The sequence below is a fragment of the Miniopterus schreibersii genome, assembly GCF_964146895.1.
Source record: "Miniopterus schreibersii genome assembly, chromosome: 12".
NCBI classification, from domain to species: Eukaryota; Metazoa; Chordata; class Mammalia; order Chiroptera; family Miniopteridae; genus Miniopterus; species Miniopterus schreibersii.
In genome coordinates, this window is record NC_138112.1 from 16,175,827 (window position 1) to 16,320,005 (window position 144,179).

Genomic DNA, 144,179 nt, shown 5'->3' on the forward strand with positions numbered 1-144,179 from the left:
GCTCCCCGGACAGGGCTTATTTAACTTTTTAAGCCCTGTCTCTTCATTAATTTTTTTCAATTATTTCAACTCCTCCAGTTTTTGCACAAAGCTTGACAAAATCTCTAAAAGAAACTTTCTATAATAAAAAAACAGGACAATGCTCTAAAAATACTTGGAATATGGGCCTGGCTGGCGTGGCTCAGCGGTTGAGCATCGGCCTAGGATCCCGGAGATCGTGGTTCAATTCCTGGTCAGGGCACATGCCCGGGTTGTGGGCTCAACCCCCAGTCGGGGGCGTGCAGGAGGCAGCCGATCAATGACTCTCATCACTGATGTTTCTCTCTCTCTCTCCCTCTCTCTTTCTCTCTCTGAAATCAATAAAGACATATTTTAAAAAAATTAAATAAATAAAAATACTTGGAACATAAAGAGATGATAGTCTGAATGACAAATATATTTCTTTTTTTTTTTTTTTAATATATCTTTATTGTTTTCAGAGAGAAGAAAGCAGAGGGAGAGAGAGATAGAAACATCAATGATGAGAGATGAATGACAAATATATTTCAAAGATACAGCTAAAAGCCTAACAACTTCCCCCTCCATCCACCCCCCAACATGGGACAGAGTAACAGGAAGGAAATGACCAACTCACTGAGAAAGAAAGACACTTACCTAACAGACTTCTCATTATATTCCGGGGAATCAAAAGGCAGAGGCCAGGAAGAGAGCAGGACAGGGTGAAGAGACCCATCTTTGGGCAGATTTATGGTCCCTCACGCGGTGGAGCCTGATTTATGAGGAACGTGCTGTCAGGCCGGTGCAGAGTATGAGAACGCATGACTGTGGACTTGGCCCTGAACCTCATCATTAACGACCACACAAATCACGTTTCCCATCCGAGGACACAGTAACTTAATGCTGGGTCTCAAAGGTGTGCAATTAAGTCATGCCTGCACTGGGCAGAAGTTTTAAATTAAACAGATGTGATATATATTAATGGCCTAATGTGACATCAAAGGGGCAGTTTGGGATTATTTTCTTTCTCTCTCCAAATGGGCTTTGATCTGACTTTCTCTCATATTGCCAGGATTAGTGTGATGTCGGGGGGCTCGGCGTTAGAAATGGACTGCCACTTAAGGACTCGTGTGACTGTGGCTGCCACTCACTGAATCCAATTTCCTGCGTAGAGATAGGACCGTCATCAGTTCTACTTAAAACGAAGCAAAACAAACTCAGGAAGGCTTAGGATATTGTACCAATAAATATCGGGAATAAAACTTTCTTTAGAGAGTCTGTTTCTATTATATTATTTCATGACTGTATATTTTTCAAACATTCTAACATATAAGAAAGAAAAATGGAAAAAATCTGTATAAAAGCTGATATTTGAAAATGGACTAGGTTCAGTATATCAGTTAAGTACAAAGATAGAACAAAATATAATAATTTGATTTTTAAAATCCTCCTATGTTTTGCTGTCCTACTCAGTAAAAATAAGGTCAGCAAATAAAATGGAGACCTTGAATGCCCTTTTTTTTTTTTTTACTATTATTATTATTTTTTAATCCTTACCCAAGGATATTTTTTCCATTGCTTTTCAGAGAGAGTAGAAAAGAGAAAGAGAGAGAAACATCGATTGGTTGCCTCCCACAAGCACCCTACTGGGGCCAGGGATCAAGTCTGCAACTGAGGTACGTGGCCTTGGCCGGAATCGAACCCAGGACTCTTCAGTCCGCAGGCCGACGCTCTAACCACTGATCAAACCGACTAGACCTGCCACCCACCCACCCCCCCCTTTTTTAAATGTTGAGGAGTCTGAAAGAGAAATTTCTTCTTTTTGTAAATGTCAATTGATCTTACAAGCTGAACTGGCATTTGTCACTCCTTTGGCTTCCTAGCACCCACACCCCACTTCCTACATTTGCAGGGACCCCACCTCCATTACAGAAGCTGAAAATGTTGGGCGTTTGCTTTCCCAGTCGATGCTGCATAGCGTGGAGGTATGTGACCTAGGTCCTCTCCACTAGATGCCCCCCTCCAGCACTTTGAATTGGAAGCTAGTGATACAAAAAAATAGACACCACACTGACTCTCTTCTGGCACAGGCGGTCACAGTGCTGGCTCCTGAAGCCACTTCCCAGGGGTAGCAGGGACACACATTTAGTGTCCTAGTCCAAGACTGATGTTAGTGGTGCAAATGGCAGTGTGTGTGCCCAACACACTCCCTCTGTAGCATGAGTTTGGGCATGGTTCTCAGCTCATCTGTGACCCCTAAATCTGATTCTCTGGCTCCCGCAGAGTCTATCATCTACTCAATATGTATAAATGAATCTGCCTTCTGCTTAAAACAGTTTGAGTTTGTTTCTGTTGCATATAACAAGAACCTCGATTTGTATAGAAGCCAGTGACACAGCAACTGCACACAACAGCCTCTCAAGAAATAATCCAAACCTGGGGTTCATCATTTGGACTCTGCGGTGACAGCAATAAAAATCCATCTAGTATTAAAGGACAGAACTCTGGGGGCCCACACCACACGGTGGCGAAACTGTTTACCAGAAAAAGATCTGAAGTGCTCATTAAAGGCAAGACTTTGGAGAAACAAGTGGCGACGGACACAGAACAATATGAAAGCCATGGGGGACTGAAGAACTCCAGGAGTGGGTAGCTGCTGCTGCACAGCTGAGAGACACAGAATGCCCAGCTCAGAGCCCTAAATCGCTGGCTAAGGACCAGCCAGAAACAAAAGCCTTTCTGTGATGGTACTTAAAGGAGAATTTATCTCTTGCAGCTATTGAGCTAAGGTAAATAAAACCAAACTCCAAGTTGGATTTCATTGATTGCCAAATGGTATTAGTTGAATTCACAGGTTCCCCAGTTCTAAAAAACAAATTATGTCTGTGAAAAAAGGCTGCCCAAAGAATTGAAATAGATCATGCCTGGAATTTCCAACACATTCTGAAGCTGCCTTGCTAGAGGACGCTGCTGTGCTTCTCTTCTTATGACTCTATCTTGCCTTACTTGAAGACTCTACAACAGTGTAGCCTGCTCGTAAGAGTAAGCCAGTTCTTCGCTTGCCCTCTCCCCTCCATTGTTTGCCTAACCATAACTAGAGTCAGAGCTCAGCATGCCCTGAGTGGCCAATTACAAAGTCATACCGAGGGGAGATATTTTGCTAATTTATTTTAGGGAAAAAATAAAAAACAGATGGACTACCTAAACAGTATTCTGATGGTGCTAGGTGAAGTAGGAAACAAGAAAATTTTAAATTAGACTGAAATGATGAATGTGGGCTAAATTACCAGAGATTCTGAAACCACTGGGCTAGGTCAAACAGCTGGGAGCAATTCTAATTGTATGCTCCATTTTTATATTAAAAGAGGGCCCACTGAGGCCCACTCTGGCAAACTATTGCCCAGACTGGTTACAATAAAGCTTCACGTAGGCCTGATGATGCAGAAAGCAGCAGAACCAGATTATCTGCAGGCGACTAAGACATTTCTTTTATGGAAATGGGTGGACCCCAACTGATGACATGAGTTATCCTTGTCTCAGCCTAAAGTGATATGAAGGACAGCCAGCCATGTTTCTAAACGGTATGACCTGTAGAATTCACTACTCGGTGAGGGCGCTGAGACCACCAAATTCAGAGTACACTTCTGTGATTCACAATGAAAATGCCGAGGTGTTTGTCTACTCACACCAGCATGCATTCTTAATCATCTGTGTGTTTTGAAGCAATTGTACAACCAAGTGAGAGAAGTCTCAGCCAAGCCTGAGTTGTCATTCTGACCAATGTACAAACACAGGCCCGCCTTTGTGGTCTGCCCTAGCTTAGCCATGCTAATTGAAGTTGAGATGCTAGAAATTCCTTGGTATAATGTGAAGGAAATAATTCAAAGACTTAGGGAGATAGGAATGTTGGAAGAAATTTTTAATGGTGAACTGCTCACTCATCTCCTAGCTGTGTTCCTTGAACAGCTAGAAGACACTCTGGTCACTAAGTGTCTTGAGAAAACACCAAGACCTTGAGAAATATTGGAGACGGGAGCACCGGCCTCTTTGAATATTACTATAGTAGCTGGAAATAGTCTTATTGAAATGAGCACCCTGATTTCCGTGGGAAGAAAAAATACGAACCAGGGGTGGCAGAGGTTAGGTAGAAGCCAGTAATTAACAGATGCAAAGTGGGTGTCATGACAATAGGCAGCCGGGTCAGGGGCCTTTGCAGAATTGTCTGACCTGAAAGGCCCGGCAGCGGCTGATAATTATGAGTTTCCCAATGGTCAAATTATAGGGCAGTCCGCGCAGGTCCTGCCTGATCTATGTAATAATAACAAACCAAACCAAACAAAAAACAAAATCCCTAGGTTTGGCGAACAGAGGGCTGACGTGAATCACTCTTAGAGTGATTTGTAGATTCACAAGTGATAGGACCTGGTGAGCAGGAAATGGCAGATGACCTAGATGCCTTAGTGAGACACCTGCGGCCCTGAAGGGTGGATAAATCCCACAGAAACACAGGGGCCTGACGCCACATGAAGAGTCTAGAGGTCTGGAGCAGGTTGAGATATTTTCTCCTAAGTACAGGTTAAAATGATTGACAGATACAACTATAAAAAAAATACAGGGTGTTCTGAAAAATGTATACACACTTTGAATAATTATTAATTCCAATGGGTTAAATCTGAAAAGAAAGAAGCATCATTTGAGCTATCAACTGTTAAAGTGTGTATACATTTTTGGGGGACAAGCTGTATATTCACATGTCAACATTTATTTTAAGCAAATTCAAAAGACTATGGCAGGTTTCTGGTCAAGACGGTGGTGTAGATAAATGTGGTACTTGCATCCTCCCCCAACCACATCAAAATTACAACTAAACTACAGAACAGCATCACTCAGCACTGCCTGCAAGCTGGCTGCACAGAAGTCCCACAGCTAAGCTTCTAAAGAAGCCACATGGAGCCTGGCAGGAGGGGCAGAGACGAGGAATGAGTGTGGTGGTAAAAAATTGGGAGGGATGTCTTGGCTGCTGAGGTTCCCCATGAGGAGGGAGGCATCCCAGCCCCACACTAGGCCCCCAGCCCAGGGTTCCAGGGCCGGGAAGAGAAGTCCCCATAACGTTTGGCTGTAAAAACCAGTGGGGACTGTGGCTGAGTGAGACAGGGGCTGCTGGGGCCCCAGGTGTTCCTAAAGGGCCGAGCATGGACTTACTCGGACTCACCTGCTCTAAGCTCCAGAGCTGGGACCGCAGCTCAGAAGGTTCATTACGGACATGCGGGAGAAACGGAATGGTCTGGCTTTGGAGTGAGAGCTGTGGGGGCAGCTTTCTCCCAGACAGAGAGCTGGCAGAGGCCATTGTTCCTTTGCTGAGCTCTCCCCAGGTAGGTGCCATATCTGAGTCTCCATCAGCCTGGCTGTCACTGTTCACCCGCCCCGGTGATTCCCTGAGACTCTACCCCACCCAACAGGCAGACCCACCCAAGCTGTTTCCAGTGGCTTTCCATACAAACACCTGTCTTGGTTCATGCTTCAGAGTTTCCTAAACTCTCTCAAAGGTTCACAAACCCCAACCAAGCAGCATCTAGCTTCAGCATGTTTGTACCTCTTGCTAAGTGGCTTCAGGCCCAGCACTAGCGACAGCTGGCCTTGGTTTGCAGCTTGGCCTCTGCTGAGCACCTCCAAGCCCAGCAAAAGTAGCAGCCAACTGCAGAACGTTCTGTAGCTTGTGCAGGGTGGCCCCAGGAAGGGTACAGGTAGGGGCTGATCTTGGCCTGTAGCTCCCCAGAGGCCCCAGAGCCAGTGCACCCGGTGGTCAGCTTTAGACCACGTCAGAGCACCACCCAGCCGCCTCCATGAGCCATACACTCAAGGAGTGGACTCATGGGGCACCAGAGCCCTGCTGAAGCCAGTCCTGCTCTATGGGGTTGGCCCTGTGCATGGCTCCTCAGGAGTCTAAAGTTTTGTTCCTGGCTCTTTGAGCACGTCTCTTCCACCTTCTGTCTCATCCTTCTCTGGAGAGTTCTTCCATTCTCTGATTTCGAAATCTGGATGATCCCTGTCTGACACCTGCTTGTCTGCCTCTGTGACCTTGATAGATCAGGCTCCCTAATCATGACCGTGTGGGCCTCACTCCTGGCTGCCCTGCCCAGCTGCCCCTCGAGGCTCTCGCCCCACCGGGGCCCTGGGAAGAACCCCATGCCTGGGTGGTGCAGGGGAGGCTGTACCATCAGCCTGAATAATTCAGCAGCTGTGTGTCTTGGAACCCAGTTGCCATTTACACCTTAGTCCAAAGGAACAACAATGCTGTGGCCAAGGGAAAGGGGAGCCCGGGAAACAAGACTTCTCCTTTTGCATGCTGGCTCTGGGAGTCAAGAGAGCTCTAGGAGCCCAGCTCAGGCTTTGGGGCATGTTTTAAAAAAAAGGACCATCTGACATTTCACTCAGTCGGCCTGGCCTTTGGCCCAATTGTCCCAATGAAAGGAGGTTTCTCAGCCCAGAAGCTCATCAGGAACAGCTGGACAGATGCCACTAAAGGTCCCCCTCCCTCCCACTGTAAACAAGACGTGAAGTGCTGATCAAACACACGTGGCAGTCGGTCAATTTAAAAATACACAAAGCCAATTGGAGTAACGAGGTCAACTCCTGGTAGGGATGAGATAATAGAATTGCCAACATTCCGTTGTTGTACTTACATTATTTTAAGTGAGAGCTTCTGGGCAGAACCGGGAATTTTTATTTTAACCATATACAGATACGTTTTATGATATTTGACCTGCCTTTAAAAATAGTGAAGTGAGACTGGCCAGGCACGGCTCAGCGGTTGAGCATCCACCTAGGATCCAGGCGATCGGGGTTCGATTCCCGGTCAGGGCACATCCATCCCCAGTCGGGGGCGTGCAGGAGGCAGCTGATCAATGACTCTCTCATCACTGATGTTTCCATCTCTCTCTCCCTCTCCCTTCCTCTCTCTGAAATCAATAGATACATTTAAAATAAAAATAATAATAAAATACTGAAGTGACAAATCTTTTAAATCCAGGTTGTTTATTTGGGACTGCTCTATGTTACCTTCGGTTTTGTTCTTTATTTTAAAGGGGTCTTGGACTGGTCTTGTACCCGCGGAGTTTCCTGGGTGTCGTGTTAATGTTGAAAGGGATGGACATGCTCAAGGGTTGCCCATTAGCTTCGCCCTCGGAATCCGTTGCCCTCGGTGACAACGCGGGGCAGCAGGCTCTCTGTGGCCCAGGCAGCAGCCTTGCATTTTGATCTGCACTCAGCCAACATGTTTTTGTCAGGGACATTTCCCTCTCAATCTCCTCCTCCTCTATTGTTTTACATCACTCTCTTCTCTCTGACACCTACTCAGTTTCCCAGCCTGTTGCTTTGATCTGCTCCCTACACAGCCACAACCCTGGTGCTAGTCACCATCACCTCTCCTGGGGACCTAGCACTGGAGTTTCCAACTGGTCCCCTGCGCCACACTCACCCGCCCGATAGTTCAGTGTCACACAGCAGGGAGAGCAATGTTCTGAGCACACTAGTGTGATCACATCATAGCCCTACGTAAAACTTCCATGGCTTCCTTTTTTATTTTACTTTTGTTTTTCAATTATAGTTGACCTTCAATATTACTTTATATTAGTTTCAGGTGTACAGCATGGTGGCTAGATCAAGTGATCCTCTGATAACTCAAGTACCCACTTGGCATCATACGTAGTTATTACAGTATTTTTGACTTTACATCCCCATGACTAGATTATAACGACCAATTTGCATTTCTTAATCCCTTTACCCTTTCCACCTAAGCCTCCCCAACCTCCCTCTCCTCTGGCAGCCGTCAGTCTGTTCCCTGTATCTATGAGTCTGTTTCTGTTTTGTTTCTTCATTTATTTGGTTCTTTAGATTCCACATATAAGTGAAAACATATGGTATTTGTCTTTCTCTAATTTATTTCACTTAGTATAATACCCTCTAGGTCCATCCATGTTGTTGCAAATAGTAAGATTTCATTCTTTCATTTTTTATGGCCAAATAATATTCCATTGTATATATATGTACCACAACTTTTGATGCGCTCATCTATTGATGGGCACTAGGGTTGCTCCCATATCTTAACTATTTATTGTAAACAATGCTGCAATCAGGCAAGGGAAACAAGAAAAATAAACAAAGGAGACATCAAACCACAAAGTCTTCGCACAGCAAAGGAAACCATCAACAACAACAAAAACACTATTGAATTGGAGAACATATTCGCCAATGATACATCTAATAAGGGATTAATATTCAAAATTTATAAAGAACTTATACAACTTAATGCCAATAAACAAAAACAAACAAAAAATCCAGTTAAAAAATGGGCAGAGGACCTGAATAGACACTTTTCCAAAGAGGACAGAGGGATGGCCAGTGGACATGAAAAGATGCTCAACCTCACTAATCACGAGACAAATGCAATAAAACCACCCTGAGATAGCATCTCACACCCGTCAGAACGGCTACTATCCACAAATCAACAAACAACAGGTGCTGGCGAAGGTGTGGAGACAGGGGAGCCCTCGTGCTCTGTGGGTGGGAACGCAGCCTGGCGTAGCCTCTGTGGAAAACTATGTTGTAACCTCAAAAAATTAAAAACGGACCTGCCTTACGATCCAGCAATTCCAGTTCTGGGTATATATCTGAAGAAAACCCAAACATCAATTCAAAAAGATACCTGCACCCCTATGTTCGTCGCAGCTTCAGTGACCTTCCACTGCCGCGAGGACTGAGTCGCAGGTCCCCAGCATGGCTGAGGGGCTCTGCCGGGCCAGCTCCGGCCACCTCCCGCTCCTCTCGCTGGGCTCCAGCCACATCAGCCTATGCTTTGTTTTTGTCTGTACTTCCTTCAGGGCTGATGGAAGCTTCTTTCTATCTCAAGACTGCGGGGACAGGCTGTTCCAGCTGCTTGGCATGACAAGCTCCCTGCCTCAGCTCCCAACCAGGTTGCTTCCCTAGCCTCCAGGCCTTGATTTATATGTCTCCTCGTGAGAGAAGCCTCCCCTTACTCCCCTGACCAGGTGACCAGGTCAGGTCTCTCTGCACCTTCCCATGGCTCCCAAACACGCTGTGGGGTATCACAGGTAGGGGGCTAAAACATTTCAGGCTGGCCTCCCCAGGGAGGTAGTGAGCTCCCTGAGGGCAGAGATGTTGATCTTTATGACATGACTCAGTCTCTTCCTAAATGGAGAGGCTGAGATAGTCCTTCCAGAGCTGATCCCTCTCTGGAGAAGTGAATTGTGAAGGGTACTAGGCGCCTGTCAACACCCCGCCACTGACGTCCCGTTCCCTCTGTGATTCCACCACAGGCAGCCATCGAGGTCTTCTAAAACAACCTGTCTTTGTGTGACACGCTGACTTCCACTGACTTCATTGGTATTTCTGCTGCTGCTGGTCTCCAGTGAGCCACACGGCAGAGTTACACTGAGGTGATACTTTAAGATACTTTTCAAATGTCACCTCCACTCATACTGGCTTGTGATTACTGCACAGCAGCTGAGATGTTGGCACATCACATCTCTTCTCGTGCAGTGCAGGAGTTGAGACTGGATTTTTGCTTTAGCACATATAGAGATAAAACTTTTTCTTTTTAAGTCCCTACCTGAGGATATTTTTTCCATTGCTTTTTCAGAGAGAGTGGAAGGGGAGAGATGGAAGGAGGGAGGGAGGGGAGAGAGAGAGAGAGAGAGAGAGAGAGAGAGAGAGAGAGACAGAGAAACATTGATGTGAGAGAGACACATCGATTGTTTGGCTCCTGCTTGAGCGCCGACCAGGGCCAGGGATTGAGCCTGCAACGGAGGTACATGCCCTTGGCCTGAATTGAACCCAGGACCCTTCAGTCCGCAGATGGATGCTCTAACCACTGAGCCAAACCAGCTAGGGCTAGAGGCACTACTCTTATTGACACGAGCCAGTCTATGACTTGTTTTCTTTAGGCCTGTTAGTTGCTCCATTCCTGTTCAATGATCACCCCCCCCCCCCCCCCCCCCCCGCACACCCTGCCCCCAAGCTTTGGCCTTTGAGTCGCTGCTCTAGATGGCCTCGTGAGATTAGATTTTCCGTAGTTTTTCCTTGTTGACGTAAGTTTCACAAGTTAGGAATCTGCTCAGCTACCAGCTTTCCTAATTCTCTCTCTGTATGATAAATAGAATTATTTCTGTCTTCCAGTAATTCACTGCCTGAGCAGACAGGCTTGATTATACTATTGGGGAAACCAGTTTAGGAGCAAATCAAAGGTCCCCTGCGTTCACTGTTAATGTCTTGACATGTGCATGCAGCTATCTATAGATTTTCTCTCTGCGCCTGCGAGTCCAGCCCATTTTTATTACCCTTTAGGCAAGTTCAATCATAATTTCCTTAAAATTTGATTTGACAGCCTATACTTTTTTTATAGTATTGTCCTCTTCTGTAAAAGGCTTCCAAAGGTCTCTCCATTGCTCACTATTTATTCAGCCTTGTGTTCAAACCACAGGCAGCACGTGACGGTAAGAGATTAGGTCCTGGAGCCGGGCTGCCCATAGCCACTCCTCAGAGATGTGTAGCCTCTATGCCGGTTTTCTCTGCAAAACCATGATGATAGTACCGACCGCACTGGGTTTTCGTCAGGATGAAATGGCAAGTGGACGGTGCCTGGCACATGGTGAATGCTCAGTACCTATTATCATCTGGACCTCAGAACATATGAACTATTTCCAGCGGGAGTGTCCTACACTCCGCGAGGGCAGGAATCTGCGTCTGTTTTGTTCATTAGCGTATCCCCAGGGCCTGGAATAGTGCCTGGCACATTAAGGCACTCGAATGTTTGTTGAATGGGTTAATCCATTACATGCTGACAGCCCGGCCGAACTGCAATGCTCCCCATTCCCGCAGCGTTCCTGTTGTGTGCTGTTTGCCTGCTCTGACACCGCTGCTGTGGGGCAGCCGTGAGCATTCAGCGCACAGTTGAATACAACCCGCAGGAGGCTTCTCCTAGTCACCCAGGAGGAAGCCTGTCTGGAGACGCTGCTCTCGTGGTACATTGTATGGATCGCTCTTCAGGACTTAACTGTCATCTCCTCTCTCCTGTGAGCACCTTGAGGAAGTGATCATGCCATATGACTGGGCAGTGTTTGTTGAACATGATTTTTAAAAAATGGACAGATTTAATAACCCACTGAAGCACGCCATTGCTGTGGCACTCTTTCTAAGGCTTGCTCTCCACGAAGAGCTAGTCTTTCTAGGACTAGCTCTGCGTGGAGAGCAAGCCCCACCTGCCCTGGGGCAAAGCTTCGCGAAGTTAAGAACCAGTGAGCAAATGCGGTGGAGCCCCAGTGAACATGCTTAGCCCTGCTCACGTCTCCCAGGTATGGGCTGAGCCCTCAACTTCTAATTACTTCACAGCTACAATGTGGGATTTGGACTGAGGTTGGAGTCACGTGGTTATAAATAGTAATATAATAGTAAATGGAAGCATTTAAATATTATTGAATATTAAAATATTCATTCTTACTGAAACACATAGCATACTTACACAAAAATGGGGAGGGCTTCATTACTTGGTGTGCAATGCTAATGGGAGCGAGGCAAGCTCTGCCTGTTCCTATGCAAGTACAGAGTAGACCTCAAGGTGGAAGGAAATTTTTGAATTATGCAATAACATTACACATTTCTAATCAAGACAATACTGAGAAAAATCATGGGCATGTTAAAAAAACCTTTTTGCTTTTAAAGTATATTTAACAGTTCACCATCTACTCTTACATTTTGTTTCGGTCCTCATAACTAGTGTCAGAGACTGGGTATAGTATTTTCACTTTACCCTGGATGGGAGAAGTCTTAGCCTTCAAGTCACACAATAAATGATGACAGTGAGACGTCAACTGCCTGGAATAATGTGCTGCAGCCAGCAGGCTACAACAATGAAACTGTTGGTAATGTTCGGGCCTTGAGAATTTTGCTTTAATGACTTTGGAAGGCCGATAGGAATTTGGTCTACAGCTATGTTTTAGTTCAAATCAGTGTTAAATTTCCTAAACAAGATTCCAAATTTGGCCAGGGCTTGCCACTCCACTCCAGACCAACAATGTGCCCTCACCCGAGCTGATGAACACACGGCTGCCTGGTGAGTCACAAGCTGTTTTTTGATCGGGCAGTTTATGGGGCTCATGCTGTTCTCCTGCAAACCCCACTGCAGGCTTCTGCAGAAATTCCTTTGGCCCAGAATGCTGAAGAACTACATTGTTGTTCATGGTTTGGATTGTAAAAGACAACTCAATCTCAAGTCCACACTCTCCTCTGGCCAGTCCCATTGAGATTATTTTACAGGGATCCAGAGACTTCCTGGAGCCAGGAGAAAACACTCCAGCAAACGGCCTTCTCCAGAAGATTCTGTACAAGTGGCTTTCCAGTGTGATTTCAAGGTACCCGTGGTCTGGCTGCTCGTGTACATTTTTTTTTCCTCTCACAGAATCTAAGGTCTTGATTCACAGTCACCCCAGAGACCAGAGTCCTACAGTTGTGATATTCTGACCCATCATTTAGAGCCTGCCCACCCACAGCCACTGAGATGCTCCTGTTGAACCCTGGCTGCAGGCGTGCTTAGCTCCTACTCAGCGCTTAAATACAAGTTGCTACAAGGTTCTCTTAAAGAGAAGTGATCTTCAGCCCAGTTTCTCAGTCCATTCATCACTGTTGCCTTAGACTTCAGCAGCTCATGGAAATAGTACTGAACTGAAATGCAACAGAGCTTTTTCCTCCTATCCTGCCATTTAACTCACAGCTTTGAGAATAGGAATTTCTCTTACAATTGTCTAGACAGAGCATTGTTTTAATCTTATGTAAATCCACTGTAACACAGTAATTTGATTTGTAATTGAACAAATGGCCTTAAAAGGAACTGAGGTGTGCTTTCTAGAACATCCCGAAATGAAAATTATACCCAAAAGGCGATGTTTAACTGGTAGACTATTTAATATAGATTCTGTGATGGTCATGGGAACCATAGTTTCATCATAAAATATATTTGGACAGGACATGAAGAAATATGGGTAAAGTTGTCATAACTCTACAAAGTTATCCTAAATATCCTAAGGGTATCCTGGTTTCAATCTTTTGTGTTGTTGTTTACCATATCTTTATTGATTTCAGAGAGAGGAAGGGAAAGAGAAACATCAGTGATCAGAGTGTCACTGATCAGCTGCCTCCTGCACGCCCCCGACTGGGGATCCAGCCCGCAACCTGGGCATGTGCCCCGACCGGGAGCTGAACCATTGCATCGTCTCCTGGGTCCTGGTTGATGTTCAGCCGCTGAGCCACGGCCAGCAGTGTGTGTGGTTTCTTAGAGGTTCCTTTTACTAAGAATCTAGGCCTGTCCACTCACTCACTTTATACTGCTCTGAATATCACATAAATACTTTTTGTTTTCATTAACTTCTACCAGTGTCTGACTAGGTCACTTAGTTTAGGAATTTTGTTTTTTGTTAAATACCGCAGATTTAAAAATTCAGAATATCTTTTCAGTATCATCTTGTTTTGCTAGTATCTTGATTCTGCAACTGCTTTCATATGTGGTAGTATTAAGTCTGCCAGTTTAAGGCGATGCTTATGCTTAGAAAATTATCTTTTTCACTTATATCAGAGCTCCTTGTGTCCAGGCAACATGGCAGTTTCCTGTGTGATTTGAAAAAACAGCAGTTACTAAAATGTCACAGGATTCTCACCTGATTTTTAACTCAGTAATAAAATTTTAATCAGACTTTATCAAGTTCCTCATGATTAGAATAAAGCAACTAAATGCCCACAGTTTAAAGTGGGAAAACGTGGCACATACCCTGCTAGAGACATGTCTGAATCCAGCAGCACAGGAACTTACGCAGAATTACCAAATAGAGCCAGGTTTTCAATATAATTTAATATAAACCTAATATAACTTACGGCCGCCAGGACCAGGGACGGTCTGGTTGCCATTACAGAAGGAAATGTGACGTCCTTGGGCTGCTCTTCTCCTGCAACCTCAGCTACGATGGACACCAGGGGGATTAAACACAACTCACTGGTCTACTGACCACTCCTGCAGGGACCACCTAGGTTTCCTTTTATTACTAGTTGTTATTCTTCCTCTCCGGACAAAACATGCGCAATTCATCTCCTGAGCTATTTTAGTTTGGGGGTCTGTCTTTCTAAGGAAAACATTATGTAAACTCCCCAGGATCAGGCCCCAAGTAAGACTACTATATACCGCTCAAATATCTAGAATGCCCACCCCTGTTCTCTCGAGAGGCTCCTCTCAAATCCAACTTAACAGGGGTGGGCAAAAGTATTAACCTCTTTGTACCCACCCCTGTAGTATTCTGAGTATTCTGCTGAATGAGACTAAATCAGTTGCCTAAAGGTTGTACAATTCTGGGCCACAGGATCCAGAATGAAGGTAACTGGGCTTCAAGCCATCCAACACAAGGTCACTGCCTGCAGACACAAGTACAGTTTGGAGCTAAGACGTACAAACACCACATTTTGCACAAGATAAGGAAAATGATAAATTTCAAGTTCAAAGATATGTGTTCTTCTGTTGTGATGAAATTATACATAAAACATGAAGTTTCCAGCTTTGTCTCACCATAACTGATCTGTCAATAATTGAAGATATTATATACAAAGAGTAATAAATAATTTTTGCCCTGGCTATTGGTTGGGTGTTGTCCTGTGCACTGAAATGGAGCTGGTTCAATCCCCAGGAGGGGCGTGCAGGAGGCAGCTGATCAATGTCTCATTCTCACACTGATGTTTCTCTCTCCCTCTCCCTTCCTCTCTAAAAATCAATAAAAATATTTTTTAAAAATACATTAAAAATATAATTTTCAAAGATAATAAAATCTACTTCTTAACATTCAGAACCTACCACTTGTGAATGTGTTTTATTTATGAAACAATAACAATTTTCACTAATGTGTTATACTTTGGATACCATGAGACAGTATTTTGAAGAAATAAAATCAAAGGCTATTTTGAAAGACCGTGTCACGTTCTTCTGTTTCTTCTGTGCTGTTACGTGTAGTAAAGTCACTTATGAAGGGGACAATTCTGCTTACACACTACCATCATTAGGGATGGTCTACATGAGTACAGAACAGAAAGCTTAAAGGATTCTATCTGTACTTCAGAAGTTCCAAATGACAAACTAACCTTAAGTCTCACCTGTATACCAGTTACTACTGCAATCACCTTTTCTTTTCTTTTATCACTAGTACTTGTTGAAGTCCATTAAGAAGCCAAAAAATTGTAAATATATTAATCGTTAAAAACAACAAAGAAGAGTTTAAAGAATATATTTGAACCACATAAACAAACAAAAAGGTATTACATAAGAAAAAATAATGTAACAATTTATGTAAGTACCTAACATAAGATGAGCATGCTCTTACATCTAAAACAAAAAAGGTAACATTGGTACTATATATATATATTTGACAAGTGTGCATTAAAGAATTCTCTAATATAAAACATTTAAATGTGGAGGATACTTTTTCAAGATACAGAAAACAATGTTAAGATAGGCACACCCACAATTCTTACAAAAACATGCTGGCAGAAGATAAAATTCATCTGAGCACTCACTTCTCAGATGTGCAAAAGCTACAGAGTTGTTAATCACTGGATATTGGCTCCCACTTCCCACAGTTTGAGTTTCAACACTGATTGGTATGAGTTACGAATTACACAATTAATTACTGTTATTTTCAGTGTTTCTGCCAAGGTTCCATATAGAATGCATCTATTTAATATGAACACTTAACACAGCAACATTATTTGTTTATAAAAGTCACTTCCTTTGTTCTTTGTGTTTAAAAAAGGCACTATATTTAGAAAATAGTTATAGCAAACAGTGCTTTGCAAAATCTGAAACTCTAAATCAACGTGCTCCATCAACCATAAGTAGATCTTAGAAGCCCTAACTGAAAAGAACACAAATGTAAAAAGCTGATCAACTTAAAGATTATAAAAATTGGTTTATTGTAAAAGCGATTCAAGAATACCAGTTAAAAATCTTATCCCAATGCTGCCCAAGACAACCAAGAAGTAGTTAAACACTTTTACATTAGGACTAGGACATGAAACAAGAAAGACCACACTAAGGCTACGAAAGAGAAAGAACTCCTAGGTCTCCCTCAGGTCGGTGCAGAGGGCCAAGGTCGGAGCACTGCGCCTGTCAGGGACCACAGTGCTGCCATGACATTGAGGTATAACCGGGCAAGTTAAAGTCGAGGGGAAATGAAGAACTCCATAGTCTTATTCTGTGGGTGTACTTAAGGGATTGAAATTTTAGGAACAACTGCCTTTAATGACAGCAAGATGCAAGATAAGTCTTTATTGAAGAAAAAGGTTATAAAGTTCTCTATCAAAGTTCCACTAAGTCTTCGCAACCCCCCTCCCCACCCTCTCCCTTATCTAGAGCTACTCTGCTGATATATAAGATACGATCTTTATTTGCTTACTGGCAAACTGTAGGCACTCCTTCCAAGTAGCTTTGATTTTCTACACATTAAAAACCCAACATGCTATATCATCCATATACTCAATTATGCATTCTAGGTAGAAATTCATTATTGCTCTAAAAATAACAACAACAAAAAAATCGATGCATCTGCACAGTGGCCATTTTCCCCTAGATGTATTTCAAGATTTAATCTTTCTACTGTTTTCTTAATAAAAAGCCTTAGAGTCAATTATTATGAGTGATTGACCTATGAATCATTATATACAACACAGTGATTGTATTTTTTTTTTTGAGCACTGAAAATACTTAATATAAAACTTACTTTTGCACTCCTCTAAATGGAAGGGTCAAAATACTTAGATTTTGTAATTAGAAAAAAAAAAATCTACCTTCCCAAGCTGAGGCTTTTCATAACAGTTTAGCCAGGAAAGGAGATTTTATACCTGTTATAAACCCTTGAAAATAAGGGCTTACTCTAGAAACACTGAAAGACCCTTAATCACAGAGGTGCTAGCTGGTGCCACTATAACTCACAACCAACTGCCACTTCATAGCTTATACTGAAGAGTTGATTCATGCTCATTTTTTCCTTTAAAAAATACTCTTTGGAAACCATTATTACTCCTGTAGACACATACTCTAGTTATATCTCTTCCTGTAAAAATAAAAGTATAATCACAATTATCTCTATTTCTGTGCTAAAGTCAACTACCAATATACATTTATTAATCTGATCACTTTACCAGCTAACGCATGACCTTACAGAATTATACTGTCCAGGGTCGATTCTCAGTATACAGAAGTAGGAGCAAGTCTTATAAGAACAGTTTAGTAGGTAATATTTCAATGTAGTCTTTAATATGTTCATTAACCAATGACAACTAAAATACTAGAATTTATTTCCAAAACTACGGTGAAGGTAAAACTTCCACAGCTAAAGGAAGGTGAGTGACCACATAAAGCTTACTTCTGTCATGTACATTATGAACCTACTCAGTGATTTCCCATCAAGACTTAAAATTAGTCCTGGGGAGTAACAAGGGGAAAATAGAGCCATTTCCTGTTTGCTTCTTTCAAATTCATCAGATAATATTTACTGTGTGCCTTGAGGGCATACATCACTCCCCTAGGCATTATCCGTAACAACAGGCCTTTCTAGAACACTAACCTCCTCAAACATCTGTAGACTGCCCCAACCAGATTTAAACTACCTGTGAAATATCAACTATTAGTCATGTATTCTAAATGCATACACTCTAAGCTACCATTTTAAAATAAATTGGAAAATAGGGAAACCTAAAAAAAAAAAAAAAAATTCTGCTATCACGCTATCATATAAACATTGTAAGGTGTCAGGATATATATAGAGAGCGAGCAGATAATCAAGATTTAAATAAGAAGGTAAAAAATCAGGAAATGTAGATTTTACCAAAGAAACTACAATAACCATCCCAGCTACAACTATAAACAGATTCACTACTGTGGTCATTTGCCTTGGTTCCAGAAAAAACAACAACAACGAAACAAAAACAACAACAAAAAAAACCCCAACCAACCAAAACAAAACAAACCCACAATAAAACCCACCCAAACCTACACTAGAGTATGTGGCAATTATTAATATATTTCTATGGAAATTGTCTCGTGCCTTATAAGCTCCTAAAATAAAATCAAGGTCACTATGTGACTAATGATATAGCACTAGGAGGGGAAAGAACCCCACTGAAAGTAAAAGTCTTCAGCCTCGGTTTCAGCTCTCTCCCCAAATCAGCACTAAGTACTTAGTATGAGACACAACATTTTTGGTTTGTCACACCAGTAAGGCATGTTTTCCCACTGGCCAAAAGCAGCTGAAGAAATAGTTGCTTAAACAAACTAGATGCTGTGACATGAAGCATTTGACTTCCAAGTCTGACCGTTTCGTTAAAATGATTGGTGAACATCTAACTGGGCAAAAGGAATGGCATCCATCATCAAACAGGCTCACTTCCCCCAGCCCCCAAAACAAACAGTAGTTATAATAGCAAAAGGAACAAAAAGTTTTTTGTTTTTTGACTCTTTAGGGCCACCTATGAAAGAGGCCAGCAATATATTAACAGCAGCAATGGACACGGAAGAGCAAAAGAGTGGATGAAAGAATCTTGCTGGACGTTTGTTCATCTTTTTCTGTATTAGCCAGAAGGTTGCAACTGGCTTATTTGGAAATTTCTGGTAATGTGTGTCTTATCTCCTTAGATCCTTCACAGATTTAGAATTCAGTCTACCTGAGGGCTCTATAACCAAGTAAGGAAACTTTCTTTATCTAGCTTGGTGGCAGCCAAAACGGACTCCATGTCATTAAGGATGTCAGAGCTCAAAGCTTCCTGCAGACTCGGCATTAACTCCTCTCCTTCTATGTTCATTGCATCTCCCTCCAGTGTTCCAAGGTCCACATTTGTCCCGGGAATGGCTTCAAGGTAGTCTGGAAAACGATTCTGCTGTGAGGGCAGGGTGCTTTGGTTGATAGTATCACCTAGTTGGGACAGAGAAAAGGAATAGTTCATTCTGACAGGAGCTGCACCATGTGAGCGCATACAGAAATGTGTAAAGAAAACACTCCTGACTGACCTGAAATGATGCCCGGTTTATTTCAGACCAAACAACCCACAAATAACAATGCCAAGATTACTTCTGCTTCAATATCTGTCCAGCTATTTAACCAACAATTTGATTGCTTATTGCTATGTGCTGAGCACTAAAGAAGGGGGGGGGGGTCAGGTCATTAAAAAAAACCCTCTGAAAAGTTATATATTATATACAGCAAGGGAGAAGAACAAGCTCACTACACAAGAGCTTGGCCACGTAATTCTCTTCAAGCTTTGCACCACCACAATAAGATAAAGTAGGAAAATGAGTGGTATAGTCCCAGCTTTCCCCAAGTACACTTTGGGAAACACTAAAATAAAATAAAAGGGCTGGATAAAAACTCTATTCCACTCTTGGAGACTCACATTTCATAACAGCAAAACAAGTCTCCCAGAAGTCCTTGAATAAATAATCTTCCTAGCTTTGCTGGCTAGGTTTTCCATATTTACCTGGCCACAAAACCATTTTGGGGGGCACATGACAACATTAACATTCCTTAGAGCTCCAATGAACATGCTTTTCAGAAAAATGAACATAAACCATTAAGTGCTATAGGGGTTTGGAGAAACGACAAATGGGGAACAGGAGTGAGGAAATGTGTTTGAATGAGCTGGGTTTGAAGTGGCTCCTAAGGATGATTGAAGATTTAGATAAGCCGAAACAAAGGGGGGTTCTAGGGAGCACCAAAGCCATGAGCTGGATGAGCACAGGCTTTTACAAAAGGCTTGCCAAACACTTGCAGAAGCTGTCAGCTAAAGAACCTGCTGGCTGGAGGACTGTTCCATGTCCCTGCCAGTTCACGCCCTCTGAGAGTTGACAAGTCCAGGACAATCAGGTAAGCCCCAGGAGAAATGGTCCCTCAATGACCCCTGTGAGGCAGGTATTTCTTAGCTCCTGCAAGACCCATGCAACTATTCTAACAATAAAGTAGGTGAGCTCTACCGCCAAGCCTTTCCCACTTGGTTTCCTGAGCTCCATAACATCTAAGTTGGACCAAAAGCTCTCACAGAAAGGAGGAGGCAGACATTGAACCACATATAGAAATCTCTCTCCAAAATTAAGAATACAAATCTCTATTAATAGAGAATTCTAATAGGCTCAATTGCCCTGCCAACTAATTCAGTATTTTAAATGCTAAAATAAGTAATGTCATCAACTTTGTTCAAATAGAGCTAAGATTCCATGACATTTAAAAAAATTTTTTAAAAAATATATCTTTATGATTTCAGGGAGAGGAAAAGAGAGGGAGAGAGAGAGACAGAAACATCAATGATGAAAGAGTCATTGATCAAGCCCACAACCCGGGCATGTGCCCTGATTGGGAATCGAACCCTGATCGCCTAGGATCCTAGGTCGACACTCAACCACTAAGCCACACCCGGCCGGGCTCCATGACATTTTTAACTGAGAAAAAGCCCTGGCTGGGTGGCTCAGTTGGTTAGAGCATCATTCCGGATATGCCAAGGTTGTGGGTTTGATCCCCGGTCAGGGTACACACAAGCAGCAACCAATGAACACATAAATAAGTGGAACAACAAATCGATGTGTCTCTCTCTCTCTCTCCCTAATCAATAAAAAAATAATTTAAAACAATTTAAAGAAGTTTAACAAAGTGAAATCAATAAAATAAAAACTGAGAAAAGACGTAAATTACAAATTGCCATAAAGGAGGGCACAATTGGAATGGAAGTTGACAGGACCTTAATGGCTTTCTTTTGAATAATTTGTGCTCACAGTAGCTTATTAGACCTGGTGATAGAATGACGCTCTCTGCCTGAAAGTCCGATTCCTCAGAGGAAGAAAGAATACCAACCTGTATCCATTTCGTCAACACTGTTCAAGAAGTCATCTGGAGTGCGAGGGACACTGTAGCTGCTCATGCTCAGTCCACTATCTGTGCTCTCATCGCGAGAGTGATAGGTGCCACTGCAAAGAGAGTTGAAGACCAATACAAAATTTAAAAAAATAAAATAAAAAATAACTTCAAGGTAAAAATAAACATCTGCTGAGTACTAACATGATTCCCAAAGAGAATTAGTGACCATTCCTGCCCTGCGACGTCGGAAACAAGCACCCTCCTTCAGAGCCCACACACAGTCCTTAGTCTATGCGGTGAAACAGACAAGGTAAATCCTAATCAAAGCTGGCAGCTCCGGGGCGCCAAGATCCCTCCTAAATTTCCGGGCCTGAAGGTTATAGGGAATAAAAGATATACTCAGTGTTCCCAGATGACAGAAAATTCTCTGTGTAGGCATTCTCTCTGTAATTCCATCTGAGTCCAGGGGGTCCACACAGCTCACCTGTTTCAAGATCTCAGTTCCCCAAGTGGCGGAAGGCACAGGTGTGCATAGTCACAACACAAACTGTAGGTGGGCAGTGAGACAGGTCTGCACCAGACTCACATTAAATTCCTCACTCTTATGCTGAGAGTTTAAGCCAATTGGGGGGGGGGGGGGGGGGAGAATCAATGTAAAATAAAGAACTAGAACTTCTTTTTGGACTAGGCCAGAACAGGTAAGTCACTGCCGATAAGAACCCTCACAGCTCAATCTTCTTGCTTCTGTTTAGAGGGGGAAAACCCAAATACCTCAGCATAAGATAGGAGTCAGAATTCCAACTGAAGAAAGGGCTAATTAATACACAAACAGAAACAAAAAACTAGAAGGCTCACACCTTGAGAAAAGCAGAAAAATATGAGCCAAGACAGATTTTTACTTTAGGCTAAATGAAGTTTCCCAGATTTACATACAAGTATGGTAAACAACCTCAGTTCATTTCTTTCATAAAAAGAACACTTCCCTCAGCTAGTGGCACTGGAGATAGCAGCTGGCATTGACTATAAAATGTGGGATTCTACTAGTTCTAGAAAAATCTATGGCAAAGTGTAAAATAAAGGCAACTGTTGTTCAAGGGTCTGTGACCACGATGTGAACTTTATCTTACCTCACAGCTTGCACATTTAAGCACCTGTTTAGCTTACCCAAAAGTGAAAAAACAGCCCGGCTGGGTGTGGCTCAGCGGTTGAGCATCTACCTAGGATGCAGGAGATCGTGGTTCGATTCCAGGTCAGGGCACATGCCCGGGGTTGTGGGCTCCATCCCCAGTAGGGGCGAGCAGGAGGCAGCCGATCAATGACTCTCTCATTATTGATGTTTCTATCTCTCTCCCTCTCACTTCCTCTCTTTAAAATCAATAAAGACATATAAAAAAAAAGTTAAAAAATGAAAACTGTCTAAGCTTTATAAAGGAGCTTTAACAGGTGCTCTAGATTGAAATCTTGCCCCCCCAATTTCTTCCCTAAATTACTTAATGCATTTGTGCTTTGTCCCCCCGCCCCCCACTCTGTATATTGCAACCACCAGTTTACTCTAATGCTTCTGCCAGATTTTGGCAAGATTCATAAGCCTCACACAGATCCAAGAAAACACAATTTTGCCCCTGAGACCATTTGTATATAATGCAGCCGCATAGGAGCAGGCCTCAGGATGTGGTTTGTTTTTATTTTGCCTGCCCTGATCTGGGACAAGGGCCTGGTCCTAGTCATCACTTTGTTCCCACTGCTAAGCATGGGCACACACCAGACACTCCAGCCTCGTACAGAATAGCTGAACTGACAGTTGTGCAGAGTTCCTTCCAAGCCACAGGGAAGCACATGGGCATTCCTGAGGATGGAGTTCACAGAGCCACTTCCCTGACAAGGAACTGCTCCCTGCAGAACCCCACCGCCTGCAGCTCACACTCATTCAATAAACATTCATGAGCATCTGCTACTACACCAGGCATTCGACCAGGCTCAGAGGATCTGGAGGAAGTTAAAAACCACCACCTACAACTGATGCTTTCTGAGAGGCTCACAACTTCAGGGAGAGAGATGAACAAATAAATACATTAATGAATCATATACAAAGGCTATGTGACCACAGTGCTTTTAGAACAAAGAGGAGGGAGCTTAAAAAGTACAGTGGGAAGGTTTTGTGGAGGGGGACACCAGAGATGGCCTTGGAGGCTCCCAGGATAAAAGGGAGGTAAGGGGATGTTGCACCACTGCCGAGACTCAACTCCATGGCAAGTCAGGGAAACAAGTGTTTAGAGCTTAAAAAAATCTGTATGAATCGAATAACAGGCAATGGGGAAACCACCATAAGTTTTTGAAAACAGAAATGCTATAGCCCTGCCGGTGTGGCTCACTGGTTGAACGTCAACCCACGAACCAAGAGATCACTGGTTCGATTTCCAGTCAGGGCACATGCCTGGGTTTCCGGCTCCATCCCCAGTAGGGGGCGTGCAGGAGGCAGTCGATTGATGTTTTTACCTTTCTATCCCTCTCCCTTCCTCTATGTCTAAAAAAAGTCAATAAAAACATATTTTAAAAAAAGAAATTTTACAGTCAGATTCGTGTTTTAGAAATGGGGGGCACTACAGAGAGTGGGCACAGCATTCTGCTGTTAGACTAGTATCGCTGATTATCTGCCACTTTGCGATCCTCACCAGAAATTACAATCTCAAACTGCAGCCCAGCTTTCATCAAAGGTTTTAAGAAAGAATCTTCACAAATGAGTATCAGAAGGATATGCTTTCTATCCATTTTTCTAAATAGGCTAATTTTATCCCCGGATCAATACAGGCCTCCAACAGATGGGTACTGGAATTATATTGATCTGAAATTTCCCTTGTGGAAAAAAAAAAATTTCTGTGGCTATGACTTTTCTTAATTAACTTAAGTTCAGAACTATAATCTTGTATAAATACACTAATTTTTTGGCAGAACTTTAAACAGTATGTGTCAACATGAGGTTAAAATACAGCTACATGAGGTGAATGTTTTGTTACATAATTAGCACATTATATTCCTGTGTGTTTCATGTAGGTCTGTTTCTATATTTAGCATAATCCTTCTACCCATGCTTTGTATCCCATCCCACCCCATCTTCCCTGATTACACTTACTTAATAACAACTCCCCAATAAAATAAAATAAGCTGTACGTGTCAAAAGAGTAAATTCTGTTTTTCTTAAGATCATGAAGTTTTCAGTTCAATCGGTGATAACTGAATGGGTAATGTAGTAGCATCCCTAAAACAAAGTATCTTTAAATATTTTTAAAACTGCCTTGTTTAAAAAAAAATAAAAATCAAAAGCATGAAGATCAGGAAGTATTTATTCCTTATTTCTAAAAACTAAAACGCCAATATATTTTATAACCCAGAAGAATGAATTGTAGTCCAACCTTAATTTCAAACGGCTTTCTAGGCAAAGAATATAACCTGTTTCAGCTTGCAGTTTTCCACACAGCACTATATATAACAACACTGCAATCTTCCTGAAACCCAAGGTTGGTGGTAACTCACTAAAATGCATCCTTCTGCTAGGTTTCAAATGCTGCCTTTAATATTAATGCATGTCGTGAAAGAGGCCCAACTTTACAGCGTATCTCCTTGAACTACAGGAGGCCTCACAGTGCTGCTGCACTGGAAGCTCTCAGGCTGAACACTTATGTGGAAAATTCCTCCCAATCTTCCTTACAATGCAGCCCTAATAGGTTTAAGATGCAGTTCATTTGCTTTCACAGAAAGGCATTCACATGTTTCTTCACGACTCTGTAATTTTAAGTGACTGTTAGTCGACGGCGCAGGCGGCAGCACACGTGACTGTGAAGTAAGCATCCCCTCCGCAAGTCTGAACAGCTCACTTCCTCTCGCAGGAGTCGGCTTTTAATCCCTGTTTTATTGTACTTGCCATTTATGGAAAGATTCCTTTACAACTATGATTTCTGGCCCACACAGATGTTCAAACAGCTTCCTGCAAGGACTGAGGAGAATTATCTCAAAGCTGTGATCTTCTGCAGACACTGGCCGGCAGCGACTCTCACCAACCTGTTCAGAAAGGGATCTGAGCTGTTGGTCGTCATTGTCCTCAATTCCTGAGACATCCCAGGAGAAGAGACTGGATTCTGAGTCCCGCCATCCTGCTCCAGTGTTGGTAACTGGCTCCGGAGAGCTAATTCCTAGAAAAAGCAAACACACACAGAATCAGTCTACCCATCAACACATTGTTTGTTAGGCGTAAAGAAATAAAAGGCGCATTAGGGTAACCATTGGCGTAACACGCTGAAGCATTAACATCTATTTTAAAGTGAATACGTTTCCCAGTCAGAAAGACCGAGTTCTTCTATCCATTTCAGGTGATCGAAAACTAAATCTTATAAATTGAAAGTTTATCTAGTTTTATTAACCCCAAAACACATATATTTTATTACCTAATTGCATTATTTTCCTTACTTTGGCAGACACCCCCAAATCCTTCCTTTGGGGTAGGATGGCAAATCTGGGCTTTTAAAAGACAATTCTTCTTAAAGTTTATTTGTATTCATCAACCCTCAATATGGTTTGGCACCAGGAATAAAATCAGAACATTCAGCAATTTTTTTTTACATTTTATTTATTTGTTTGTTTTCAGTTTATTTTTTCCATCACCATTTATCCCCTCTAGAACATTCGGCAATTTACCGTAGGACACCAGCCCCCTCTCTGTGCCCCCTGTATTGCTTTACACTTTGCTATCAAGTGTCTCATTTTGCCTTCAGGTTTTCCTGTCCTGAGCAGGGGCACCAAACAATTTTTCAGCAGGATTCCACCTGGAAACCTGAGCCGAAGCTCTGGGCCACTACTCCCCCGAGGGTTCGAGCGGCCTGCCTCAACTCGCCTCCCAACATCCCAGGCCTCAGGACCTCCAGGCTCATTTACCTCACTCTGGCCAACCCCTAACCCCTTCATTACCGCTCTGCCCTTTTTCTCCCTTTTTCATTGGGTCACTGTTCCCTTCCTTAAGAATTTCCACTGTGCCTCCCAAGCTCTTATAAACATCATCTCTGCTGGGGCACCAGCTTTCTCTCCCTTCAACTTTTTTGGTTTGACTTGAAGCGTGGCTTGTTATCACAAAGGACACGGCTCTCCCCTGCAGCCTTCTTGAGCCAAGCCTGCTCCCTGAGGCACCCGCCCATCTCCAGTGCCTCGCTCCCACTGTAATCGCTGGGCCCAGAGGCGGTGGAGAGACTCTGAGCTCTGCACCACCACTTCTAAACTATGAATTCTACCTCATGCGAACACCACTTTTCAAAACTCAGGGTTATGCCTTTGGGATACAGCATCCCACAAAGTTTTTTTTTTAACCAGAGGATCATGACTGAATGAAGAGGGCCTATGAACTTGGATAGAGGAAATAAAATTACACCTTTATTTTTACTAACTTCTAACTGAAATTTATCATTTCCTTTAATTACGAATATAGGCAACAGACAGTGTTAGCATACCATGACTTTTCATCCACAGAAGGCATTTTCATAGTACACTGTAGTTGTGTCAAATCCCTTAAAATACCACTTACACTCATTACCACTTCAATGCTCTAGCAGTTATGAGACATAATGCTCTTGCTATTAATGTTATCAGGCAGATGACTCACTCACTGAACCTGACAGCTCCTTGACCTTCTGGATTTCAATGATCATCTCCACCTACCTCAGTCATCCACTAGCACAGCCGAGACCTTGCTATTTAAAACCAAACCTACCTCTAAAATCTTTAGTCACGTTTGTTTCGCTTCTCTGCAACTGTATCCATCACCCCGGAATTGTCAGCATCCGTGCACAAAACCTATAATCTGTCATGGACATTTTTGGATCTCTAAATTATGACAATTCTGGCCACTTCATCATGATTCAATCAGCTTCACTCCCTCAGTCACGTTCTGGAACTGGCTTCAAAATTCCTCCCCCAGAAATCTTACTTGCATTCATCCCACTTTCTGGGACCATGATTTTTCTTTCCACCCAGTCCCTGCATGATGTGACACCCACTCTACCAGATCTACAGACCTACAACCCCAGGACTCCAGCTCTTCGTCTCTCCCACTATTCCAGTTGGTTTCTTTCTTTTTTTGAATTGAGGTATAATTGACATATAACATTATATTAGTTTCAGGCATGCAACATAATGATACAATATTTGCTTAAACTGTGAAGCGGTCACAACAGTAAGTTGTTAGCAGCCATTCCCATAACATAGCCACCAATATTTTTTTTCTTGTGAATATCTTTCAGATTTGTAATACAGTATTATTAACTAAAGTTACCATGCTTTATATTATATCCCCATGACTTATTTTATAACTGGAACTTTGTACCTTTTGACTTCTTTCACCTTTTCACACACTTAACTCACCCTCTACCCCCTACCCTCTGGCAACCACCAATCTGTTCTCTTGGCTTTTTGTTTTGTTTTTTTTGGATTCTACTTATAAGTGGGATTAAAACAGTATTTGGCTTTCTCTAATTTATTTCACTTAGCATACGGCCTTCGAGGTTCATCCATGTTATCGTAAATGGCAAGATTCTATTTTTTTTATGGCTGAATAGTATTCCACTGTGCATATATACCACATCTTCCATGGACGGACACTTAGGCTGCTTCCATATCCTGGCTATTGTGAATAATGCTGCAATGAACATGGGGGTGCAGGTATTCTTTTCAAAGTAATGTTTAATTTCTTTTAAAAATATTATTTAATTAATTGAGGTGACATTGGTTAATAAAATTGTAGAGGATTCAAGTATACAATTATTAGTGTTTTTATTTTCTTCGGATAAACAGAAAACTGGAATTGTTGGATCATATGATAGCTCTACCTTTAATTTTTTGAGAAACCTCCATACTGTTTCCCATGGTGTCTGCAGCAATTTACATTCCCATCAGCTGTGCACAGGGTTCCCTTTTCTCCACATCCTTGCCAACACTTGTTACTTTTTTGTCTTTTTGATAAAGCCATTCTGACAGGTGTGAGGTGATACCTCATTGTGGTTTTGATTTGCACGTCCCTGATGATATGTGATGTTGAGCATCTTTTCATGTGCTTGTTGGCCAATTGTTGGTTCCCCCTCCCCCCTAGGGCTGATCAGCTGAAATACATGAGCACCTTTAAAATTCCTTATATACACAAAATTTTATCTCAATAGGGCAAATTCCAATCCTGAGTCAAATGTGCTCGCTTCTATACTAGGACTGCTAAGAAATGCTTGAGAAAAACCATACAACTACCCAGACTGTTTTTATAAATTAATGATCTTTGGCCTTGGCTGGGCCCTTTGTACCACTCACTGATTTCTTTGTTTGTTCTTGGTCAGTTTTTTCCTCACACTCCCATGGTCACTACTCCAAATCTGGCACACTTTCCTCAAGCCCCTATTCAGTCAAGTCCATTTCCATCTCTCTCCCACTTAAATAACACTGAGGCCACGATGCACAATTTTCTGGCTCCTCCTGCCATCCCTTCCTGCTCTCTACAAACCTACCTTCACTCATACCCATCTCTGTAACTTTCCTTCCAGTCTCAAGAAATAGCATCAGGACCCACCCCCGCTCTGTTAAAGGCCAATCCAGTCTCCCGGTAGCTTCTGCGGATCTATTTCATGTTTTTTCTCTATCCTCTATCTTTGATCCCATCCATTCTCTTGCAAAGTGACAAGGGACTTTAAAATAATGACAGCGTACTTCTTACAGGCTTGTAGTATGACCTGCTGTCTTTTGGTATCATGTCCTTCCATGTGCTCTTCCTGACTAGATAGAGCACTTATCTTTCCTCTTTAAGACTTTCTCTAGGTAACTCTCCATGATGATCCCACCTCCATCTCCGGGTTGGACTGGACAGACAGATGTTATGTCTTTAGCACCCTGAGCATGTGTATGTAACATGAGCTCAGCACCTATCACAGGTTATAGTAATTATGTCTTTATTTCTTCTTTGTCCCTTAAGGGCACATGGAGGGAGTGAATGGATTGTTCTGAACCATCAATAACCACTAATACTTTCAAGAATTCATGTTGCTATTGAAATATGAGGCTATAAATAGAAATAAATTTTAGAATGAATAAAATTCTGGATGAGGCTGATAAGCTAGGGTTCTGCAAGGAACTGTAGGTCTTTCAAAATATGGGGGTGATGTGTGAATATCTGGGAAAGAGACTCATTTGCTTTCTAGTTAGAAGGCATGTTCACGTTTGTGTACCGGGTTCAGAATTCCTTGAAGCACGAAGCAAGTACATGCCATAAATCATTCCTGAAATAACAGAATAAATTGGCTGTCATCTTCATACTGTTTTCACAACTTTTTATTTTACCTTTTAATAAAGTTCCCACTTTTTCAAGACGGTTTTATGAAGTTAAAACTGTCGCCCTAGCCAATTTTGCTCAGTGGTTAGAGTGTTGGCCTGAGGACTGGAGGGTCCCGGGTCCGATTCCGGCCAAGGGCACATACCTCGGCTGCAGGCTTGAACCCCAGCCCTGGTCCGGGTCGGGGCTTGTTCAGGAGGCAACCAAGTGATGTGTCTCTCTCACATCGATGTTTCTCTCTCTCCCTTCTACTCTCTCTGAAAAGCAATGGAAAAAAATATCCTCGGGTGAAGGCTGAAAACAAAACAAACAAACCTGTCATGTGCAAATGCTACGTGTTTTTGCTACTTTGCTTGTTCAAAGCTGTCAAAGTTTTACTTCTTGCTGCCTTTACACCTGAATTTCTACTGTCAGCAGACACCGCAGAGCCAACGTATCCACATTTACAAAGGAAGGTAAATCAGAGGTGTAAATAAGAAGGGAAATCATTCTGAGTTAGCCAACGCCCTGAAGGGCTATGGGACATACTTTTCTTCAAATCCAGGCATGACTAAGTAACTAACCTAAGGTCCATCTGTACTGAGCTTGAAAGGATGAAGGAAAAAAACGCCACTTTATTTACTGGTGGTGGTGGGAGGGTGTTAGCATTATCAGTCAAATAGGGAAGAATTTGGCACAAAAACAAATATCATGTGACAAGGCCAATGATAAAAATTAATATATACAGAGTATAAAAACCACATTTCAAGGTATAAATATTCAACTCACTTTTGACACTTCTAGTTACAGCAAAAGGAACAGTGTTGATTACATGCCCTTAGTAACTTTTTGAACAGCTTGCGGTATAATTGATGTGTAACAATTTACACGAATATTACCCCCAAATGGATATATTCTTATATAGCTCAGTATTTGCTAACAACAAAATAGTTTCCTATAATTAAAGTTGACCTGGCAGCCCCCTCCCACAAGTCACTAATTCTTATGTTAATATTTTCACCTGCTGAGAATATTATTTATTTCACTGGGTTCAATAAAGAAGAGGAAAAATTCCTGTTGCTATTCTAAAGAAACTGTCAAAAATGGGAAAGGGAAACTTCTGCATTTAGGAAAACAAACCAACCTCTTCCCCACTTCTACTTCCACATAAACACACACATGGGTGCAGGCACACACCTGTGCAGAGGGTTTTAAAAGGCAGATCTTAGACGTGAAGTGGAAATGTGGGGGAGTGTCCCACTACATGCTTTACTGACTCAGATTCTGTAGGAGCGAACGTGAGTCAGAGCTGACCGCCTGCTTCCAGTGAGAAACAGTCAAATCTCGGGTTCTAGGGAGTGAGCTTTATTCCTGACCAAGGGTTGTAAACATGAACGGGAACACACTTATACATAAAATTAAGAATTTTCGAAGTAAAATATCGAAAATTTGTTTCAGAGCTGTAGCAACATTTTGCTAGTGACTAGAGAAAAGTAATTATTTTAATATGGATAAGTATGAAACAAATTATGTAACCTAAATTTGATAAAAAAATGTATTTCATACAAACTTTCTCCATTATACTGCATTAAAAAAATTTATATATTTATATATAAATATATTATAGATATGTAAACTAAGCCTATTTTATTGCAATAAAGTACTTTTATCAAAAGATATTTTGGATGAATATGAACATTATTTCGTAATTGGGTAAATCTAGCCTGTTTAAAAATAAGCCTTTGGGACATAACTGGATTTCCTACAAAAACTGATTTCAGTTGAAACATGTCATGCTAAAAGTTACGTCTATCTCTAAAAAGTTTTAAAATCCTGAACAAACGCCTAAAATTAGAATACTGAGCTAAAAATATAAGTTTGTTAAGCTTCTCTTTTCCCCAAGGTAGTCAGAAAAAAATAGCCTGACAGACTTTCAAAAATGGAGACGCAAGCTGATAGGAAATTCGGCCAAAATTTAATCATGCTTCTGTATTTCAAAGGTCAAACAGTTTTTTTTGGAGTAGTGTTTGGCTTTTTCTAAGTGAAGCAAGTATTTTTAGCTCATTTTCTTCTGTAATAATACAAAAATGCGGTGGCTTTTCCCATTGAGCCTGTAAATCTTTGCTAATCTGGGACGCACTGAGTCAGAGCAGTCCGCACTCTAAGTAAAACCAATGCGCCCAACCTGGTCTGAAGGGAACCTCCCAGGGTGGCTGATACAGGGAAACACAAGGTTGCCTGCTGTACACAGTAGACTTCGAAGGACCCAGGACCCAGCCGGAAGCCACTAACCTTTCTCATACTGACCTCGTTTCATTTAAGTAGCAGTATTATTTCCCACAGGGTAAAAAGACACTTTAAAATAATAAAGCGAAAAAGTTATACTTCCACTTACAGAAAATTTGAAAAAAGACAATGTCAACTTCACTCCCTTAAAACAATTTTGTCTTTAGCAAATACTGAGCTCTGTGAGAGTAGAGTATATGCATTTTTGAATAGTATATGGCACAGAAGTGAAGCCCCCCCCAATAATAAAAAGCAAGGTTACTTCAGTAAAGTAGAAATCCAAATTTAGAAATGGAGAATAACCCTAAAAATACACATTTTATAAATAGCTTGTCTTAGTGATAGCAGTTTATGTGGACAATTCCAAAAATAGAGGGGAAAAAAGCAAGATAGGCCCCGCCATACCCCATTTTCCAACACAGCTTTAAACGGTCAGATATTTCATTATGTCTGAAGTTATTAAAACATTTAGCCGACGTTTAGAATGCTTTTTAAAAAATGTTTGTGCCATTTACCAAAGTATCTTCAGCTTCAGAAACATTTTTGACTAAAAAGTGTGTATACATGGATTTGGGGATAGTTATAATAATTGTATGATAATCCTAAACTCTGAAAAGTAATATCCAAAACAGATTTGCAGTTTGGTGTGCCCAGCATTATTTCCAGATTCACACTCTTTCTGACAGAGCTCTGGAGTTAGATCTTTTGTAATTTGTATTACTTAGTAAAGTAACAGAAGTCATTATAGCATTCTTCAAATGATGAGACCTTAATGGGGGGGGGGGGGGGGAAGGTAACCTATCAGAGTATGTAGGGTGTGAGGCTAAATCTCCCCCACCCCTTTTATACAAAGATTTCAAAGTGTCCAAATATTCACAGGAAAACACCTAAATGAATCTATGGTTTATAGTCAATATTAAGACTTCAAAGAGAAGAGAGATAACCTTGGGAAAAGTGTTAATTGGATTCTGAAACAGCTTTTCCATCATTTGCTAACAAAGACAGTTTGGAGGGGGACAAACAGTCAAATTCTTTGCTATTATTAAATTCAAGGGGGGGGAACGATTGATGGTTATTTTTTTCACAGGGCTGAACAGTGGTATTAATTTGCTCCATTTGATGACCATGGACATGTGAACCTCTTTACCACTGTGGCCTAATGGTGTAGTACAGGACCTTCAACAGTAATATGTGGGTTTATCACTCATTGAACATGACTGACCCTGATGTTTATTTATTACTATTCATAAAAATGGCAACTATACAATGTTCATTAGTTGCAAAATATTTGTAGCTATAATTTCTATGAAGAATAAAGCAATTATTTGCTCATAAAAAAAGGTATCTAATTACAACAGTCTTATATCTATTTTCTGGGCAGTTTCAAGAATTCTGATGAGGCCGCTTGGCTTTATAAGGGAAACGGAGAACCTTAATTGGTGAGAAAAAGAACAGCTGAGGAGCAGAAGCTCGGGATGCAGAAGAGTGCATTTAGCAGAAGAGGAATCGGCTTAACCAGGCTGCTGACCACAGACCGCGAGCCAGGTTGCAGAGTTTACACTAGCTCACAGGTACTAGGGAACCACAAGTATTACGAACCACATTCTTAAGCACCAGAGAAGGTAAAAAGATTCATACTCAGGGCGGACTATCTTTCCTTACAGTGTCTGTTTCAAAAGACCTTGAAACAGAAGCTGGGATGATTCCCTTACAAAGGAGCAATTGATGTACGAGAAAAAGATGTACCTAGAAAAGTAAGCATTATACGCTCAGTCTCACAGAGCAAAGACGATGTTTGCAGCTTTAAAGTTTTTCCCCACGAGAACAGAAATTGCTTTTGAAACATATAATAGTGACCAATGAAAATGAAATTGAAAATTTAAAGCTCATGAGGTCAAGTTTCTCAAAAATTCTCCAAACAAACTCTGACAAATTAGGGTGATAAAGTCCGCCTTTAACTTAGAAGATACACCACTGCCTTTAACGTTGTCTTAATTTTCCAGGATTCTGCATTTACCTTCCCCGTACTGACATCAGTTTACACAACCAGAGAATCCTACAATACAGACACGTTTTGTTAATCCTATTAGAAAGTGCTTCAAGACGGCCTTTGAAATGAGTGATCTGCAAGCATTCTGCAATTTCGGTCCCTTCCCACATCCCGAAGCATGTGAGGTTAGGATTATAACAGAACGAGACTGGTTTCACACTGCTAGTTCACTCGCCTGCATGAATTCTATTAGAAAAGTGAAAAATAAATCAGAACAACAGTGCCTAAAGCTCTTCCTGACTTTCCGGATTACCCTGGTAATCCTATCTAAAGCCATCTTCACTGAAAATATGACTCTTCTTTGTGACATCTTTCCTGACATCTACCTTAAGGTCATCTGGAAAACACGGCAGGATGAGAAACACACGAACGCGTGCGTGCTACAGACACTGCCCATTCCACGTACGGGAGCGCCTTCAAATTTAACCCTACACTGACGTTTTCACAAGTGTGCCAGGTAAATACACTGACAACTAAAACTTAGATAACAAACCAGTATTTTATTTTTATTTTCCAGCAAAAGCAAAGTTCACTTTTTAAAAAACTGTATCTTTAAGACGCTTGCTCTGACTTAGACAAATCTAAGACATCAACTCTGCATTTTTAATACCATATAAATTGATCGAATAGAATTTTTATTACTGATGAGGCTCAACTTTTCTAAAGTTTTAATAGTTAAAAAGTAACTAAGAACTCCTGATGAGAATTTTAATAGGGCAATGATTTATATTTATACTCGAGTAGGATATAAAAATCCAGGAACAACTTAATTTCTCCATCAGATTTAAGGTTTAAAATCTCAGATGGAAAAAAAAAATTTCAAAACACTTTAGGCATGAAGGACTCTTTGCTTGAACCCAAAATGAATTAATTTCTGATCCTACGTTAGCCTCCACTTCATTTAGCACAAATAAAAGCCCTTTTTCAGAAATACTTCAGAGAAAAAGGAAAAAATGTCTTCACTGTATAAAGACCCAATGCTACGGTGTATGATGCTCTTCCCAGACAAACGTGGTGTCAGTGGCCTCATTGCAAGAATGCCTGTGCTCTCTGCGTTAGCAAAGACGAATTCTGTGAGTTACTCCCTTACTTGACCTCTTGATTAAAGGAGACACTGATGAGATAAAGAGCGGAGTTCTTCCTCTCACAAAGTTAACTGTTCTCTATGAGGAGACAGCAGCTTTACAGCACAATGCTCCCATGGACGAGTTAACAGTATCCAGGCGAGTGACGTTCTGCCAACTCCCACTTCTGCAGCTGATTCTAACGCAATGCACTTAGCCTAGCGCAAAAGAACTACGTATATACAATATGAGGTGTTTCACAGTTGCTTCTGCGCACCTGAGGAAAGTGCAATGACCCCCCTACCTCCTAACTCCTTGAAGTCCTATGCACCCTGAACACAGAGAATCTCTTTGGTTTCAAGAACGAGTTTCTTCTCATGAGTCAGGTTAAGTACCTGCGTTAGAAGGAAAAAATGGCCACAAACTTTCCCTCTAAATAAGATACCTTCACAACCAGTGCTCCTGGGGGTTCATCAGGGAGAAATGTGCTAACAGATGCCGACAAAGGAACCCAAACACTACCCAGGTGGGTGCTTCTCTTACAGTGATTTTGATATCCCTCCTTTGGAATGTCCATTAGAAGAAGCTTCTCCTTTTCTAACAGTATCATTAGGACTCTTAATAAAATTTCCTACAGTAGCCTCCCCAAGTAAATATTTGGGTTGTTACTGTTCAAATTGTTAACTTAGTATTATTTTAAGCTACATGATATTAGACAGACTTCATGGCTGACAGAATGTACAATGGAGACATATACATTTTAAATGTGGAATTAAAAGAAGACCTTCGTGGAATCAAAATGAATACTAGCAGTGATATGGGAGGAGCAGGAAGGGAGCAGATCACGTCGACTTCCTGGGAACAGCAGTGTTAACTTAAGTGTCTTGGTAGAAAGGTGGCTCAAAGTTAGACTCTGGGCTAATCTTCAGTGAGGACAGGCCCCTGGAGCACAAGCTTCCCTCTCTCCTAATATCTTTTCCATGTTTATGCTAAAACATCAGATAAGAGCCTACCTGACATTTTGGAGAATTTGCTGTGCTGGGATTGATATTCCGCATTGCCTAAGAGTAAAAAATAAGATGGATAAACATTACTTCGAGCCACACAGTTTGGCTATGTAGGCTGACTTACAAATTGCATCCAGACATATCACCATAGCACAGAATTCCCAAGCCAGCCCGAAGCAGCAGACTGAGGAGGACAGGAGCCAGCGGAGTCACCGCAAAATAAACTGAAACCTCTCAAGCACTGAACAGCATCGAGGACAGGACAGCGAGATTTTTAGGTGTCAGAATCCAAATGAAATTTGATATCGGTCAGGTAGGTTCTTTGCTTCTGAGTATTAGACGAAGCAGGAAAAATATAATTTGCTGTTTTAGTGATGAGAAACTGTCAACAGAGGAAGTTCACAGGAAGCTCAAAGACTTGACATGTACTGAATTTATGCCGACTGCTAAAAAATAAAAATAAAACAAAAAATCCTAAAAACACAGACTATTAGTATAAGGAGAGAGCAGGTCTGTCATTTCAACGTAAGAAAAGGCAACACAGTTGCTAGTAAAGAAGAAACAGAGCAAGAAGTTACCTTCAAAGGAAGTGAAGCTATTCTGTCCAGGACCCATCACCCAGAGTAAAAGTGAAAACAAGACTTAGGAAAATTCTTTGGAAGGAAAGAGCTTTATGAGGAGCAGCATTCTGCCCACCAATACACCAAAAAACACCAAGAAACACACCGGGCTGAACTATAGCATACAACAAAGCGACGAACAGCCCATTTCTGGACTTTACACATAAAAATAAACAGTAAGACTTTGACATTAGTAATTAAATTATTTTTCTTAATAAGACTCCTTGGTTTTCATAGTCTTCAATTCACATGTGAAACAAGACTTGTATTTACTCGGACCATCTAGTACTTAGTAACAAAATAAAAAGCAAGCAATGAAAGCAGGCTGTAAAAACACTACTCTTAAGTTGCTTTATTTCTTCTAATAGCTACATAATTATACTCTTGATGGTGCTCCCTTGTTCTGATGATCAAGTTTTATTTAAAGGAGAAGTCTTTCTTTCCTTTATAGTAATTTGTCAGAAAGTCAGTTAGACACACGGTAAACTGGTTAATATGCCTCTTGTCCCTGCCTTCTTAATGGCAGATGAAGAGAGATTTCTTTCAAGACCACTTCCCGACATCATCTGCTGGCACCGACTCTCTCACTTCTCTCGGGGACCCCTCCTCTGATGCTAACCACACTGTTATTACCCTGAGAGATTACTGACAGCACAAACAGTTTAAAGGTGAGTCTGTATGGGATTTCATGGTTTATTTTAATTCCTTAGGCACCAGTTCCTCAAATCCCAAATCAGAGTTCAACAACTGTATCAAATTCACGCATTTCTATTAACACTCCAGTGACACTTACTACAAAAAAGAACCTTGTTTAAATGCCTACTTCCTGGTAAGAGACATGTAGAGTATTACAACTTTTTAACGTCTACACTTAGTATGCTATGATTTAGGTTTGGGGGGGGGGGGTGTGAATGTGGAAACAGATGGTGTCTGAAAAAATAAAAAACAAAAACAAGACACTGACAGCTTTTACCTTTCGTACATTTCAAAATCGCACCATATTTTTATGACCCCAAAATTTATATAAAATTTTTAAAATAAGCTGCTTTGATAAGGTCACACCCCCAGACTTTACCACTCTCAATCAAGATAAAGTAAAACTGATTTTTAGATGAGGGATTATCCATTCTTTCATAACATAAAGACCAACAGTACTTCCTGAAAAACAACTGAAGGGAAGGTCATAAAGGGTTTCAAGGTCTCTAAGGTCCTATCCCTCCCAACTTAAAAAAAATGTCGGGCGTGGCTCAGCGGTTGAGCATCAACCTAGGATCCAGGCGATGGGGTTCAATTCCCGGTCAGGGCACATGCCTGGCTCGATCCCCAGTTGGGGGCCCGCAGGAGGCAGCTGATCAATGACTCTCTCATCACTGATGTTTCTATCTCTCTCTCTCCCCCTCTCCTTTCCTTTCTCTGAAATCAATAAAGATATATTTTAAAAATATATATGTAAACAGGTAATTTTAAAGCACTTTGGGAACCTTCCAAACTTAGAATAATTTGTGTTATGTTTTAAATAAAACATCTTAGATTCAGCAATACTGAAAGATACTTGTCATATGAGAAATATCATATTGGTGTATTTCCCCAGATAAATAATTCAAGTAAAAGATGTTTTTACTCAAGTGATGTCCCAGAGTTTCCCTCTTGGTGAAACCTACAATTCCAAGTACATCGGAGGAAGCACCCTTGCTTCCTTCCATTTTTGCTCAGCTGCAATGACCACGGCCCGAGCACCTCTTTGTGATACAGATGTACACGGTATGGCCCAGGTGATCAAAGGCCAGTCAAGAAACTAATCTAAGACAAGGGCAGAGCTGGACAGGGTGTTTCTGTGTCACTCTACTTTTAGCGAAAACAGCATTCCTCTAACTAATAAATGCTAAAAAGGAATTACACCCAACTTTATGGAGGAAAACAGACCCCAAAAAGTGGAAGGCTGGTTTCTAACCTGTGGCCTCACCTGCCGAAGCAGTTCTTGCTGCTTCAGTCGCAGTCTCTCTTTCTCCATCTGCAGTTGCTGCAGCCGCATCTGTTGCTGCTGGTTGGAGTTGCCACCACCCATGACTCCTCCTTGGGGACTCTGGGGAGCCAGGGGTGGTGGCTGTTTCACTGGAGCACTTTGACTGATTCTCTGGTTCATGGCTGAAATGAAACAAAAGATCTGTCCTAAAAAAACTAGCAAAGGAAAGAGATACGTAGTTATTCAAACCAATTGGGGATATTCAATGTAGTCTTTTCTGTAGTAAAACTGGAAATAACCTAAAAATCCATCAGTAGTACAATGGTTACACTAATTTATTGCTACTGTTACTGTCATGTTATTACAAACTGCAAGGCAGCCACAGAGAAAAACAAGAGGTAGCTCCAGCATGCAGTGAATGACAAGGCACAGTCTAGGACACATTAAGTTAAAAGCACAGTGCAGAGCAGAGAGTATAAAAAAAGATGGGAAATGTACATTATATGCATATCTGGAGAATATGAGCTGAAGAACAGCTAAGAAGCAACTAATATATGTTGGCTCTGGAGGAGGGAAACTGGGTGACTGAAGAACTGAGTTAAAGAGAGACATTTTTTGTAACTTTTTGAAGTCTGAATGGTGTAAATGCATTGCTTATTACAAAATAGAAATATGTATTTAATTTAAAAATATATCTCCTGCCCTGGCCGGGTAGCTCATATGCCAAGGTTGTGGGTTTGATCCCCGGTCAGGGCACATACAAGAAACCACCAGTGAATGCATAAAGAGTTTAACAACAAATCGATGCTTCTCTCTCTTTCTTTCAAATCAATTTAATAAACAACAACAAACATCTCCTAAAGCAAGTGAGACAAAATATTCTGAGCAGTAAAGCCCATCAGAATTATCGTTGCCCCAGCGGGTGGCTCAGTTGGCCGGAGCATCGTCCCATACACCAAAAAGGTTTCAGGTTCCACCCCCAATCGGGGTGCGCATGGGAAGCAACTGATCGATGTTTCCTGTCTCTCTCCTTTCTTCTCTAAAACCAATAAACGTATCCTTGGGTAAGGATTTAAAAAAAAAAAAAAAAATCAATCCTTCATATATCCTAAAATATATATACACCTGTAATAAAGCAAGTGGATTAAAATGATCTGATTCATGCTATTTATAAAATACGCCTACAAACGTCTGGATGGAAGAGATCGGTCTCATTCAACACCATGGCACCCCCATACAGCCCAGGTAGCTAGCCACTATTATTTTAGTTGAACCTGCATTATACCATTTGACAATTAGAAATGGACTGGATTCTTATACTAGCAAGTTTCAGTCACTGACATGCTGATCAAACTGTGGGTTGTGGAAACCTTGGTGAGCACACGGAAGCTTTATTACATGAAAATGTTAAGAACGATGTATCACCTTTTCAGACAATTTTTTAAGGTTGAATTTTGGGTCACGATTTCTCCTGTTTCATACATACTCACCAAAGAAAACCCAGGCCCAAAACAACTTCATAAATGCTCAAGGAAGAAATAATACCGATCTTACACAACCTTTTCCAGAGAACAGCAAAGAAGGAATACCTCACAATGCTTTTAGGAGGCCAGCATAATCCTGGTATCTTAACAAGGACATTGGAAGAAAGGAAAGTCACCAACAACCCCTCTTGTGAACTTTGCTACTGAAATCTAAAATCACACACACTGACGGCTCTTGTGACGTCCTGGCCTTCCCGCCAGAGCGAAGCCCTGGTGGTGAGTTTTCACGAGCCCTCTGCTACGTCTTCCTGGAGGCTCTCTGGTTTACTCCAGCAACCTCCTTAGCCTTTCCCAGAGTCCATTACGAAAAAACATTAAGAACTGTCTTACCTCAGGACTTTTCCACTTTGTCTACTGACATTTCTCACCCGACTGTAATTTTTATTTACAAATTCGTACACTCTCGCAGGCTGAAGTGCCGCGGGAGTGGGGAGAGTATCTTAATCACATACGTATCCTCAGTGCCTAGCACAGGGTCTGGCACAAAGTGTGTGCTAAGAAACCAGTAAAATGTTCCAAAGTTAAGTATTCACTGAGGCAGAAAGTTAACTATTTAAGATATAACAGTATAGAAATCCTACCCATTTCCCTTTATTTTTAATTTTTATTTTGTTCGACCACGGCGGGGGTGTGTGTGTGTGAACCTGCAACCCAGGTACGTGCCCTTGACTGAGACTTAACCTCTCCCATTTCCCTTTATATTGACCAACTCTGCTGAGTCCAGCAAGACACCAGTAAGGACCACGGATACTAGAAAAATTACAGAGCAACCTCTCTCAGGTGCCTTAGTTCAAATTCAACCTACTGGGTATTCATAAAGGTCCCGATTTTGGGCGTCTTTTTTTTTTTGGTCCATAAGATATTTCATTAGGTGTAAACAGTCAAACCACCATGGTTAAAAGTCACCTGAAACAATTCCTCTCTGCGTGATTTGGCCAACTCCATATACGGTTTCCCTTGTCACATTGTGCTTTCGAATTCTAGACTCACTTTACTTCCCACCCACCCTTCTCCCACCTCCAAGAGATAACTGTTATCATTTTGTTTATTCCACACTTAAAAACCTAAGCAAACACATACCGACTTCTTAGATACATGGTAGTATCGTATGAATACTTCGCTTGGCCTTTTTCTATCTAGTAAGAGATCCCTGGGTCAGGGCACATACAAGAATCAACCAATAAATGCATAAAAAGACCAACAAGTCGATGTTTCTGTGAGATCACGCCAAAGCAGTAGAGAGGTTTCCCCTGGCTTTCTTTTTAAAATAGCTGATTAACAATTCTATTCAATCAATTTTCTATTCGGTTTGCACTGCTACTGGACAGTGCCACACAGAAGCAGCTCAGACGGTACGTAACTCTGTATTTCTGCTCCTGTATCTTTGGGGTAGAGTCCCAGGTCGGAGGGACCGCTGAGGCACTGGTTAAAAACGTAAGTGACGTTGCCAGATCGCCCCCTCCTCCCCATACACACAGGGGTTGCGCTTGGTTGAACCCCTACCAGTAATATAGGAAGTGTCTTTTTATCCATCACAGCCCTGACAGACTTTTGCATTTTTGCCATTCAGAAAGATGGGAAATGGTTTCACAGTGTGATTTTATTTTGCCTTATTACAGGAGCTTGGTCAATTTCCTCATTTTAAAGGGCCATTTGCATTTGTTATGTGAACTGTGCTTATCTTTTCCTATAGGGTTACTGATATTTTTCTATTTTAGACAATCTTTATGTACAAGGGATTAAAAAAAACAAAATAATCTTTGTCATATATATGTTAAAAATAATTTCCCTTGGCTTATTATGTCTTTTCAGTTTTGTTTTGTTTTTAAGTCCCCAAATTCATCAATATATTTTGAAATCTGAGCTACAGTTTCCCCACTCCAGGTGATGGAGGAATTCATCAATTTTTTTTTTTTTTTAATCTTCACCTGAGGATGTTTTTTCAATTGCTTTTCAGAAACAGTGGGAGGGAGGAGATCGGGGGAGGCGGGGAGAGAGAGAGAGAGAGAGAGAGAGAGAGAGAGAGAGAAACATCGATGTGAGAGAGACACATTAATTGGTCGCCTTACACACACACCCAGGCTGGGGCCCAGGATCGAGCCTCCAACTGAGGTATGTGCCCTTGGCCAGTATTGAACCCGGCACCCTTCAGTCTGGGGGGGGGGGGGGGGAGTGTGACACAGACACACGGACACACACACGCTCTAACCACTAAGCCAAACCAGCTAGGGTGGAATTCAATTTTTAAACTCAAAACTATATGGCTCCACTTTATATATGCATTTCTTTGGCAATTCAATCCATTTGGAATTTATCCTGATGCATGGCATGAAGGGGTCTAATTTTATCTTTCTTCATGACTACCCATTAGTCCTGACACCACTCATGTAAACTGTATCCTTCCTCCCATCTTTACCAGATTACATTTCCATATTTTGTTTCTAGATTTTCTATCTTGTTCATTAATTTAAATACTCTTATACTAGGTACTATACTTTTTATTACAATGTTTATGTTTTAACAGCTGGTAGGGCAAGCTATTTTTTTTTTTTTTGGAAGCTAACTTCTTACTATTAGGATCTAATTTAAGTGCATGTGGTTAAAATAACTTTGTCTGTAATATTGATTCTTGAAATCTGTGACTTGACACGTGGCCAGTCCTTACTTTTGTATTAGGCTAAGGCCAGTCAGCTCTACTCATGGTTTTAACCACTGTGCCTGTTTCTACCTCCGTCTTTGCTCTTAACTCTGAGCTCCTGATATCCTTAGGAGCTGAAAGGTCCCTAAGCCTGGCAGGCCCCTGGACCTGCCCTTGCTCACCGCTTTGTGTGGTTTTATTTTCTGACCCAGAGAGACTGTGACCCTAGTTATGTCTTTTTGGTTATCTCTCACAAATATTTTGTCTGTCAGAGCAAAGAAGGGATGTTGAAAAGCGACTCACTGCTCCATATTGTTCAAAGCCATATTAAGTCTTTTATATGGAAAAAAGATCAGACTTATTTATGAAATGCATTTACAAAGAACCAATGGCTAAAACTTTCCTAATTATGGTTTATAGTGTAGTATTTTATAGGGGAATGCATAGGAAAAAAAGCCAAAAAGATTTGAGAGCTAACATTTGCCAGGCACCAATCAATAGCCTCATTTAATACAATGGCTTGTCACCAATGTTGGATGCACAACTGAGAGGCATCATAGTATGATTCAAAAAACACAGCTATAAAGTCAAACAAACCACAACTAGAGTTGAGCACAACAGTTCAGTAATTCATTTAATTCTCGGTTTCCTCAACTACAGGGGTGGGCAAAAAAAGTAGATTTACAGTTGTAAGTATGTGAAGCACAGTTTATTCTTATATTATTATTCATTAATTACTGTATTATTTTCAATATGAACAACTGTAAACCTACTTCCCAGCCTGTGAAGCTGGGGATATTAACATCTCCCTTTTGGAGTCATGGTGGGGATTAATAATATATGTAAGGCATCTATTAAAACCCTGGCATACAGGAGATGCTCCATAAATGTTAGTTTCCTCCCTTTTCCAGAATAGCTCTTTTTAAAGTTTAAGATTAGTACGCCTACAGATAGTCACCCTGGCCTGAACTCCCATACCTCCTTTTCCCTCCCATTTTACTATTTAACTCACAGTTTTCAAAGTACTCTATGATTCACAAAGATATGTATAACTTATCTCTCCTAAAAGATCTAAATGGAAAAAAATGGGTGGTGGAGATTGAGCCTTAGCTCAACCCCCTGAGGGATCCCTGTCTTTTGATGAAACATGTTCTGGGCATTCCAGGACATTGAACACACTTCCCTGTTAGATGGGCCAGGCCCAGAAACACCGGTACAGAAACTAGGGTACACAGACTCAACCAGGGCAGGAAGCCCCGGATGCCTCACAAGGGTCGAAACTGGGAAAACAAGAACCTTGTCCCCAGGGTAACCTGTTCTCCCCCAGCATGTTGCTGGTCATGTGGTTTAGACCACTGAGTGCTGCCTCCCTAAAGATAACATCTAGGCCTCTGTTGTGTTTCAGCTCCAGGCCCAGAAAAGCAGCAAAACCAGACAAGTGGCGCCTTGGCTGCCTCAGGGCCAGATGCATTGACTATTGACCCCCTGCCCTGGCTCCGACCAATCAGTGGAGACCACGACCCTGAAGGAGCACACCCGGAAAGGTGAATATTCTATTGAGACCCTCCCCTGAGATTCCCACCTGCAAGAAAGAGATAAATAGGCTCAGGACAAATGACCCAGAGCACACTCCCCCCAAGGGAGCACCCAGCACCATCTCCATCCCTCCGAGGGGACTCCAGGCTTGCAACCAGGGGAGCAGTGGGCAGCAGCAGCTCGTCCTGGGCTCACCCCCTGAACCTGTCTCCAAGGCCCCTTCTCTCTCTGTGACTTCTCAGTGAGCCCCAGCAGCCCAGCCTGGGCTCTCCTGTTGCTGCTTCTATGCTCTGCCTTGTTTCACTGTCCCAAGTGTGGTTTTGCTGCCACCATGACCCAAGACCTATTGACTCAATGCTGTGTAGCTCTTCCCTTTGGATATCCCATCCCCTTTTAATTAAATAAGTTCAATTTTTCTTTATCCACTGTCTGAGAGGGCTGTTGAGCCTGCCTGCACACCACTGACCTTAACCTTTCATTCCTCACAGAGATGTTTTATACATTGTGCTATGTGAAGTCTGAGAATATGAATTAAATATGAATCAGGGGACTGACCTAAGAATCCATCACATACATTGAACATCTCATAGATTGAGGCTTAGAGCAAAAATGTATTTTGGGGGCAAATGTTTTCAATGTTCTAAGCAAAAAAATAAAATAAATAGGAAATACCTCATTAGTAAGTTGAGGCATGTTGGAATTGTAAAATATGACTGATTTCAAAATAGGTTCTAGAGCCATACACTGTCAAATATTTCATCCATCTCTTAAGAAACATTTTCAGCTTTGCACACTGGGTTTTTATTAAATAATACAGCATTTAATAAGAGTAATATATATTCCTTGTGAAAACTAACTGGACAGTAACAAAGCTGCATGGCGACAGAGATAAAAATCCTCCGCTTCCCACCAGCTTCCTCGGATGAGACGCCACAAGCACGATCATTAACGACAGTGCCCACTGCTGACGGCGCACTGAACTGCCTGGTAAAGTCTTTTGCAAATCTACGCTTATCTGACTATTCAAAAACCACAGAAAGGCAAAAAACAGGGCATCAAAGGATGGAGGAAGAACAACTCTGCAGAACTAAACAGAGGTTTCCGCAAAATACACAACAGAAACAGCCTCTCTGGCTAATAAAGGCCAGCACTCCAGGTTGTGTTTACCTAAATGCTGTTACCTATGGCTACAAGCAGCGCCACGAGGTTTCCATATAAAGAGCTCACTTAAATGACCAATTCCAACAGCCTTGTTTATCTCCTGAAGCAGATTTATCCCTCTCCAGAAGCATCCTGTTCTTTACCTTCCCAGTATCTCAAGCATTTCAACAAAGCGCAGAGCAGCGCACCCACATGGGGTGCAGCAGACCTCACAAGTAGGCATGAAACAAAACAGGCTTTGTTTCCTCGGGGGAGGGGGCAGGGCAGCCAGAAAGAAAAGAACAGCATTCCCAACTTCTTCCCCTCCATGGTCAACCACTGAAACCCCAATGTTTCCAGTTTTAATAACATTTCTAAAAGGTAAAGAGGGAAGAAAAAAAATCACGCAAATATGACAGAAGTTTTTAAAAACTGCACATGCTATGTTTTAAAATTCGGATTCTGTGCTGCCTGGACTATGAAATAGCAACTGTTTAAAGTTTTACTTAACAAATCAATCCTGACAGCTTTATGGTAGCAAACCATCCACTTGGCAATTACTGGAAAATAAGAGGCCACCTTCTCGAACACAAAGGGGGCCATCACCACAGATCTCTTCAGAAACTTCATTCTGAACACCTGAGAGTTTGGAAACTTTAGATAATTTTTATATTTGCGTAATTTGTAACTTCAATTGTGGAATCCTGCAAAGAACTACAGAAATGGCAATCGACCGTGAGCTTTGGGATAAGAAATTCAATCCTGGTAACCTCATTAAGTATAGATTTAAAATTAGATATAACTTTTGAACTTTAAAGACATTATTTCATAACAAATCTGCCTTAACGAAAGAAAGCATTTCTTTGTCTAATAAAGTGATTTTCAACCTTTCTCATCCCATGGCACACATAAACTAATTACTAAAAAATCTGCAGCACACCAAAAAATATATCTTTTGCCCATCTGACAAAAAAATGGTATAATTTTGATTCACTCACACAGGACGGCTATTGTTGCGTGGGCTGTTACAATTTTTTTACTTGACAATCTAAGGGGAAAGAGGTCAGTGCCCCTGAATAAATAGTCAGGTATGGCATGTTTTAAAAATTCTTGGAGTACACCGATCGCTGGTCTAATATGTTATCAAGTCTCAGACACTGCATTTTTACATATTAACATTGGCTATATATTAGTTTGTTTTTCCCCATACCTACAAGGGTACTCAAGACTATTAAAATAGTAGACTTGTTAAAAGAAATAACTGCTTTTCTAAAAACACAGATAGGCCACCTATCAGTCTTAAAATAGTAAAATTAAAACACGAAACACCCATGGCTAGCTAAGTGTTTACTACATGACCTAGGGAAATGAACCATCTACTATCTGGATAATTTACATACATACTTAAATATAAAATGATGGTTTTTCAGTGAGAATTCTTACTATTTGATTCACACTGAAAATCTGTCTCTTATAAAAGGAGCAAAAGGCCAGGGTCCTAATCTAATGACTGAACATATTTTTTTACTATCAATATCCAAAAGATGTTTCCCATCACTTAATAAACCTATGTACCTAAAAGACAATGCCATGCCCAGGAATGATTTTTTTAAAAGTAAGGTTACTGAGACTGAGATATTTCACATACCGTAAAATTCACTTTTGACAGTTTTTACATACTCATAAAATTCCGCAACCATTACCATTATCTAAATTCTAAACATTTTCCGAACCCTAAAAGGAAATCCCATATCCTCAGCAATGCACTTCCCATTGCCCCTTTTTGGACATGTCACATAAGGAATCAAACAATATGTGGCCTTCTGTGACTGGCCTGTTTCACACAGCATAATGTTTCCAAGATTTATCCATGTTGTGGTGCCAGCTTTTCATTCCTTTTAATCGCCAAGTAATATTTCATTGTATGGATATACCATATTTGTTATTCCATTCATGAACTGATGGCCATTTGTGTTATTTTTGCTTTTTGGCTGTTACGAATAATGCTATGAATATTCACATACAGGTTAGATATGGTTTCTTTTTTTTTTTTTTGCATATATATCTAGGAATGCATTTGCTGGGTCATATGATATTGCTATGTTTAACTTTCTGAGGAACTGCCAAACTGTTTTCTGAAGTGGCTGCATCACTTTTCAATCCCACCAGTTTCTTCACAGTCCGACTAACACTTGTTATTGTCCCTTTGATTTTAGCCATCCCACTGATGTTTTGCTTTGCATTATGTGGTAACAGTTCACCTCCTCTGTGACTTTAAGTCTTGTGACAAGCAAAGGAATCTCTCCCACACTTTGCACTTCTCTCCCTTCCCAAGCACCAGCCTCCAGGGCCCTAAAACTGGGTTAAAAGTACAGCAGGTCCTGGAAAAACCAATAACCAAAGTCATTTTGTTACAATGTTGACAACATGTTGTAGTAACTAAACTCTTGTTTATATCAATTAGCCTATGGTAAATGTGGTTTCCTTAGAGTTGTTTCACTTAAAGTCACAGAACCTAGACAACTTACTGTATCTAAATCTTTAAACTGTTAAAAAATACCAGTAACATCATTATTTCAGTCCATTTCTTCTTCCTTCAACTCTTCATCAAAAGACTGGCATGAAAATTCATTATAATGGTATTTTTCAAACAATACAATTATAGATGGAGCTTAAAAAAAAATTCAAGAGAACATTTTCCCATCACCTCATTAAGCATTTTGGGGCAGGACTCAGGGGTTGCTAAATGAGGTGAGGAGGAGAAGGGAGAAGTGTTCTAACCAGCTTTCAAGCTCTCTCTGTCCCCAGGGCATAGCCATGCTTTCTTCCCCTACTCCGAAAATAAAGTTTAAAGTCTAGTTTGGAGAGAAAGTTCAGAGAATGAGACTACTGGTATAAAGAGAAGAGGAATTATATTTAAAAACAAACCTGACATCATGAATTCTTATTAGTGAGTAAACAGTTCCATTAATAATAGCTTTATTTAGGATTACATGTGATCTACTATTATTAATGCTTTCACAGAGGAAGTTATAATTTAGAAGAGATGCATATCTTAGTTTTTACGGATAAACACAAAAACGGTCCTTTGATACAGTCTAGAGCACAACTGGCTTTCTCTGATCCTTTAATGTCCCTCTTCGGAATAGCTTTCCCTGACCACAGGTCCTCAAGCAGGTTCCCTCTGGCCCATTACTCCCTTTCATGGCACCTTGTTTATTTTCCTTCATTGCATTTAACACACTTTGTAATGACTTGTTTGTTTAGTAGCCTGCAACCCCCTCCCTGATAGCTAGAATACAGCTTGGGACGTAACTGGCACTCAAATATTTGTTGAGTAAGTAAATAAATACTGAAATAGTTTCTATCCTCAGTTAGTTGGATACTATTAGTAATGCACAAGAGAATCTCCAAGATGAAGCAAGTCCAGAGGTGAGATCTAAAATGACCTCAACAACCACGGTGGCAGAATAAAATGAGTATAAAACAAAACAATATGAACCAGTCTCCTTTCTAAATCATCCTGATTTATTTCAGCAGAAATCTATTTGCCTTATCCCTCGGGAAGTCTGCAACAGCTTTCTCTGCTTCTTGCATCTGAACCTCTGGGTTGGCACCAAAAATGGCATCACCAAATGGTTCTTTTCTCCAGCACATTTTATAAGTTACTTGCTATTAATGCAGAGTTGATACAAATATAACTTGCAACTCATTTTTAAAAGAAAACTATGTTAAGGTTTTAGTAACACAAATAAACCATTAATGTAAATTATCTATCATTCAGTGACTTTAAGTTTTGTAAACAAAGACAAAAATATTTCTTTGCTATACAATTATTTGCATCATCGAACCACTGTCAAGTAGAAACTAGATATTAATTTAACTTCATTAACATGTTTACTCACCCTTGGTGAGTAGTGGAGAGATTGCTTACCATGCTTGATAAACTATTTTGGCACCATCCTCCTGAATGTAATAAAATTAATTAAAAAAAAACTGCAAACCTCAAATGTTAAACTAATTTTGATATTCTATAATCTTGCGCAATAAAAGATTCACTTCAGTAAGTGCTTGTTTTTCAAGTAAAAAAAAAAATAATAATGTAGTGACGGCAACAATTAGAAATAATCTCTAACAGTGTGTTTTAAATCAGGCTTCAAGTAAGCCCAAAGCCTGGACCTATACTTCAAATCAGCTTACACCAGGCTTTTTATTATGCAACTTAAAATTTCAGAAACAAAGTATGCCAACATGCACCATCTTTAAGGCAATCAAGCTGAACCCTGCTCACTTAAGCATGTTTAAACTCCTCTAGCTTCCAAGAGAATATAGACAAAACTTACCTACTCCACCCTGCACTGCCCATCCCCCATCAGATCTGTTTGCCTGGCCATACTCACCATGTGATAAGGCTTATCTTTAGATTAAAGGTTGCAAGATTTCCCTGTCTCCTCTTCAAAAGCAATTCCTAGCTGTGACCAGAGAACCAAAAGCTAAACTTAAAATGGTACAAGAGATAGTTCAAAATTATCTCTGAAACCTTAATGAACTCAAATCTGTAGGTTACTGAGAAGAAACCTCAAGGAAGGGTCCAAAGCAGTCACTGAAGAATTCATAATCTAGCATATTGCATTAAATTAAGGACTGAAAATATTCTTAAAAGCATCCAGTATAATCCAGTCAGATTTTACAGATGAGTCCAATTAAGTTGAGTAATCAGATACCTTTCTGGACAAGCTGGTTATCAGAAGAACTTCAGTCTCTTAACCCCCAACTGAGGAGCTGCATTTTTCTACTTCATGATTTAGTTATTTTGAATTCAGTACATTACATGGTGGGGCAAAAGTAGGTTTACAGTTGTTCCTATTGAAAATAACACAATATTTAATAAATAATAATATAAGATAAACCGTTTCGAGTACTCACAACTGCAAACCTACTTTTGCCTCACCCTGTATATAACCACCATGTAGAAACAGGATGCTAGCTAATTTCTAACTGTAGATTTTAAAAAACAGATTTTTGGAGGGTACATAAAATAAAATGCCAGGTCAAAGCAATGCCATAGCTATTTTCCTCATTGGATAATGTATATAAAAAACACTATAATGAAAGGCATCCAGAGAAGAAGCGTGAACTGGTCAAGTGCCCAGAACTTTTAACACATTAAAAAAAAACCCCGAAGAAACCACAGTTAGAAAAGAATGCTTCTGGGATTAGAGCTGTATCCACAAATTTGAAGGGAAGTAAATTTCTCGGTAATAAAGGAACACATACTTTCTGGTCATTAGAACTTTCCTTAAATAGAATGAACTGCCTTATAATGTGGAAAGCTCCCAGTCAAGGGAGAGGTCAAAGCTGAGGTCGAAAGATAATCTCTTAAGAATATAGTAGAGGTGAGGCATGACAATTTACCTGCATGGCTTCACAGTCTGCTCCGCTCACATCTCTCATAATTCTCTTCCGTAATTGGAAACTCACTACTTTTGGGTAATTTCCTCAAGATGAGTCACAACATAGCATATAAGTAAATGCATTAACCATTGGTTGTCTTTTTCCCTCTGAAATTTCCAGGTGTTAGTACTGGTGAATTGGATGTATTTCTGTAAGATTAACTAAACTTTCTTAAAATTTCTAGGTGTCAAAAAATCAATTTCAGATTCTAGTTTTGTCACTTATCTATATAACCTTGGATCAGTCACAATTTCCCTAGAATTTAGAGGAGCTCAGATTTGGGGCATTATTCCCTACTTCTCCCAGTATTTAAAAACAAACAAACATTATGTTGTTGGTTTGGGGAGTCACAATGACTGGCTGGCACTATAGCATTTAGTGGGCAAGAGCCGGGGATGCTGACTGACCTGCAGTGCCCAGAATACACTCCTTCTCTTCTGAGAAATGTTGATTAGAGGAATTACAAATTCCTCTTCAGGACCAAATTTTGTGAGGTTTTTCTGCTAAAAATGTTTAGTTAGCAACAGCTCTTCTTACCTAAATCACAGTTAAACATTTCCCTCTCCCCCTTTGTAAGTAGTAAATACTGACAATTTACGATAATTAGAAAATAATCTAATAATCTTTTAGAAAAGATTATAACAGGGTAAGAAAAAAAAACAGACAACACCCTTGTTTTTAATGCATGGATATTAAGAACCTTACTTTAATAAAATTCAATGATTAGATGTTGAGATTCTATCTACCCAAGACTCCACTAAGAGTTCTAAGTTTAATTCCTACAGACTTTAGTGTCTGTCTTTTTTCCATTACTAACAGAACAGACTTAGGTATTTAATTGGTCATTAGATGCACTTTCATCAAAAGTAAAATATTACTCATAACAGCTATCAGAAGTATTTGGTCTTGAAGGGAAATGTTAATGAATATCTAAACAGCTAAAAATTTTAATAAACCTCTAATTATTGATGCAAAATATTTAACTTTGATAAGATATGCTGAACCACTTTTGGCTTTAGGACTTAAACTATATATAGATATATATTTACTTATTTTTTAAATTTCATTTCTTAGTATTTTAGGAAATTGTATCACACACACACACACACACACACACACACACACACACACACCCATATAGTAAGTTTTGGGAAACTGAAACAAAGGACCAAAATCAACATCTGGATTTTAATCACCTTTGACGTTTCCATGAATAGAATTTCTAGGCATAGAATTGTTATTAGGAATTAAAGGATATTTTGTTTTTGCCATACTAGATTGCTCAATACTTCCTTTAAAATGCAAATACTTTAGCCTAAATCTCTGGTTCCAACGTTTTTATGTACACCAAAAATGTCTTTATCCCAGTGGTGTCATCAGCACTTGTTTCCAGAAACACAGATTGCTAACACCATTTAATGTCCTTTAATATAAACAACAGGAACGATAACATTAAAGACCAGTTCACTAACCATTAATGTTTTGAAGGAGATCTTTCATTCTGAAGAACAAGAATTATAATATCTTTGAGTTTTCATTAGGGCTTTACTAGAAAATACTCGCATGATTGCATCGTCTAAAACAGTAATTCTACAACGTACTAGGAAATGTTTATACCTGAGACTCCATGTTTACAAGTATAAAATCTTCAGGACAAAAGAATGTTTATATGAAATAATGTAATGGCCTGTATAATACTCAGGCATCAATTTTCTTCAATACAAGTTTAAAAACATTCCTAATATGATTTCTTAAAAACAAGCAAATAAAAGCCCTCCTTTTTTCAAAGCCAATAAATATCAGTGAGTCTTTATTGCCATTGGATTTTACTTCATGATTTGTTAAAATTACTAATAAATTCTCTAAAATGATATAGATGTCAAAAATAATATTGTTTTTAAATGTTAAATAACAAGAAAATCAGATAAAAAAGAACCAATCCACAACAAGTTACTATTTAATTTCCTGAAATTATATGGATAATTTATTAACTTCATGTGAGATGTGAAGAACTGATCAACTGTTCCAGATATAATCTAAAGCATCTGATAAAGAACAGAAATATAAAAGAGACCAGTGTTTAAAGGGGCTGAGTGATAAAAGTTATTAAGCTTATACAGAGGTGTCTCTTCCATTCTAAAATGTCAAAACACATAGGTAAATTTGATTTAAGCTACGAACTGGTAAATATTTTAATAGATTTGGGGTATATAGGATAGCAAACTCCAAAACCATAAAAGAAATAAACTGCCATTTATTTGTGTCTGCATGGCTCAAAAGGTCAGAAAGGGGATAGTTTATATTTTTTTGGCAGAGATAAAACACAATCCACTATAGAACCTCAGATTTCAAGGAAAACTCCTTCAAATTCAGCAGCTAACAGCTTGTCTCTATTCGCTGTCACTCTAGATCAGAGAAACCCACACTTTTTTTTTCTCTCCTGCCCCCCTTCAGTTATACTTGAGCTCTCTGACTGAAAAGGTCTGGAACAGATTAAAAGTCGGGCTACAAAATAAAAAGCTTTTGGCATGTTGTCAAGCCTGTCTGGAATACACATACACTGTGGGCCCAAAAAGGGAAACTAAAGGCAGTAAGAGAATTTTATGAAACTTTTTTTGGCACATCTAATTGTGTGCTTGTGTGTACGTATGTGTTGGAGGTAGGGAGGAATAATTTTTTTTTTGGTACTTTCTCTGATTTAAAACAAAAGGCCAAGCTGTGTGTGTAATTAATGGATCTACTTAAGCTCAAAGCCAAGTTGTTTTATTTCACTGTTTTAACTGAAAATACTTTAAAAAAAAATCAGCTTTGTTCCAACTCCTGATTCTGCGGTGAGCTAAGAGTTAATCATCATCTTTCATAACCTTATGTTGGGGGGTAAAAAAATCCACAGTACCATTTAAAAAAAGTTTCCAAAACGTGGACAAGTTGAATTCATTAAAGATGATTTAAGGAAACATGGCTGTTATCGTTCCAGTCCATACAAATGGCAACATTAAATTCTCTACCTTACTCAGTTTCCTGTTTCAACCACAAGGGCTTATTCAAGTATTAAATAGAGTCTGAAGGTGCAAGTTATTAACATGCCACCTAACTTTTTTAACACCCAAATAGGTCTTGAAGCTCAAAAGAGTAGCATTTGAGCCAAGCAGAGTATCTGTCAAAATGACGGTCCCTGCCCTGATCACACCTTTGAATTTACTTGAATACGGGGTGCGAATCACAAACCTGACCAGTTTAGGGCAAACCCCAATGTTGGGGTTACTAAAAGGTGCACATAAAGACATAGGAAAACTGTGGTAATGTTCCTGACAGGGAAGTTATTTTACCCAACCTGCTCCGGGCTGTTTTTTCTCTCCCCTACCCCCAGGATTGTGTTTTGATGGCATTCACAGAGTTAATTCCTCTTTCCCGTAAGGGCCCCACAGTTGTTGTTAGGTCAACCCCTGTAAAGCTTCAAAGGTTCTGTGTCCCCTCAGTCTGACCTACTCAGTGATCTGCACATTGTTTTCATTTAGCTGCATTCAGTCCAAGACGAAAACTTCGAAACCACAATGATCTGCTGCTTTTTAGAGTCATTTTTCCATGGCTTTGGAAAAATATCTCAGAAACCTAAGTGAAAACAGTGAAAAAAAAACACACAACTGGATAAAAAGGCATTAAAGAGCTTGTACTATTATCAAAATGTGCACACTTGGGAGAGGAGTATTCCTTTGTGCAAATCAGTGATTTAGTCATGTGATTTGGAGAGCAACATGGCTTTGCTTTTTGTTTCCTAAGTGTAAAACAAAGAAAAGGACCTTTATGTGTAAAAAAACAAAAAACAAACAAAAAAGCCACAAGAAAAAAAAATGCTGTCATTGATCTTATTTCCAGGGTGACAGGGTCCCCGCCTCCCCCCAACCATTTAGGATAGAAAACACTACAACGCCCAGGCCACAAAATGGTCCTTATTGCTCTCTGAAATTAAGCATAAGCAGACACCAGGTCACTGACAAAAGCTGGGATCCCAGGTTTTATATGCAGCAAGACAGCCTGATTATTACTGTGGCTACAAAGGCCATTTTAAACAAATCACGGTGTCTCCCAAAAATGTGAAAGGAACAGTGATTCTGGTTAGTCAGCCACCACAACATTCCCTCAATCCCATCCCAAAGAGCCTAAGCTAAAAAGCTGACTTAGACCCGAATTTCTCAAGTTTACAGTGAAAGGTATAAAAATAGTACTAGAAAAGTTGGGTGAGCAGTCATTTTTTAATACTATAAAGTAATGCAATTTTATTTAAATGTACCTTCCCAAATTCACATACAAAAAAATGGTTATCAAAAATATCTAGAAAGGTTTTGAGATGAACCTTTACCAAAACGAGGGTCAAGCCTTGGGTCTAGCCAAGAGGTGGTCTTGTTCTTATGGTTTATATAGTAAATTTCTCCATCCTGAGTCATGGCTTGTTCCCATCCATCAGGAAGAGTACCTATAAATACAGAAAAAAAATCACGGTTGGTGTTTATTTGGTGCACCTAAAAAAAGTGGGAGGGGTACTAATTTAAAAATAAAACACATCTTGACATAAAACAATTCATTAAAACAAAATTAAACATGTATTCAGAGAAGAAAGGTAAACCCATATACCAGGTTCTTCTCCACTAAAAAGAAACTACCAAATAATAAAATCTACATCCCCAAAGATACAGACCAAAAAAAAAAAGTTAGAATTTCAAAAAATCCCCTTGGAAATCACGAGTCAAATAGTCATTATTACTGTTAATACAAGGCACAAAGCGTTACACCTCAGGGAATACCTCCCAATCCAGTTTTGTGACTACCTTCCTAGGGACTCCAAGGTTCTTTAAGAAGGAATACATATGAGTGTCTTCAGAATATCTAAAGTATCATAAACATTCTGTTTAATATAAAGCACACTTTAACTAGCCTGCCAAGCTCCATTTATTTTCATTATTTATGTGACGAGCTCACACCAAGAAAACGGTAACAGAGAAAACTAGAGTTCAAAAACAGCTTTTAAGCAGCCCAAAAGTTGCTAGGAGGTGGGGGTTGTGGCTGGGAGTTTAGGTTTGTCCGAGTTTTGAAATGGGGCAGGTAAGTGCTAAAACTGTCGGAAGGCAAATTTCCCAGGAAGAAGCTGTGGTGTGAGGAAACAACATCTGGGAGATAGGACTACAGAACATAGCAAGTCTAAGGTTATTCTATCTTTACGAGGGTATGGAAGCTAGAAAACTGCTTTTGGTGTGTAATGGCCATAAAAAAAAAAGCTATGAAATTACTAAATTCAAGCACATTCATTTCCTCGTCAATTCCTTTTCTCCCCTTTTCCATTTCCCATCCCCACCAGGAGTCAGGAGAGGTGAGTGTGAATTGGAAATAGAGTCTGAGTAAATGCTTAAAATGATCTATCTGTGGACCAACATGAACTGAGTGCTTACTATGTGCCAGTCACTGTTCTGAGTATACTAAATACAGTAACTCATTTAGTCCTTACAGTAACCAACGACACACGCAGCAGCATGATCTCCATTCTAATGAGGAAAGAGGCAGAGTGGTTGAGTCTGGCACAGCCTCACTAAGCTAGTTAGTATCAAAGTGATACTCAAATCCAGCAGCCTAATTCCTGAGCTGTTGTTCCTGAAAACTACATTTTTTTTAATTTATGCCCCACATGCAAGACCAGAGACTGAGCATGCTTCTTGTGCAGAAACTGGACAGGTTTCTTCTTTCTATACTGGCCGCCCAGACGGCCTTCTGAGTGACGCTGGGTAAGTAACTCCGGTTAAACAGACCATTCCCACAAGCCCACGGGACCCGAAGTGCTAATTCTAGGCCAGCTTCATTTGTACCAGGAACAGACCCATTTGCTACTAGACTGTTAGCAAAGATCTGTTTTGACAGCGGGGGGGGGGACGACACGGCAAAATTCTGTTAAAAAACACAGATGCGTGAGATCCTGGAGAGGCCACGGGGGGTGGGGGGCCCTCCCCCAGTCCTGGATGTGGAGTTCTGTACACAATGCTAACCATGCCCAGAGTTGGAATTTGCTGTAAGAGATCCCATGTTTACTAAAAGGAGAATGGGAGCAAACCTGTCAGCATGTATAAATCAAACCACTTTTCTCAGCAGCTTTCACTGTCACTTTAGGCTCTATTTCCCCACCAGGAAGGCAGAGTCCCCCAAACTGACCACCAACGGTTTGTTACCTCCTCTGATTATGAAGATGGCTCCAACTGTAAAACGCTTTTGAAAAACACGTAACTAAAATGCTAAGTTCCTAAGATATGCTGCTGAACAAACAAGTCGACAGCAGTCACTAGAAGCCTTTGGAAGCCTCGATGCAACAATCCCAACAGGCATCATTAGAGCCTCCAAACATGCCTGAATACATGGATTCCCCACCTTTTTAAAGAACGTATCACCCCGAGCTGCTCACCCACTCCAGCCTGTAGATCCCACTTACATTCTCTCTGACTGATCTGTCCCAGCCCCTCTCTAAGAATTTGGCCATCAATGGATACCAGCTCTTTTACCTTACTGCTATAGAGTTTCCTTCCTTGGTACCTGACTTCTCATCTCCTTCTCCCATCCCAGTGTCTTCTATCCAATACCACCAGGGTCGTCGTCTTACAATGTTACCTAATCAACTTTAATGTCACTCATTGTTTTTAAAAACATTTTCCTTGCTCTCTGCCATCAAAAGGAAAATGCCAGCTGGACTTATTTTTTTCCTAGAATAGTAAGTCTTCTCCACACACCCAATTCCCATCCCCACTCCAACTTTTCCCAAAATTATGCCACCTCCTTATATGTGCTATTCAGGTTATCACATTCTGCTCCACCCCCCTTATAAACTTATTCATCCTTCAAGAGAAAGAGCTCAGGTGTCACCTCTTCAAGTAAGCCTTCCCTGATTACCTCCCACAAAATTATTAGTTTCCTCTTCTACTCATGTATTAACATTTAGCAGAAAGAGCTATAATTACTTGTTTACATGTCTGTCTTCTTGGCAACGACCAGGTCACTCATATTTTAACTTGTAGGCTAGTATCTGAGTAATTGCTTAATAAATATTTAATGGAGGAATAAATGTCCTGCGTTTGTAATACTTTGACCTTTTTATAAGTGAGCTTAAAATCATGTAGAACATATATTATTTTAACTAGGATGTTTATAAACAGAATATGTGAATGATGTTACTAATCTAGTGCCTTTTACTCCTTAAACTTTGTGTTCATAAATGTATTCATTTTTACAGTTTATTTAAAATTTCAAAAATGTTAAAAATTGCAGAAATGCATAATGAAGAAAAGCAAAAACTTCTTATAAGTTACTCCCCAGGGGGAAAACTAAACAGCTTCAGTTTTGTGAAGGTTCTGGATTGTTCTTGTGCACATTCCACAACATATGATTACCCACTGATGTCATGTTCTACCTGCACCACACATAGGATGGGCATCTTTTCTTCACACAACACGTAGGGCTCTCATTCTTTTTAATGGCTTCATAGATCTTACTATATGGATAAATCAGAATTCATTTATCCCCTTTCCCAGTGTCAGATATCAGAGTTGTCTCTAATTTTTGTTGCTGTTAAGTAGTGCAAGGCACCCCCCCGAGGGTTCCGATGGCAGTGGCACCCCTACGCTCCCGGCTCCATTACCACACCACACAATGGTGACATTATTACACCTAACTCTACAGAATGGCTCTCCGAGCTAGGCACTGTTCTTAGCCTATCATACAGATGAAACACAGGGTCACTCGGAGAGGTCACTTGCCCGAGGCAGAGGAAAGATTTGAACCCAGGCAGTTTCACTTCAGAGCTTCTGATTTTAAACCACAGAATACGCTGCTTCTCAAAGATATAAATACAAATCCCCAAAACTTATCCAAGTGTTTCCATACATTAAATTCAAAGTGGAATAGTGACTTTATCCCTTTATACACAAGTTTAAATCATTAAACATTTACCATATGTCATATATCAAGTATCTATCATATATAAACCATTAAGTGTTCAGTATTTCACTAAAAACAGTAGACTTCAAGCCCTGGCCCCGGCGGCTCAGTTGGTTGGAGCATCATCGCATACACCAAAAGGCTGCAGGTTTGACCCCTCCCTGGCTGGGCTGTGGGCAGAAGGCAACCGATCCATGTTTCTAACATCAATGTTTCTCCCACCTTTCCTCTCTCCAAAATCAATAAACATATCTTTGTGTGAGGATTAAAAAAAATTAAATTCAGGAAACTTTTCACCAATACTCTTCTTATAAACCATAAACAATAAAAAACAAACCTCTAAATGTACTAATTTTAAGAAATGAAGATATAAAAGGACAGACAAGCCCAGTACAAATAAAGTGTAGCAATCGCTGCCTATTTTCTCACCATTATTTCTAATTAAAGAATTAAATAATGTACATACAAAATAGAGTAATTGCCATACGATTAATTTTATAAGCACTCAAATTTATAGCAAAATATATATGCTAAACAGAAAATAATGCTTTATATATTCATTTATGTCTTTCATTTAGCACTTGGGTAAAAATATGAGGTGGGCAAAAGGAGGTTTAGAGTTGTAATACAAATAAATAATACAATAATCAATAAATTATACAAGAATAAACTCTGTTTTGCCTACTCATGACTGTAAACCAACTTTTTCCCACCCCTGTATAATGTTATGTGGAAAGAAATGGTCCAAATCTGAATGTTTCCTTTATAAAAAAGGAAATGTATGGATCAAAGGCAAAGGAGTAGAAGAGGAAAGATTATTTTTTAACAGCTTCGAACCACAACTGAATCCTTAGTATCAGAAAAAGAAAACTAAAAAGAAACCTTCAACCATAAATGTGAATTAAATAAAATACAGATCTGGGCTTTATTTACCAGGGGAAGTTTTTTTGTTTACTTAAATGAAAAAATTTAAGAAGAAATTCAATGACTAAATAAACATGTTAAACAAAGTTAACTGTTGAATAACCATGAAAAGCAGAAAAAGCAAGAATGATGTATTTGCTGAATCATCAGTTGCACAGGCTACTGAAAGTGTGATTGAAGCATCTGTAGGGGCTAGAGTTAGAACGCAGTAAGGTCAGTAAGTTCAAGGGGAAATCTGGGCTTCCCACAAAACAACTTGTAAGAGGAGACCACAGGGATGGATGCCTTTGAGTTCAATCTAAATTCTGATTTTAGCTTGTCATAGTTCCTCCAATATGGAGTATATAAAATGAAGCAAATGTAAGTAGCAACCTTTTCTTTAGGAAGACAGTCTAAAACAGTGGCTCTCAAACTTCAGTATGTATCAGAACCACTTGGAGGGCTTGTTAAAATAGACGCCCCACTCAGGAATTTCTTTCAGTCAGTAGGTTAGGGGTTGGGCCTGAATATTCTCGGATACTGCTGGTCTAAGGAGCTCTGAGAACCACTCACTCTGAGAACCACTGACCTAAAATTCCAACTTAGTATTCTTTAGCGGGTACAGAACTGCTTCTCGAACCTATCTAACTTACAGTGTGTGTTTTCTTCCAGACTAGACTGTAAAATACCTGGACACTGGAGTATATATTATGCATTGTTCTATTTTATTGTCTAGTAGTGTCTACTACTCAGAAAGGGTGGGTTATAATAAATGTTGGCTGAAAGTAATGCGATTAAAATAAAATTCAATTAAAATCCTTTATTTATGTCTGTGAAACAAAATATCCTGTTTTTTTCTTTCCATGTAAGTTCAATTTCCACTTAAACTGAAGGCACCGGATAGAGCTAATTCTTTTTATTCAGGAAGTATTTATTGAGCACCTACTATATTCAAGCACTATTTTAGGCCCTGGAGATCACAAAAATCAAAACAGTCCCTGTTTCATGGAACTTATATTCTAGCCCAACAGATTCGTACAATACAATATTGGTTTATAAGTGCAGTGAAAAGGGGGGAGAAGAAGCATGAATGCAAAAATAAAAATTCAAAACAGTTTTTAGAAATGTGGACCAAGAGTAGCCGCACTGAGAGTGTGACTTTAAAGCTGAGACCCCAACACAATCCAAGTCCAAGCATGTGATGATCTGGGGCATGACCACTCCAGTCATGTGAAACACCGAGGAGGCCACTGTGGAGGGGACAGGTAAGCAAGAAATGAGGTACAGTGGTCCATTTTGTTTTTATCATCCAGACTTGACCAGAAAAGAAAACCTTCCATCATTTTAACCAATAAAGGGGTGAACAGGTAATACCTAAAGGAGATTCCCAAGACTAAAGGGCAATACCAATTTCTCCAAACTCACGGACAAATCAAAGCAGGCAATGAACATTTTCGTCCCATATCACAGACACACACACTAAATAAAGGTAGGCCTTTAGACGTGGGAAAGCTATGGGAGTTTTTCCAGGCTAGAATATCATGCCTGACCACCACACCAAAGTCTTTTTGGGAATGAAGGGATTAAAAAAAAAAAGACAGGCCCTGAATCAAGACGGCAGTGAGAAAAAGGTCAGCATTTCAAAGGGATGTAAGAGGGTAAGACATCTGAATTAGGATAAGCAAGAGAGTGGTAGGCTGTACCTAAAGTAATTCATAAATTAGAATTACCTATCCTTGGGAAAATAAGTTTTTATATAGGATTTACTGCTACTGGTTGAATGGTAACTTCTCTACTTCAGCAAATACTAACTTCCTACATTTTTAAAACAAATAAAATACTCCATGTCATAGCACTGAAGGTGACTCAACTTCCTGCTCTTGCCTAAGGACACTCTTGAATTAGTAATGACTAACAAACCATCTGCAATACCCAATCAAACAAGAAAGTCTTGATTACACCACAAGCTAGGTGATCAACCTCTCCCCCTCACCAGCCCCACAATTCAGGAATAAAGAAGTCATCCCCAGGACACTGAAAGTTTGCTAATAATAAACACACCCTGATGAGTGGTTCAAAGTACAGGATTATGAAGTAGTTTCTTTAGAATGTAAGAGGAGCTGGAAAAGTAGATGCAATGATCTTGTAAAGATATCTAAGATCAACTTCATTTTTTTTTGAAATTCTGGTTTTTTGTTTTTACAATGAATCACAAACTGTTCCTACTATGTGCAAGGCATTGTTTGAAGTTCTTTGTAAACAAATATTAAATGATTTAAAAGCCCCACAGCATAGGTACCACTATTACCCTCACTTTACAGATGAAGAAACTAAGGCACAGAAAAGCTGCCCAAGATCACTTAGCCCAGGGTAGTAAGTGGCAGAGCTGGGATTCAAACCCAAACAGCCCTAGTTCTCCAAAACCCAAGCTCTTAAGTACTACTCTGCAAATATGACAAACATTAATCAAAAGTAGTGTTTGTTTCTTTTATATATAAAATTTTTTAATCTACACCTGAAGATATTTTTTCAATTGCTTTTCAGAGTGGAAGGAGGGGAGAGAGGGGGTGGGAGAGAGAGAGAAACATCTTTGTGAGCGAGACACATCAATTGGTTGCCTCCTGCACAAGCCCCAACTGGGCTGGGGATCGAGCCTGCAACCGAGGTTAGTGCCCTTGGCTGGAATCGAACCCGGGACCCTTCAGTCTGTGAGCCGATGCACTAACCACTGGGCAAAACTGGCTAGGGCAAAAGTAACATTTTTAAAAAAGTTTTCTCTTCCTAGAACTTTCATGAAATCCCACAGCTTTAGTCATATTTGTGTAGATGACTCCTATATCTTTAATGCTTCTCAGGGTCAACACTGGTCCTTCTTCTCCACCAACTGGATATCACAAAGTATGCCCAGTATTTTGAGTGGTCTTACCTTAAAATAATAATTGTGTCTGTTCCTCAAATAAAACTTTAACGTACACTTTCACACTTCCATGACTAAATTTTAACAGTAGCCCCCAAATTGATCTTAATCAACTGCAACATTGAACACTATATGTGCCCCAAGATCATCTTGCCTCAACTCCTGTGAGGAAGTAGATCTCTGGCTTAAGGCTCTACAAAGGCCACAGGAAAAATTCTCAAATCTTTATTGGGTCATTCCAGGTCGTCCTCTATAGTTGGGGATTACATAGCACCTCAAAGGTCCTGAAAGCATTCACCACTATTATTCATACCCCTCTGCACTCAGTCTTCTTTTGGCTTTCGGTCCTTCAAACTCCTCTCCTCTTTCTAGGTCTTCCTTGCAAGAAACCTACCCACCCTTCTTGCTTTGCTAAGTCCTCCTACTCATCCCTCCCCGGTGTGAATGCCACTTCCTCAAGAGCACTTTGCCTAGTTTCCTCTCCTGTGCAACAAAGTGCTTTCTCTTTGGTAAGATGATTCCATCACATTAGTAATTTAGTAATTTGTTCCATGCTATGCTATGCTAGTCCTCCCAGCTGCATGGCCTGTTTACTCCTGTCTTTCCAGTCCAGGCATACCTCACTTCACTGTGCTTCGCTTTATTGCACTTCACAGATGTGTTTTTTTTTTAATTGAAGGTGAGTCCCTCCACCAGCAAAAAGATTAGGACTCGCTTTCCTGCAGTGGTGTGGAACCACACACACAGTACATCCGGGGTCTGCCCATACTTAGCAGTGTCATGGACTTTTTACCTCCGCAGACATCCCCAATGCATTCCACCCCCCAGACTGTCTCCCCCTAGCCTCCACTGTTTTTACCCACTGAAATTCTATTCTACTCTCATGCCATATCTTTGTGAAGCTTTTCTCAACTCTGTCCTACTAGTAAGTCTCTTCCCCACCGATCACTTAATAGTGCACTTGTTTTGCTTTTTTGGATGCGTACTGCAGATTGTCTTTGCTCTTCCACACTGAATTAAATACAGACCAGGTAAGTAGTATGGGAAGAATTTATCATTCTGCCCTAGAATAGAGAAAAAGAGTTTCTTTAAGAGTGGGAATACTCATCCTGGCCAGTGTGGCTCAGTTGGTTGGGTTTCATCCTGTGCACTGAAGGGCTGTCAGTTTGATTCCTGCTCAGGGCACATGCCTGGGGTTTTGGGCTCAATCTGGGGGGGGGGGGGCATGCAAGAGGCAGCCAATCTAAGTTTTGCTCTCACATCAATGTTTCTCTCTCTCCCCTTTCCTCTCTCAAAATCAATTTAAAAAATCATCTAAAAAACAAACAAATAAATAAATAAAATAAAAGGGACAAGAACTCTGTTTTGTGGGGGGGGGGGTGTTTGTGTGTTTTTTAAAAGAATGGGAAATACTCAATTTTGCAAGGTTGCGGAGGACAAAATGGCAACATTAGAAACTATCATCAGGTCTGGTCTGATCTGTAGACCTATGGTTTTCGAAATATATAGTATGAAACGATCAGCTAACAAATACTGATTGCTACCTTTACCTTCCCTTTTCTTCAGCAAACTTAACTCCTACTCATCTATAAAAATCAGGTCCTGAATCCAACCACTTCTCACCACTTCCACCTCCACCATACCCGTCCTTACTTTCCCTTGAGTTATTGCAACTGCTCCCTAACTAATCACACTTTTAAGAAACTTACTCCGATTATACCACTCCTCTGTTCAAAACCTGAAAGTCCCTGTATAAAATGGCTTCCATGCTACCTTTCACCAGCTCTGTTCTGGTTGCAGTGGCCTCTTTGCTACTCCCCAAACATGCCTCAGCACCTTTGAACTGCCTGTTGTGTTATGCATGGAACATTCCTCCCCCTTTCCCCAGATATCTGCATGATAGTTCATTCAGATCTCTGCTCAAAAGACATCAATTACAGAGGCCTTCACTGGAGAATCTATCTAAAATATCTCTCGTTAACAAGTTACGTTTATTCTTCTCTTTCCATTTTAACTATCTGACATGTATATTTGTTTATATTCCGTATCCTTGTGATTTATAATAGTGCCTGGCACATATTAAAGTGTTCAATATTTATTGAAGGAACAAATGAATCTTTGGCTTTTAAAGATGTCTTTTCTACTCTCCCAACTACTTACTTGCGTGTTCCACCCCCACTTTCTCTGTCATAACATTTGTTGTTATACTTATACAGAAAAAAAACTGCTTTAACTTGACTCTTCAATCCCTGTGCCCGTTAGAGTGCCTAGTACAAAGGAGTGCATTTTCATGGAATCAGTTATTTAGAAAGGAAACAACTACCTCAAGGTGGAAACTGTGAGACTGTGAAAAATCATTTTCCTGTAATGTCTGTTAATAGCTGGATGAACTTCCTATAGAAAAATGCCAACTAAGTGCTCAGAAAACTTTCTAATACACAACTCTTCAGGCTTTCTTCAGTGCAACTTGATTCTTCTAGATATTAACTTAATAGCTTAGAATTTTAGTAAGTACATTTGTAGAAGATTAGCTTTTGGTTAAGCTCATTTTGACTTCAGAATGTTCATAAATACAGCAACGACCTTTTGTTAGAATTTTAACTTAAAATAAGTTTTACTACCTTCTTACCTTATTGACAACAAAAGAAAATATTATTTTGGAAAACTTTGCCTATTGTTGCAGGACTTTTTTCACTTCACTGATGCTGCCTATATATGGTAGTCTATGGATATCATTTTTAAAGAATTACCATCTTAATCTTTCACACAAATATTCCTCTTATGAGTCATACAGTTACTGTAGCAATAGTGTAACCAGAAAGATTTAGAAATCAGTGGGAAAGAAAAATAATATTCCAACACTTATCAAGAGGAGAAATAAAACAAGCATTTATTTTGTTCTTAAATGTAAATAATTTATAAACTCTTCTCCATCCTCTACTCTAAAGCAAAGTTTCCGAAATTCTACAAATACGCACAGAAATAAAGTTGAACAAGAGCACTTTGATTTTTAAGTATCACTATCTAATAACTCATTTTACTAAGAGAGCTGGTGGCAATGATACTAATGTAAACAATTTTCTTTATACTCTTTAAATAATAATATCCTTTTTACTCTTCGAAGTTAGTTTGTTGGTTAAAATAACAGAAATAAGCTTATATTCTTTTCTTCATTAGGTTCAGATACTTACACCAAAACCTTAGTAACTTTCAGAATGCAAATGAACTTTACCAAAAGATTACTTCAAAGACTTCTGATAAAATTTAAAAAATACTTATTTGTGCTCTAAAGTCATTCTATATATCTTTCCTTCGAAGACAGTCTCTAAAATAAGCTAAGAAGGCAGATTATAATCAAGCAAATAATTAATAATCTGAAATAATCAAGCAAATAACTAAATTATAGGAACAATACTCCCTAACACATTTTACATTTAGATAATTATTTTGGATATTATAATTCTCAAATTGAATCGATCTTTTAAAAAATGGAGCACTATAAAAAATACTGATACGTAGCTACTGAAAAACCAAGTAACTTTATACATCCACCTTTCAACATGATGAATTTGGGTTTCTTCATTAAAGAAATGAACAAATGAATACTTTAAAAAATGTAACAGGTTGTACAAGCTAATTGTTTTGCTGAGATATTTAGGGGAGTAAGGGTGTCTTACTGGGAGTTTATTTTAGAAGCCCAGCCGAGCAGACTCAGTGTAAAGGACAACAATTTATCAGCCAACAACTACTGTTCCATTTGCCAAATGTTGCTGCCTTGCCCAGGTAATCTGAGTTTTAATATTATTTAGAAAACATTGTTAAATTAAAATCATGAACAGAATCAGTTAACATCAAAAGTGATCCCCAGGGGAGAGGGAGTGAAATGCTCTCACAGTCAGAGTAAAATGGGCCATTAGCTGGCCTGACATGAGTGGCATCTGCTGCATGAGGCAGCAGGGTCAAGGTGCCATCAGTATCAGAAGGTGCCACGTGGGAGGAGGCATCACTGGGTTTAAGAAAGACTTCAAAAGAACTACAGTGAAGAAGATACAATCATTGAAAGCGAACGTCATTTGCAACTTGTTTGGACATTCTCACTGAATTATTTTTTTTCTATTTCACAAATATCTTTATCTTCATAGTCCCTATATTTTGTTTATTTGCAATTGGTCCATATTTTTAAACAAGAAAAATGTTTCTCGTTTCCGTATTACTAACCGTTTTTCAGAAACTTAATCCTCAAACAGATCAAGAGAAACTATATAAAACAACTGCATTTCTTATGAATTAGTTATATAGATTCTGGATTATTATACTTTTGCTTTTTACTATTATCCCCTTTCCTATGGCCAACTCTTCATAATTTAGTGAGAAAAAAAGAAACCAGCAATTTTGGTTAAGAAAGATATTTAGGATAGGAGCTTGAGAGTAACTAATAAAATACAGTTTCTTGCTGCCCAGCTGCAGGGGCTCAGTTGGCTGAACACTGTCCCATGCACCGAAAGGTTACGGGTTTGATTCCTGGTCAGGGAGCATACAGAAGGCAACAGATTCATGTTTCTGTCTTTTTCTCTCTCTCTCCCTTCCTCCCTCTAAGCATGTCCTTGAGTGAGGAAACAAACGAACAAAAAAACAGTCTCTTACTGCATTCATTGCTCCGACTTTGGGCTTTGTTACAATTTTATTCCTGTGAATATTGTTGATATACTTCAGTAGAGCCTCATTCTATATACCCTGAGTTCAGATTGACAAACGATTTCTTTCTGTAATATTCAAGAACATTCAGAAGAATCAGAAACATTTTGACTATGTAAATTAATGTAAATGTAGCCCCCCCAAACAATGTGCTAACAGATTCTAAAAATTACTTTAAATGAAGAAACAGTGGCTACCAGTTAATACAAACTGATTAAATTGTAAAATATCAGATCAGGTCACATTTACTTATCTATTATATATGCAATATATTATACCAAGCAGTGTATATAGTTAATAATAATTTCTAACTATGTGCCAATCACCTTATGTAGGTCCTGTCATTTAATCTTCACAACAGCCCTGTAAGTTCAGTGTTATATTATTGTTATCCCCATTTTCCAAGTGAAGAAACCGAGGCACAGTTAGGAAGAGTAATTTGTCCCAAATCTCCTAGGTAATGACAGAGGTAGGATTCAAATCCGTGTCCACCAGACTCCAAGAGCCCTTGATTTTAACCCCTATTCTAGATTCCTTTTCAGTTCACTCCACAGGTGAAAAGCAGAACTTCAGAGTTTGTGAACCATGACACAATGAAGTAGGAATTATCAACTCCTAAAACCTGTTGTCAGCTTTCCAACTTCTCAACATCCATGTCGTGTTCTGTGATTTTTGAAGTTAAAACCCTACACTTACTTTCTACCTGTCATTTTTACATTTTGCATCTATTCTCTCTTCCTGTCATTCTTCCTGGTAACAATTTCTCTTTTCCATCTGGTCTTTTGTGCTCTGATAGAGACTACACAAAGCGGGAGTAAATACAGCAGGAACACGAAGGCCGCTCTGACTACTCTGGTTGCCTCTCAACATTTCCCCCACTGCAATGAAGGTGTTTATTAGAACATTCCTCTAACATGTATCATCTTTCTCCATCAAGAGGGCATTTTCTCCACCCATCTTGAGGTATTTCCTAGGAATTCCATTGCAGGTTTATCGGGAAATCTGAAAGCGCTGCACTGGTAAGATTTGGGCTTAGTCAAAAAATGCCTGACTTTAAAACATAAAAATAATGAATCCCTTAAAATGTACTGCTAAGACATTTGACTGTAGGCTGTTATCAAAGGTACAATTTTTAAAAAGCACATAACTGGGTTGATTTTCCATAATTTAAATCAGAACTTAAGATTTAAAATTTTCCTAAACAGTTCCTAAACAGCCTTTGGCATCATTATTTTTGAATGATCAGAGTATACTTTCTTGATTTTACTGTTGTTTTAAGATTCAGCAATCTTGTGGGTCATTGTTAACAAGTTACTACTAAAAATTTTAATATCTTCATATAAATAAAGCTGGTTAAAGAGGAAGTACCACTTTTCTATCCTACCCGCAAGTCTTTATTTTCTAATGTATAACACAAAAATCACTAATGTTTACCTAACTCTCAGTATGCAGAACTATTTTAAATAGATTATAAGCATACATCAAAAGGCTGTTAAATCAATGTGCTATAAGAGTAATACATTTAATAGGACTTCTAAAGGGCAATCATCTCAAATAATTTAATAGAGTAGTGTTTATATATGTAAATATCATTACATATTTTAATGTAAAGTAAAATGGAACCATTATCTTACTAAATTATTCAAATTTCCTTTTCCTCACCTTTCAAATCCTTTTCACAAAGTTCAGTTATTTGTTTACCAATTAAATAGACAGAGAATAAAATCAATCTTCTTTAAAGGACCTAGTTAGTCTTGCCTCTAAACTTACTTCCAGGTACAACTTTAAGTGATTTCTCAATTATATATACTAAGAATTCGAGCAATTACAAACTACAGGTCTCCAGTCTAGCCATGAAATCCATCTTTTCAACCTCACTTTTTGAAAAACAACTTCTAGAACCAAAGTACACTGATCATTTTTGCTAAACAGAATTAGACTAAATAAAAGAAATAAGATTTCATAAAATCTTAGAATTGAAGTGAATCTTAAAAGATCATTCAGTCCAGCCAACCATTAAAAAGCAGGTCTGGAGAGTCTAGAGAAAAATGACAGTATTTTAAGGAGAGTGGTCTGATTAGAAATAGAGCAGAACACAATGCTGGACTCAAAGATCTGAGAATTCTTCTTTAAAAAGAGCAAAACTAGAAAGTTCTAAATTAATTCATGATAACAATGTAAATCAAGTTGCATTTAGTTTGATTAATTCAGTCAAGTGCTTCAGAAGAGCTGTGTAGTTTTCTTTTATCGGAAGGCGTCAGATTAGCAGACTCAGAAGGCATTCTCTTCAGGATGAAAATTGTTAAATACCCTGTGTTACTGGAAGCCATGTGCTGCTTTGTTCCAGTAAATGCCCTCAAAATTTACCCTCACAAATCTCCTTCCTCACTTTCTCCAGGCTCTAATAACTCCTTGAAAGCTTATTTTCCAAGGACAGACAAGAATCACTTTTGCTGCTTTTCTCAAGTAGAAGGTCCTGACTGAGAGAGATCGTTTTCCCTCACAGCTGTTTGAGAAAGGGTGCTGTATAGGTACTTTACAGCCTGCAAGCACTGTGGGTGCTTTCCAGATGGAGAAAGAGAGCCCCGGGTTGAAACCTTATTAACATGACATTATGGCTATAATTTTATGTGAACATGAGGTGTATCAAGATTACGGTTCCTGTGACATTCACTGGACAGCATTTCAATACCATGGAGAAGTCCACTATTTATTTTTAAATGTTCACTGAAATAGAAGATATGAAAGACAACATGCTCATATATGTAATTCAGAGTAAAAAGAGGTATTTACTACGTATCAATGGCCTCAACTTGATTTGGTAGTTAAGCCATTTGTATTTGTGAACAAATTTAAAATCTACACTTGCATTTCACATACACTTAATTTAAAGCCTTACTCTCATTTTGAAACTTTTGCTGACTTATTTTCTATTGTTCAGTCAGTTTAAATTTTTATTTTTTCTTTTAAAAAGCTTTTTGGTTTCACCATACCTTAAACGTTTTTATTGACTTCAGAGGGAGAGGAAAGGGGAGAGAGAGAAGCATCAATCGGTTGCCTCCCATATGCACCCCCGAGCAGAGCTGAACCTCGGCCTCTTGGTGCATGGGACGATCCTCAATCAGGAGCCACATGGGTGGGGCTCTTCCTTTCTAAACTCATCACACGGTCTGACATTCCCACTAAAGACAATGACCTATAGTATCTTCTTTAAATATTCTTATTTAAGGTACGGTGTTCATTTTATTAGATACAAAATCTCCTTAAGCAAACATCACCCCTACACCCACCACCTTCTGTAGAAAGAGTTCTCCAGTATATCTACTTATATATTAAAATAGCACCTCCAGGGCATTAACAAATCCTACCCCTCTGTTTTCTGAGGCTTTTCTCTCTGTCACTTATCCTAACCCTGATCACAAGTAGACTAAGAGCATGGGCTCTGGAATCCCACTACCAGAGTCTAAATCCTGTCTTCTACCACTACAATCATGCTTCTTCCTACTCTACTCATACTGTTCCTGCCAAAGGCACCTCTCTTTACTATATACAGCTGTTCCAGATGGGAGAAGGGGTGGGGGGATGGGTGAAAAAGGTGAAAGGGATTAAGATGTACAAATTGCCAATTATAAAATTAGTCATGAGGGTGTAAATAGAACATAAGGAATACAGTCAATAATACTGTAATAACTATGTATGGTGTGAGATGGGTACAAGATTATCAGGGTGATCACTTCTTAAGATTTATAAATGTCTAATCACTATGTTGTACACCTGAAACTAATAGAAAACTGTATGTCATCTGTAATTGGAAAATAAAATTTAAAAATATACCTATAAGTTAAGCATGCCTACTAATTTATATGCAGTATGTAAAAACACATTTCATATTTTACAAATAAGATAGAGCTAAAATAAAATATACACAAATATTCTGAACCCCCTAAAACCAATTTGATATATACTTTTGATTTTAAATATAAGTTTGAATACAGATTTCCATTTTCACTGACCATTACCATTAAAAAATTTAATAGGAAAAAAAAACACCAATGTTCTAAAAGACTCGCAATTAACTATTCTAGATGAAAAATGCCTAATCTCCCAAAATAAAATTTAAACTAAGGAGTCATTTGTTACTAATTTCCTAGGTACAGTTTTAGATGGAGCATGACAAAAGGAATAATCTCAATCATTTCTTTGAACTACAAATACAAGGCAGCTTTCACAACTTGTATTTGGAAATTAGATAATTAAAAACAAAAGCTGTCAAGTAAAAATATTAGTCAATAAATACTTGCATAATTTTGTCTTTTAATTTTTTAAATTAAATGTCACACACAAAAGAGATTCTGAAAATAAGTTAATGAATTATTAAAATAAGCTAAAATGGAAGATTTAAAGAATTAATCTTACTTAAAGATTATGACAAGAAAAGCTCACTCACGAACCTTGCCTAGACTTTCATTTTCAGCTTTTAACTCTTTAGGAAAGTGTTTAACCCATCAAAAGCAAGAGCAGAGAGTGATGGGACAGTAGAAACATTTCAACACACTGCCATCATCTTCAGGGGCAAAGGCATTTCAAATTCTTCAAACTCTCAAGTCAAGGACTCCTCTTGTCAACTAACTGTACCACCCTCCCCACCCCCACCAACGCCTTTCCAAAGGCTGCTGCTGTGAAAGAAAATCTATAGTGCAGCTATAATATGATGTTTGTCAGCCTGTCGGACAGGGAAGGTGGGTGGGCTGTGAAGAAAGCCACCAAGGCCACTAGGGCTGCCAATTGCTGTTGCCATCTGTGCCTTGAGTAGCCAGAAAGAAATCCAGCCTAAATGCTCCAGTCCCTGATGACAGGCATGGGGCTGCATCTTCCTAGAGGAAGGGGCACCTTTTCCTAACATGCACGAAGATGCATAATGGGGTAGCTATGGGGACTTGGGCCCACATAACAAAGAAGAAAAAAGCCAGAGAGTATCTAACTTACTAGGGAAGAAGGGACTTAAGCCTTTGCTTATTATGTATTAGAACTGTAATAAAAGCTTTATATGTAGTATATCATTTCCCTTAATATCTTCCTCTCTATAGGAAGGGGCACTGTCACTCATTATGTAGATGGAAAAAAAACCCCAGCAGATTTAAGTAAATTACCAAATAAGAGGCAAAAAAAAAATTTAAAAAATTTATAGTCAGGTTTATCTCCTGTGAAAAAGGTGGAAATGTGCTCAATAACATGTACTAAGAAAGATGCCTTGGGGTTTATGAGTTGCTATCTTCCAGTTAATCTCAAAGTAGAATAAATATCTGCTTTAGAAGGTAGGGGGTTAGGAACACCATAGATTGGTTTCTCATCCAAACCACAATGAGAAGGGGGAAACCTTCAACTCTTAAGACCCTAAGGCACAAGAAAGCAGAAGAAATCGCAAGTATGACAAAGTTAACCAAACCAGGAATTTGAGATCCTCGCTGCAGAACTGAAACTTTAAAAACTGTTGGCTTTTAGTCACCAGCCCCTTTATGTATTAATGACTAAACAATGCTTTGGCATGCATGTTATTTTTAAATAAAGTAAGTCTCCCCTATGAAACTGGATAGAAAATAAACATCAGGCATGATCCAGTTTTCTTAAGAGAATAATTACTATTTTCCACAAAACTTTTACCAACACATAAGCATTATCTAGTGTGGTCTAATTACAGTGTCTCACTCACCTGAGGCTGAGTTCATCATATTCTGCTGCACCGGTGGGCTGGTGGGGGCTGTAACATTCAGCTGCGTAAGCATAGCCTTCCTGGGGTCCTGCCATGTTGTTGTCTGATCGATGTGGCTGAGACAAAACAAATCACTGCATTAGATAACAAATACAAGGCCCTAAAACAACAATCCCACTTCTCAAAATAGGGTCGATTATATGGGCCAATAGGCAAAGGTGTATAAGCTTGCTCTGCAAAACCACAGTCATGACACCTCACTGCTCCTATCCCTATTCTGCACCTTTTTTTTTTTATCCTTGTATCACCCAACGTTCACTTCTTAGATCTTACGAGTGCAGAACTTGAAAAAGCTATGCCTGAAATTTTAAGTGAAAAGAAACCATTTTCAGCTAGTAGACAATTATCCACTTCTAACTTAAAGATAAAATGTGATTTATAAATTAATCGTCTACAACATTGGTCATATGACTAAAACCCAAAATTTGCAAAGGAATCATCCACGTTTTTTCTCCAAAGCTAAGAATGCCAAATAACATAACTTTTAGACCTAAAATCCTTTAGGTAAAACACAAAGATATTAAATCTTAATATAATATATATACCAAAGCCAAAAGAAAACTAAAGACTTCATCTGTAAGTTTTTATTGTATCCTGTGACTGTCAAAGGCCTTTGTTATTTGCTAAACAAAACATTTAAACATCTTTTCTTTTAGAGAGAGGCAGGGAGCGAAGGAGAGAGGAAAAGAGAGAGGGAGAAAGAGAGAAATGTCAACTGGTTGCCTCCCATAAACCTACAACCTAGCCACGTGCTCTGACTGGGAATCGAACCTGACCTTTCGGTGCAAGAGATGACGCTCAACCAATTGAGCCACACTGGCCAGGGCTAAACATTTTCTACATAAACTTAACTTACTGCAGAATATCTTAGATATGTGCATACAGATTTCTTCATCTATAAAACTGGGATGAAAACAGCTAACGATTCTATGAAATATATGACTACAAGGCATCTAGCACAGTATCTGGTATTTGAGGATTCAATAAATATTAGTTTTCTTCTTCTAGCAAATGGTTCCGTGAAACAGTAAAATTATTATACATATGAAACTACCTTTATCCTAAAAAAATAGCCAGAGAAGTACTCAAAGAGTTATGCAAGACTCTCTTCTGTATAATTTATAAAAGCAAAAATCTGAAAGCCAGCTAACATCTAATGATAGGGATTGGTTAAATAAATATTGTTTAATATGATGGATTATAATGCAGCTATTGAAAATATTTTAGAAGAATATTTAATAACATGGAAAATATTCATAATACAGCTTTTTAAAGTCAGCTGTAAAACAGTATGTATAGTATGAGGCTTATCGTTTAAATATGTGTGTGTACTGAAAACATATGGGAAAGATAGACATTAAAATGTAACAGTGTTTATTTTCTAAACGGCAAAATTACAAAACTCTGCTTTGCTAGATTTTCCTATTATTAAACGACCATGAACTCATATTATTTTTGAAACTGGTGAGAGGAGAATGGCCAGAAATAAGACTTAATTTTAAAAAGTAACCCTGCCAAATCATTTTTTGTATGGCTGTTTAAATTTCAAATCTGAGTTGCCTCTTTGTAAATCATCCAGTGATAAATTCCCATGTAAATGGTCAGGAAACCACACCCTGTCGTTTACTCTCCTGACATGGAATTAGAACGCTATCTTCATCAGCAACATTATCAATAGCACAGTGAAAAAGGACCACAGACTCTGGCTGGAATGGACCAAAATATTATCTACTGGAGATGAGAGAAGAATTCCTTTAGGTCCTCGGCGAGCAGAAACGGGATGAACACAGGGAGCAAACAGTGCGGAAGGTGTGTACGCTCAGGAATAAGAATGGTTCCTGCCAGTTCAGCGCTTCCTTTTGTCCACTGGTCATCTGTGCTTTTTAGCCCTAGCACTAGCATTTGCTCAGGTCCAGGCAATACAGGCAAAACCTTATTCAAGTCTTGCTATGTAAGCAGCTCATTCCAAAAGACCGAGTCCTTATCAAGCCCAGTAAGAGCTTATTCCTTTTACTTTTCAATCCTCCATATGAACACTAAACAAATTAAAGCATAAAATGTTCTCTAGGTCTACAGTGCTTCCTTGTCATGCTTATCGGTGGCAAGCAATACGCATATGGTAATTAATACAGTTGTACTTAAGGAAAGATTTAAAATCCACAGGACCGTAACTTAGAGAAATGTTTCTCACTGCCTGTTACAATGTCAAGCAACCAGGAAAGGAAATGGTTAGTGATTCCTAAATTTCAACAGAAGTGTATGCCACTGCCTATTTCCTGTCTCCATTACTTTTAAATATCCCTAATATTTGTGAGGGGTAAAGAAGAGGAGGGAGATACACTAGAAGCAAGTTTATGATTCTGACTGCTGAGTATTTTCTACATATCTAACACTTGAGTTGCTCTAAAACCCAGCCAATTCCATAAATCATATTAATCTATTTAGAATGAGACAGAGCTCCACCCAAGAGTCAGGAAGACCCCATTCTGAACCACACGAATCTTCCCAAATATTGGAGCCAACCCATAAATCTGTTCTTAGGGCTTCGTTCTCCTTTAAGTAAATTAGGATTTTTAACGTAATACAGAGAATGTACAGTTTTACTGCTCTCACAAGATTATTTTGCTGAAATGAAGTAAGTACAAATGCTAAAATTTCTCCTCCCAAAAAAGTTGCTGAACCTAAGTTAAGAGTCTCACAAAGCTGTACTATGCTACCTCAGCTAATGTTCCACTTGTTTAAAAAATATCTGCATCTCTTTGTGGAATAAAGATGCCATTATCTAAACTGTCCAACTACAAAAGCATGCAATCATTTAGATGCCTGCCTAAAAAAATGTTAAATAAAATTAACTTTAGATTTCTGCCTTCACTTAATTTATAAAATTAAATTATGAAAAATACTATTTTATCCTAATAAGTCAATTTGCAACAGTATACCCCCAAATACCTAGCTTTCCTTTTTATCACAAGAACAAGAATCTTTATAAAAATATTTCATGCCACAAAAAAGTATTTTTGCTAAGACCAAATAAACAGTTTGCCAGACCCACTCTTCCCCCAGATATCTGCATGGAACCTTTCCTTACCTCCTTAGGGTCTTTGCTCAAATGTCCTATTCTTAATGGGCCTTCCCTGGCGATGTCATCTAAAATCCATCCTATCTGAAGTTCTAAACTCTTCTTTGCTCTATTTTTTTGCTTGATAATCCTTTATCATTATCTGACATATATTTTACTTATTTTTTCTGCCTGTTTATTTCAACTAAAATAAAGTCCAGGGATACAGGGACTCTTACTCATATTATTAATTACTGTATCTTCAACGATCATAAGAGTGTTTGACAAATATCTGTCAGTGAATCAATGCATTTTTTTTTTTGCCCTAAGAATATCAAACTTTCTCCTAAAGTCCTTGGAGCGCTACTGACTTTATCAACACCCACCTTTTTAAAAAAAGTGAAATTATAGGTAAGGATTATAGATCCACTAGAATTAGCAATAAGGAGATTACTGGTGACAGCAAAGGCAGTGTCAGTGGCATGACGAGGGAATAAGAACAGGAGGTAAGGAAGCAGACAAATTTAGTTGTGTACAGGGAGGAAAGCAAAAATGCAACTGGGTGGATATGAGTTTTTGTTTTTTCAATAGACGCACATGTTTAAATGTAAATAGAAACAAAATAGCTGAAGATGTGCTAAGGGATCACTGAAGAGTTAGTCATACATCAGCTAGTGGGAAGGAACAGAATGTAGACATTGTTTTCACTGTGTAAAAGGAGGTGAGAAAGGACAGGGCAGAAGCAAATAATTTCACTGGCTGGTGAAAGTGGAGTGAAAACTTCTACTCTCTTAACAAGAGGTATAACAAAGGCTGGCATTACTGGTACCTCCCTTATGCACACAGGAAATTGAGGGACTTGCACAAGGACACACATCCAGTACACAAAAGGACTGCACTTGGTAACCAAGAATTCTGAAAACAATTTCTGTACAAGACATATATATAAATTCTTTGTAATATATATTGAGTATTGAGCATTCAATAAAAGATAAAAAATATTACAAAACACAATTTCTATTCCCGCTAGAATATAAGTTTCTTGAAGGAGGTGCACCCAGGAGAGTGCCTGGGAAATAGCAGGGCCCAATAAATTAAGTGCCGAATTGAATGAAGATTAAAGCAGTGTGCATTATTTAAGAATGTAATGACTAGGAGTTCATATAAATGCTAATGTGGAAAAGCATTAAGAAGAATTTCATCACTCTGATTCTTAGAAATGTAAAATTATAGATAACAGAATAAAAATATACAGACCAAGGAGATAAAATTAAAGAAAAATCATAAAACAGTATTTTCAGAGTTATGTGTAATATAGAAAGTAATTAAAGATTTAGTTTATCTTGTTCCTAAGACTAATATAGCTGGTGAACTTACTACAGGAAAAACAAGAAGCTCCTTCAAATACATGTAACTAAGTTATTCTTTGCTATTATTTTGGGAAAGAAAAGGTGACTGGATTTATGACCAACATAAACCCTATGATCTCACTCTAGAGCAGCTAAGGCTGGGAAACAATGAACTTGTCAAAGTTTAGATTAACAAAAGATAAGCAGCTGTACTTTGACCAAGGCCCATGTCTAGCTGCAGTTTCTCCTGTGTACACAGAGCCACCTCTCCTGTTGGCTTGAGTCTCTTATTTTACACTGCAGAATCTGGTCTTACATATTGGATAATTTAGCAAAATGTACATATAGCACCTCAAAAGGGGCTGAAGTCTTCGAATGAACCATTAGAAAATTGACTTTTTGCATAATATCACTGGTTAATTCAGAATCTGATACAGAGCAATATTTAAAGAACTTTATATCCCCCTGTGAAATGTAAATCTTATGCAATTCAAACCTGGTCCTTGAACATGCAGGGATTTTGACCTTATAAAGAATAATAATATTGCCACATCTTCAAATTACTGGGGAAACCATAAAAACACTAAAGCTGCCGTGGGGAGACCCAAAGATCTTATCTCCCCAGGGCCAACATTCAGAGAATTAAAATGTGCCATTGTTTCGTAAGTCTCTTGCAAAGGCTAAAAAAAAAAAAATCAAGGCAAAGAAAAAGCAGTATTTCTTATGTACCAGCCAACGTCATCCCAATAATGCTAACATGCTCTTCAAATTCTTGGTTGTATGTTTTATTACCAAATACTGAATCCATAACTCTTATTTAAGGGACACTGATTAACATAATGGGAAATGGACTTTCTAACAACATAAAAATATGGATGACTTTCTTATATCTATCCTCAACATTTAGGATTAACTTTATGCTGCACATTAGTGAAAGCATTAGAGAACTAAGCTAAAGTCGTTCAGTAAAATAATTTTAGTGATTAACATTGATACTGATACTGTGATAAAACCTCAAGGAAAAATAAATAACAATTCCCTTATAACCTTGTTCCTCAAGAGTGTGGGCCTCCAGCCAACAGTATTAACTCCTGGGAGGAAGCACCTTAGAAATGCAGAACCTCAGGTTCCACCAACCCACTGACAGAACCTGCAGCTTAACGAAGTCCACATAGTTCTCTGCACATTCAGGTTTGAGAAGCTGAGCCTCAGGTACTACTGTGAGACTGGACCAAAGACCCTGTTTTAAGGATGAGTAATGCCTAGAGGGTAAATATTTTGTTTAGATCTCAGACTTAAAGTAAAATCAATAACATGCAGTAAAAATTCAAAGTTTAATCTGCATCATACCACAGAATGTTACACTGAAATCCATCAGCCACTGATTGTACCACAGTATCACTTATGTCACAAGAAAATGACACTCTCACTGCTTGTTACATCACTGGCTGCACTGGTGATAGTTTACTCCATGCTTACTTTTCATTAAAAAAACACCACAGAAAGCACTTCAGTCTTTCAAAAATTGATTTGATATTGTACTACCACATTTTTGTTTAGAGCAGCGACTTTCAACCTTTTTCATCTCATGGCACACATAAACTAATTAGTAAAATTCTGCAGAACACCAAAAAATGTATTTTTTGATGCTCTGACAAAAAAAAAAAAAAAAAAGGTTTAATTTTAATTCATTCATACCGGACTGCTATTGTTGTGTTGACTGTTGTCATTTTTTTATTTGACAGTCTAAGGGAAAAGAGGTCAGTGCCCCTGACTAAATAGTCAGGTATGGCATGTTTTAAAAATACTTGTGGCACACCAGTGGAAAATCGCTGATTTAGAGCAATGGTTATCAATTTAGAAACTGGGTGGGAGGACACATTTATGGTCACCACAGTCCTATAAACATTTAATGGGAAACAGTACTGAATGCTAAGTTTCTGGCAATGCAGTAGATGGTCTTCCACAACTCTGGAATGTCTTGTCAGACATTCATGTAGGTAAAAGCCACATTTACACACAAAACTCCACTTTATACACAAAGTGTGTTTTGCACAATTTTAATTACTTAACAAAATTTTCTGGAAGGCAATCAATTATACTTAGTTTTGGAAATCTGTTAATAGTATATTCATTTTGGATAATCACATCAATTTTTAATTACCAACTCAACACGCTTGGTCTTTACTCAAAACTGCCACGTTCATAGCAATTATAGGTATTGATGCAGGCAGGTGACTATTATAGCTTCTAATATAGTCACACCAAGCATTTATACATTAATATATGTATTATTTTACCATGAATTATCTCTCCTCCACATTATAGAGATTGATATAATACTGTTGATTTAAAAATTATGTAATTATATATAAATTTCATTTTAGAATAAACACTTTCCAAAATATTTCTTACTAAAAGGGGCTAATGGGACTGACAAGGTTAGAAACCATTGCAATAAGAAAGCATAAACTACGAATAGAGCATTTTTTACAGTACAAATCTAATGTCTCCCATCAGATCCTGAGGTTAAAGATCTCACTCTTCCTTATACTTTCTATATTTAATACATGAACACAGTGCTTTACAAGTAAGTGCTCAATAACCATTTGATGAATCGAAAGCTTATTCTATTGGGTTATCTTTAACCATCAAGTACTGACTGTGGCCTAAATCCTAAATAGGATCAAATGACATGTAAGGTATGGCACACTGTGAGTAATGAGTAAGTTAGCTAAATTTTGAGACTAAAGACAAAATCCTGCCCCAAGAGTAGTAAGAAATATATACCAATATTTCAATATAAGGTGTTAGGTGTAACAGTGCACCTGTACATAGGGAACTGTGAGAACACAAAGGTGGTTTAACAGATCCTGTCTGGGGTGCGGAGAAGGGAGGGTGGGGGGCGAGGAGTTAAGTGTCCTCTCAAACACCGTCAATTTGTAAAATGCTGTAATCTTGGTTGAAATCTAGAACTACTAGAACTAGTATTAGTAAAAGTAAGTTGTTATAAATTTAAGCCTAACCATACTGCATATATAGTTTATCCCCTTTTGAAAATGTTTTTCTTTTAAACTGTAAAACCTGCTTCTCACAAAACCCCAGCAGTGTAGTCTGAAATTGTTTGTACCTGCGCACAGCTACCTAACAACTGGTACTTTCCAACTCTGCCAAGACTGTGATGTCAGATGGCACAAATTAGTTGTAAGAATTTAATAATATAATCTAAAAACCATATGAACAGAAACTTTAAAAAAATACATCTGGCAAGTGTTTAATCTAACACACCTTTTAGACTTTCTTCGTTGTGCTGCAATAGGAGAAAACCAAAAACCAAAACATTTTGGCAAGAGTGACCTGCTTAGCCTCTTTGATAAAACGCATCACTGTGAACTCATCTTTGCTACATGGGCTTGTACTATAACTATTATGGGAATTGTTAGAAATTCCTAATATCCTCCAATAATGGTGAACAAAGGTGACTCTGCTATTAAGCCACAGACATCTCGGAAACCAAATCATCACCATGACTGAAGAAAATGAACTAAAGGATTGTTTTGAGTTTAATAAGTTGTCTTTTAGGAAACAATGAAATAAGCTGAAAACTGGAAAACCAAGAATAAAACGACATATATATGAGGAACGTTTTAATTTAAAAACTTAACTCTGTTACTGCTGTCAGGCCCTCAAAATATTATGATTGCAGGGCTGGCTCTAAAATTTAGAAGAGTGGGCAGTCAGCCCAGATTTACTGCTCACTTATCAAGCCCGTGTTTGTTGTGCAAGTGTTATTTATAGAGTCACATGCTAGAGGCTGTACCCTGGCTAGCTAAACCTACACGCCTAATTGACTCTAGGAACAATGACACATTGTTCAATCTAATCCTTCTATGAGCTGCAGTTCCTAAGCCACAACCATATGCTTTTTATGTTTGTATATATCTACCATGGACTATTTTTAGATCCCTCAAAAGTTGCACATACTATAATTTCTTGATAAGGATGACAATACTCACATACTTTGCCTCTATGAAAACAGGTTTTATGTTACTAGAAATCAAAATCTTAAATTGAACTTTAAATAATTGGGCTATCGCTCAAGGCTGTTAAAACTGGGTTAAAATTATGAACCAAGTACAGGGAGAAGCACATAAAAGCAAACCTGATAACAGATTATACTCTACAAATGGTACACCACATTGTAATTTGACCCTCTAGCCTTAGGTTGAATAAAATTAACATTTGTTCACAAGTATGAAATCACTTTAAACACAATTTCACCATGTTGCCATACAAGAGCGACATGCTTATACTACACATCTCCCCTTGGAAATGGTTCTTCCCTAAGGAAGATGAGAGTGAGGATGGAGCAACTATGAGAATGATGCCAAAGCTCAAGTGGAGGCTTCCTGACACACACACACAGTTGTCTCAATCTAGACCCTGGGTGGTTTTATCTGTAGTTGTGCTTAGCAACATTCTCTTCATAATGCCCTAACGACAGAGAACATCCTCCCCAAATGTTAAAGGGAAAAAATGTCATTTGTCCTTAATTTCTTGGTATATAAAATGACTGATGTCATCACAGGATGAACTGAGACTTGTATTATTAGGACAAAGGCGGGAATTCAAGTCTCTTTATTTTCAATTATAAAGTCTACCTGGCTCCTTTCATGAGAGTCACAACACACACACACACACACACACACACACAGGAAAAAACAAACAAAACATCAGAACTATGACCAAAAAAACCCAAAGCAAAACAAAACAAAAAGTTCTTGAGAAACTGTAAGACACAGAAAAATCTAAAAATATTATTCAAAATATGATCCTTAAAGGACTTGCATCAGAATTACCTGAAAGATTTATTAGCTCCTCTGTATTTATAAACATAGTAAGACTGGAGAGTAAATGATCTAACAATTTTACATATTCTTTCACAATCTCAGATCCTTACATACAACATAAGAAGATATTTATGTACCTAGAAGGGCCAAATAAGAAATGCCATCTCTGTCTTTTTTTTTTAAAGTGATTTTTAGAGAGAGAGGGAGAGGGAGAGATAGAGAGAAATATCAATGTGAAAAAGAAACATCGATTGGTTGCCTCCTGAACATACCCCAAGGACCAAACCTGTAACCTGGGCATGTGCCCTGACCAGGAATCGAACCCTCAACCCTCCAGTGCACGGGACGACACTCAACCAACTGAGCCACATTGGCCAGGGCTTTAAAAAATAGATGTTTTTCTCATATTCCACTGTTTTGATTAAATTGATACTCATGAGCAAATAAGTATTTTAAATGAAACTACATGACAGATGTCAAAGAGAAGTGAACTTTTTTATACATGTGAAAGACCTTCGCAGTATTCTTTCGTTTTATAATGGCTGGTCTGGCAATAGAGAAAAAAAACTGTAGGGGGATAAAAATGTGACGATAAGGAAACAAATGTGTTAAGTACCAACTCTGACCTCACACGCCATGATATGCCACGACATGACTTAGGCCTGAGGCCCTCAACCAAGGACCAATAAGGGAGACAGGTTTAGGCAGTCACACAAAGCTATAATCGACTTTCTGTGTCTTATCAGACACCAGCAGCTTCTAAATAAGGATCTGTTCAGTGTCTTGGCTCATATGTCTACTGTGAGGAAATCACATTTAGTTCAAAATCGGGAACCATATTTATTGCATCTTTATGGCTACATTCGAGTTTTCAACTGTTAACACAACAGGCCTTCAGCCACCCAAAATATTAACATAGGACAAATCTAACAGCCTGGGAAACAGTTCCCAAATGGTAAATCATCAGGAAAGCATCAAGAAAATCCATAATAAACACTTCTAAACAAAACAGGCAAATGGTCCTACTAGAACAAAACACATATGGAACTTTTAACATAAACTGCCAGCATCCCCTACCCCTGCCATTTTGATGAAATTAATACAATTAAAGAATCTTACGTATTTTCTCTTTAATTACCACTTTAAACGATAGTTTGATAACACTGTAGAATGTCTTCAATCATCTAAAAATATTCATGTTGAAATTAGCAAAATAACTTGAGGAAAGACCCCAAAATCCAGAAGTTAACTTTTATATATTCTACACCACATTTTCAGAATGAATGTGGCAAAGGGGGTGTAGGATTCTTTCATTCATGGCCAAATAGTCATCCCTCTCTCGTCCATTCATTAAAAGTAGTGAGTTCCTATGGTTGTGCCATGCTGGTAATTTTTTTTTTTTTTTTTTTTAAGAAAATGAAGGCTACATAGTCATCCAAAACAGGCTTACCTTAATGGGTAGGGCTGGCTTACACATAATACTCTCAGTAGTCTATCAACACTAAATTATAACACACAGATTAAATGTCTCCATCTGTCTCCTCTGGGCTTAACATGTTCATTAAAAAAGATGTATGTACACCTGAAACTTATACAATGTGATATACCAACTTTACCTCAATTAAAAAAGAAAAGTCATTTTGTGGATCCTCCAGTTCACCAGAATAGCAGTTATTCAGGCTTAAAACTAGGATTTAAATTGCTTCTTATAAGTTATAACTGAAATGTGATCCTGTTAGTGAAAATACAGCTTTCTTTGAATCTTTCAAGTTAAATAACTATGAAATTCAATTATACTATGAAATATATTAACACCTTTTTGAAGGAGATTTTTATGGATATGGTAGAAAATGTGACAAATGGTCATAGTCATGGTCATTAAAAGGAAATTAACAAAAAAGGTTATACTGTAAACACTAAGTAACATGATCACTTAGGCAATCTTTGAGACTAGCTAGAAGGCTGGATCCTCAATTTACATGAGATATTCCTGAAGGAGTAGTTTCATAGGTTTCTAGTTCTGAGGGCTGTTTGTTTGTTTGGTTTATTTTTAAGGAGTTCTTAAGTAAGAAGAAGGCATTCTTTTACTCTCTGATTAAAATGCCAACATCCACCAGCTCACTGAGAACAAATCCAAGCTCTAGGAATCAAAAAAGTTAATGAAGAGGCTGTTTACTAGATTGGGAGTTTCCCTGAAAGTTTCTGTAAAAGTCTATTTTCACAAATAAAATTATTAATGACTGAAAAAGGTTCCCCAAAGCAGAAACTTAATTTGGCTACCTACAGAACTCATTTTGTTAATCTTCTAATTCTCATATAATGTACATACAGAAAATAACTGATTCTTTAAATTAATATTAAGAACATACTACTGGATTTTAAGGTGAGATGGCTGAAATATCTGAATTATAAAATAAAGATTATTTCTTTGTATCGTAAAAAAAACCCAAAAAACTCCATGAGTTTTCATTAAATGTTTTGTCCATTACAACTTTGGTGGGAAGGAATAACGGCTGAATGGCAGAGTGGCAATAATGTCCGCCTATTATGAATCACTGGTATCTGTGAAACTGTGGAAAGTTTTTGTCACTATTGCTCAAGACTGACATAATGGAGCTGCTGGACAAAGACAAATTATTAAAATGGCTTAAGGGATAAAACAGACAAGGCTTAATTGGAATGTCTAAGCCTATAAAGGTGAAGTCCAAGTGGAGATATGATTAAAATCACAAATGGAAAGGAAGATTCTGCAGTTCTCAAGACATAAAAATCACTTCATATCTGAAGGAAAACTTGGGCCATCAATCACTATTTCATGTCTCTATGCCTTTGCTCACATAGTATTCTGGCTTTCAATTCCTTCCCCGCACCCCACTCCTGTCAAAAGCCTTTAAGGCCGGCTGGCTCAAGTATCTGTTCCTAGGAAGAGTTCCCTGAGCTCTTGCCATCTCCACTCAGCCCCTAACAGATCCAATTGCCCTCTCCTGTTTTCATGAAAATTTCTTTAGAGTGACCACTATACTATGCATACATGTCTTTTAACCTCCCACTAGACTACAAGTTCATTAAGACTCAGGACTCTCCAAACACAATATATATTCATAAATGTTTTAAGGAACATTTTCATGGACTGTTTCATGGAATCTTGTAGATTTACGAAGCTCTATGGAAGTGTGAGGCATTGGGGGGGGGGGGGGGGAAGTATCATGCCATCATAACAAATATTAAGGCAGAGAATAAATCCAAGGACCCAAGTTAGTTTTATTAGTATTAAGCTAAACTCTGGTTCTATTATATGAATCATTTCAGATGCATAAAATTAAAGTAGAAACACCTGTATTGAGTTTTTATGTGATCAGCCAACTGGCATCAGGTAGAAGACCCAGTATTAGAAAAGCTCAAGACCTCAGAATTACTTAATCCAACACACTTATGTTGCAGATGAGGAAAACGGCAAACAAAAGGTGAAACTGACTTTTTCTTCTATAATCAAAGATGTACACAGAAGCAACATATGGTGGCTTCTGTAGCTGGGGAAGGTGAGAAAAAATAGTTAAAAAACAATCAACCCCCCTCCCCCCATTCAAACAATCTGCAAAACCGTAATAAAGCACTGAGAAAACCATCCACATAAGGCAGCATAAAAGATCCAAAATCTGCACAGCAAAAGAAACAATCAACAAAATGAGAAGACAACCTATGGAATAGAAAAAAATATCTGCAAACTATATATCTGATAAGAAGTTAATATCCAAAGTCCACAGGAAACTCATACAATTCAATAGCAAAAAATCAAATAATTCAATTTAAAAAATGGGTGAAGGCCCTGAACAGACATTTGTCCAAAGAACATATAACAAATGGCCAAAAAGTACATGAAAAGGTGCTCAACATCACTAATTCTCAGGAGAATGCGTATGAAAATCACCTCACACCTGTTAGAAGGGCTAGCAAGATAAGGACGGAATAAAATACTCCCTAGGATGCAGAAAAAAGGGAACCCTCGTTTGTGCACTGCTGGTGGGATTTTAAGTTGGTGCAGCCACTAAGGAAAACAGTATGGAGGTTCCTCAAAAAAAAAATTAAAAATTAAAAATAGAACTACCATATGATCCAGCAATTCCACTTAGGCATCCCACCCCCATGTTCACGGCAGCATTATTTACCACAGCCCAGAGATGGAAACAACCTAATGTCCATCAACAGGTGAATGGATGAAGTTGTGGTCTGTTTCTCCCACTATCTGAAAGTACAGTGTTTCTACAAAATGTTCTGTATGCTAAAAAGGCACAGGGCGAAGAGTATAATACTGTGCTAATTAATGTCAGTCTTTCGTAAAAGCAAAGTGGCAAAATGTGAACGTTCAGAAAGCAGGGTGCCCTCAATGGAATATTATTCAGCCATTAAACAAAACAAAACAAAGCAAAGCAAAGCAAAACAAAACAAAACAAAACAAAAAACAGCCCGGCCGGGCGTGGCTCAGCTGTTGAGCATCGACCTAGGATCCAGGTGATCGGGGTTCAATTCCAGGTCAGGGCACATGCCCGGGTTGTGGGCTCGATCAATGACTCTCTCATCATTGATGTTTCTGTCTCTCTCCCTCCCTCTCCTTTCCTCTCTCTGAAATCAATAAAGATATATTTAAAACAAAACAAAACAAACCACCATGAGGAAACCCTGCCACTGAGACATCATGGATGAACCTTGAGGGCATAATGCTAAGTGAACGATGTCAGAAAGACAAATGCTCTGTGATCTCACTTATCAGATTTGTGGTAATCAGGGGCGGGGTTGGGGGGTAGAGAGCAACAGGATGAAGGTGGTCAAAAGGTACAAACTTCAAGTTGTAAGATAAATAAGTACTAGGAAGACAATGTACAGTGTGAAGACTATAGTTAACACTGCTATAGGATACCTATGAAAGCTGTTGTGAGTAAATCCTAAGAGTTCTCATCACACAAGGATATAAATATCTGTATTTTAAAAATATATAATATGCATTATATATTCCCAGATGGGCTGTTAAACTTTCCCTTTAACCACCCAAATACAGCACAACTTACTTCTACTAATTGAAGACCCTAAATTATATTCAGGTAATTCAGTTATGTTCCAGGCATTACCTGAATCTTTTCAATCTCTAACTGGTGGTTAATACAAAAAAGAGAACTGCTAAAATCAAAGGGCAAACTTACATAGAATAGTACCATGTTTAAGCTAGAAGGAAAACTGTAGACCGTCTGACCAATTGTGTTCTTTTATAGATGAGAATGGACAGATAGTCATTTAGTAAACGCTTGCAATGGGACTATAACAGATTTTCTGACTCACAGAGTAGCATGACTTCCTTAGGCAACACCCAGACTGATCTCTTAAATCCAGGAGCTTGATCTAAAGGCCAGAGTGAAAGGTACACAGGCACTGCCTACCTGTCAAAACAACTGTGAACATCGAGGTCACTGGTAGAAGCAGCACCTACAACTGCTTTTGAAGCCAATGACTCAGAGGTTGAAAAACAACTCACAACAAAGCCATTTCATCAGCATCTTGCAGCTCATTAGCCAGGTGCAAGATGCTTACTGAAGACTGATTGTGAACCAGATTAAATGAGAATATTTCACTTATCCAGGACATCAATACAGGTGTGTACCCTAAAGGTTACTTCACAGATGAGTGAAGGAACTTCCTTCATTTGGACTCTCAGTGTTTGGTATTTATTTACTATTTATAATCCCCTACCTTAAATTACAGGGAAAATATCTGGAAGTTAAGCTAAGGTCTCTTTTTACACTTGCACACACAGCTGTGTTCAATAAAGACGTATAGACTCCAGTTAAGTGTGTTGTGATACACTGCTTCTACAGGGTGTGTGCTACTCTTGATCCTGTAAATTCAATTCTCCCTCACTCTGTAGATGAAAGAATTGAGAATCATGATGGTTTTTTATATATATATATGTGGAATAATTAAAAATACAAGACTGGATCCAGGAACACATGAATCGCCAGAATAAGGTGCCTCTAAAGAGTATACATAGAATAATCTATAATAAGAACCAATATGGTTCGATTTCCATTACTTCAGGAGATTAGAAAACACTAATGATCTTGGTTCTTACTTAGAAAAATGACATGCTACAACTTCAATTCCAAATTTAGAAGTTCCTATTATCTCTATGTGGCAGAAACATTTACTGATCACCAAAAAGGTCCCCAAACACTGTCCCCCCACTTCCTATGCCCCTTACAGTGAGGCAGGATCTAGTGACTCACTCTTGCCAATGGGCTATAAGAAGTTCTATGTTTCACTTTCAGACCAAAGCATAGAACGGTGTGAATTTTCCACGTTTCTCTTCCCTTTGTATGATGAAAATATAAGAAATGTCTGGCACGTCCTCAAAAACGTAAACATAAAATTACTGTATGATCCAGCAATTGCACTTCTAGATACGTACCCTGAAGAACGGAATCCAGGGACTCAAACAGACACATGTGTACCAATATTCACAGCAGTACTACCCACAATAGCAAAAAGGTGGGAAAAACTCAAGTGTTCATCAACATGTGAACAAATAAACAAAATGTGATATACAAATACAATGGAATATTATCAAGCCCTAACAGGGATGAAAGTCTTGATATACAAAAGAACAAATATTGTATTATTCTACTTTTATTAAGTACCTAAAAAGGAAAATTCAGAGACAGAAAGTAGAATAAAGGTTTCCCCCAGAGGCTGGGGGGAAAGGGAAGAATGAAAAGTTAGTTCCATGTCATAAAGAATTTCTATTTGGGGTGACAGACAAACTCTGGAAATGAATATTGGTGATAGCTGCATAACACTGAGAATGTACTTCTACATATGTCAGTGTACCACATTTTCAATCCTGTCTTCCAAGAACTGTAACCAGCTTGAACTCAAAATAACCTGCAAACAGGAAAATTAAAAGAAAATCAAGATAACTTCACAAATCAACTTGATACTACTGGCAGATCTAGGCTTTGGCAGCTACAAACAAGTATGGAAAGCAAATAAGGCAGCAGAAATTCTCTAGCTAAAGAACTAGAAAGGCAAACAGACCAGCCTTGTGGGCAATCAACGAGATATATTCTGTTTAGGTAAAGGCTTCAAGTTCATTACATACCCCCAAAGAAACATACTTTTAAGTGATGATAAAAATAGATTTGGGGACAAATCAAAGTAGAATATTAAGTTGTGCAGGGTGAATGATTGGTTATACTGCTCTATGACAATTTCACATAATCATCTCCTAAATGGAATCCTAAGCCATTAAAAGTGCAAAAATAAAGACTCTAGCCCGGTTGGTGTGGCTCAGTGGTTGAGTGTTGACCCATAAACCAAGAGGTCACTGGTTGGATTCCTGGTCAGGGCACATGACTGGGTTGCAGGCTGGATCCCCAGTAAGGGGCGTGCAGGAGGCAGCCGATCAACAATGCTCTCTCATCATTGATGTTGCTATCTCTGTATCCCTCTCCCTTCCTCTCTCTCTGAAAAAGAAATCAACAAACAATAAATAAATACTCTATGTAGATTGGAAATGTTTGATAATTTCATTAAAGTAAAGAAAATGAAACTTTACACTATGATTACAATTACATAAAAGAAATACTGTTTGAATATATGTATCTTCATAAGGAAATGTAGACATCCCCCCTCCAAAATCTGCATGTGTTAAGAATTTTTCATCTTTTAAGTTTTGTTAACATGCTTAATGTCATGAAATAAAAATATTTTAGGGATTAAAACATACATCAGTCCAGTATACACGATGTTTTTTCATTACTGCTGGCCATGCAAAATTATACAGACATTGTGGGAACTATAAAAGAAATACAAGATAGAAGCCTTACTCTCCTGGGGATGCCATCTAAAGGGAGAAAGAGAGTTGGATAAACTATTAGATAATCAAATAAATTATTTAACTCAGGCTTAACTTGATAACTAAAGCTATTTGTCATTAGGTTTTATATCTCAACAATCTGCCATGCAGGAAAACTATGTACTAAGTCATCATTTTAAAAGTTCCCAAAATATTGGCAGGCAATACTTCAGTTTGACCAAAGATCAAAACATCCTGAGACTTCTTGTTAGACAGACAAAAGACAAGAAACACACAAATGACACTCCTAATTTCTATGGAAAGAAGAGAGCACACCGCTTGCACTCTCTCTCTTAGCATGTAACAGGAGAGGGTTAAAAAAATGAAATATAAAAAAAATGAGTATGTGTTCTCAGGTCTGTAAGCTTTGTGGAAAGACTCAAGAGTTCTCTCTGATACTGGTCCCATGGCTCTCTTCCCACTTCACTTATGACAACCTGTCCTCTTTATTTAGCCTTGAGAAGTTGTATGCACCCATGTCCCTCCACAGACCACACTGATGTTGAAATATCCCCTAATAATGTATATTCTTTCCTTTATGCAATTAGTCAATGAATGTTCCTGAACACCAACTACGGGCAAAGTCATTGTGTATGGTGATGCAGGGTACAAAGAGTGAGAAAGCCCCAACCGCCAGAATCCCAAGTCTTAGTAGAACAAGGGTTAGGAGGGAAATAGATTTAGTATTTTAGTTTTTAATTTTTTAAATAAATATGTCTTTATGGATTTCAGAGACTGAAAGGGGGGAGGGGAGAGAGAAAGAAACATCAATGATGAGAGAGTCATTGATCAGCTGCCTCCTGCACATCCCCTACTGGGGATTGAGCCCACAACCCAGGCATGTGCCCTGACCAGGACTTGAACCTCCATCTCCTGGATTATAGGTCGATGCTCAACGGCTGAGCCATATCAGCTGGGCTAAATTTAGTATTTTAAATAACTGTAAACAAAAGCAATCATTTTAACTTCCCCAAATTCTTTCCACTTTCCATGATCATAAAAGCAATATTAAATCACGTACATACCCTTATATACTCTGCAATAACAAGTCTGGTTAATCATTTCACATCTATCTTAAAAGACTTAAACTTGACTACCTGCCCTGGGACACCTTCCAAACAGCTGCTAGGCCAACTTCCCTGAAACACAATTCATTTTCTGGCCTCTCCCCTACCTCTACATCAATAAATCTGGCTTCCCCTTTCATCCATCCCCTGGCATAACACTCAATTTGACCATCCCATTCTCTCCCCAGCTTCCTTTCTCTCTTGCAGATAGATTGTCTATATTGTCTTTTTCTTATCCAGCCATGCTCATCTTATATTCCATGCCCTTGTATAAATCAGGCCTCTTCTTTTTATACAACAGACACTTCAAATTCTCACTCCAAAACAGCTCGTTCAAGAAGTTGTACATTGATTCCTCTGGCTGGTGATCATCCTATCTGAATGCGCTCATTGCATAGCATTAATATTCCTTGAACTTGTTGCTTTACAGGGACAATCTCAAGTTTTCCTCCATATCATCTAGTATGGTGTTTTGCCCAGAGTGGTCACTTTAATAACCTAAAAACTCATACTTCAAGATGTAATTAAATAGAAACTACAAAGTAACACGTGAAGAGGTAAAACACAATAGCAACAAAATTCTAACTTTATGTTACTAGTGGAAAGACAAATAGTTATTACTTTACTGAAGAGTTGTTTGGCAATATCCAAAAGACTACTGCAAATAGTCTGAAAATATACAGCCAAAATATTATCAATAGGTAACGAGATTATGGGTATATTTATTTGTTCTTTTGGCCTTTCTGTATTTTCTAATCCCATTCCCACATTGAACCAACATTACTTGGTCAAAAAAATATAATTTGTATTTTAAAAAGTGGGTTGATGTAATGACCAGGAACTGGCAGAAGAAAACATTTAAGATGTTTGTAGGCTATCCAGAGAATAGTAAGACAGTACTTTAAAATGCCTATCAAATAAATACTCTATTAATGGTTCTAGTGCTGCATAGGTACCCCAAATTTGACACCAACACTGAATAGGTATCATTAATTCTTATGGGGTCCTTAAACCTGGCACATTAATGCCATCCAGAAACCATCAGTGCGTGGCACACAGTGAGCAAACAGGATTTATTGAGCTTACTGAACCACTGCTGAACTATGTATAGTTGTAGTTATTTTTTCAGTTACCTATTACACAAGATTTTTCAGATAAACTGAACCCAAACCTACTCTCCTGAAGAAATACAGGCTTGTCATAAATGCATACTCATCTCAGCTTTCAAATCAATGGCCTTCTCAGGCTCCCCAAAGCCCAGAAACCAGGTATTTGCGGACAAGTCAGATATTTACTTGCAGTTTACAGATCAAAGCTGCAATTCTCTTACAAGTCAACTTAGAAACAGACTTCCTGGTTTAAACATGTTATTTTCACATTAAGAGATGGGCTAAAGTTTAAAACAGATTAAAAACATACAAAATTCTTGTTTCCAATACAGACTGTACTACTCTGTTAATTATTCTAAATAATCAAGGGTAGTCAAAGACTTAGAAAATTCACACGGGTGCCTTTAAAGACTTTTCTGAAGGATTGTTTTACCCCAAATTCCACAATATACTAAAATAATTTTTAAAACCTAAATAGTGAACATCTTCTCCTTTTTCATGACTATTATTCTAATTTTTTAAAAAAATATCCATTTTTAAAGTTCATGGTATGGCTGACAGAAACTATGTACTTAACATTAAATATAAATAATATAAATACAAGGTTATAAAAGTTTTGGTAACAGCTGTTGAATGAGTTTTACAGTAATTCTTGGGTGGAATAAAAGGATGGTGGGAAAAGACTTCCAAAAACCCCTAAAATTAAAATAAAAGACCACCACAGAGGACCTGCAATCCAATGTGGAAACTGAACTCTACCCGTATTTCTTGTTCAATCAGTTGGTCAAGTTATTTAATCTCTTTGAACCTTAGTTTCCTCTTTTGTAAACAGGGCTGAGGTCCATCTTTCTTAAGCGTAGAAGGTACTCAATGTTGGTTCATTTCATTTAGGGTCTGGATGTACTTTAGCAATTGAATTTCAGTAATTTCAAAGGGTGAAAGAGACCTAGAAAGATCCTTTTATTAAGCCCTAAATCTAGCATGTACACTCCTTAATGGCAGGAAGTTATTTTATCTTGTTTACTTCTTTATAGTGTCAAACAGATACTAGAACTTCTATCTAGAGATGGTTAAGCAGGAGTGTTCTATTTTATTGCATTATAAATCCTCATGGGGCTGTGGTAAAGAGTATATGAGAAATACATCTAAGAACAGTGCCCAGTTAAATAAAGATTCAATTACACTTTAGTACAGAATACTGGTTAGGGGCATAGGCTTTAGTGCCAGATTGACAGTTGGAATCCTGGCTGTGCCATCTATTAGCTATATGATCTTAGATGAACTGTGCCTCAGTTTCCTCATCAATAACAGAGTTGTTGTGAGGACTTGATGAGTTACTCCTATAAAGGACTTAAACCTGTACCAGCATGTAATAAATACCTAACAAGTGCTAGTCTTGCTGTTATTATTGTTGATATATTTTAGAACATATCATGCATACCCTTGAAATTTAACTGAATATAGTAAAAGCCAACTGAAGTATTTCAATTTCATTCAACAACATTTGAGTAGAAACTACTGGGTGCTGTGTTGTCAGAGGAATGAAAGATATGGCCCCAACAAGGAGGGCAAGTTCCAGAAGGGAGGCAACCACAGGACCTCAATTCTCTAATTAAGTACCAGAACAGAGTAGTACCTTATTTAATCAAATCTAAGATCCCATGGGCTATAAGAAGTACCCTAATTTCACAGGTTACAATGTGAAAAATATACATATCAGAAGCAAAGAAATGCTATAGGAATAAAAATGTGTGAAGTTAACACCACAAAAGTTGAGATGGGAAGTTCAAATAATATCAATGCAAGCTACAGAAAAATCTGTGCCAGTATCTGAGCTGGAGCTGAGCCTTAAATGGTAAAATAAAAATGAAGAGGTTGGGGAGACCTCCTTGGATAAGTAGCCCAAATAGTGTGACCGCGCACGGTCACGGCAAAACAGCTGACTGGTGGTGCGTGGTGGGCAGGGAGAGGGTGAGGCGAAGAGGAGTACACAGAGGCTAGAGAGGAGGTTTGGGGCCAGACCACTGATCTTAATCTCTAGGCTAGTGGTTCCACTGACTTGTACAACTACACTACATAAATGTGACTTTACTAACCAAACTAATTCCTTGACATAACTGACCCAACTAACTAAACCTAATTGAATTTTGATTAAATGACCTACCTATCAACTACCTAGCGGACCATGGCTTCACAACCACTTTTGTGCTGAAAAGACTCTAAAATATTAGGAAATTAAAACACTGCAAATTTTGAAAAGTATAAAGACCCGGATGAGTAAGCAAAGTAAAAACACATATAAGGCAGCTTAGATCTGAGAACGAGAATCTTGAATTCATTAGGTATTACTAATCTTGCTCGCAAAATGAGGACCTATGCCTTGGCCAGCGTGGCTCAGCTGGATGTCGTCCAGTGCAGCGAAAGATTGCTGGTCGATTCCCGGTCAGGGCACATGCCTGGGTGGCAGGCTCGATCCCTGGTAGGGGAAGTACAGGAGGCAGCCGATCAATGTTCCCACTCTCCCATCAGTGTTTTCTCTCTTTCCCTCACTCTCTCTCTTAAAATCAATTTTAAAATGTTGAAGAAAAAAAACCCCAAAAAGCAGCCTTTTGAGGCCTACTGTGTTTTAATTTTGAATAGGTTGAAAACTATGGCCAGCATTCAATAAATATTTCATACCTCACATATGAACCTATTTCTTCATGCTTCCTAATAATCTTTCTTTACCTTCAATTTTTTTGCCCTTCAGTTCAATATTTATGGTTTCTAGGGCTTAAGTTTCCAAGGATGAAAGACTTAGATGAAACATTTGTTACATGTTTCTTTTCAAATTGCTTATAGTTAACATAAAAATGGACACTTCTTTTCATGCTTGAAGACAACTTCTATAGGATGAGGGCAGAGGCAGGTTTTGGGTATCAGTGCTTTTTCTGGTATATTATATTTTGCCTCTTTTCTCTCTACAAAGAAATACTTGCTTGTCCACATGTGTATCTGGTATTCTGACCAATTATCGGAGAACACCATAAGCACTGAGTCAAACTCCAATCATTAAGCAGAGTACTTCTATTCTTAGGAAACAGCAGGGTTTGGTTCGCTTGGCAACACTCCTGGCCTTTGGATGAAGAGGTCACAGTCTCACATTTCACGTAAGAACTTCAGTTTACAACCCTTGCTAACACTCCTGCAGAATAATTCGAGAGGCATTAAATGAGAGTCCCATCAAAAAACAAGTATCCAGTAAAACTTCAAATCTAGAAACGTGGAAATAAACTGGACATACAAGTCCTTTTTTTAAACAAAAGACTGCGCTTAGAAATAGTAGCAAGAGCAAGTGTGCAAGTGTGTGCCTACGCACGTGTATTTTGGCCAGAGGTAGGATAAAGGAATTATATTTAATAACTACATTAACATCTGCTTTTAAACACTACCCTGTTCCAAAAAGGTTACGGCAACATCTGCAATGAAGATTTTATTAAAAGTAAACTCCTGGTCTCTAAATATTTCTATTAAATAATTTAGCTTCACACTAGGGTGGTGGGCTAAAAATATAAGAAACATTTTTGCAGAAATGAGAGGCCGTATCAAGTGATTTCATGTAGACAATCCACAAGCACACAACTCAGACAGGGTGGCACCAAGTGATTAACAGCCCTTTACAAAAATAGATAAATAATGTTGCAATACATGAGCTCTCATTTGAAGCACTAGGCTGAATTCTTAAAAGCAGAAGCTTATTCTATACTTTGAAAATAAGCATCCCGTAAAATCATTAAGCCTCCTTTAAAATTCACACAACAGGTGCCTTACTTTAAATACAGAGAGGGTCCTAAAACATCATAAGGTAAATTTCCTTAAATAAAACTATTTTTTCCCTACATAAAATTATACAATTAAATATTTTACTCCCATGGAAATAATTCAGCCCTAAGATCATAATGAAAACTATGTAACTTGAACTACTTTTGGGAAAAAATTACCTGTGTGTGGACATAAATGACCTTTTATAATTCCATGGATTTTCAGTTTTCATTTAAATGGGCGTGTGTGGTATTATTTTTGGTGTTCAAACACCTTTAATTATAAACTCCTGATCACAGGTCTGGAGCCAGAAGGTACCCAGGTGGTCATCTCTTCTCACACCGGGCTGCCAATGCTGGAATGCCCTCTGCCACACACCTGCCAGTCTGCACATGTGCTTGGTCTTCTTTACATCTCTTTAAGAAGGCCACTTTTTCTTAACTGGGTACTATGAAAGAAATCATTCTTATGACTCAACATTCCCAGAAGTGGAAATTCCAATTAGGACAGTTCCATTTAGGAAGTTATAATGAGTGTTGATTTCAATTTGTTACTATTTTCGCTGTTATTATATAAAAGCAGAGCAACATGAGCCTAAATGAAATCCTCATCAAATTCTAATCCAATGTGTAAGTGCTAACACATAACTTATTCAACTAAAATACTGGTTTTCAGATAAAGTAAGATGTCTATGTGAGCTCTTTTCCCTCAGTGCCTATGCCAAGTGACCCACCCTCAGCAATAAACAAGGCCAGGTAATAAAGGACAGACGATATTTATATGGTCTTTTACAAAGTTTAGGTGATACTCTCACATATATTATCACAAATATATATTAAATAATAAAAGGAACTTAAATTAGCAGCAGTAGGTGGGAGGAAGTGCTGGCTAAATATTACCTGTAAAATAGGGATCCACCCATTTCACAACTATATGTGTTTAAAGATTGATAGTATAAGATATGTTGAGCCTGGCCAGGTGTGGTTCAGCGGTTGAGCGTCGACCTGGGATCCAGGCGATCGGGGTTCGATTCCCGGTCAGGGCATATGCCCGGGTTGCGGGCTTGTTCCCCAGTCGGGGGCATGCAGGAGGCAGCCGATCACTGACTCTCATCATTGATGTTTCTATCTCTCTCTCCCTCTCCTTTCCTCTCTCCGAAATCAATAAAGATATATTTTTTAAAAAAAGAAGATATGTTGAAACTGAAGTCTTTTCAGTTCATTCAACAACTACCTGATAAGTGGATGCATATATCGGAATCACTCAGGAAGCTTCTGAACACATAGATAATTCGTCTTTACTGGTGTCATGTCTTTTAAGGAACATGGTAAAGAAATTAAAGCATCGTAGTTTAATTCAACAAGTGTTTAATAATCACCAAAGGAGTATGTGACACTGAATGAGACTGAGAAATACAGCGTAGATTTAACTTGGTCTACAAAAAAACTTTATTGATGATAAAGAGATGGCCACAGATTTAATAGAAATAGCCAGTGCTATGGAATGACACAGGCACGGATGGGTGTAAGTTACTTCGCCTCTTCCGGAAGACCCCCAATCTATAAAACATGTAATAGTCACATATTTAAGACTATGGAGAAGAGTAAATGAGAAAGCATTGTAAATATTCATTCACACAGCAAGTATTCAAGCGTGGTTACTCTAAAGCAGTTATGTCAAGTGTAGTACATAAACAATTTTTACATGTCCAAAGGAAGTTTCAATGTTTTTCTTTGAAATTAAATCTAACTATAAATCACTACCCTATTCACAAAATATTAACATTCTTCCATACATGGAATGAATGAAGTAACTAAACCATCATCGGCAACTTGCATTACTGTCTACAACGGGTTAAAAAAATCCTAAGTTGTATCTGACTATTGAAACAGTCCAAAATTAAAACTGATTGTAAAGAAGAGATTCCAAAAGAGATGGAAAGTGTCTGGAACTCTCTGCTGTGGCTCTGACAACAATAAACAGCTCTGCTCTCAGAAGGCTAGAAAAAGCCTTTTTTGGCTCTTAAGGATAATGACTGCCTCTAAGTTTTTGTGCTAACAAAGAAGATACAAATGAGAAAGAGCTGGCAGTTTAGATCTTGAGTTTAATTTTTCTAATTCATATATTTTTTAAAGTTTATTTCTCTATTTTTGTTTGTTTGTTAATCTTCACCCAAGGATTATTTTTCCATTGATTTTCAAAGAGAAGGGAGGGAGAGAAAGGAGAGAGCGAGAGAGAAACATAAATATGAGACACACATCAATTGACTGCCTCCTGCATGCACTCCAACTGGGGCCAGGGACTGAGCCTGCAACCTTTTGATGCACTGGCTGACACTCCAACCACCGAGCCACTCGGGCCAGGGCTCTAATATCTTTTTTACAGTTCAATAGATAATAAACAACTTGTGATATGTTAGTATTGCCTCAAACAGAACCAGTATTTCTTAAAATTAGTTTGTATTCTTACCAAAACTATACTGCCAAACTAATCACTGATTCTGTATCTAGGAAGGTCAGCCCTTTGTTTCCTAACTCTTTCAGTCCTAAATGTCATTTTCATCTGAATTTCTACCTAGATCCCTTAATGTCACTGTTAGAGCTTTTTCAGTTTTCATTTTCTTCTAGTTAAGTCACAATCAGAAAAAAATCCCTCCTTTAAAATACCCCTCCCATTGCCAACATTACTAAGTGCTTTTGCTTAATGGTAGTATTTATATATTAAATTTAGTATACTTTATGCCAAATTCAAAGTATTGTAAATATAACATCACATCAGAAAATACCTAACTTGATATTTACAAACAGACCTGTGAATTCATGTGACTTTTTAAATTGATCTCATTGATTTTCACAGCATGTTAGAGCTGGAAAAGTTCTTAGAAATCATATATATACTTTTTAAAATATATCTTTATTGATTTGAGAGAGAGGAAAGGAGAGAGAGAGAGAGAGAGAGAGAGAGAGAGAGAGAGAAACATCAGTGATGAGAGAGTCATTGATCGAGCCCACAACCTGGGCATGTGCCCTGACCGGGAATCGAACCCTGATTGTCTGGATCCCAGGTCAACGCTCAACCACTGAGCCACGCTGAGTCAGGCAGAAATCATATATTTTAAACCACTGATTTTACAGATGAGGAAACCAAGGCTCCTGGAATTAAGTAAGAAAATCAGCTAGCCAGCCAGCCAGATTGTTAAGCATTTATTACACGCCAGACACTATGTTAAGTGCTTAAGACATAATGGTGAACTGAATGGACCTTGCAAATATCCAGTGGGGGTGACAAGCACCAGGCAACAGAAATTCAAATAAGAGGGTATTTTTTGTTTTAATCAGACAGGATTTTATTAAAATCACATAGTGTCAAGTTACAAAGCCATTCACAAAAAAGAAAAGTCAAGAAAAGGTTTCAGTATTTGGTACAGAATATAACCCTATTTTACTTAATCCTACCCACACACTAAATACAACCAAAGACCAAGCTCCTCCAAAAACCTTCTGACAACTCCAACACAGCAGGCAATCTCTTCTTCTGGATTACTAACGTAGTGACTACCTCATACTTAGAGCATACCACATTGTTTAGGAGTCAACAAGACACTTTCTCACGCCATTTCTAGCTATTCCACACACCTTGCCTTCCGAGGACAGGGACACATGCTCTCAATCCTTATGTTCTGTAGCTCAGCACCGAGTTGAAGCCTTTGAAGGCACCAAAACATGAAAATAACGCAGTGTTTCTGAAATGACTGGGAAAACATGTAAAAGCAATTCTCAACATGTTTTGGTGAGCAACTAATATGTGCTGGCACTATGCTAGTTACAGGGTACACAGGACAACCAGTCTGTAAGTGAAAACATATCCCCAGTGCAGCAAGGTTCACGGGAGTCCAGAAAAGGGGGCTGACTCTAAAACGGATTTGGGACTAGGAAAAATCTAGGAAGACACTCTAGGGAATTAAAATCTGAGCTGAATCTTGAAGGAATTTGTGAGCTGAATCTTGAAGGAATTTGTATATCATTTAAAGAGTTGGTGGAAAGGGGGGTGGGAGAGCAGTGTAAAAAAGTCCAAAAAGCAGTTTTCAAGTCTATCATTTATCTAAATACTACAGAAATGTCCTAAATCTCAATTTAGGTCACAGAACTAAAAAATTTCTATTTTAACTGCCAGAGTTAAGAAACTCACTATTTCACCAGGTCTGTGAAACTCAAGAGGATTATTTAGGGGTTAAGTTGACATTTTGTAAAGGCGTAGTGATTTCGTGGGCATCCTATAAGGACGCTATTCTTTTTTCCTTTAAGTCTATGTTGTTAACTATCATGGGTTGTGGAGGGAAGGGGTGGGGGCAGGGGAGACTTATAGAGATATAATAAATTAGGAAACATTTCGTATAGATAATGGCCATGACTCAAAAACCATTTTAAATATCCTATATTATGACAACACTTGAAAAGAATTTGAATTAAAAGCACATTTCAATTCTCGTAACATAATTCCTATCAACTGATGCTTTCTTGAAATTAAAATTACAGGTAAAACCATTTTTCTCAGTCATTAAAAAATTTCCTGAAAGTGAATCTAGTCTGTTGTTTTACTAGGACAAAGAAAATTCTGTGCAGCAATGCCTAATTTTTTTAAGACACCAGACTATAACATAGAAAATCTACTAAATTTTGAAAGTTTGACACCAAAGGGTGGAAAGGTTGTAAAATTCAGATTAGAAGTGTCCTGTTTAAGATAAAACTGCTACTAGTAATTTTATTACTGAGCAGACTGAAGCTCATTGGTTTTCACTTCATCATATGCTGTCATCAAACACAAATGAGACCATTTAATTGATTTTCTACCACTATTAAGAAACACAAACAAACATAAAAACTCTTTAGAGAAATGAATGGTATTTTCATAGGAAGGCAACAAAGTTACCTAAACTTTGAAAATCAAACTCCTCTCAAACATGGGCTCCAGGTCTACAGGATGTATACATTAAGTTGAAATCCCTTTGATAGACAACTCCTAACATCTGTTTTTGTGAGCTTAAGCAAAACTGCTGGACAAGATCTGCATTTGATAGGATAGCCTGATTTGAATTAACTAAAAGGGAATGGGAGATGGGGAAAATCATATTCTTGGATGCTGAATTATTTCCTGAAAACTCAAAAAACCAGTTTATATCCTATAACCACTTAATAATCTAACTGTTAAGAAAGTGGGTTTAGAATGCATGAAACCCGCCTGCTCTTTAAAAAGCAAGCAATTGACAATAATTGAAAAGGGGAAACTTTGCACAGCAGTAGTCCTGAACTCTTATCCACACAAGCTGCAGGGTGGGGGCCTCAGTGACTGCTGGCATGTAATCACGGACTTGCTCAGCAACTTTGCTGTAATGGCTTCAAATTGCAGGCCTGAGGAAATGCTCCATAAATAGCTGCTCTTTTTTTCTTGTGAAGCCTCTTCATAGACCCAATGCAACTCCACTACCAAAAATGGAGGAGTCGCCATGGACCTTTTTAAGAAAACAAAAAAAAAGTCACGAGAACAACTAGGGATATCCTGCTAACCACATTACTGATTGATTGCAGAAGTGTGAATCACAGTGCTAAAATATAAATCACTGTTTAAATTCAACTTTTAGGTAACAAATTACAAAGAACTAAATCAGTTTCTTCTAATCATTCAATTTCATGTATATATGTATATATGTATATGTATATATGTGTATGCATATGTATATGTGTATATATATGTTATACACAGATGTAGCTTACTAATTCAGATAACTTACTAGCCTATAAATTAACAAAAATCCAATGAATAGCCAATTAATAAAGTCAAATCTATTAGCAACAACAATACAGATTTTTCTCAACTTAATTGAACTGAGGTAGGGAAAGAAAGCAATGTAATGAAATCAAACACAAACAGGTAGCAGGAAACCCAGGTTCCATTTCTGCTATATGTTCCTTGTGAATTCATGCTTAAGTTAATCTAAAGATAATATAAAACGAGACAATTTGGGGGGGGGGGGCATAAAATACCAGAGTTAAGTTCTAGAGGATAATTACAATTAGATGTCAATTACAACTCGTGGTCTTGAACCGTAAATGTCAATTGCAACCCCAAAGCCCATACTTTGTCTACCCATTGAGTAGTTTAAAAATAACTTAACTGATTTGATGGCATCTCAAGAGGGAAACACCTATCAACTTATATTACAGTATTCACACAAAAATGAGATTTTACTTAACAGTATGAACTGCTTTCCAGTGGCATTATGTTCTTACACTGATTTTTTCAGGTCCCAGATGATAATTCACCTATTTTGAACACTATTTTAAAAAAATTCCCATTTAAGTGTGGTAGACTTAAAAACATGGCCACAATATTTGCAACTCCTTCCATCAAGAGGCAGAGTCTACGTCCCCACCCCCTGCATCTGCCCCGGCTTTGCCAAATGATTAGACCAAGAGAATGTAGAAGTGACATAATATAACGGCCTCAGGAAGCTTTGCAGCTCCTGCCTTCACCCTCTTTAAAGGCTCCCACCAACACGTAAGGAAACCTCTGTGCGCACAAGAGGTCGGCAGAGCACTCAGCAGAGGCAGTCGCCTAAAGCCGAGAGAGCAAGCCTCAGAAGGAAACCTACCCTGCCTGGCTGGCACCCTGATCTTGGACTTCGTAGGCTCCACACTGTGAGAAATGCTAGGTGGTTGTCTGTGGTTTGCTATGGCAGCCCAGCTTACTAAGACAACCAGTAACATACATGACCTCCGTGTGACTTACTATAAAACAGGGTTGAAATCTTAACAGCCTAATACGTTACTGTCGACTATATTCGTTTCCTAATTACTAGCATTCCTGAAACTCCTAGCTTCCTTCCAAAACTAAATGAAACTCTGAGTTTAGGTAAAGAATTCTCACTGCTCTGTGTCCCAGGAAAGTTTTATTAATAAATGTAAAATCCTGGAGTGTGTTAAAAGACAAAATTTAGTTTCCACAATAACTTCTAATGGTGATAGGGTATCAGATTTGTTTTACAATTTACTTTAATAAGATTCATTAATAAAAAGCTCTCAAATATTTACCTGGTTTTGGTAATGTAAAATGGACTGACCATCTGATTCTGCTTGCCTAAAACAAATTCTAAAGCTTAGTTTTAAAAATTATTTAAATTTTTAAAAGAAAATGTTTCAGTCATCAGCAGCTTTCATATGCAACCTTAAAAATTAAAATACTGTCGCTTTTACACTTATTTTACTATTAATTCAATCTGTGCAGTGATATGTAAAACAGAAATAATCCATGCATGCAGAGTTTATATTCACTTTGCATAATTCTAATAAAGTTTACTTGATAAACAAATGAACATTAAGCTAAATTTAAACAGTACCAGAAAAATGGAAAGAATCCTTTCAAGTAGCATTTTCTGACAAACAGTGTCAAAAGTAGCACACACAAAAATCTTAGACTGTAATATCAAAACAAACTTTTAAAATGCATACAGAATTGTATGTGACAATGTTCATGTAATAGATGGTCCTCACTTATAAAATGTTTTTTTTTTCCAAGCAGTGAATAAAACCACGTCATTTAATGGTTTTTTTCAAGCTTTTTTGATATCAGAATTGTGTTTTTTTTTAAATGTCCAACATGAGGGCAGATTTAACTACAAGTAACAGCTTCATTCTGATGAAGGAAGGAGTCTCTTAAGATAGAAATGTCATCCAGGCAGGAAAATCAAACCCTTTGTTACCAGAAAAACTTTCTGCAGTTCAGTCTTTTACTCCCCACCTTCTTTACCCACATTCGCTGAGTTGAAAACACTAATTCCATAAGCATAACCCGAGTACCATCCCTTCACCTGAACTCCCATAGTAGTCTACTCACTGGTACCACTTTTACAACAGAATTTTATTTCTTATTTACTTAATTCTAAAGCAGTCAAATATTCCCTGTCCATGGAAAAGACTTATAATACCCTAAGTAGGACTGTTTATATCCACCCAAGGATTTAAAAACAGTTCTAGTTATTTGAGTTCAAGAATAACTTCAAACTTATAAAATTAATTTTAGAATACGCAAGGCAGAGACTCTAGCATCTTTTTAGCACGAAGCTGCATTGCATTAATTGCAGGGACTGAAGGCATTAATCAACCAATAGACTCTGAAATAAATGAGCAGACTAAGGGATGTCATCTGCCAACAAATACATCAAGAGCTACATACATAAAACTAAACCAAGAGGACGAAACCCATCTTTACGAGATTATAATAGTTAGCCTTAACAGGTTCTCTAGTGAGAGACAGTTAGCAATGAAAAGGCAAACAAGATGACTTGCAATGAATGGAGTCTTGAAACCCATTCAATCCATCAAGACTGATATGCTATTAATTTTGTCCCAACTCCAAAGAGTGGGACCTAGTGATTCCTTAAAACAATGTCTGCTACAAAAACCCACTCGGTAGGTTTTTATGAAATCAAGAGAAGTACATAGAGTGAATGAAAAAAACCACTAAAAAAAAAAAACAGGGAGAAAGACTATAGCCACATCAGTGCAAGTGACCCAACACACACCATCCAGAACCAAGTAGTTCTTTCTTGAGAAAAATCGCCGTGTGTTTGAGGCAGTAGAAGTAGTCAGGACGCTGACAGATAAGCTGTGCACATTATTATTAGATGTAATGTGATGGGCAGTAACTGAAAACTTAAGGACAGACAGGTACACAAAGGGCATGCTTTGTCTTCAAACAGAGGACAATGAATAATTTTATATGTCATTGTCTGGAAACAGTGATTATTTTGTCACCCATAAGAAGAGATTTGTACCAGTCCTAACAGGAAAGTCTGCACACCCTCCAGCTGGGAGGGGATAAAAGTGATCCAATTACATCATCTGGAGCCCATCCAAACTACACAATTTCTGAAACATAACCTATATCAGTCTGAACATGTGTAGAGGAAAAACAGAAACATCTGTATTTTGGCCAACTATTCCTCAGAGGTTTTTTTTTTGTTTCTTTTTTTTAATCTTAAAAAAAAAAAGTTATCCAGGTGAGCTTTGAGCTTGGTAAATTTTAACTGTGACTCTATCACTGGTAAAGTTTAGTTACAGGCAGGGTCTCAGAAATCTCATTTATTTAGCTTACTTCTACCTTGACACTTGGCTATTTTAACACATTTCCTTCCTCTACATACTTAACTAAAATGTACTGATTCTATTCCACTCCTCCACATCATTCAACATTTTAATACCTTTTACAAGTCCGAAGTATCCACTTTTTGGGTACCATTTAACACTTTTTATTGATGGCTGGAGTGCTCAGGTCTGGTTTTACATTGGTCACTTAAGATTTTATATGGTTTGAAAAGGGTTGATTCCTCTTTTCCACATATAACTGCTTTTAACTTAATCAAGGCAAAGATTGTTGAAAGTGAGTCTGGAGAAATTCAACTAGAGATCATCATCCTAACACATCTCAGTCACAACCTCTGGGTGAATCTATTTTAACCTAAGCCCAGTTTTCACAAAATTCTAACTACTTACATATCCATGGTTGGTTTACAGGTAAAGAAAATACTTTCTCCAAAATAACAGTGAATTTAAACTGTAATTGTAAAAAATTTTGAATGAAAAAAAAAAGTAGAAAAATAAGAAAATAAAATTGTTCTAAAAAAAAGAAAAAGAAAATTATTTATATTAGTATTATTCTATGGCACTGACAATGGCCCACTGAAGACAGCTATCTATTAAAAGAGTACTTGCCAGGGAAAGCAACAACCTATACTAAAATAAATCAAGTTATATACCTCGGGGGGTTAAACTACATAAGTATACCAGTAATTATTTAATCAATTTAGATCTGCAGAAATATTTTCTTTATCCTACCACCATATATGTTGATGAAAATTAAACGGAAGGAAGGAATGTAGGAAGACACAGACACACTAACTTCATAAAGCTGTTTTACTTTACAGCCCTACTTTTTAAAGCTGTGTATACTAGACAAAGTACTTGAAAATGACATATAGATATGACTATTTCAATTATCACACATAAGAACAAGAATTAAGTGGCCACTCTCTCTGCCTCCTTGCGCTTCGGAATCCAGACCCTCTGGACAAAATTCGTGCACTGCCCAAAGCCAACCACCCTGGTGTCAAAGTACACAGCTCCCCCTTTAAGAAAGTCTCACACATGAAGATGTAAACTAGCAAAACTGACACTAAATGAACAAATGTAAGTGAATTAGTCATTTGCCTGGTAAAAGCATTTACTTACGTATTCATTAAAAATTGATCCTGTAGTATTTAAATTAAATCATATGAAACTGTCTAGTTACTGTTTTGGGTTTAGAAAACTGCAACTCTACATAGTCAACCTAATAATCACAAACTGGATTTACAAAAATTCAGCCTACATACAACTTTTAAAAACCTATCACATATCCCCTCCCCGGCCCAAGGAGATGGGAAATTTTATGTACCGGAGAAATGGAGCCAGAGGCTCTGCCTGGCACAGCCAAGGGCAGGGATGAGGCCCCACGCTGGTCAGCCCTAAAACACCATTGGTAAGTCTTAACACCCATCACCATCAATGCTCTCTATAAAGAGGACTGCAGATTTTTATCTGGAGAAATTGGCCACTACAAGAGAACCTAACTAAGATACTGACATTTAGGGCCCCCACAACTTCAGGGCCTGGTTGGTCCCTATTATATCACTCCAGTGAAACCCACTTGAGACACTGAAAGTAGCAGAAGAAAACTTAAAAAGACACACCTGCTATATCCTCAGAGAGACATTCTATTACTACATGCATGAAATAAGAACAGCATGTCATTAAAAATAACAAAGGAACAATGAGCTCAGAAAAGGGTCCCTGGAAATTATGAATGATAAATAGCTTTTGGGGGGGGGGGTGAACCAAAAAGTTAAAAGCTAAAGTTGAAATCTCCCGGAGAGCATAACAAAAGGCTAAGTGAAGGAAGAAAGGGGGCAAAGAATATTCAAGAATTATTTTCTGATTAGCCATTCCAGGAAAAGAAAACAGATAAAACAGACCAGAAGAGATTATATAAGACCTAAAAAAAAAACCATACCTTTCCCAGGACCAAAGGAGAGAGTTAGGGCAACTAGACTGCAAAATGTTTAAGAGGAACCATTCACACTGAAGACAGTTTCCAAACTGTGCAACCTTTACAATGAATAAAGAATTGTACAAACCAAGGCATACCATGACATGTAAGACCCCTCTTCCCCAAAGATCAAACAAACAAACCAAAAAACTAACAACTAAAATCCCCAAGGAAGCAAAAGGGGTTTAAATGCTGAGTAAGAAAACTAGAAGCTAGATTAAAATGATGCATTGACTTTAAAACTCCAAGGAAAAAATAAACCTAATTCTACAAGCAAACTGCCTATCAAATGTTAACAGATAAAGATATTGCTAAACATAAAGGATCTCGAAGCCGTTACCTACCATGTACCTATTTTCTCAGCAAATTCTTGGGGGACAAGCCTACTTTAAGAGTGAGCAAATCAAGAAAAAGGAAAAGCAGAAAACAGGGTAACCAACCAACAAGAGTGAAGCAGGACCTGCCAGGATGAGAGTGAAGGAAAAGTCCCAGTATGAACAATATAAACAGGTGTTACTTTTATAATAAAAAACATACACCATATTAAAAAGTTGTAAAATCTGATACACAGGGGAGGAACAAGAGGGAGGAGGACAGTTTCATTAATATAAAAACAAAGAATCCCCAATCATTAAAAAAAAATTAAAAAAAAAAAATCCTCACTTACCCTCATCTCCTAGATGGCAGGGTTTAGTTCCTTCCCAAAAGCCAACTCCGTCTTACAGTCACTTCTGAATATGCGAGAAGTTAAATTTCAAACAACTTCCTAGTCCACATTTAATTTTGTGAAAGCATATAGTAGCACTCTGAAGAAAGTCGTCTTTACCCTAACTCCCAAATCAAATAGCCTATAGTCGGCTTTCGTGAATGTATCAAAAGTGCATCTCTCTAAACATGCTTGGTCAAATAAAGACCTTACTTTAAAAACAAACAAAAAAACCTGCTCACTTTAGGTTAAGTAAGCAATTGCAGGGGAAGGAAGGAGCTTTGAACAATAAGAACCTTTACTACCCCCGAATCAGGACCCAGCTGAAGATATGATAAGCCCAGTGAAGAGACAGAGAACCGCACTAAGGTGGAGATAGGGAAATAATAGCACTAGCCACAAAGAAAGCATTGTAAATATTTGGTGGAAGCAAATGGAGGTATTTTAATAGATACCTCTATTTGCATTATTTTGTTAGTTTGTAACATTATTCAGAGAAACATCTTATGATTTCATGTATTAAAGATTATGATTCTTCTCTTGCTAAGAACCAAATGAGAATTAAACTACTGACCCCTTTTTTTTCTTTTTGCCTAAAATATTAAAAGGAAGGGGGAGGGGGAGACGTTTGTGATTTATACCAAACTTCTTTGTTTGCTTTTAGAAGGGGTCAAGCCCTACCCAAGAGAAGCGCTTCCACTGTGGCAGTACTTGTTCCCAGGAAACTTGGTGCTACAGGACTTGAGCAACCAGAACCATGAAGCAATTCTTCTTCATAAAAACAGCAATGCCCCTTTTATAGCTTGAAGTTCTGATTAATCCCAGAATCAGAAGCCCTTTTTGTAAGAACTGCATCACTTAGTAACCATAGTTATAGAACCACACAGCTCTTTAAGACCTCCCTTTATACAGTGCTGCTCAACTATTATTAAACTTTCAAGCCATAATTAATGGCTAAATTATACTATTACTGAAGGTAGCAAATTAAGTTTGAATAATCTAAGTCTTAACAACTGATTTTTCAAAATGACTTAACTTTGATTTGCCCTAAGCCTAAACTTCACTATACATTTGACAGCTAAAAGGTTAGGTTTAGAGTTTACCTCTTCCCCAAAGCCTTAAGGTAAAAGAAAACTCCAAGTTATTAGCATATTAGCATTACTATTTTAGGATGCTAATTTATATTATTTTTTCTAACTATAAAGTGAAACATATTTGTCCACATTACTAGTGAGGACTGATTTCAGGATAGCAGTAACATTTTAAAAAAATGTTTCAATTATTAGAAAACTACTTGGGTTTTTCCCTTAATAGTTAACATGAGGCTTTGAGGGAGGAATTCTTTTTTGAATGTTATTTTTTTAAAGAAAATTAGCTTACCATCTTGTAGCCCATTGAGAGTTTGCTACATTTAAACATCTAGTTTGTTAAACTAAACATCCTTCTTAGTTCACACTAAAAATATTCATTATTTTCCCTAGGAAATAAATTAATCTCCATGTTCTATTTACCCTGTCACATCCACTATCTTCCAACTGTTTTTCTTCTGCCACTGTATTCAACAGTCCCTCCAGAGTTTTTCTGCTTAAATCATTGTGGCACTGCGGCCATTCTTCCCGGGATGCCCACCCACTGAGCAGAAGCAAGCATTTTTCCTCAGAGCTGAGGACATACTTTCAACTTCTCTCCCCACTCAACCTCAATAGCAAGACAAACAGGCAGAGACTGGCCCTCCCCTCAGATAGGGAAATACTTTGTGATTACAATTTGAATTGGTGTTTGTTTGTTTTTTTGGTCTTTGTTTTTGCTGGGGTTTTTTGTCGGGGGTTTTTTGCAGCTTACTCAACATTTAATGGCGATATTACAAGTCTTTCACCTTTTAAAAGGAAATCATATCAAGTTACACTTGCTATAGCAAGAAACCAAAAAACACCAGAATAACCTTATTCTTTATGAAACTGTTCCTTTTCAAAACAGCTAAACGTTATTATGTAACATCACACATTACATGTGTGTATAGTCTTCTGTGGGCAAAAGTTTGGGAGAAGCATTGATCAAATTATAACAAGAGTGGGGGGAGAAATTAATCAAGGAACTTCTATGCATATATGCATAGCTTACGGACACAGACAATAGTGTGGAGAAGGCCTGGAGGGGGCGGGGGCAGATGTTGGGCAGAAGGGTTCAATGGGGGTAAAAAAGGGACATTTGTATACTTGCAACAATAAAGATAAATTTTTGAAAATTATAAAAAGAAACAGTTTAATTCATCTTTAATTGATACATTTCCAAGGTAGCTTTAATTAAAGCAGTGGAGCATTTTTTAACTTTTGAAATAACATAACAAAAAAGAATCAAACCATTTATAGTGATCAATAACATCTGCAAGGCAAGTTCACTTAATGTTGTAAAAGTGGCTAATTTATATGCTGTGCAATGTTGAAAATCTCTGGAAAAAACACCCCTTTAAACTGTGAATCAATATACTCAATATAACTTTTAATAAAATCACAGCCATAAGAAACCTTGAGTCTTCAAGGTTGAAAACACTGGCCAGTACTCAGAAAGTGATAAATAATAGAAATGAAACAGAATGCTCTTTTAAAAAGCAGAACATTATTAAAACAATGCAAATCTACAAACTTCTAAAATCCCTGGATCAGATTTCTTAAATCAAAGTATGAAGTCCTATATGGTACATTATACAAGAAGTTCTTTGTACATGGTAATAGTTACAAGGTATCAGATTCAATAAAATATATCTGAGAAAAACACTCCTTATAACCAGAGATATTACAGAATACTAATTCAGGAAGTTATTCAGCAGCTTATAAAGAAATAGGAAGTTGTTGACCAACTACTTGAAGAACTATTTCCTGTAGGAAAACTGTTAAGACAGCTGAAGAAGGCAATAATTTTCAGAGTAATAAAGAGAAAGGGTTTTTAAAAAATAAAAGCCCTATATACAACTTTGAAGAACTTAGTTTTAAACAGTAAATTCACTAGAACAAATATTATACATAATACACAGACTAAGCTTTTTTCAACATCCTTCACAATCATATCAGAGCTTAAGTATGTGTCACTGATAAACACAGCTAGTATCACCATAATTCTACTTTATCACTTGCCAAGCTAAGGTACAAGTCTTCTCCAGATTTCTCACTGACCTAGGAAGGGCTTTGAAAATACCAATGAGTGCCTGTCTATGATCCTCCTTCAGTAATTATGCTGCCTTGAAACAAAAGATGGGACAATTGACTTCAAAAAGCCATTCATCTGTGGTCACAAGGCAACAATTAGTTGTTTCCAAAGTCAACATTTATAAGTTTTCAATCAAATTACATCACCTTCCAAGTTTGGGCCTTTTATGATCAGATATCTTCATGACAAATATAAATCTCGATAAATTACATACTTGTAACTTAGGAGTTCCAACTAGTACCTAAAAAGATGTTTCGTAAGATATAGTTTCTCACTGTGGAAATGAATGTAAAATACGCAACTAGTTTTAGTTCATTCTACATCTAGCCGGCAAGAAGAATCTTTTTAGACACAAGAGGAAAATATAAAGAGAGCCTGACTTTTAAAACATCAGAACACGAATAAAAATGAACTTTGACAGAAGGAACTTGGCTCCAAGAGCTTCATTCATCATCATCTTTGACTCATAGTCAGGACGGGTATTAATCATTTACCTGTGCAGTACACAAAAGGAAGCTGCTTATGGCAACTCACCCATCCAATAACATTGTTGAAGTAGCTAACAACTGCATGTGAACTGACCTTCTTATAACTTTTATCCAAATTGCATAATGTTCACAAAGCAGACAATCTTTAGAATAACAGAATAATAATAGCCATCTTCCATGTCCAGTTCTTTGGGGCTCTCTCTATAATTCTTGACAGGTACCAACTAATCCATGATTTTGCCTGCTTTTACTGACCGAGATCTCTCTCTCAGGGAAAACCTATTTCTGGAAGGTATGATATGAAAAAATTATTCCACTGAGTCAAAAATCCTAATGTTTCTTCACATATAATATGCCTAATTTTACTTCCAAGAGTCCCTCAAAAATATTTTCCCCCCACTTTTTAGAAAAGCTGAGGTGTAATTGATATACATTATTCAGAAGTACAACATGATTTGGCATTTATAAACATTGCAAAATCATCACAATAGTCTAGTTAACATCTCGTTAGCATACATAGTTGCAAAATTTTTTTAATGAGAACTTGTAAGATTTATTCTCTTAGCAGCTTTCAAATAATGAAATTAAAACATCTTGAAGAACCATCATGTTTATCTCTCTTTTTCTAAGTTTTTTTTTCTTTTCCAGGTAAGCTTCTCTCCACTCCTGCAACCATAACTCTTACGGCATAATTTTCATAGTCCTTTGACCTGGTTTACCCTCCCTACAGGCTCACTCGAGCAGGGTGTTCAAGAGTGATGTGGTGTGTATGTGTATACACTCTTCATTAATCCATCTTTATCAACATCTTTAAGAGAAACACTTCTTCTCAAAGGAAGAACCACTGGAGGCTTTAAGAAATAAATTACAGAACATTTATTTCAGCTCAAAACAAAAAGATCACTCAAAATGAAAACGTAGGCAGATGTCACCAGTAAGCAATTATTACAAGATACAAAAGACTAAGGAGAGCATAAATGTTTCTCTTTAACCTTATACTTTCAGCTACAGAATCAACCAAAGACAGAAGGCAAGCAGGCTATTAAGCTGTTTAAAAATCTCCCCAGGTCAGCATGTGACCCAGCAGGGAGAGGTTCAAAAAAGTACAGCCTTTCTTTTTCCGCCTAACAACCTGGTTTGTTTCCACTCCTTTTCCCTTAAAGACACATCCTCACAGCTAGCAGCTCTTTCAATCATTTACTTTGGATGTCTGCTTGAGAAGAAATGATCTTGCTCATGCAGATGAGTTTGCCAGACTTGTGTGTACTTTCCAGTCTCAGGCTCTTTATTGTTCTGGTTGAAACCTGACCCTTTGAAATGGATACCAGGACACCAGAAAAAGAATTAAAAGAAGAAAAAAGTTGCAGGAAAGGGGGCAAAAACTGCAGAAACTTTTCAAAATCAAACTTTTTTCCCCTCTACTCATCTCCTAAATAAGCCTGTCACAAAACTGTATCTTACATTACAAACTAACAACCAACGCTGAGAGCCAATAAATATAAAATATGTATTAAGACTCACACAGTAAAACAATGTCATTAATTGTATTATCTGATCTAATAAATATATGTTACATTTGCCTTAGGAGTAGATTGTCAAGACTGATCTCAATCAAAACACAGATTGTTTTTCACTGAATTATTTCAACCTGATTAAATAGTACAAGGTAAGCTACTTTTTTAAAACAACAATTTCAGTGTGTAATAATTACTTCTCGAAAACATTTTGTACACACTTAAACAAGCCAGATAAAAACATTAAGGTCTTATCTATAATTTCAAAGTGAGGGGATAAAATTTTATATTGATCTTTCCAGCTTTCATGAAATTTTACCATTTTGTTAAAAACAAAAAGTCTAATAAAAATAAATGACCAGCCCTAGGCAGTTTTTCTCAGTGGTTAGAGTGTCGGCCCACGACTGAAGGGTCCCGGGTTCGATTCCGGCCAAGGGCACACATGCCCCAGTTTCAGGCTCAATCCCTGACCCGATCGGGGAGTGTGCAGGAGGCAACCAATGAATGTGTCTCTCTCACATCAATGTTTCTATCTCTCTCTCTGCAAAGCAATGGAAAAAATATCCTTGGGTGAGGATTACAATAAATAAAAAAATAAATGACCCAATGGCCTTGTTTTTGGTTTCCCAGAGAGGAGGGACTCTATTTTGAAGAACTGCTAGTAAGTTTGCCACTAAGAAATTGTATACCAAACCTGAAAATTGTTTTCCTTTACATTTTGGGGGGAAAAACCCTGATAAATCACATCAAACTGCAGCTAAAGGGCTGTCATTTCACAATCTAAAATACTATAAAATTATACTCCCAAAGAAGTCCTACTATTTTATAGTTCTTTCTACCAATAAAGTGTTTATTTAAAAAGATTAGTACTATACATATTTCATAAGACTATGCCAGCCCTTAATTCTCACAATTTGAAATTTTTCATGGTATTGTTTCAGTTTTGAGCTAGGCTAATTAACAGGTCTGGCACAAACTCAAAATGAGAACATCCAAATTGCCACAAGAGATTAGTAAAAGGCTCTGAAACACAAGAATCAATCAAGCTTTCAAAATTTACACAAGTTAAAAGATCATACCACACTGAAAAAAAACAAAAACAACTATGGAAGATTAACTGAACTTGACAGAAATGTTAAGTAAAATATAAAAATAAATGACATTTTAATTCTTGATACCATTTTTCTGTTTTCCAAAATCCATTTTCCTTAGAAAACTATCTCCCACCATTATTTTCACTTACTTTAAGAAGTATCTCTGACCAGAAGATGTCTTTGCCATCTCCCAGCCTGCTGGCAGAGGTACATCATCAGGTATTTCAAAAGAAGACTGTCGAAGGTGTTGAGCAGTGGGTGCAGCTGCTGGGCCAGAGACTACTCCTGTGGGGGTCAGTGCCCCAGGAGACACGGCTCCCAGCTGCAGTGAAGCTGGAGAGGAATGAGCTCGAACATGCTGTGGAGTCAGGGCTCCTGCAGTGCCTGCATCAGTACTGGCCTATAGGAACATTAAAGTGAAAATTTAAAAATTGTTTTTAAATAGTCCCTTTAAAATTCCTAGATAGACTTTCATTGCAACCAAATATCTAACTACCAAAGGGAAATGTCAACATTTAATATTTGACACAGAGAATATAGGTTTGCAGATGGATAGTTTTAAATGTTTTATGTAATTTTAATATGTTCTCTTACAAACATCTATAATTTTATTGATGAGCAGTCCATCTAAGTGAATTTTCTACCTACTACACATCTGATGTGCCTTCTACATATTTTAGAGGCAAATAGTACAGAACAAATGAAACATCCTTAAAATAACAAATGTTGAATTTTTATTTTTTATTTTATTTATTTTTTTAAAATATATCTTTATTGATTTCAGAGAGAGGAAAGGAGAGGGAGAGAGAGAGAGAGAAACATCAATGATGAGAGAGTCACCGATCAAGCCCGCAACCCGAGCATGTGCCCTGACCAGGAATCGAACCCCGATCTCCTGGATCCCAGGTCGATGCTCAACCGCTGAGCCACGCCCAGCCAGGCTAAATGTTGAATTTTAAACCTAATTTCTATAAGGTCAATGCAGTATGGGTGCTTTTCCAGGTTCTAATATGTTCCAGGTATAAACACAACCCAAGGAATATAATAACTATGCAGGTTTTAAGTAGTTAATATTTTCTCATAAGCCAAGCCCTAAACACATGACAACTGCCATTTTTTTTCTCCTCATGGACATATGCCATCAATAAAACAATCATCACAAGTTATACAACTTTTAACGAATGCAAAAGATTTACAAGTATCCAAATGTTCTTAAAATCCACCTAATGAATGAAATGAAAATCCAACTATATATTTGTATCTAGATGATAAAGATATCAACAGTTCAATTACAATATAACTTAAGAACTTACACACCTACATATTTACCACTGTGTAACAGCAGAAAAAATTCTGCATTCAGACCCCAAAGATCTAGGTTCCAGTCCAAACTGGCTAGTGTAAATATCCTAATCTCTGTGAGTCTGTTTTCTCATTTATAAAATAGCTTTTATCACATGATGAGAAAATATGGATATACACATATATGTGAATTATATCCAAGTTTGTGGATAATAGTATTTACAACCCATATTTCCACTGCTCATATTTAAATTCCATTATTAGAATTAGGGGTTATCAAAAAGTTAGAATTTCCTAGATTCATATATGCAAGGAAGGGAGACTGGAAGCAATCAGAAGAGGCATTTGTGGCTTAAAGTCACATAACATTTCTGAGTTTTCAAACAGAATATACTTGAATTAGGAAATCACTAGCAGAAATAAAAGTCAAACTTATAGATACACAACACTTAGTCAAGAAACTTATTAAAAACAAACTAAACTATACTAGACAATAATATAATCAATAAACTGCTGGATATAAATTCTTGTGCAATTATTTACTAGAAGAATAAATATACTTTTCAGTTGCAATTCATTTTGGCTTATAGGTGCCACAAAATGGGGAATTTAATCTATGTGTATTATGCTTTCAAAACATATTAACAAGCAGCATAGCCCCGTAGTCTGCAGGGTGCGATGCCAACACACATTTACCCATAATGAGTTCAGAAACCCACTTCCAGGGGTATAAGAAAAAGGCATAAAGTCTACTTCTTGCAAACTGAAGTGTTTAGGCAAGCAGCTAAATTGCTTTTCCTCCCCCCCCCCCCAGGTATTTGTCAGCAGGTGAGTTTTTCTGAGTTCCAAAACTCCTCGGTCTGCGGCCGGAGACCAGACAACAGCCTTGCGCCTAGGTGGGGCATGGCCGTGGGGGCGACAACTCTCCTCACTCAAGTTACAGCCCGAGTGGACCAACTACATCGCAGTATTTGGAAAACCAATTAACTTTTGGGCAAAGTTCCTAAGCTGAAGTTTAGCCTGAAGCAAGTTCTCTTAAAAAAAAAAAAAAAAAAAAGTTAAGAACGAAAGAAAAACTTACACTATACAAATCTATCGGGACCTGTAGGAATGTGAACACTTTTATAATAGTTTCACTTCCACGCTGCACCAAGTTGACAAAATTATCGAAACGCTGTGCCTGTGGAACAGCCATGTTCAGATCCTCAGTAAGAATTAAAAAGCAATGGCGAGCCTCGAATTAGTCATCGCTTCCCAAACAGTAACTTTTAATCCCAGTTCCACCAGGCGGGACTCGGCCTGAGTCAACCTGCTCTGCTGCACCGAAGGCGGCGTCGGAGCCCGGGCGCTGCACCGGCGGCCCGGCCGGGCGCGGGGGGCGCGGGGGGCGCGGGGGGCGCGGGGGGCGCGGGGGGCGCGGGCGGCGAGCGCGGCCGCGCGCCCGCGGCGGGAACTCAGAGCCCGCAACCGGGGAGCCGGCCCGCGAACCCACGGGGTCTGACCAGAGCGAGCCCGCCCAGCCTCCCAGGGACGGGGGAAGCCGAGGGTGAAGGCAGTAACTCCATAAACAACTTCCAGGAAAGTCTCGATCCCGTCTTCAGAAAGGCCCGGGGCTGCGAGGATGATAAACGCTTTGGGGAGGGGGAGGGACGGACACAGCCAGAAACCGAAGGGCCCGGTGCCCCCCCCCCCCAATCAACACTGGGAAACAAGAGAACAATTATGGGACTCCCCGGGAGGCTGAAGGGGACCGGGAGGCCCCGAAGGAAAGGGGGCTCGGGGCTCAACTTCACAAACTCGGCCGCCGCTGGCAACTCACCCACACACGAATGCCAGGGCCCCTCCCCCCGTCCCCTCCCCCAGCCCGGCGGCGGCGGCGGCGGCGGCGGCGGCGGGAGCGAAGGTGCGGAGCGCGGAGGCGCGCGCATTGTGCAAGCCCACCGCGGCCGGGCCGCCTCCCCACCCCCTTCCTTCCCACCCACCTCCCCCGCCGCTCCCGCCAACCTCCCGGGAACCCCAGGAAAGAAAGGAAGGAGGAAGGGAGGGAGGGAGGGAGGGAGGCAGGGGGAAAGCACGCCCCCCGCGGCTGCAACCGCAGAGAGAAACTCCGAGGGGAAAACAAATCTCGGCCCCGGACTCCGGGAGGAGCGGGGAGCCGGGAGCCGCGGCCCAGCGGACGCCTCCGGTTTCTCTCCTCCCGAGACCCCCCCGCCCCCCTGGCCCCCGCCCCGCTAGAGCCCCGAGGCCCCCCTCTCCCGGCCCGGGCTGGCCGCCGCCGCTCCCGAGCGCCCCCGGGCCCGGGCCCGCCCCACGGGCGAGCGAGCAGAGGCGCGGCGCGGTTACCTGTCGCGAGTGGGATTTGGGCTCCGGCGGCTTGAAGAAGGAGTCGGGCAGCTTCCGGAGCCTCATGGGCACAGTCTGGGGGACGTTGGCCGTCTTGGGGTTCATGACGGCGTTGAAAAGCGCCTCCAGGTCGGTCTCCGAGTCCCCTCGGACGTGCACGATCTGGTGTCCGGCCGGGGGGGCCTGCGGCGCCGCCTGGGACCCCGGAGGTGCCGGCTGCACCGGCCCGGACGGCGGGCCCTGCCCCGGCGGGGGCTGCGCGGGCGGCTGCCCTTGGCCCTGGGGGGCCGGCTGAGGCGGCGGCTGCTGCCCGGGATCCATGGCTCCTGCCTCCCCCGACGCGCACCCCGACCAGGCGGGCGAGGGCTCCGCCCGGGCGCCCCTGCTCGACGGGCCCGGACGCGAGGAGCGGCGAGGGCGGCGGGCGCGCGGCGCTGGGCGGCGGGCGCGACGCTGTCCTCGCTCTCAGGGCCGGGGGGCTGCGCGGCGGCCCCGCATCCCCCGCCCCGGCGCCTCCGCCCCCGCCCCGCGCCCGGCTCCGCTGGTCTGGCGGCTGCGCCTCGGGAGGGGCTGCGCGAGAGCCGGACCCGCGGCGCCGCGGAACTTTCTCCCCCGCACTCCCTGGACGGATGCCGGACGGCCGGCGGCCTCTCCCCTCCCCCTTTCTCTTTTACTTCCTTTTCTTGTTCCTTCCTTCCTTCCTCCCTTTCTTTTCCCCGGCGGCGGCTGCGCCCGACTGAGACAGAAACTCGCCTCCGACGCCAAAACTAAAGTTGAGAGAACCGCCCGCCCGAGCCGCCCGCCGGCTCCGCCTCCTCCGGCTCTTCCTTCCTCTGCGCGCCCGCCCGCACTGGATCCGGGCGGCCGCCGAGGGAAACTTTCCCCGCGAGTGGCTGCATTCCTGCAGACTCCGGCCCGCGCCCCTCCCGCCGCACGTGACCCGCGGGCCCCGCGCCGGGGCCTGGCCGCGCGGCCGGAGCGCCCGGGGCCCCCGCCCGCCGCCGCCGCCGCCGCCGCGTCCCGCCCGGCTGCCGCTCGGGGCTCGGGAGCGCGGCCGCCCTTGGCCGCGGGGAGGCCGCCGCCGCCCGGCCCTTCCCCGGCCTGTCCCGGGCGGCCCCGGGGAAGGCGGCGGGCGCGGGGGAAACCGGGGGGACGCGCGGGGCCGCCCGACCCCTGGCGTCGGCTCCCGAGCGGCCGAGAGCCCCCGGGCGGCTGGGGTCGAAGCGGGTCCGGTGCACGGGCGTCCACGGGCGCCGCTTCTAATGAGGCCCGTTCTTTCTAGCGTGAACTTGAGTTTTCCACTTCGTAATAGGCAAGAAACCCTTCAGGGGGATACACGGTCACTGTCGCTGGACGCTTTGGGACTAGACCTGTGACTGCTGTATGTATATTTAAATGCCTCTTTGAAAAGTGAGGACTTGTTTAGCACCAGATCTTGCAGCATGGACGTGGAACCTCCGCGGGAAGATTCGGCTCTGAAGTTGGGTCCCGTGCGCGCCGCCCGCTAGGGGATGGGGTGCGCCCCCCCCCCGGGCGGATGGGCGACCGTCCACCGAGTGGGCCGCGAAGGGGCGAGGGCCATCCCCAGGCTCCTGCTCGCCACGCGGCAGTGCCAGGAGTCCGCTTGAAATCAATAAAAGCAATGGGAAAAAATTTTTAACGCATACACTGATTTTTTTTTTTTTTTTTAATAAGCAGGTTTATTGAGATCAAAACAAACTCTACAATTCACCCCTTTACGCGACTCGGTGTTTTCAGTATATTCCCAGAATTGGGCAACATCCCTCTGAATTTAAATCCACTAGCCGATTCTAAAGAAAACGAGCTGCTTATTTTATTGATTTTGTCCGCAGTGCTAGTGGAACAGATGTATAAATACGTTTAAGCAAGAAAAGGTCCCTTGAGCAAAAAGATAATCTTCCTCCAGCCAGGACATGCCCGGGAGGGTTTTGAGGAAGGAGCTCTGCCTCTCGGTGTGGGAGGTGGGGTCAGGGAAAGAGGCTTCAGGCCTTCAAGACTGTAAAGCAGGGTTCCCATCAACTGCTCCCCAACCCCAATTTCACCTGAAGAAGGGAATCCCCCACGGGTGCCCCTGATGCTCCTTAGATTTATCTCCACCCTCATACCCGAATGCCAAGTGCACTTCACCTTAAACTTGTTGATTCTGGAGTTACAGAGATTTGAGTTCAGATCCCAGTTCCACCATTTACTAGCTGTGAGGCACTGGACAAGTTACTTATTACCTGTTCTTTAATTTCTTTAATATTGTGGTCAGGGGTAATAACAGCTACTTCATACGTTGAGGCGTTCAGTGAGTCAGTGGATATAAAGTTAAGTACTTAGCCCAGGTTTTGGCCTTTAATGAGTTCTGCATAAATATCAGCGGTCATTGTCCATGTTCACAGATTACTTCACACATAGTGACACGGCCTCTCCTTTGCAGCAACCCCTCTCAGGGTCCTGTCCCGTCCGCTCACGTCCAATAATCAGTCCACGCAAAGCCTTTGGACGGAAATGGTGCATTAAAAACTTCAACTGAAAAACAAACTTGAAGAACCAAAGTGATTAAAAACCTGGGATTATAATAGAAGCTGTCCCTTAACTAGAGCATTTACGACTATGAACACTCTAATTAAAGGGCTTAGGGTACAGCAGAGGCTGCTTTGTTCAATATTGTTTCACCTGCCATTAAAATGAGAACAAAATTGCTTTGATAAGTGGATTAAAAGACTGTTTGAAGTGATTCTATGTTCGGTAAGCACCTCTGTAGCACCCACCAAGATTTTGTAATTTACTATTCCTCAGCTATAAAATTTCAATCGCAGATTAATACGGAATGATGATAACATGTATTCAATCCTTTGTCCCGGGTGTTCCTGTCCAGCCCCTCTTTTGGAGCAATTATCAATTTAAGGCACCTTGAAATAGGGAGTCGCCTTCTTCATACAAAGACCCACCAAAATCCTGGGTCATTTTCAATGTCCTTGTAGATCACCATCTCAAAACCCTAGTCTTACAATGATTTACCTTTTCAACTACAATTTGTCCTTCTCTTTAGCCACCTACTCCTATGTCCACACCCCATCATCCAGAAATACTTCAGCTATGAAATCAAACTGTGTTATACTATTCTCTTAACAGCCATTGGGTTCTCTGGTTTTATTACTCACACCTCATTTATTATTAACCTCTCTCTTTCCCACCAACCTATCACTCCCTCCTGTTTCCACTTCCTTCCCAACTGTTTAGAAATCATAACTCATTGCTTCAACCTCTCTTAATCATCTGTGCCCTCAATCCCATTGCCCCATGTATTTCAATGAACTGAATCTTTTAAACTGGGTTAATCCAGTCATCTGTCTTTTCCATTCCAACATCTCAGGCTTTTGGGGGCCTGATCCCTACATTTATTAAAAGCTTCAATCAAAGGCTTTTGACAGTTTGTCGAACTGAGGTTATGCTACCATCCCAGAGATATAACTACACCATTACAAGAAGGCATTCATGGTAGAACTTTAAACTTTGTCCAGTTACCGAAGGGCCCTCTCTGTAACGCATTATGAATTAATATTTTAAGTAAATTCCATAATTATCTGGTGAATGGCACAATGACATTGCATTGTAATCAATGTGTGTTGAAAGCACTAATTTGCCAAGTGTAAACATTTGAAACGTCCCTTGGCTTTGTAACCCTCTCTTGGCACTCCAGCATGCTTGAGTATACTGGGGGTTTGAAAAAAGTATCCAGCCCTCTCCCGGCCTCCGAAAAGCCTGACTGACACCCAGGTTCCTGGGGAAAGCTGGAGGAAATCCCTCGGGCGAGTGAATTGGTGTCTTTCCATGTTTATAGTCTCTAACCATGTTTCCATGTGCCTGCAATCAGCTTCTCACCCATGTGATGCGGCTCTTCTAAACTTTACCACCCTCCCCATCACGGTTACCATCCACCCACCCCTCAGAAAGCTACTCGGGGAGCGGAGGCCACCATGCACAAAAGCCCTAAAAACCTTCCTCTGAACCTACAGAAACATGCATGCAAGCCTTTCCTTGCATGCGTACGTTTTTGGAAAGAGCAGTCCACGTGCTTGTCCTTCACTTCCTCACCTTTTATTCATTTACCCTCTGACTCAACACATCCCAAACTGAACTCCTTACCTCTACCCTCTTCCACCTCCAACCACACACACGCCCTCCCAAGCCACATCCCCGATTCACGGTCTCAGTGACTGGCCTCCTGATCCACTCCCTTCTTCAGGCTGTAAAACGGTGCCCTCTTACTCACCTCCCTTTACCGTGGCTTACAGCCAACCACTTAATAATCTGTGTAAATTTTCTTCCAGATCTCTGAAAGTCTGCCGCCCTGGCCATGCCCATTTCTACTTCGCTTCCCATCATTTTTCACAGAGCTTCCAAAATCACGTCCCTGCTTCTCGGTGTACGTGGCCCCATTGAACTTCTATTCTGATATCAGGGAGATCTTTCCAACATGCGAGTCCGATCGTGGTATGAAATCATTCAAGACAAATTCCGACCCCTTACCATGGTATGTAAAGCCCTTAACTGTTCTAGCCCATGCTTCTCTCAACTCATCTCTTGCAACTCACCTGTGTGATGTTTTCCAGGCATATTGAACCACTTGTGGCTCCTTGAATAAGCCATTTCTCCTCTCACCCTTTGCCCTCTGACGATGCTATTCTTGCTGTTCGTAACTCCGCTTTCTCCTGGCTTCCCTTAGTACTCAATCCTCAACCCATGTCTCTACCTCTAACAAAAAGTCTCCTTGGTTCTCCCCTTCTCACGGGTCCCCACCCCACACGAGGTGAGAGGCTTCTCCTCGGGGCTCTCACGGACTCGACCCACCTCCTCCATCATGACATTGACCATAGTTTGCTGTAACTGTTTAAGTGTCTGTGTCCCTAACACCACTCCGAGTGCCCCCGCCTAGAGAAAGAGAAATAGGCCTAGCACCTGGAGCTGGGGTTCCCGGAGCTCTCTGTTTCACTCAGGATTCACTGTAGTTCTAACTACATTGGGGGTGATCTCCCAATCCCCCCGAATCCATCACTCTGTCAGAGCGACCCACTACTGGGACTCAGCTTCCCTTTCTGCTAAGACAGGAGACTTCCTTGCCTCTCTTGCTCATGATTTTGGTCACTCATAGCTTCAACAGCCTCAGAACTTCTGCTTGTTCCCTTCTGTTTCTGGATCTTCCTACCCCCTGCTAACTATATGTCTGGCGCTGAGTGGGTGAGGTTAAGATGAAACATTTGTAGAAGTACTTCTAAAGTGATGATTATGTGGCAGGAATGGGCAGGAATTGGTATAATAATGCCTGTTTCACAGGGTAGTAATGAGCATTAAATAAGAAGTGTGAATGAGTTTCTATTATTGTATTATGTGGATTAAGAAAGCCTGAGATGAATTGACTTGGTATAATTACGTGATGAGAAATTAAGGAACAGTTTGCTAAAGAAGGTTCTCCTTGACCTGATAGGATTTGACTATTCAACTCAGAGATATTATTTCAGAGTTCTCCACTTTAACACTTAGAAGATATTTTGTGTGTACTTGTGAATTAATATAGCCCTGAAATTATTTTCATTTTAATTCATGTTTTGAATTCTCAAATATAAAATGTTTATTAGCACAGCCTTTGGTGATTATCATGCATGTCCCACATTAGACACTACTCAATAATTATGAGCTAGCCTCTGGCTTGAAGGGGATCCCTCTAAAATAGCTAGAAACAACTGTGTGTAATAAATACAGTAATGATCAGGAGCCTTGTTGGTTTTAAAAACTTTTTCAGTCTAGTTATAGGTAGAAGGGAATCTCAAATCTTATAGCTGTAAACTACCCACTTTAAAAAAAATTAAAAACGAGTATAAATATTGTTATTTAAAAGATATTATCAGAATTGAAAAATAAATTTAGCACACAGATATTTGAAGACAGGGTCCCTGAAAAGCTTTACACTCAATTAAAGGGTAGTTTCTGCAACTCCTGGGGTACTTCATTCATTCAGAATCCATTACTTTGAGGAATGTGACAATAAGTGCTGCTAGACTAGGGTTTTTTCCTAGGCTATAGGCTATAGCTCTGATAAGTCTAAGTAAGCAAGACAGACGATCTCAGAGTGTTATCTACTTACCAGTTTTAGAAAATATGCAATTTTAAAGCATTTATAGAAATGTACATCTAGCCCAGCCGGCGTGGCTCAGCGGTTGAGCATGGACCTAGGATCCAGGCGATCGGGGTTCGATTCCCGGTCAGGGCACGTGCCCGGGTTGTGGGCCCGATCCCCAGTCAGGGGCATGCAGGAGGCAGCCGATCAATGACTCTCTCATCATTGATGTTTCTATCCCTCTTTCCCTGTCCCTTCTTCTCTCTGGAATCAATAAAGATATATTTAGAAAAGAAAGAAATGTACATCTATATGGAAATAATTATTTAAAAAACCAAGATCACGTTCACCCATTTAGTTACATAGTATGAGTTGGGGCAGAGAGCTAGGGTTAGAAGAGAGATAAGCCACAATCTATGACAATACTTCTTTGTAAAAAAATTATGCCAACTTTTCACTCATTTAAATTGGCTTCTCTGACATTTTTCCCTTTCAGCAGAAAAAATATTTATGAGCAACTCTCCTCAGGTTACTCTCTGGGTGAGCAAGTTGCTTAAACTGATAAGCAATACACCAGGGATATGGCAACCTTCCAGGAAGGGTTGGGGGCACAGGTGAACTGCTCAATCCTGTTCGTTTGGTATGTTAGAGGACCTGTCAGCCTATTACAGAAAGACCCAATTCTTTCAAATACTATGTATATTTTTCATAGTATACCACAATAGATGCATTTTGGTTAATAGGCTTTTTTATAAAAAAATTATAAAGTCATATATACTGCAGTAAAAAATAATTAAATCAGATTTCTTTTTCTTCTAAAATCCAGCTAAAAGTTATCCATATGGGAGAAATTAGTTTGTTCTGAGAGCTGGATGTGAATGTCGGGGTATGAAGCCCTTCAGGCTTAGGGCAGAGCTGAGTGCAGCATGGAATGAAGGCCCTAAAGAGCCTCTCCTGTGCAGTGGGCAATATTGATTGTCAAATTCAGGCTTGTGCTTTCTACGTCGAGGCTTGAAAGTAAAGGTTACTAGATCTCATCATTAACTATACATTACTAAGTTACACAAAAAATGAAAATGTATCTTCTAAAAATACTAAACATATTACCTACCAATGATTCTCAAGGTGTGGCCCCTAAACCAGTGAAAATCTGTTAGAAATGTAAATTCTCAGGCCATAACCCAGACCTACTGAAACAGAAACTCTGGAGGTAGACACAGCAATCTGGGTTTTAACAAGTGCCTGTAGGTGATTCTGATACAAGCTAATGTTTGAGAACACTATATTATATTCCACATTCTGTGTTTATTCTATAAATATTAAATATGTTGCTTTGTAAACGTTATGCATAATTTTATAAATATCTCTTTAATCTCATTTATTCCATAAATATTTTTTCATAATTGAAAAAAATTTGGTAATTCATGTTGTAAAGAATCCCAAAAAGTGATGTCTTGAATCTTACCTGAAAGCTGACAATCAGTCTTATTTTAAAAGATCTCCTAAGCAGTGATCCCAACGTTTATAGTTTTAACATTTTGTGACTCTTGTTTTGACATATGCGTATCTTCAACATGACATGTGGCAAGAAAATGTTTTTAAAACCATTAAAGAGGAAATAAGTTAGATAAGAGGCACTTCAGAGAATTTGGTATATTCTCAAAAGATATTTAGTTTTTAATTTAATGTTTTTAAAAACATTTGTGTGTGTGTGTGCACCACGTCATGTTAAAAATGTGTGTTACCAAATTCAGTGGGTTGCTGCCTATATAGGTTGTGGCAGGTGTTTTAGTTACATCTCCCTTCTGGCCTCCAGCTACTTAATGTATACATGTATGTAAATGTGTGTGTGTGTGTGTGTGTGTGTTTACTGAAATGTCTCCAGTCCCTCTGACCTTCCCAGAGGCATCAGACACTTTTCAGCTCACACCTCAGTTCCTGGCTGGTCTCCCAGGCTCCATCCGGTCTTTCCTACTCCCATCAATCTTCTAGGATTCTACACACCCATTTCCCTCAAGTGCCATTTTCACCCTTGCTCTCCAACTCAGAACTGAGGAATTTCTCCGTAGGCAGCAACCCACCTAATACAATTTTCTTAAAACCTTGTTGGAGTCAGGCTCCATGCCTAGCACAGTGCTTTGTACAAAAACTTAAATGTTGTAGATAAGGTAAGTAATCCATCATATTTTGCCTTTTTTTTAAAGGTATGGTGGGATCTCTAGACCAGGAACTGGACATTCTGGTTCTGTCACTGAAGAGCCCTATGGCTTTGGGCAAGTCATTTAACCCAGTGCTGCCCAACAGAGCTCTGTGATGAGGGGAAGGAATGCTCTGTATCTGCTAATACCAGAGCTACTAGCCGCATGTGTAGCTACTGAGCGCTTGAAACGTGGCTAGCGTGACTAAGGAATAGAATCTTCTCTCTCATATTTGGCTAGTGACTAACATATTGGACAGAGCAGAAGAGCCTCTCAAGACCTCAATTTCCTGTGTAAAAGGAGAGAGCTGGGCTCAGTGATCTCCTTTGCCTTTCAGTTCTAAAATGCTGTTATTCTAATTCAGCACAACAAACCCATATGCATGGTTTAAGAGTTCAAATTTTGACTTCCTAAAACAAAATATATTTAGAATAAATGTTAAATTGTACATGTTCGCACACAGAACTTGTGTAAATAATGACTGTCACAGATTTTAACCAGTTGTGTATAAATGACTCTTTGGACAATATACAGCATATACTGTGACACTGACAACTGGAGAAGAGCATGAGGCACTTGGAGAAGACTTAGAGGATGATTCAAGAATTGAGAAACGAGGCACTGAGTAAAGGTTAAGGAAGGGGGACTGTTTGGGAATAAAGACTGCGGGAAAGCTTAATCGCATTCAAGTATATGAAGGGTTATTACAGATGATGTCCAGATGTTCTCCATTTATTAGACACAGTAGGCATTAGCGGAATGATCTACTTTTCTAAGCGTATCTGCTGCTCTATTCAAGGAAGCCTGTAATGCCACGTGTATTTTCTACCTCTGCACTATAGCAAGGAACATTCTCTCTGCCCAGAAACCTTTCCTCCCTAAGCCAGTCCTTGACTGCAAGGTGTACTTCCACTCCGTCCTCAGGGGAGCCTTTTGGTATGGATCATCCTTGACTGATCACTCTGGGTTCCCTCACAACTTCAATGGTATATTTAACCTTAGTTTACATGAATGATGTATTTTAAGAATAAATGTTTTATTCTGCAATATGTTAAGGGAATGAAGGGTGACAGTTGGTTAAAAAATTAGGTTGAATAAAAGTTAATTTATATTGTCACGGTGGTTTCCATTTTACCGTTTCCCTCATACACCTTTCTAGTAATGAAAAAGATAAAAATAATTTACAGATTCTTAGTGTTTGCTAAAGCCCAGTGACTTTTTTTTCTCTTTACAAAAGGAAAAAGATAAGATAAACAGGAATGGCAAGTTTCAACCTTATTGAAACCCAGTTAGCCTGCCTTTTCGAATGAACTTGAACATGTGTGCCAAGTCAGGATACATTAGAGGGTATCAGGTGTACCGGCCGCTGGAGTTTGCCAGTTGGACACTGTTAAATGTGGCACTAAATGCAGCTTTTAGTGCTAATTAATGCAGCTTTTACTGTACGAGACAGCATACTTCCCTGTCTTTTATTCTTTCCTTTGTTTTTTTGTTTTCATCTGTTCTTTCCCTCCTTTTTTTTTAAACTAGAAAAAAAAGTGGAGAGTAGAGCAGTGGTTCCCAACCCTGAACTTGCACACCAGACAATACATGTTTGTGGAAATACACAAAACAATGCTCTACCGCATATAAAAAGTCAAAGCAATTTAAAAGCTAAGTACCATTTCGCACCCACCAGATTGAAAAATATTTTAAAATGTGTGTCATGTCTCCAACAAAGCTTCAAGTTTCTTGAGAGTAACTGGGTATTTCTGTCTCTCATTACACCTAATGCTGTTATGAGCAATAGAACATAAACTCCCAACATAGAAATTTTTGTCTGTTTTGTTCATTGCTGTTTTTGCAGTGCAGAAAGTACCCAGCACATAGTAGGTAATCAATAAACATTTGTGGAAGAATGAATGATATTAGTTCTTAACAAATACTTGCTGATTAATTGGATGGCTAAGAAGCCTTCGGGATCAATAATTTTCCTAAGAAGCCTCCAGTCAGTTTTTAGAAACTTCAGATCTAGGTTTTCAAAGTTGCAAGGACCACAGTTGGTTGAGCATGGGCTGGGACAGGAATGAAGGGCAGGGCAAGGGATTTCCCCACTCTGACCACACCTTCCTACCACAGTTCCCACTTCCCAGTCCTCACTGCCTCAAATACCCAACACTTCATAATTCACCCAGTTGCTAACCTTTCTGGGGCCCATACTTCATTTTTTTTTGAACCTGCATTCCATTGTCACATACTTCATGATTCCCAAAAAGGTTTCCATTGCTATTAACTTAGATCAGTCAATTCTGTGCTTTGACAACTACTATAATCTTCTGTTTGATCTTTGGTCTTTGGACTTTCCTCACCCCAATTCATCACTGCCAGACTAATCTTTCCAGAATATCACTTTCATGATGTTTCTACCCTGCTCAAAAGTCTTTAATGACTGCTATATGTCATCTACTTAAAAGATTTAAATTTCTTAGCTCTGTACCCCCAGCCCTCAGTGACCAGTTCCCCATTAATCTGTCTTCTCTGTGTTATTACCCAGAACTCCTGGACTCCTCAGTTCTAACTAGTCTGATGTACTCATGTCCCCCCCAAATCAACTTGTGTTGTTCTGCCTCTGTATTTATTTTCTTGCTCATCAGACAGACCTGAGTGTCCCAAGTTCTCCAGTCTTCATCCTAAATCCATCTTTTGAAGGTCCAAATTATAATTCTGTAAGCCTTCTCTTCTTGTCATTTTCAGAATTTCTGAAAAATGCTGTCAAGTCTGAGAAGACCATTGTGTTGTCACTTGTCACCATGGTCAGTTTCTCACTCCAGAATGATCCTCTACCCTCAGTTGATTACAGCTTGCTCTTTCAAAGTTGGCTTCTGCAGGCTGCTGCTGTTCTCCAAGGATAACTGTGCCAGACATGCTCCCAGGCTGCACATCTAATTCCAAACCGTAGAGATACATCCAGATTATACTGGTGTGCACAATTTTACACAAGGCTTAGGGATAACTAGTGGAACTACTATACTACTGATGCTCTGTGACCACAGTCACCCACCCTTCCCCGCTCCCTCACTCTCCACACCTGCAGTCACACTTCAGGGGCCACCTTCTCTCCATCAAATGGACTTAGTCAGTCAGGGAACGAATATTAGGTGTCAGTTAAGTGCCAGGCAATATGCTAGGCATTGAGGATACAAGGGTGAACCAAATAGACACAGTTGCTGTTTTCATGACTGACATTAAATAGCTACAAATAGTTGAGCGAACAATTATAAGTGTGCAAAATGCTGCCAAAGAAACACCTGGAGTCCAAGCTTAGGTCCTCTACATCCTCTGAGGCTCAGAGCGGGGAAGAAGTGCTCCCACCTCTTACATTCTATCTAGTCAAATTAATAAAATAATCTTTAGAAAAGCAATTCTGACCTTAGGGAAGACAGCTTTTTACATTATTATGCTGCTTAGCTTTTGATTTTTCCATATTTCCTCAATAGAGAATGAAAAAAGCCAAAATTCACGGACACTTAAACTATGTGCTTAGCACCATTCTAAGCCATATATATATATGTATACATAAGCCACACACACACACAATTTTCACAATGACCTATGAAGGTGTCCTATTTATTATTAATTGCCCCATTTTACAGATGAAGCAACTAAGGCACAGAAAGGTATAACTAACTCAGTTGCACAGCAGGTAATGGCAGAATTAAGAATCCAGGCAATTTGACTGCCTACCCCAAAGTCTTTATTACTACCTTCTAACACAGAAAATTTGCATAATCAGATAGGTCATTAAAATGATTTTCCCAAAACAATGGATCTTCCTTCAAAGGTGTAATCTATCTCCACCTTTAACGCAGAGAAAAAATGTTGGCAGCCCCTCAGAAGCAGTTCCCCACCTTCCGCCTCCAGACTTCCATCCCAGGGCAAGGTTCAGGGCACTCTGCCACAGCCTGCTCCTCTACTCAGCTGGACTGTCCTCCTTTCCAGTTGTTGAACCCCCACCCATTCTTCTACAGCAGCCAGACCAAGCCCTTCCCAAGCCTAGTTCATAGTGATCTCTTCCATCTCTGAGTTCATGTAACAGTCACTGTTCACAGACACACTCTTACAGGTGCCCTTCTCTACTAAGCTTATAGGAGTGTATATTTCTCCAAAGTAAATAGCACTGTGTGTTGCATGAAATTGGTCCTCAAGAAGAACTGACTGATTTGATAAAGAGTGGGTCCCCAGATTGTAGGGGGTCTGTGTGGCAGGCAGCAAGACTGGTAGCAAGTAGGCATTTTAGTTCTTGATTTTATGGTTTTTAAATGATTTAAAAAAAATCTATGGACATTATGAACATATCTGGAAAATACTCATTCAATAAATGTTTAATGTGCCAAGACATTGTGCTGGGTATTAAAAGTAAAATAAACTCTTTCCTGATCTCTAGACCCAAACTGCCAGCTGCCTTCCAGATACACCCTCAAGTTCAAATCCAAGATCATCCTCCTTATCCCTACAGCACAGGAATATATTCCAAACTTGCCCCTCTTTACAGTCTCAACATTTCCTGTCAGTTACTTTTTCCATTAAAAAAATCTAAGTTATATATTTACTCTATGAATGTAATGAGGAAACATACTAAGAGACCCTGTTCTTTACTGTTTTGCCAACTTAATAATACCATCAGGGCAACTCTCTCTGTCTACATGTAGATCTTGCATTAGCTGTGGGGCAGCTGCAATTTTAATTTATTATGTGCTAAAAGAGTTCACAATTACTTTCAAAACATTATTTTTTAATTGAGGATTTTAAGTGGGACAAATGAAGCAAAGGAACATGTTATGTCTTTCACAGCCCTCGAGATATAAATCTTTACGCAATGTAGAAATATAGTTAAATAGAATTCAAATTTAAAAAGCTAACCATTCATATTAATGATCAGTGGCAGAGATGTTTAGTTTTCTGCCACAATTTCAATCCAGAATTAGTCAGCTTCTAAAATACAATACATGGAAAATTGACTCACTTGAATCCTAATGCAACAAATTTGAACTAGAGTTTTAGTTTTTTGTAACTTCTGTAAAAATTCTCCAAATGTACTGGTTTAGATTATGTTGGGGATGGAATCTGGTTCCTATGTTAGCTTTCCAGACAAATTTAAAGAAAGGCATCTTGGCCTTGGCTGGTGTGGCTCAGTTGGTTGAGCGATACCCCAGGCACAGAAGTTGCTGGTTGGATTCCTGGTCAGGGCACATGCCTGGGTTGCCGCTGGATACCCTGTAGGGGGCGTGCAGGAGGCAGCTGATCTCTCATCGATGTTTCTCTCTCCTCCTCTCCCTTTCTCTCTCTCTCTAAAATATAAACATATTTTAAAAAATAAAAAGAAAGGCATCCTGGTATTTGCTCCTGTTCTGAGTGGTTTCTTTACATTTTATTTGAATTAACTTGCAAAGTAATTGTTTATCTAGAAATCAGTATTAAAATAAAAACCTGGTATACAAAAAAATAGTAAATATAGATAATCTGAAAAAATACTGTTAAGACATTTCCCCAACACCATAACAGTGGTATAAAACATGAACATGACGCTTGATAGGATCCACAATGAAGTAAGAAAATGTCTGTTCATGACTCTTTGTTGAAGGGTAGCACACACCAGCAGAATCCTGCAAAAGATAAACTTAAATTATTTAGTACACAACTACATTTAAATAACAATCAACATATTTTCCGTTAAAATGTCATGAAACATACATCAAATCTTTGACAATAAACTGGCAGTTAACTAATTTTTAAAAAATACCAACAGCACAGTCTACTATGTTAACAATACATATGTACAATACTACATAAACATGCATAATTCTTGATCTTAAGGAATTTATAGTCCAAAAGAAAATCTATCTTTTGAAAAAGTGCTTATACGTGCTAATATTGCAAAAACTTCTATTTTGAATTTTTTTTTCTACCTTTGCTTTCTTTTAAAACATGGTCAATATGTACTATGAGGGGCTATGTTTCTTCTGTTTATCAACAAAAAGCACCTAGCCCAGCACAGTAGCTAATACACAGTAAATAATAAATATTGAACTGATTGAATGAAGATACTTAGAAAGTGCTTCATATGTGCCAATAATCTTTTGTATGATACTAAAATCCAAGCAGCCAATTCTGTGATAAAAAGATATGTATGGCATTCTTATTTGACCTATAAACTGTGGTTTGACAGAGAACTATGTTTTATTCCACATGAGTCACAGATTTAGCTCTTAACTAAGTAGAACTATTATTAGACATGTACGACAGAAAGGAAGCCAGGGGAAAAAGTTCACACTGTTCTCCAAATAAAAGCATACCTTACCAACTTTTAATTTTAACAAAAAACTAAATATCATCATCTTTTTTCCTAGGCATAACATAGTCCTAGCTGCTAACTCCAGCTGTAACAATCCTGTTAATAGCAAGTAATTAAATTCATTGGTAGTAAATTTCCCCTCCACTTACATATGCTGTAACTTTAAAGATGAAAGAGGTAATTTGTATTTCCTTGGTTTGAGGATGCTTTCGAACACTAAAATGGGGGGGGGAAAGTACATTTTAAATATAACAAGCATTGGCATAATACATTTAAAACACTGATACCTTTTAGTACTCAGGTGTTCTTAATCATATATAACATGGAAATGTATAATATCCAAATGAAGTGGTTTGAAAAGTGTGGCAGCTGTGGATTCATTCAAGGATGACGCAAAGTCAACTGAGTTGAAATTGCAGAAAACTGAATTTTAGAAGGTTGAGGTCAGTCTGAGACTCAAATGATCAAATGACTCCCAGGCCAGAGACAATTATTGAAAAAACAGAAATTAGTAAAAGTCAGATTGAAGAGTCAACAGCTGTAAGGGATAGATAAATGCATACTAAACTGAAGAATTACACAACCTAAATAAACACAACTGCCAGGTTTGTTATTTCATTTGGGGAAGATTAATATTTCTGAACCTCGATTTTCTCATATGTAAATAAGGCATACTATGGTTCCTTTTAGGATAATAGGAGAATTAAGTGGAATAATGTATATGAAAATTGTTAAATTATGTATTACTAACTTATATAATATTAAAAGCATTTTCTCTCAGTAGCTCTCTTTCAATTACACTCCCCACAAAAGATTACCTGTGGCAATACATAGTGAGGAAGCAAACTGAGGATCAAGGAAATAAGCTACAGATAGATATCTACATATAAATGTATACAGACTGTATTTATAATGCTTTACTATCTGCAAAATACCTTTATATAGTTTACCTCCTAAAGATCACACAACTCAATGAGGTAGGCCTCATTTAACCAATTTTATAAACAATAGCACTAGAAAAGTTAAATGATATATTTAAGACATTCCAACTAAAAGTGGTATTTCTGGGAACAGAAGCTAGGTGACAGAGTCCAGTTCTCTTATCCTACACCTCACCTGTTTATCCTATACCTGTACTCTATAAATACATGTGCATCAAGGATATTATTCAGGTGTGTGTAGGTTAAATGTAAAGGATGACATTCCTCGTTTTCACTTTATCGTGTGACAGCACTGCTTCTCCCTTGCAGCATCAAGGATATTAATCAGGTGTGACATGCAGGTTAAATTTAAAGGATGACATCCCTCGTTTCCACTTTATCGTGTGACAGCACTGCTTGTCCCTTGCTACTTATGTAAAAGTGATGGGGGAGAGAGAGAGGAGGAAGGTGGACTTTGTGGAGGGGGGGTGGTGGGGTGTGTGGGTGTGTGTGTGGGGGTGTGTGTGTGTGTGTGTGTGTGTGTGTGTTTGTGTACCTTAGGGAATGGCCAGACCTAAGCCATTTCAGGATTCAAGATTCTTAGGCAGTTTTCAACTCTAAAACATTTCATTCCGACATGGGTTGGGGTCATCTTTTACTCTTTAATGCTCAAGATATACTTTTTAAAAGCTGAAGACTACATTTAAAATGCTGTGCTATAACCACTACATATAAAACACTTTTACACCTACATAATCAACCAGATCAAAACAGAACGTATCTACAGTTATATCCAATTTTTGATCTGGAGGTGTTCATATGGATATAAACACATATAAAAATTCACCAATCTTTATGTACACTATGCTTTGTTCATTTTAAGTGTATGTAAATTACTACTCAGTTTACAAAATATAGTAAAAGAAACCCTTGTAAAAGTTTGTGCTTATCAAATAAACTTAAGAGGAAAATTTAGTATTTGGTACTTCATTTAACAACCGCTTAACACGTATTAACATCTATCATAATGTATTTTTTTTGAAATCCATGTTTCTTTTTTTAAATTTGATTTTTCAGGAGGAAGGGGGAGGGAGGGAGAAAGGGGGAGAGAGAGAGAGAGAGAGAGATATTAATTTGTTGTTCTACTTATTTATGCATTGATTGGTTGATTCTTGTATGTGACCTGACTGGGGATCGAATCCACAATCTTGGAGTATTGGTATGAAGCTCTAACCAACTGAGCTACTCAGCTAGGGCCCGTAAGTGTATTAGTTAATAAAGAAACTATAACTTATACATTAGAAGTTGGTTCATAACATAAATAAATCATATTACTCCATTTTATTATCTTTAATCTTTTATTGCTATAACTTCAAAATATCTCATAAGATAATTTGTATAATTTTTTATAGGTCAAGTACGGTATCATCCATCTGATATCTCTTAAGAAAAAAAGAACAAGAAATGTAAAATGATATTGGTTAATGACCTCAGGTATGGGACTAATAACTGCATTGTATCAGATTTTGGGCAATCACTAACTCACTCTCCAGATAACCATGGTTTTTAAAGACACTGGGACATAATTTCCATATAGTTCTTTTTTAAATTTCTTATTTTTTTAAGTGGTGGGAGAGTCTTTTTTAATTTATTGATTTTAGAGAGAGAAGAAGGAAGAAACAGAGAGAGAGAAAGAAACATCAGTTTGTTGTTCCACTTATTTATGCATTCATATGTGCCCTGACCAGGGATCAAACCCACAACCTTGGCATATTGGGACCATGCTGTCATTAACTGAGCTACCCAACCAGGGCCCATATAGTTATTTTTAAAAATGTGATTCTATTAATGGTCTAGAAATAAAATAATAAAATAAATGGTTTCCTATTAATATCATTTGTGCTAATTTCTGAGGATCAGTCCTGTGTTGCTTCTAAATATGTTATAGAGATCATTCTAGGTAACTCTGCTCATTTTAAGAAGCAAGAATCCCACTGCCTAATTAGCATCCAAAGGCCATAATCTAGGCCTCTCAGTTCAAATCATAAAATTTCACCTATGGGACAGATAGATAGTTTGGGAAACCTCTCCAAAAACTGACAAGAGCATGTGTTTAATGTCTAAAGTAAAAAAGACACAGGTACTATTAGTAACTGTTGAGTTATTTCTGCATAGATATTTCTGAAATGTAATGAAACAATTGATCATTCACTCTCTAATAAAGTATTGCCTATGTTGTTTAAGGAACCATACTACTTAAAAAGAAGGCAGTTTCCAAAATGTTTAAAAGGTATATTTTATAGGACTTGTAAAAATAGATAAGGGATAAAATATCTTAAGAATGTTTTTATCCTTTTGTTTGAGCCAGAGACTTCTAAAATCAGGCTCTGTAATGTGCCCTCAACATCCACAAATATAAGAACGGACTTCTTAGCCAGAATGGATTAGTGATGATGTTTCTCTGCAAGGGCAGGTCAGATACTATAAAGCAGCAACTACATGTATAATTAGGAAGATAGATGTTTTTCTAAATAGTGAAAAAGCAGACAAAATACATGTAAAGGAACAGGAAAAGATATCCTTCTTGGTTAAATTAGCTTGTACAAATGACTTGATTGGATATGTGGCTCACAATTCTGAGATATTACTGATGATACTTCAAGTTCCACCTATGTGTCCTCTACTAATATATTTCTTGATAACTGCTATATTGATCCACCCTACCTCTTTACCTTAACCAAGTGACATAGCATCTGCCCAACCAATACTAGAAAAGCTACAAGCAGTGCATGTGATAAATAAACCAGTACAGCTAAGGGACTCTGAGATAATTTACTTCATTCAATTGCTGACTGTTGACACCTAAGCCACCTTAAGCAAATATTTATTCTAATTATAACTTTCTACCAAAGTTGCTCTGGAAAGACAATTTTGTATCCCCTCCTAATTCAGCAAAGAAATTCAAAAGCATTTTAAATTTGGATCATGAGAGAAATATTTTTGGTTCTCAAAAAAAAAGTTACGCTATAATTGGACTGGGCTCCTTCTCAGCCTCCCCTGGCATGAGGACTGGGAATGCCCCTCCCCTGAGCTGGGAATAGACTGCCCTCCTCTTTGCTGGCCCTCTTGGACTCGATTAGAATCATCAAGACTTCCCTGACTGCTGACACTGACAATTTCCTTTTTTGACTATCTGAAGTATTTATTAAAGTATAAAGAGCTATAAACATTTGCCTATAATTAATTGAACATTTGATTACATAAAATATTACTTATAAAGATTTTAAACAATTACTTTACTATTATTTAATGTTAGTTTGTTGTAATTTCCTTAAGGTTAAGGACTGTCTGATGCTCCTCTTGTAGTCTCTCTAGTGTTTGGCAGAGTTCTGTGCACAATATTAATACTTGCTGGCTGCCCAATTAAGTGATTCCATGGATACAATTCCTATTTGTCTGTAAAATGTCATGAATTTTGGCTACTCATTTAACGAGTGGCCATTCCTCTTTGAGTCAAACTTTTTCTTAGCACCCAAAGAGTACAGAAGGCAATCACAGGTAAGAATCCAGGGGAGGAAATGCTGGGGAAAAGGTTTCTTCAACGTTTAGGTTCTAAAGTTACTTCTATTTCAAATATCTCCAATAGAAGTTCCTCCTCCACAGTGCATGGTAGTGAGGAATTCCACAGGCTCATGTGGCTGATGAGAAACACACTGCGGTGGCCGTGGGGTGTTGACAGGGAATAATGAGTAGTGTCTACATGGGGTGCTAGAAGCGGTCTTGGAGGTTTTCATGAGCTGCAAATGATAAGGGCAGAGTATGTTTGATGTAGGTATGTGTATGCTTTTTCTGCAATTCTGTTTCTAATATGTCTCTTCCAACAATCTTTAATAAATTTTCATAAAAATCAGAGACCACTTATAGAAATATTTTTGTTTTTAAAACCATATATCAGAAATTAACTAAAATAGCTAACTCATGAAGTCTGTTGTTAAGCTATATGACACACGGAATGGAGAAGAGAATTGAGGTGTTGAGTATCAATAAGTAACAATCAAGAGTTTGATAAGGAGCAAATTCTGTTGTTTCCCTGGTAAAGCAAATTTTATAACTAAACTCTAGGACCCTTTGTTTTATTTGTTCCTATCCCCTTTCCCTATAATATCTTATATCCCCTTTCCAATATCTTCATCACTGAAAAGCCCAACCAAAGAACGTTCACTTCATTTAAAACTAAAGTATAAATAAAAGATATAAAGTTTTTATACTCATTTGATCTTCAAAAAGAAAAAGAAAAAAAAAACCCTAGTAGAATATCTAAAACACACTGGGATTTGGGATTAGTTTGAAAAAGTAAAGATTACAACTAGATGAAAATTCTTCCATCTCTTTAGAACAAAGGCAATCTTTTTTTTACTATTAGTCAAGCAAATTCAAACATCCTGAGGCATCTCATGTTCTGAGATTTAACAGGAGGCCTGCGGTAAAAAAAAGGCGGCCAGGACGATGGCGGCTGCTGCTGAGGAATGGAGCAGGCACAGGTCCGAGCGAGGAGGCCGAGCACTGAAAGGTCAGGGCACTGTCCGGCTTGGGAGAGGTGGCGGCTGTAGTAGGGGGTCAGGGCGGTGGCGTCTGTATATACTCTGGTTGCTAACAGGACCGCAACCAGACTCGGGGCAATCCCACCACAGTTAAACAGATGATTTACTCTATTAACCAGAGATTTACATATTGTAATCTAGCAATATTACCTCACCAGATCCTTATAGATAAGCTTTGTGGTTTCCAGATATGGATTAAGCACATCCTCATATTGACAAAGGGCTCCACCAAGGCAGAGATGTTTGAAAAGACAAAACAGGAACTCTTCTCTGTCTGGTTGGCTGAATATTTCATATTTTTCTGAGTCTTCCACTAGCAAAACCTATGTAAAATAATAACATTCATCTTAATGTAACATAATTGGAGGTTCTAATTTTATGTTTTTGAAAGTTGCAACTTATATATTTAAAAATAATCTTAGTCCTACTTTAATAACAGTCCTGAGGCAATTGGAGAGTGTGACCTGTGAGGCCCACGGCACTGTGTTCAGCCCACTCTGTCCTTAGGTACTGAACTTCAGAGAGAGAAACAATCTAATCTAGGCCTCCTCTTACACTTCATTTCTTTGTTCTAGTTTGAACCTTCCTTCGGTAATTGTCTCAGTGCTATTGCAATTTAGTGTTGAGTCACCTTAAATCTTACTTGGAAACAACAGGAGCACAAATAAATGGAGAAATTTCCCCACCGCATTGGGTCTATAGTCTTTGCTTCCACGGAGGCTAAACACAGTGGTCAGTTCCCACATCCTCTCACCTTAGTGTTGTTTGGGTCACTACTTTCCTTACCACCAGTCACTCCACTTTGAACTCTTTCGGTAATTAGAGCCTCATAACCACTCTCCTTTTCCTGCTCTCCTCTAACAGTATCACCTTACACACCACCAACCTACATTGACTTTTACTGTCTTGAGACCTTGCTACCTACCGCTTCAGAAAACAGTCTGGTTAGGTCTGAAGTTGGGGGTTTTCTTACACCATTAGACATTACAAGAATTGATTAATTTGCTGACTGTGGTGGATATGAACAAGGTGATGAATGTATGCTATAACATATGTTTTCTTTCATTAAATTGTTTATACCCCACCTACTTTTAAAAAGGTGAAATAACAATAAAATACAGATAAAATGAGATGAAAATAATAAGACAAAAACTTTTACCAAGAAATAAAATGAGAAGAGGAAACAAATACACATAAGGAACTCTAAATGGAGAAAAGCTTTAAAATTGTACTTACATTTAACAGTACCATACAGATAAGAGGGAAACATAAGTTATACAACAAGCAGTCTACTAGCAGGAAGTACACTTAATTGGGAAAACTGATAAAGCTTAACATTTTATTTACCCCAATCTCAAATGAAAATCCATCACAAGGTCATTATAGGAGGCATCTTAAAAAATAATAAACTCTATAGTGCTGTCTATATACAGTTTACTTATATAATGACTTGGTGGAAGCCAAAGTTATACATAGTAAAAGACAGGTAAGGGGAAGTGGTCCGTAGTTCACTGCTCTCTGGGTGAGCCGCTTGTACATCCCCCTTCTCTCCCCGCACCCCTGTAAGCAATGATGTGATACTAAAGCCCAAGTTTGTAGCTATCTAAAGATCTGGCTTAATACAAGGGTGACTAAAGCCCTTAAGAATGAATAGTTTAAATATATGGTGACTGAAGATGATTTGATTTGGGGTGGTGGGCACACAATGCAATATACAGATCATGTACCATAGAAAGGCACACTTGAAACCTATATAATCTTATTAACCAGTGTTACCCCAATAAATTTAATTTTAAAAAGAATGAATAATTAACACATTCCTTACGAGCACTCTCATATATTGGACCGATTGGGCTGTGTAATTTAAAAATTACAATTAGAAAAATTTTTTGGAATGAATGTTAAATAATAACATTCTATAGTTTATTTCCCTCTCCACTCACATATAGATGTTTAGTTGTGTAGCCCTCAGAGATTTGGTATGAAATGGTTAATGAGCCAAACTTCCAAGCTGCAGTCAGAAAGGTTATTATCATCAGTACATATGTTACACAGTGTGCCAACAGAATCCATGCTGCTGTACAATGGGGGGCCCTTTCTATTTCAGGCTAAATCTGGAAGTTATTTATTTTTCAGCCAGAAAGCAACCAAGTTAAAACTGTCCCTGTTGCCACAGGGTGGCAAAGAACACAAGAGCAAAACATACAGGCAACTAGTAGAAAAACACTGAGTTCCAGCACTTCCTGAATAGAGGTGCCATTCATGGCATAAATAAGACAGGCCACAGCAGACAGTTTTAAACAGAGTACTCTGTCAGAAAGCAAATCCTCCTTTTAAAAAAGTCCATTGCTGAGGCCCTCTCTGTAGAAGTGCTGATGAAGTCTCCAAAATTCGGGGTAAGGACCTTGACACAAAAAGGTTAAGTATGCCAATACAGATCAGTGACAGAGAGAAGAGCTGAGATTATTCCTACCCGAAAGGAAAGAAACCCAGACTAAACCAGACACTTCCTGAATGATAATTTCCAATCATTGGTAAGAAGTAGAAATCAACATCAGATTCCCACTGTACAATATTTATATTATCTTGTTATACATAAATATAACCTTTCTTTCAATTAGGTGAGTTTGGTTATTCTCAATTAGTTCATTTTATTTTCTTAAACTAAGAGTTCTCTTAGGTATTGTACTAGTGTAGATCAATGTAGACTAGATGGATGCCTCCTGGTTTCCTACAGACAAGACTGCTGTCTCCATTATGGTGCATCACTAACTTCCCTAGTTCATTCCTGGATTTGCAATACATTAGACTTGTACATATCCCTTCTCTCTTAATGTGGAGTAATAATAGTAATTAGCAGTAGTGAATATTATCAAAAGCTTACTAAGTGCCAGGCATTGTGCTAAGCACTTTAAATGCATTATCTCACATACTTCTTATACTATTCCCATTTTATAGATAAAAATACTGAGGCCTAGAGACCTTAAGTGTCAGTTGCAAAGTGGCAGAGCCTGGATTTGAACCTATGTGTATTTGATAACAAAGCCCTAATTTCTAATCACTTTATAAATACTTTCTCAATAATTAAAATAATATTTCATTTTAACCTCATTTCATACTTTTTTTTAATAAAAAGTGTATTTAAATACTTTCTTCACTCATTTTCTCAATGATTTCAGGAAGAAGGTAGAACAGATATTTTTAAAAAATTATTGTTTTTTTAACATAAAGGAAGGACAGGAGAGGGGAGAGAGAGAAAGAGAGAGAGAGAGAGGCATCAATTTGTTGTTCCACTTATTTCTGCATTCATTGGCTGATTATTGTATGTGCCCTGACTGGAGATAGAACCCACAACCTTGGCATATCAGGATGACACTCTGATCAACTGAGCTACATGGCCAGGGCCTAGAATGGACATTTTAATCTCCATGTTGTACAGGTAAGATCTTGAGGTTCAACAGACTGAATGATTTGCCTATGGTTATTATTATCTTGTAAATAACTTAGACATTAGGTAAATAATCTTTGTCTTCTGATTCCAAATTCGGTACCTCTCACTAAAACAAAAATTAACTTAGTTAATTAAATGGCTTTAAAAGAAAAATCTCAGTGATAAAAAGATTCTTTTACTACAAGTATGTTTTTAAATACTTGTTTGGTATGTTAAGAGCCCCACATTGAAGAAAAATAGCCACCAATTACATAGGTCAGGGTTTCACTACTGATATTTTGGGCCAGATAATTTTGTTTTAAGGGGCTGTCCTGTGTATTGTATGATGTTTAGGATCATCCTGGGTCTCAACCCATTAGATGTCAGTAGCTTCAGGTTGAGAACTACTAAAATACACAAATAATTAAGTAGATAGTAAAAGTCTCATCCAAGAAACCTATCAATGTAATGATTATTACTGATCATTATTCATTGATAAGATGTATCTTATGGGTTTAGACAGGCAAAACTTTTTGACATGAAGCACTTCCTAAAATAAAATTCTATTGTGAAATTTAAAAATTCTGTACTTACCTTTCGTAACTCATCAGAAATGAGAAAAGGATCACAAAAAGAATCTAAACATTTAACTATATGTCCACTGTCTCGTACAATATCTTCATTGTATAACCGTTTAAAAAATGACATTGAAAGCTGTGTGCAAGGAACATTTATAGCTTCAATTTTTTTCACTTCAGTTCCTGAAAAGAGATATTTTTACATAGACATATAAAAATTAATTTAATATTCTCAATTATTTCCAAAACAAGCATTACTATGGAGAGGTTCAAAGTAATGAAATCTGATACATTTTGATATATTTAAAAGATACAATAGTATAGGAATTTTATTAAATTCTTATTTTGCAGCTTTTTCATTTTTATTAATCATTAAAAGTTTATAACAAAGTTTCACCATTTCAGGCCTAGATGAAGAATATGTAAATTAGGAAGTGCGTTAAAATGAAATAGATTGTTTTTGTGTGTAGTGGGGTGTTCTTAGCGCAGTTTTAATGCATATATCAGAATTGCCTATAAAAGCACAGGAATTACTTTATATGACTTTGGATTTATATTATGCTTAATGCATATTATAAAAGTTTTAATTAATATAACTAATGGGTATTTCTACAGTCCTTGAGGGTGTCTTGAAAATATCCCTCTCCATTTAAAAATTTCTTCATTGATTTCTCATTTATAGTGTTATTGCAAAAAAAGGTTTTCTTTTTTAACGTAAATTTAAAACCAGGCCCTAATCAAGTTATCACAAATTTGGAATTAGGAAAATTTGAAATCATGGTGTTTTGTCTATTTTTCTCTTGTAATTCTAGTTCTTCCCCTTCCCCACTTATTTCCTGAATATGTCTTTCAGGGCTGGATTTTCTGTTACTAGAAGTTCTATTAAATTACAGAAATACATAAGGATTAAAATGAATATTTTTATTATTCCCTCAATGAATCACTCAATTTCTCTCTTTTATGCACCCACATATACACATGCTCTCACTCAGATATAGAGGGGTGGTGGTCTTCTTTCTTCAAAGACCTATGGAGATTGTAGACCAAGGTATGATGGTTGGTCCTTGGTATGTCCTCTCCCCATACATTTAACTGGATCTTTACCTGGAGAAGCCACTTGAGATTCAAAGGAGTAATACTGGTGATTATTTGCACTTCCTCCCTGTTGCTTTCCACCTAGAGTCCTGCTAGAACCTGAGCTGGACTAGTGTAAAGGCAAGAAGAATGCCCAGAGCCCAGAACTGTAGATGCCTCAGTAATTTCAAAAGCAGTGCTGCTAAGAAAAGCTCCTTTTGTTTCAGAGGCAAACTCTTCTGGGGGATTAAAGGGAAAAGACCACAAATAATAGAGTAGGTCTAAGCAGTATCAGAAGACCAAAGAACAAGAGCAGTGAAAAACAAGACAAGTTTTTGAAGATGGGTTGGTGGCCACAGAATGAGGGATTAGCATTGGGCAACCTGCCATTTTAACAAATGCACCCAAGCTCTGATTTGAGGAGTGACAGGAGGGTTTGGATGCTAGGAGAAGGTAATTAAATATAAATACTTAATCTGAGGCATAGAAATAGTATTTGCTATGGACTGAATTGTAGCCCTCTAAATTCATATGTTGAACCCCTAAACCCCAATGTAATGGTATTTGGACATGGACACTCTTGGGAAGTGATTAGACTTAGATGAGGTGATGGGTAAGGTTAGGACTTCAACTTGGGGATTTTTAAGAGACAAAATTCAGTTTACAGCATTCTGCCTCTGGACCCCAAAATTCATGTCCTTCTCATACGCAAAATATATTTAGTATATCCCAACAGCACCAAAAATCTTAAACATTCCAGCATCAACTCTAAAGTCTAAAAGTCCTAAGTCTCATCTAGATATCATCTAAATCAGGTATGGGTGAGAGTAGAGGTATGATTCATTCTGAGGCAAAATTCCTCTCCAGCTATGAACCTGTGAAACCAGACAAGTTACGTTCTTCTAAAATACAATGGTGAGACAAGCATAGGGATAGACATTTCCATTCCAAAAGGAGAAATAGGAAAGAAGGAAGGAATTATGGTTCCAAGCAAGTCTAAAACTTATCAAGGCAAATTCCATTAGATTTTAAACCCCAAGAACAATCCTCTTTGGTTCAATGCACTGTATTACAGATCCACTAGGGCAGTGGCCCCACCTCTACAATTCTCTCCCCATGGCGAAGTGGGCTGTTGAAACTGAGAGGTTGACCCTCATGACCTCTGAACTGCGTTCTCAGATA

The 144,179-nt window shown here is 39.0% G+C and overlaps 2 protein-coding genes across 16 annotated transcripts in view; both read right to left on the bottom strand.

The window, feature by feature from the left end:
- Nucleotides 1-15,310: 15,310 nt before the first annotated feature.
- On the bottom strand, nt 15,311-118,663 carry YAP1 (Yes1 associated transcriptional regulator). 13 transcript variants are annotated; one of them, XM_081153767.1, is made up of 9 exons: nt 117,742-118,663; nt 114,246-114,496; nt 72,758-72,873; nt 54,919-55,038; nt 38,241-38,434; nt 35,676-35,723; nt 24,993-25,123; nt 20,934-21,046; nt 15,311-19,007 (listed from the first exon to the last, which is right to left on the bottom strand). In XM_081153767.1, the coding sequence occupies exons 1-9, from the start codon at nt 118,060-118,062 to the stop codon at nt 18,769-18,771; spliced, it is 1,533 nt and encodes a 510-aa protein (XP_081009893.1). In that variant the 5' UTR covers nt 118,063-118,663; the 3' UTR covers nt 15,311-18,768. The 13 variants fall into 13 exon arrangements, with proteins under 13 accessions (XP_081009893.1, XP_081009899.1, XP_081009898.1 ...); XM_081153773.1 differs by having other exon boundaries at nt 38,253-38,434; nt 117,742-118,662; XM_081153772.1 differs by having other exon boundaries at nt 54,925-55,038; nt 117,742-118,661.
- A 10,980-nt stretch (nt 118,664-129,643) lies between these two features.
- The window catches only part of CFAP300 (cilia and flagella associated protein 300), a 24,851-nt gene continuing 10,315 nt past the window's right edge, over nt 129,644-144,179 (bottom strand). Inside the window, exons 4-7 of one of the 3 annotated variants that reach the window (XM_081155636.1) lie at nt 141,940-142,106; nt 138,071-138,238; nt 132,544-132,610; nt 129,644-131,705 (exon numbers count right to left, since the gene is read on the bottom strand). In XM_081155636.1, the coding sequence (XP_081011762.1) occupies nt 132,557-132,610; nt 138,071-138,238; nt 141,940-142,106 (389 nt within the window). In that variant the 3' untranslated portion in view covers nt 129,644-131,705; nt 132,544-132,556. Of the gene's footprint in view, nt 131,706-132,543; nt 132,611-138,065; nt 138,239-141,939; nt 142,107-144,179 lie in introns of all 3 variants that reach the window. The other 2 variants (XM_081155635.1, XR_014000085.1) reach the window with 2 other exon arrangements.

Coding starts and splice junctions, on each gene's coding strand:
- YAP1 (XM_081153767.1), bottom strand. CDS start 118,062: ATGGATCCCGGGCAGCAGCCGCCGCCTCAGCCGGCCCCCCAGGGCCAA. Junction 38,435..54,918: donor TGACCCTCGTTTTGGTAAAG/GTTCATCTCAAA, acceptor GTTTCATTTCAG/CCATGAACCAGAGAATCAGT. Junction 21,047..24,992: donor TCAGATCCCTTTCTGAACAG/GTTGGTGAGAGT, acceptor CTCTCTTTGCAG/TGGCACCTATCACTCTCGCG.